The 144179-nt window shown below is 35.5% G+C and overlaps 6 protein-coding genes and 1 long non-coding RNA gene across 22 annotated transcripts in view; 5 read left to right on the forward strand and 2 right to left on the reverse strand.

Moving 5' to 3' along the window:
* Positions 1 to 10019, forward strand: part of LOC127841186 (uncharacterized) — a 12654-nt gene extending 2635 nt beyond the window's left edge. For 4 of the 7 annotated variants that reach the window (XM_052369853.1, XM_052369849.1, XM_052369851.1 and 1 more), the window contains exons 2-12: positions 1475 to 1520; positions 1760 to 1891; positions 2055 to 2210; positions 2604 to 2766; positions 3002 to 3090; positions 4126 to 4221; positions 4484 to 4655; positions 4854 to 4997; positions 7461 to 7597; positions 8279 to 8401; positions 9311 to 10019. In XM_052369853.1, the coding sequence (XP_052225813.1) occupies positions 1476 to 1520; positions 1760 to 1891; positions 2055 to 2210; positions 2604 to 2766; positions 3002 to 3090; positions 4126 to 4221; positions 4484 to 4655; positions 4854 to 4997; positions 7461 to 7597; positions 8279 to 8401; positions 9311 to 9490 (1437 nt within the window). In that variant the 5' untranslated portion in view covers position 1475 and the 3' untranslated portion in view covers positions 9491 to 10019. Of the gene's footprint in view, positions 1 to 183; positions 334 to 848; positions 946 to 1312; positions 1521 to 1759; positions 1892 to 2054; positions 2211 to 2603; positions 2767 to 3001; positions 3091 to 4125; positions 4222 to 4483; positions 4656 to 4853; positions 4998 to 7460; positions 7598 to 8278; positions 8402 to 9310 lie in introns of those variants that run through there. The other 3 variants (XM_052369848.1, XM_052369852.1, XM_052369847.1) reach the window with 3 other exon arrangements.
* Positions 10020 to 19970: 9951 nt separating this feature from the next.
* LOC127841459 (serine/arginine-rich splicing factor 10-like) lies at positions 19971 to 35478 on the forward strand. Of its 3 annotated transcripts, XM_052370282.1 has the most exons (10): positions 19971 to 20104; positions 25680 to 25784; positions 26990 to 27093; positions 27508 to 27525; positions 28458 to 28560; positions 29158 to 29190; positions 29640 to 29672; positions 30049 to 30081; positions 31619 to 31672; positions 32960 to 35478. In XM_052370282.1, exons 1-10 carry the CDS (start codon positions 20040 to 20042, stop codon positions 33051 to 33053), a joined length of 642 nt encoding a protein of 213 aa, XP_052226242.1. In that variant the 5' UTR covers positions 19971 to 20039; the 3' UTR covers positions 33054 to 35478. The 3 variants fall into 3 exon arrangements, with proteins under 3 accessions (XP_052226242.1, XP_052226245.1, XP_052226243.1); XM_052370285.1 differs by lacking the exon at positions 29640 to 29672 and having other exon boundaries at positions 20019 to 20104; XM_052370283.1 differs by lacking the exon at positions 27508 to 27525 and having other exon boundaries at positions 20019 to 20104.
* Positions 35479 to 37621: 2143 nt separating this feature from the next.
* On the reverse strand, positions 37622 to 95192 carry LOC127841506 (FHF complex subunit HOOK interacting protein 2A-like). Of its 3 annotated transcripts, none has more exons than XM_052370375.1 (18): positions 94692 to 95191; positions 73136 to 73214; positions 71333 to 71505; positions 70491 to 70595; positions 68985 to 69107; positions 62828 to 62956; positions 61636 to 61829; positions 60486 to 60677; positions 56422 to 56501; positions 54814 to 54923; positions 53439 to 54012; positions 52912 to 52972; positions 50592 to 50682; positions 49809 to 49949; positions 48652 to 48792; positions 46755 to 46858; positions 45233 to 45265; positions 37622 to 41233 (listed from the first exon to the last, which is right to left on the reverse strand). In XM_052370375.1, the coding sequence occupies exons 1-18, from the start codon at positions 94734 to 94736 to the stop codon at positions 41122 to 41124; spliced, it is 2487 nt and encodes an 828-aa protein (XP_052226335.1). In that variant the 5' UTR covers positions 94737 to 95191; the 3' UTR covers positions 37622 to 41121. The 3 variants fall into 3 exon arrangements, with proteins under 3 accessions (XP_052226335.1, XP_052226336.1, XP_052226338.1); XM_052370376.1 differs by lacking the exon at positions 94692 to 95191 and adding an exon at positions 86319 to 86364; XM_052370378.1 differs by lacking the exon at positions 45233 to 45265 and having other exon boundaries at positions 94692 to 95192.
* LOC127841505 (histone-lysine N-methyltransferase PRDM9-like) lies at positions 76102 to 81479 on the reverse strand. 2 transcript variants are annotated; one of them, XM_052370374.1, is made up of 2 exons: positions 78723 to 81479; positions 76102 to 78638 (listed from the first exon to the last, which is right to left on the reverse strand). In XM_052370374.1, exons 1-2 carry the CDS (start codon positions 80952 to 80954, stop codon positions 77709 to 77711), a joined length of 3162 nt encoding a protein of 1053 aa, XP_052226334.1. In that variant the 5' UTR covers positions 80955 to 81479; the 3' UTR covers positions 76102 to 77708. The 2 variants fall into 2 exon arrangements, with proteins under 2 accessions (XP_052226334.1, XP_052226333.1); XM_052370373.1 differs by having other exon boundaries at positions 76102 to 81479.
* A 4653-nt stretch (positions 95193 to 99845) lies between the features above and the next one.
* LOC127841070 (aminoacyl tRNA synthase complex-interacting multifunctional protein 2-like) lies at positions 99846 to 109498 on the forward strand. Its single transcript, XM_052369609.1, has 4 exons — positions 99846 to 100048; positions 101851 to 102072; positions 104963 to 105194; positions 108949 to 109498. Exons 1-4 carry the CDS (start codon positions 99944 to 99946, stop codon positions 109341 to 109343), a joined length of 954 nt encoding a protein of 317 aa, XP_052225569.1. The 5' UTR covers positions 99846 to 99943; the 3' UTR covers positions 109344 to 109498.
* A 1805-nt stretch (positions 109499 to 111303) lies between these two features.
* LOC127841088 (uncharacterized) lies at positions 111304 to 112190 on the forward strand. Its single transcript, XR_008030699.1, has 2 exons — positions 111304 to 111820; positions 111973 to 112190. It is a non-coding gene; the product is annotated as an uncharacterized LOC127841088 (long non-coding RNA).
* Positions 112191 to 118637: 6447 nt separating this feature from the next.
* Positions 118638 to 144179, forward strand: part of LOC127841074 (uncharacterized) — a 237330-nt gene continuing 211788 nt past the window's right edge. For 2 of the 5 annotated variants that reach the window (XM_052369621.1, XM_052369622.1), the window contains exons 1-6: positions 118638 to 118789; positions 127190 to 127265; positions 127864 to 128001; positions 130963 to 131067; positions 132252 to 132347; positions 135156 to 135251. In XM_052369621.1, coding sequence (XP_052225581.1) covers positions 127220 to 127265; positions 127864 to 128001; positions 130963 to 131067; positions 132252 to 132347; positions 135156 to 135251 — 481 coding nt within the window. In that variant the 5' untranslated portion in view covers positions 118638 to 118789; positions 127190 to 127219. Of the gene's footprint in view, positions 118790 to 126953; positions 127049 to 127189; positions 127266 to 127863; positions 128002 to 130962; positions 131068 to 132251; positions 132348 to 135155; positions 135252 to 136089 lie in introns of those variants that run through there. The other 3 variants (XM_052369617.1, XM_052369619.1, XM_052369618.1) reach the window with 3 other exon arrangements.

Here is a 144179-nt window from a genome sequence, read left to right on the forward strand (position 1 = left end):
CATCATATTTAATTGTAAATGTGTTCTTTGACATGTTAACAAACAGATGCGTTAACCGAACGTAAACGACCAGTGTTTGTTTATATATAAGGGAGAATGTGTATCTATTTTTAAATCAATTGGTTTCCCAAATAGTCGTAATCTGAATCGCCGCTTCGTAGAAAAATATTATCTCCATTGTTTGATTTTACGAATTAGAAGAAGAATTATTTTACGAAAATGCAATATAATGAACGCTTGTGCGCACTGAAAGTGTGCACGAGGAAATCGAGTGTGTTTTGCGTTTTTCCGTCCATCAGCTTTTGATTTTCGAACAGCAACGACATAGTTAAAGTTTGTGCTTTGTATTTTTATTACAATTGAATTGTGAATAAATGTTCGAACTTAATCAATAATTTTGGTCTTGGATAACTAAAACATAATAGGCGGATATTCGACATGTGTTAGTCTTATTTATAAGACGCGCAAATAATTTAGAGATACTTTTTATATGGGCTAAATTCTTTATTTGAGAGCGTCAACACGTTGAACCAGGACATGTGTATGAATGAAATATTGTTCATGTAGATTACATTATTTTTATTAATATGTATGCGATGAATTATTATACCATTTTGACGTGTGTCATGTTTGATGCAGACAGTAGACTGTCAAGCTGATTTACCAAATACAGAAAATGTATTGGAGATTATACATGTAGTGTTTTGTTAATTTGCGATAAGGAAGAAAAGACATTGTTTGAGATGTGTATAGGAGAGAGACTGAGAGTACATTGTTGATATATCAGAAGTGATTGAAGTGGTATTTGTGGAAAAACACAATCTAATATATTAATGCAAACAACACCGACCCATTTCCCCCTAATCACATTTATATTAAACAATAACGGTTGATACTGTATGTGATTGTTGAATGGATTTTAAATATATCATTTTTGTGCAAACAGTTAAGTGTTTTTGTGTGTAAAATCTAGCCAATACCGCACTTAATCTGTATTAGTATCAATATTGTGTAGTTGTGAAGTCTAAATTGTTTATCGGCCAAATGATATATTAATTTCTGCTGAATAACCTGCTATTTAAATAGGCGTAAATAATTTGATACGAGTTGTCATGTAATACTTATTCTTACGAAACAAGTTGTTATATTTGGTTAGAACTTGAAAATGTCTGAAAATATTTGTTTTCATTTTCTTGGAAAAAAAACCGGTAATACCGGTGCTCCGGATTTTTTATGCCGTTTAAATGTAACTCATATCATGTGGCGATAAATACATGTTCAATGTGCACCATTTAAGATATTGCTTACATTATCTGACAACACATGCACATATATATCTGATAAAATAAGAGATAGCAAACCATTGCAGGACTTAATTTATGTAATTTTGTTTGTGTACATTTATCATAATGTAATAAAATAAGCAATATATGCTTACTTACGTTTATAGGATTCTTGATTCTTGTGTTTCCAGCATGGATGAAAATCCTCCCGGTATACAGCCTCTATATGGATACCCAGTAAGTTTTGTTAAAATGTCTTATTGCTTAATTTCTTTATCTGCCCATAAATGAAGAACGGATGTGACTTTTCGTTAAAAATGGGTCCGTTTTCTCTCGTTTACAGTGACTTTAATGGCGATAATGTTACAACAAGTTTTAGCGAATGTCAAAGTAACCATATCATTTGTATTTAATGCATCTATATTGAATTAAATTATTAAATTCGTTTATAATATCAAGTGTTCGCATGTATTCAGGAGGTGGAGAAGGGGATAAAGATGGACGTTACAGAGGAGCATGTGAAAGCCAATCTGAAGTCATTCGATGGCAAAAAAGTTGAAGACTCTCATTGGGCCAACCAGTGGTGGCTGAAGGGATGTGACTCGGTGGTATGTCCGATAATTTTAATCACTCGAAAAGAATATTTCATTGATACAAACAACGGACTATTGCAAAGTAGTATTTATTTGACACTTAAAGTAGCTTAATTATGGTAGATTAACAATACATTGTATACTGAATGTACATATTTTGTTTTAAATGTAACCACAGACAGATGAGAACGCAGAACATGACTTTGTGTCAGTTTGTGGTGAAAAAAAGAAATGCTGGGGGAGTAGCGTATCACCGTGGGAAGGTCGACACAGTTCCATACTGTGCGATGAAGACAATGAAGACCCGCTTCTTACACCGAGTCTTCAATTAATGGTATCAGTCACTTACGGTTTTCTGAATTGAGTATTTAAACTATATATTAACAAAAACTGTGGAACGAAGCAAATGAATCACATTCATTTTATAATTATTTCATAATAAACTGTACAAGTTAAAAGAAATCGGCGTTGACAGACAAAAACACAGTATATTAATTTAATATTAAACTTCAATAAATAACAATAATAAACGTTGAGTTAAACAAAATACAATTATTTCTTAATATAGTTCATGTTTTTACAAATTGTGATGTTGCATTTACACCATTAACCCTAGATACATGATGCATATGAATGCATTATTTTGTTGTATTTTGTCAATAGTAATATGTGAAACGTAAGCAACACTCCATAATTTCCAATTGAAAATATTCATCGTATAATCTAGGGAGAGTTTTACGAAGGAAAGAGTGTAACGCCGACAGAACACTACCAGATACCTGTTTCTGGCAAGAATTTGATTCAGTTAAAGGACGACACTACACTATGTGGTAAAGTCAGTAAGCTGATCCTCCCTGATGGTGGAGCACCGACACCTCTCACACACACAAGTATGAAAGTATATAGACACAATAATTATAAGACATTAATATAAACGTGTGCTATATAAGTTATACCACAATTTATAACAAATAATAAAATAAAGCCAAACAACATTAACTATTCGTGATACAGAAATAATAAAACTGGTGTGAGGAAATAATAAAAAAAACTAAATATAAAAAGGATGATGTTAAAAAATAACGATGCTAATGACGGCCATGATTACACAATAGTTTTTTTCAGGTTGCTATCTTCCTACTCCACCGATAGCGTGCCACAAAGTTCACTCACCATTCGCAAGATACCGATGCAAAGCGTGTGGGGATGAGCAAGTATGTGTTTTATGTTATCATCTGTTACGTTTAGATACACATAGACACAAACAGTGGTATTAACATGTAAGCTAAATTATTATACCCCCACAAACGAAGTTAAGGGGGGTATATAGAAGTGAGCTTGTCTGTCGGTCGGTCGGTATTTCGGTCCGTATTAAGTGTCCGCTCTCTAATTTAAGTTGTTTTCATCCGATCTTCACCAAACTTGGTCATATGTTGTATCTAGATGATGTCTAGGTCAAGTTCGAATATGGGTCATGCCGGTTCAAAAACTAGGTCATGGGGTCACTTAGTGCGTTTTAAACATTGAGCATGGTGTCCGCTCTCTACTTCAAGTAGTTTTCATCTGAGCTTCACCAAACTTGGTCAGATGTTGTATCTAGATGATGTCTAGGCCAAGTTCGAACATGGGTAATGGCAGGTAAACAAAATAGGTCACGAGGTCACTTAGTGCGTTTTATACATTGAGCATGGTTTCTGCTCTCTAATTCAAGTAGTTTTCATCAGAGCCTCATCAAACTTGGTCAGATGTTGTATCTAGATGATGTCTAGGCCAAGTTCGAACATGGGGAATGGCAGGTAAAAAACTAGGTCACGGGGTCACTTAGTGCATTTTAAACATAAAGCATGGTGTCTGCTCTCTAATTCAAGTAGTTTTCATCTGATCTTCACCACACTTGTCAGAAGTTGTAACTAGATGATGTTTCGGTCACGTTCGAACATGGGGAATGGCAGGTAAAAAACTAGGTCACTGGGTCACTTAGTGCGTTTAAACATTGAGCATGGTGTCCGCTGTTTTGTGTGAAGACAACATGCAAAAGATTATGTGTCAATACGGCATGTGGGGTATTCGTAACGTCTGTGACAAAGCTCTAGTTTAGTTTAAACCAGCAAAGTATTTGTCTCAGCCAAAAAATCGCAAACATCTAGAAAGCAATGGTTATGTGTCATATTGCTTGGGTAAAATCTTCGATCATTTGTTGTTAAGAGTTTGTAAAGAACAGTTTTATGCTTGGCACTTCCTTTTTACAGAGCGATGAGTGGCATGTTTCTAAACTGCTGACAGGCAAGGGAGGTTTTGGTAAAGTGTATCAAACAGACCACTTCGGCATACGTTTGGCGATTAAGGTTAGTATACTTTTACTTTATGATTAAATACAATTTCTATGCAAACTAAATGTCTTCAATAATGAAAATTATAAAAAAGGTAAAAATCACTTGTCTCATGAACAGTTTGTGTTTCGTAAATTGTTCAATACGTAAAGCCATTTTGAAACTTCCGAAATAAAATAGTCAATAAACCAAACCCGATATAAGACTTTGAAAAGTAATTGTAATAGTGACAACAGTATATATCGTATATATCTATAAAAATGTTCCATTTGTACAGCAATTCAACGAATGCAATTGCAAGCGCGTGAAGGGAGGAGAATGCTGTGATAGTTGCGCAGAGAGCAGACAGAGAGAGATTGCTACTTTGATTCAGCTCCAGCATCACAACATCGTCACCATCATGGGCCACTGTGAGGGACATCACGAGTTCCTGATGGAATTAATGACAGGCATAACAACATTTTAATAATGCTTGAATATATTTTAATGATACAGTAAAGTGTAAAATAAATAAAGTAGGCATTTAATTTATTTTTCACAAAAGCGCGTGGGGTTATATGGTAACATTTTATTTTCCGTATTGTTACATTGATATGATTACAATACTAACTTATATATGGTACACTTATTCATGTTTTATGTTTAAGGAGGCACTATTGCGGATCTAGTTGCAAATCTAGTTGCAAATAAAAAAAAACTAGGTATATACGTAATATTGTCGTATACAATTCAAGTTACTCAGGCTCTGGATTATATCCACGAGGAAGGATACATACACAGAGATCTGAAAGGTAAAATTGTAAGAAAAAAGTCGTATTAAAAATGAAACATCGATGCTGTAAAAGATTTCATTTCATTCAAAGAACATATTACTCAGTAAACACCGAACATGTAATTAACTAAATATTACTTGATAAACTTGTAAATGCTGTTTCAACTGATATTTTCAACTGATATATATGATATTTTAGTTTTTACTATGCTCACAACACTTTCACAATGATACACCAAAGCATTGCGAAACTAAACACACCATAACATGGCGCCGAATGAGTTGACTTACGTTGTTTATATATGGATAGCGAAACGTAAATCTCTCTCTTTACTAGAAAAGGAAAAATAAACATCAACGGCTAGATATGATATATTTTCCGAAAAAAGAATCCGACACGTGTTGTCATTTTTCGTTTTGATTTGCCATGAAAGTGGAAAGAAGTGAGCCTTTGACCATCTTCGTTAGTTTTTATGCTCCTCCAAAATTTTTGGGGGAGCATATAGTCGCCGCTTCGTCTGTCCGTGCGAGTGTCCGTCCGTGCACAATTTTTGTCCGGGCTATTTCTCAGCAATTAATGACTGGAATTCAATTAAACTTTATGGGAAGCTTCACTACCAAGAGGAGATCTGTATATTATCAGCCGGTTCTGGTCGGATGATTTTTCACAGAGTTATGGCCCTTTGAAATTTTCTATAAACTGTACATATAGTGCAATTCTTGTCCGGGCTATTTCTCAGCAACTAATGACCGGAATTCAATGAAACTTTATGGGAAGCTTCACTACCAAGAGGACATGTGCATATCATCAGCTGGTTCTAGTCCGATGATTTTTCACAGAGTTATGACCCTTTGAAATTTTCCATTAACTGTACAAATAGTGTAATTCTTGTCCGGGCTGTTTCTCAGCAACTAATGACCGGAATTCAATGAAACTTTATAGGAAGCTTCACTACCAAATGGAGATGTGCATATTATCAGCCAGTTATGGCCCGATGATTTTTCACAGACTTATGGCCCTTTGAAATTTTCCATTAACTGTACATATAGTGCAATTCTTGTCTGGTCGATTTCTCAGCAACTTATGACTGGAATTCAATGAAACTTTATGGGAAGCTTCACTACCAAGAGGAGATGTGCATATTATCAGCCGGTTCTGGTCGGATGATTTTTCACAGAGTTATGGCCCTTTGAAATTTTCTATAAACTGTACATATAGTGCAATTCTTGTCCGGGCTATTTCTCCCCAACTACTGACTGGAATTCAATGAAGCTTTATGGGAAGCTTAGCTACCTTGAGGAGATCCGCATGTTATTTGTGGGTTCTGGTTAGATGATTTATTTAGAGAGTTATGGCCCTTTGACATTCTTAAGTTGCTTAACCATCCATCGTATTATTTTGTCCAATGTTATGCCCCTCAAGACGTTTCCTTTTATCTGAATATATAGTGCAATATTGTGACAAAAAAATCTTTGGGGAGCATCACCCGTCTCCGACGGTTTCTTGTTTTTATGGACAATATAAATGACAAATCAAATTGAACATAAGATGTGTCGAACTATCATTGCAGGTTTTTAAATAACCATTATGTTTGTTTTTGCAAGAAACATGATTTGTATACCCCCACAAACGAAGTTTAGGGGGATATATAGGAGTGAGCTTGTCTGTCTGTCGGTCGGTCCGCTCAATAATTCAAGTAGTTTTCATCCAATCTTCACCATACTTGGTCAGAAGTTGTATCTAGATGATGTCTAGGCCAAGTTCGAATATGGGCCATTCCGGGTCAAAAACTAGGTCAAGGGGTCACTAAGTGCGTTTTAAACATTGAGCATGGTGTCCGCTCTCTAATTGAAGTAGTTTTCCGCCAATCTTCACCAAACTTGGTCAGATGTTGTATCTAGATGATGTCTAGGTCAAGTTCGAATAAGGGTCATGCCGGGTCAAAAACTAGGTCACGGGGTTACTTAGTGCGTTTTAAACATTGAGCATGGTGTCCGCTCTCTAACTCAAGTAGTTTTCATCCGAGCTTCACCAAACGTGGCCAGAAGTTGTATCTAGATGATGGCTAGGCCAAGTTCGAACATGGGTCATGGCAGGTCAAAAACTAGGTCACAGGGTCACTTAGTGCGTTTTATACATTGTTCATGGTGTTCGCTGTTTTTTGTAAACACAACATGCAATATATTCTGTGTCAATGCGGAGGTGGGGGTATTCGTCATGTCTGTGACAGCTCTAGTTTTCCTTAAAATTATGCACTGACATGATTTCATTTTATTTCTTACACTTAATTGTATTAACCATAGTCATTTCATAAGTTAGTTTCAGACTATGCACCCAAATCAAATTTCGTAACTGGATTACGTTACACATGTAAGATCACACATACATGCCCAAATATACGCTATTTTACACGCAAAGTAATACATCGATTTGTATGGTATCATTACATAACATGGTTTATAAAAAGCTCGTCATTTGTAGGTAGAAACTTGCTTCTTGACGAGACAAGAAAGATCGCGAAAATAGCAGATTTTGGCCTGACGGTCAGGTTACAGCCCTGTCAGAAGGAAGTAACTGACGATGGCACGCCCGGTACGCCTGTCTTTATGGCACCAGAGGTAGGATTTTACTTCGTTATTACATGTGAAATACTTATATAGGATAACATAATAGAATACTCCATAAACATTATTAGGATATATATTCTTATTCACACCGGGAAGTTTTTTATATTTGAGTTAAGTGACCATTTGTTAATACAATACAGGGCACTTATACATTGTGACATTGAAAAGAACATTATTTGGGCTAGGGTGACCGTCTTAGAACGATGAATCATTTTGGGATTAAACCGCTTACCAAAGCTCACATGTAGAACAGAATTAATCACCAAACACAAATGCGCAGATAAACATTAACGTCATAACGTTGTTTTTCAAACTAAAAAGTAATGAAGCAGAGTATAAATATGATTAAATTGCAATATAATTACTAAATGATGTTAAATTCAACAGAGAAACCGAATACGAAAATTCCAGGGGGCATGATTAAATAAATGAAATGAAATTAAGAACTAGCTAGGTTTTCCTTGTTTGAAAAAACACCTTTTTATTTTGTCTGTTCATAATAACTCTATTGCAATTGTTCACATTCTTTTTCGCAAATGTATCACATCAGTTTTGCTTTCACGTGGTCTTAGAAGCATGCTTGTATTATACAGATTAAACCCAAATGCATCATTATGTGGGAAACCTATATATAAGTGTACTGCTAATAGACATAACATGAATCAATTTCAGGCTGTGAGCAAGGGGAAATTCAGCAAGGCCAGCGACATTTGGTCACTCGGTTGCTGCGTGTTTGAAATGGCTACTGGAAAGCTGCCCTGGAACGTCAAAAATGATTGTCAAGCCATATGGCAGGTATTAATACGTATTATTATTTTTATTTTGCTTTAGTCGTATAAATGTTGAAACTGGCATTTAAAATTTGTATATAGGACTTTCCAGGGCCAAAACTACGGATAGGCCAAGCAGACGCTTGCGTTATTAAATGTTCATTGCATAATACTTTGCATATATAAAATATAAATATAAATAAATATTATGTTATTGTTAGTGTTTGCTGTTTTCAGTTTGTCATTTTTAGCGAGGCTGTTTTCGGAGAAAACCCGAGCTATTGTCATAGCCAGCTCGTCCGACGTCCGCCTTAGGCGTCGTGCTAAAACCTTAACATTGGCTCTAAAATCAAAGTGCTTCCACCTACAACTTTGAAACTTCATATGTAGATGCACCTTGATGATTTCTACACACCACACCCATTTTTGGGTCACTAGGTCAAAGGTCAAGGTCACTGTGACCTCTAATATCAAACTTAAACATAGGCTCTAAAATCAAAGTGCTTCCACCTACAACTTTGAAACTTCATATGTAGTTGCACCTTGATGAGTTCTACATGCCACACCCATTTTTGGGTCACTAGGTCAAATGTCAAGGTAACTGTGACCTCTAATATAAAACTTTAACAAAAACCTTAACATTGCCTCTAAAATTAAAGTGCTTCCACCTACAACTTTGAAACTTCATATGTAGATGCACCTTGATGAGTTCTACACGCCACACCCATTTTGGGTCACTAGGTCAAAGGTCAAGGTCACTGTGACCTCTAAAAAAAAAAATTCTCACAAGCTTTCGCAGCCGAGCGTGGCACCCGTTATGCGGTGCTCTTGTTTCTAAAGGTTGTCATCAATATTGACCTTAAAAAATAGTTTGTTAAAATCTTAGCACAATTATTCGAGCACGCTGTTGCAGCGTAACAATTCACTCTTGCAGATTGGTAACGCAAAAGACCCGCCAGATATTCCAGATGACGTCCACCCAAAGTTGAAACACGTCATCGAGTGGTGTATGCAGATTGAGCCGAACAAACGTCCCACCACCAGGGAGCTTCTCCAGTGGTTACAGGATGTTTGCTTTGATCAATACCAATACCAGAAGTGTGAACCATACTGACGATCTTATGAGATATCTGGAAAAATACGTCGATGTCGAGTGTGTATTGTTCTTTAATAATTGACTAGTAAATACCTGATAATCATTGCTTTAGTTGACCGACAATAACATATTTTTAAGTGGTAAAAATGACTAAGTTGTGCTATACAATCAATTTATTTCCTTATTATTGGGAAAACAATGTACATCAAGGCCAGTCGACGTTGTTCATGGTTTCGTGTAAACCTTTTGCAGATGGAACTTGACTTTTCCCATATTAAGACGATCTTATTGCGTACAAGTATATTTTTACATTTTAAAAATGAGATAGAATCCTAGTTATGTTGTTTTCGTGCTTTACCCAGTTTTTGTCTTGTGTATTCATGACTGTTTGCAATTGGTGAATACCATTAATAAAGGAGTTTGTGCTACGATAAGGTTCTTTTTTGCTGACGTAGCTGCAGTTTAACTCTTAATATCATTTTTGTTACGGTAAACTCAATGTAGTACTATGAAAATAATTATTAAAATAAAACAGTGTTTTAATGAGTGTTTTGCCCATTTATTTGAAGCCTTACAAAGTTTGTTTAGACATTTGGAATGTACATGTTCAATAAACCATTACACGGATCTATAACTACTTGACTGTTTTATGTTGCCAACGGAAAATTATTATTAATTTATGCTGATCTTTTAACTAAGAACATTACATAAAAATAATTTATTTGAGTTTCTTTCAAAATGACGATTACCTAATTGTTGAAGTATAAGTATACATGTTTTGTTATATTGTTTGTGAATGAATAAATGAATGTATCAAACAGTAACAAGTATTGAACCATTGAGTTTTATAAAATATTTTGGAATGATATCAAAACACATTTAATTAATTCACTAAACTATTCATATAATAATGAAAACTTAACTACGCTTCAAAAACAAAATATAATATCACTCATTCCAAAACCTGGAAAAAAACTTAGAATCCTTATCGAACTGGCGCCCAATTAGTTTACTAAACAATGATTATAAAATTGCAACTAAAAGTATAGCAAACAGAGTTAAAAAAAATATTACCATCAATCATTTCAAAATCTCAATCTGGTTTCATAAAAGGACGTTACATTGGTGAAAACGTTCGTCTTATCCAAGAATGCATAAACTATTTCAACAATTCAAATAATCCTGGTCTAATATTCTTTGCAGACTTTGAAAAGGCATTCGATTCGCTTGATCACTCATTTATGTTCTCTTGCTTAGAAAATATGAACTTTGGTGAAAGTCTCATTCAATGGGTCAAACTATTCTATACCGATATTAACAGTATAATCATTAACAATGGCTTCTTTTCAAACAGTTTTAACATCGAACGAGGGGTTCGACAAGGATGTCCACTCTCATCATCGCTATTTATTATTTGCATCGAGTGTCTATCACATCACATTCAATCAAATAAACACATAAAAGGCATATCACTAGAACCTGACGAAGAAATCAAACAGTCCCTATTTGCTGACGATGCAACTTATTTTTTAAACGACAATTACGATTCTTTCCATAACCTAATAGAGTCGCTAACCCTTTACGGAATGACATCGGGTCTTAAACTAAACAAAAGTAAATGTACTGTTCTACGAGTAGGTAAATTAAAACAAAGTAATGTCCAATATAAAAAAGAAATGAAATTTAATTGGACATCCGATGAAGCCACAACGTTAGGAATTACTTTCACAAATAATGAAAAGGATACAGTTCTTAAAAACATACTTCCTAAATTACAGAATTTTAAAAACTGCTTAAAATCATGGCATCACCGTAAACTTACACAAATCGGAAAAAAACACAGTATTAAAAACGTTTGCACTTCCTAAATTAATTTATGTATTAACAGTTCTCCCAAATCCACCAAATGATGTTATTAACGATATAAAATCAGCAATATTTAATTTCATATGGGACGGTAAGCCTGATAAAAAAAACGAACTCAGTTAATTCAATCCGTAGAAAGTGGAGGTATCCAATTAACGAACATTGACTCATTCTTGAAGGCAATCAAATGCAGCTGGGTTAAAAGATACCTAGATAATACCAATACGAGTAAATGGAAATTATTCTACCAGAAAATCCTAAAAAAATACGGTGACTCCTTACTCTTTGAATGTAACATCAGCAATACTATCTTACATGAAATTGCAAACGAAAACATATTTCTGTCTGATGTTCTATCAGCATGGAGTGATGTCACTCATAACCTAGAAACCAAAACCAGCAGTAAAACTATTTTATGGAACAATAAAGACATAACTTCAAACAATAAGACGTTTTTCTATAAAGATTGGTTTGAACGAAGCATTAAATATGTCGACCAATTATATGACTTCAGGATTAAGGATTTTTACTCTTTTGATGATATATGCTACATATACGGAATACCTTCAAATAATTTCCTGAAGTATTACACACTAATCAAAAGCATACCCATACATATTAAATCTGAAATCAATACAAATAATACACCATGTACTCAAACAAAATTCGTAGAAAACATACTTGGAAGAAAAAACAAAACAAATAAAATATTTTACACACTACAAATTAAAAACCCTACAGAAAACTCCAAAACCCAAAATAAATGGCAAGTCCTTTTCGGAGAACATGAACTTAATTGGAAACACATATTTACCATGCCATATAAAGCAACTGTTGAAAGCACACTGAGAAATTTTCAATATAAATACATCCATAAAATTATAGCTACAAATAAATATCTCTTTAAATGCAAATTATCTAATTCAAATCTGTGTGACTTCTGCAGTGAAAACGTCGAAACTATAGAACATCTTTTTTGGGAGTGCAAACACATCCAACCTATTTGGAATCAATTAGCATCTTTTCTTGAACAACAGCAACTAAACGTTAAACTATCTTTCTTAAATGTAAGTTTCGGAATTAACTCATTGAAATCAATAGACTGTAATAATATTGTTAATTTTATTCTTATAATGATGAAATATTTTATCTTTATTATGAAGTACAAAAAACAAGTACCAAATTTTAATTGTTTTGTCCATAGTCTTAAACTAAAAATCCAGATTGAAAAAGAAATAGCCCTCAGTAATGACAGATTACAAATCTTTGAACAAAAATGGAATCGGATTAAATTCTCATAATGTTTGTCCACTTATATACATTTCACTCTAATGTTAGTTTATCTTTCTAAAATATATATATATTTTTTTTTCAATCTTATAAGATCATTGTGAATGTACAACAAAACACACAAGTCCAGTATGCTTTCTTCCGACTTTATACAACTCATCATTTTTCATAACTATTCTTCTGTTGTTCTTTTCTTTTCTCTTTAATTTTTTTTATATATATTAGCATATCTTGTATAACATGTCTGAATTTATTGCTTTGTACAATCACTATACTATGTTGTATGATCATATACATGTATACATTGTATGTATTATATTGAATAAAAAAAAAGTATTGAACTTGTTCGCTTGTACGTTCCTTTAAACATGAAAGAGATACAAATTAATTTCATTAAGACTAAAAGAAATAATGCATGACATCACCACGGTTTTACAGGAACACTCACTTTCATAAATTATAATTACTAGTATGTAACATTTTTACACCAATTGTCTCATACTAGGTTACATGTATATTTGTCAACCCATTTAATCGCCTTTAAGTGTTTAACTTTGGTAATGAATTAACGTTGACTCTGTTGAGGTTATTTATATACATTTAGTAATGATTTTTCGATTATATATTAGTTTTACAAACGTGTGGTTAATGCCCCTGGGATCTAATGTGCCTAGAGGCATGTAGCGATTGGCCTGCCCGCTTTACTGTTCGTCTGTCGGTACTAGGGTATTCCTTAATGACACGTTGCATATAACACCAATACGAATGTTGCAACCACTTTTGGATACTTGCCTTTATGTAATATTTGCGCATTCGCAACGCACACCCATAACCTGACCTCACTTTTAATTAGACATTGATCTTATTGTGGACTCTGACTAATTCAGAAGGTTCACATGATTGGTTCACCCAAAATGGCGCGTTACTTCTAACATCTAACCACTTGCTACAAAGCTTTGATACTTGCGCAGATGTTATCTATGAACAATCTCAACATACCCTTGCATTACCTCACGTCATTTTGACCTTGATATGGATCTACTTAAAGACTTATTCACAAGGTTCAATATTTTGTTAACAAAATATATCGCGTTTCGTCAAACATCGACAAAACGTTCATAGTGCATGGATGTTATTTATTATCAACACACTCGTATCAAACTTGCCTCATTTTAACCTTAAAATTAATCATGCAAACATTGTATTAAGTCGTGATGACGAAATCCGACCGACCTGGCGAACGACTTACTTAGCTGTGTGAACCAGATAACCGACTCGTGGCTCCGGCTTATCAAATTGTTTTGAAATATAACTAGAATATAAAGATTATCATAAATAATTATGCGTAGGAACCAATCACATAACGCATTGCAACGACACGATATATCAAGCAAACTACTCGTACGTTCAATTATACAAATTGAGTAAACGACATAAATTCAAACACACACTGATTATTGGTGACCTACATAATACAACGTGTCAACTTTAAGAAAAGATACTAGTTTTAGAGACTTTTTTACGAGATTAATCATCGAATCACTTGTTTACGATTTCTTAATCAATATACACGTTTTTCAACACTGATTTCGTTTCTGTTGTTTACATGCACTGAGTTTGTTTGTAGAAACGAACGAACTTTTGTGTGTGTTTGATTGTGTGTTTTTAGCTCACCTGAGCACAACGTGCTCATGGTGAGCTTTTGTGATCGCCTTATGTCCGTCGTCCGTGTGTCGTTCGTCGTCAACATTTTGCCTTGTGAACACTCTAGAGGCCATATTTATCGTCCGATCTTCATGAAACTTGGTCAGAACATTTGTCCCAATGATACCTTGACCGTGTTCAAGACTGGGTCATGCAGGGTCAAAAACTAGGTCACTAGGTCAAAAAAAAGAAAAACCTTGTGAACACTGTAGAAGTTACATTTGATGCCCAATCTTCATGTAACTTTGTCAAAATGTTTGTCTTAATAATATGTTGGTTGAGTTCAAAAATGGTTCCGGTCCGTTGAAAAACATGGCCGCCACTGGGCGGGGCAGTATTCCTTATATGGCTAAAGAGAAACCTTGTGAACACTCTAGAAGTCACGATTTTTGCCAAATCATCATGAAACTTGGTCAAAACATTGGTTTTATGAGTATCTCGGAGGAGTTCGAAAATGGTCCAGATCGGTGAAAAAACATGGCCGCCAGGAGTTGGGGCAGTTTTCTCTATATGTATATAGTGAAAACATGTGAACACTCTAGAAGTCACATTTTTGGTCGAATCTTCATGAAATTTGGTCAGAACATTTGTTATCTGGGTACAACGGTTGAGTGTGAAAATGGTTAAGATTGGTAAAATAACATGGCCGCCAGGGGGGGGGGGGGGTCATTTTCCTTATATTTATATAGTAAAATAAGCTTGTTAACACTCTAGAAGTCACATTTTTTGCCTATTCATCTTGAAATTTTGTATAAACATTGATTTTATAGATATCTCGGACGAGTTTGAAAATGGTCATGATCGGTGGAAAAATATGGCCGCCATGCAGGGCAGTTTTCTGTATATGTATATAGTGAAAACATGTGAGCAGTCTAGAAGACACATTTTTTGCCCAATCTTCATGAAATTTGGTCAGAACATTTGTTTCCTGGATAACATGGTTGAGTTTTAAAATGGTTTGGATCGTTAAAAATACATGGCCGCCAGGGGGGGGGTCTTTTTCCTTTTATTTATATAGTAAATAAGCTTGTGAACACTCTAGAAGTAACATTTTTTGTCCTAATCATCATGAAATTTTGTCAAAATATTTGTTTTGTGGATATCTCGGACGTGTTTGAAAATGGTCGTGATCATTTGGAAAACATGGCCGCCAGGGGGTGGGGCAGTTTTCTCTTTATGCATAAAATGAAAACATGGGAACAGTCAAGAAGACACATTTTTTGCCCAATCTTCATGAAATTTGGTCAGAACATTTGTTTCCTGGATACGACGTTTGAGTTCGAAAATGGTTCGGATCGTTAAAAAACATGGCCGCCAGGGGGGGGGGGGTCTTTTTCCTGATATTTATATATTAAAAAAGCTTGTTAACACTCTAGAAGTCACATTTTTAGCTACTTATCCTACGGGTCTCAGGTGAGCGCCTAAGGGCCTCTTGTTTATATTACTGATATATCGGGTTTTACTTTTTGCTGACTGCCTCGCGAGTATCTTTAAAATAGTGAATGCTTGATAATAATAATAATAATAATAACAAATAATAACGAATAATTTAAACTTTGATGAATAACCAACACGTTCAAATGAAATGTTACATAAACATCAACGGAATCATTGTTTATAGAAGTACATATACTGCGTGCACAATCGAACATTTACCCATGCAAAATTGGCATGCATTGGTTGTTAATTGGTTGTTAATTTCAATTTATTCAGATGTTGAACAACGTGGCCAACTGGTGGACAAGGACCTGTACTAGAACAATAACAACAAATTTACTATTACAAATAACAATAAAGTGTGTTGTTTGGAGATACGAAATAAAATCAATGTTACGTTAATTCCGCGCGCATTTTATAAAATAATTGTACATAACTATTGCCCATTGGGTCATTGTCGTCCTGAAATGGCTTGAAGTCACCCGGGGGTGACTAGAAGCCGATTCATGTCACCCTGGGGTGAATTCAAGCCGATTCTAGTCATCCGGTCGGCTTGAAGTCACCCCAGGGTGACATGAATCGGCTTGAAGTCACCCTAGGGTGACAAGAATCGGCGTCTAGTCACCCCCGGGTGACTTCAAGCCATTTCAGGTCGACAATGACCCAATGCGCTACAATAATTAGGTCATTGTCGACCTCATATGGCTTGAAGTCACCCGGGGGTGACTAGAGGCCGATTCGTGTCACCCTTGGGTGACTTAAAGCCGACTCTAGTCACCCGGTCCGCTTGAAGTCACCCTAGGGTGACATGAATCGGCTTGAAGTCACCCTAGGGTGACAAGAATCGGCTTCTAGTCACCCCCGGGTGACTTCAATCCATTTCAGGTCGACAATGACCCAATGAGCACAACTATCTTATTAATATACAAAAAATACTTAAACTTACCAGGTTGGTCAAACAAAGGGGAAAATATGTAAGACTTGGGACTGCTCAGTTATGTTACCGAGTGCCATTATGGTCAGTAATTTTGACAAGAGAGAATGCATTTGTATTGAAAGACCTATACGAATTTCGTACCAAAGCTTTAGAAAACGTTATTTTAATTAAAAAATAGGGAATTAGCCTTAATGGGTAGATAACATTTATGGAACTAAATAATCTAAAGCTTCATTTTCTAAGTGTTCTTAAGTATCAGCAGTGTTTTATTAAGTATTTTCATATTTTCTTTTCTGAAGTATTTGCAGTATTTTGTAGCCTGTGTTAAGAATTTGCAGTGTTGCAGTTGTTAGAAAATATTTTCAGTGTGTGTCTATAGTATTTGCTATGTTTTGTAAATTATATGCAGTGTTTTCTCAAGCATCATCGGTATCTTCCAACGTATGTGCAGTGTTTTTAATGAATTTGCAGTGTTTTCGTATGTATTTCTTTTCTTCTTATAAAGTATTTGCAGTTTTTTTAATAGTAGTATTTTCAAAGGTATTTATAATGTTTTCAAAAGCATTCGCAGTATTCTCCAAAGTATGTGCAGAGCTTTTTTTAAGCATGTGTTTTCGCGCGTATTGGACTTTTTTATAAAGTATTTTTAATGTTTTCTTATGTTTGCAAAGATTTCTATTGTATTTGCAGCGTTTTCTTAATTATTTGCAATGTTTTCTAAAGTATTTACAGTGTTTTCTCAAGTATTGGAATACTTTTGTTTTAGTATTTGCTCTTTTTTCAAAAGTAGTTGCAGTATTTTCCAAAGTATTTACACTGGTTTGTAAAATAGAAGTTATTGAAGTGTTTTCGTATGATTTTCATTTTTTCTAAGTATTTGCGATGATTTCAAAAGTAAGTGCAATGTTTTCCTGAGAGATTGCTATATTTTGTAAAGCATTTGCCATGTTCATAAAGTATTTGCAATTTTTTCTAAGATATTGGGGTGTTTTCCCAAGTATTTGCCACGCTTTCTTACCTATTTAAGTTTTTCAAAGAGATTGCAATGTTTTCTAGAGTTTTGTTTGCAATCTTTTCCTCAGATATTGCCAGGCTTTTAATACTTATGGATACTTATGGATATTTTCAAGCACAGGTGAAGCCTCTTCGCCGGATACAGAGTCTTCATTATAACAATCAAGGTCAAGACTTATGAGAGTGTTGGGTGTTTTATTGCAATTTCTTCTAAAGTATTTGAAACCTTTACATAAATATATAATGTTTTCTAGGTTACAATGGTTATTTTTTGCAGTCAAATCAAATCAAATATCAAATCAAATAAATTTTATTTTGAGACGGCAAGACATATAATTAGTAACATAAGCTGCACAGCTTTTGAACCGACTAAACAAAAAATGTAAACAGTAAAACATGAGCAAAACAGCTAAAATGAAAAGTCATATACATGTTAACGGGTGAAACACAGATAAGGACAATAATAACATGCAACATTGAACTAAATTTGACAATATTTGACTTTCCTGCTGGTATTGCACAGAAAGACTGTGGCATGCTTATAGGGGCTTACTGTATTATCAAAACAATGATAAACAAAAAAGCTGGACCAGCAGCAGAGTCAGTGTATGACAAAATATAATTTCAATAGAATACAAAAGCATATCAAAAATCATTTCAAAGCATAAATAAAATAGGAGGCAATTAAAAGCTGTGTAAGAAGCTGCTGATCTAGACCTGCAAGTAGGTCTAAAAACTGCAATAAGACGGCAACGTAAGAAACTGAACTAAAAAAAAAACACAAAAGTGCGACAGATAAAAAAGTGCTAAAGACGAATATCACCTCGAATCAGATTCGAGATGAACTGATCAGCAGCTTTCTCACAACAAAAACAGAATAAAAGCATGAAACAAACTATAAGCAAGCAACAAAATAGAAGCAAGAAACAACTGGATGCAAACTAGAAGCAAGCACAGGCAATCAAAATAAAATTCTTAATAATACATAAGCAAAGCAAAGACAGCAAAAGCAACGAATCACAGTGTGGCATGCAGCTCCAGATTTTTTTTTCCTAAGTAACTTTACAGGCAAAACATTTACATTCTTTGCCATTCCAGTGCATCATAAAGCTTTTGAATTGGTTAAAGTTACTTGCTTTTCTGTAGCTTTCTGGTAAGGCATTCCATAGAGCTGGAGCCGCATGCCGGAAACTGTTAATACCACACTTAGTAGACTTGACTTGGGAAATCTCAAGAAGATTTGTATATCTGAAATGATAACGAGATTCACGTTTGATAACCAGGTCATTTAGAACAGGTGGAGATATACTATTTATAATTTTGAATGTTTCAAGGGCCATAACTCGTCTAATATATAGACTAGACAAGTTTGCTTTTGTCAGTAATTGGTCATACGAACTGTTGTAATCGTCGTATACAAAGCGAAGAGCTCTCTCTTGTGTTTTTTCAATTTTGTCTGTGTTGCTTTTAGAGCAGAAATGCCAATTAAGTTAGTGGGCAGACACTGAAATTTGAGAGGATAAATGAATGGAAAATTGTCAATCTACTGAGACGACAGAGGCTTTTCCCTATTCTTTTAAAAATGTTAAGCTGTTGAGCTGCCTTACTACAGATGCTACTTATGTGGTTATCAAAATTTAGGTTTGAGTCTAAGTTTACTCCAATTAAGAAGTTTGACAACATCGTCACATTTAATGTTTGTGTTTCTTATTTATTATTTATTAAGAGATTGCGATGTTTTCTTAAGTATTCGCCATGTTTTCTTAAGAGTTTGCAATGTTTCTGGATCAGATTGCAATGTTTTCCAAAGTATTTGCAATGTTTTTTTAAGAGATTAAAAAAGAATCTAAATATTTTCCGCGTATCTCTAGAGATTGCCATCTTTTCCAAAGTATATACATTGTTTTCCTAAGAGGTTGTTATGTTTTCGTAAGTATGAGTAATGCTTTCTATCGAAATTTATATATTTATTAAAATAATTGCAGTGTTAATCTATATAGATTTTGTGGGTTTCTAAAGTATCAGAATTTTTTTCCGTAAGATAGTGCCATGATTTCCCAAGTATTGCTACTCTTAAAAAAGTGATTCAACTTCATTGTCGCTATTAATATTTTTATTTTTATAAGAATATGCGCTTGTACTTAATATATACAAACTAAGAAATGTTTGCCAAAAACAATTTCTTGATTAATCTTTGTGTGGACGATTCAGTATGGTTTGCACAACACTGATGACAGTTTAGTTGAACGTGGCCGTTATAATACGGCGTAGGATTCTCAACCGGAAGTTCAGGAAAAACGAGGCAACGCCAAGGAAAAAATGTCTCGGTATACGCGTCCACCAAATACTTCTCTATACGTCAGAAATGTTCCAGATCAGACTAGGTGTGCAGTGTTTATGTTTGTGTGTTTCATTTGATTTAAATTATACCTACATTATGAAATATTTATATGTAAATTTGTCCGAAAATTCTTGTTGCTTTCACATGATTTTTTTCACACTTTCTGTTTTGACTTTTGTTCTACATTTTGTAGTTGTTATTTGCTAAGAAATGTGGGAAATAATCTCCTTTGTATTTGTTCAGTATTACAGTTCTCTAAATATGTTGTATTTCAGTTCTTGAAATTGAAAAAGCATTAAAAGTTTTTTTCCACATATTTTGTTGAGTGAATACGTTGGGTAATGTAATGACTCACCTTCTCCATTGTTTGTAAGCACAGTTATTAACAGGGGTGTGATTTTTCCACGGATTAGGTTGTCCCAGATTCATTTCTGAGATTCGCTTAAATTAGTAAAATTAAATGGGGAAAGGGTACGACCGAATCCGCAGATGTTTTTCATAAGCGGCCAGAAATTTTCAAGGCCAGTGAAACCTCTGCACATTACACAAGCATTTTTTATAAGCTGTGTTTTCCCAATCCAGCAATTAAACTTGATCTTTTAAAAAGTGTTTGGTATTTCTATGTTGTTTCATTTGCGAATGGCGCTTTTGTGAATCAAAATCAAAATAACCTAAAGACTGAATGAATCTCACAAAATCCCGGGGATATAAACATAAGTGAAAAACAAATTTAAATGGGAATGGTTAAAACAACAGTGAATATAAATCAGAAAGCAATACCACTTTCTTAATCAGTACGGAAGAGGGACTGTCCTGGTATGGCAGTGTATTCCATGTGAACAAATCTTGAACTATGGATCCTGTGCAGTGCTCCAGCCAGCTTTTCAAAATAGAGGGGAGCTTCCCCAAAAAGGGCACATTTTACGCGTAATTTTGGAAAATAGGGCATTTGGTTATAAATAAACTTAAGTATATACTTTGGTTATACTATATACTTATTAATTGTAAACACTAGAGGAGGTTTTTGTGTGACGTCACAAGAGGGGTTTTCCGTTACTAAAAATAGATTGGCCGTCAACTTCTTGATCGCGGCCAATTACATTGTATCAGAGTAAAGGTCGTCGGAAGACTTAATACTTACAATTTCACTAAACAAAACTATAAATACCCGTTTTCTTTTTTAAAATAAGAATTTAATTAATGATATTTCAAAAATAATAAAACATATAATGATTTGAATATTATTATAAGTGGTGTGGATACGATAGTGTTATTTTTCATCCGGGATTGAAAATTAGTGTAAGGGGTGCATTGAATCAGTTATAAAACAGAGCCCTAAAATAGCTCACTACATTTCAATCTTGAAATGTAGTTTTAATTTTCTTTTACATTGAATGAATTTTCGTTTCGTGAACATTGAATGAAAATATTAATAAATTTAAGCATTCAAATTGAAAAAACACCTGCATATTTTGCAAATTGAACTGTCTTTACATGTACACGTATATTGAAAACTCGTCTGTAGTGATAATGAGCAATACAAATCTAGCATTTTATGATACCATTAATCTACGCATTTAATTTATTTAACGCAAGTATTTTATATCCCTATAATGACCAAACGCGATTGCTTGTTTTCATGATGATGTTTCGAACACTGCAGTAACGCACGATCTTAACACATTATAGTAGAATTTACATTTGCAGGTATCCGTTAAATACGTTAATTGTGTAGCAGTTAATGTGTACAATATTTTAAATGTATAGTTATTTAACACTTTATTATTATGTTTAAACTGGCTTATATATATACACTTAATAGTTCCTAGCTGTTAATCCATTTCGGACAAATGTCTATTTTTAAATATGTTCAAATAGCAAAGCAACTGTTAAGTTTTTGACTTAATATGTCGAGAGATGACATGGAGGTATCATAAATTGTGTTTAATGACCAGACACATGTGGTTTATGCAGAGACCCGATACAGAGTCATACAAGTATAGGTCCCTGGGTTTATGACACACTGTTTTCTAAGTAATAGTCTGGACAGTATCCGATCATATCGAGATAATTGGTCTGTGATAAAGAAAGGTGCAATTAAACACTGGGTTAAAATGCTGAAACAAAGAGTGTCAAAATTGGTGTGAACAATTAAATTAAAAACATTAACATTTATCAAGAGGATTTAGTTAATCTGTAACAAGGTAAGTTTTTACAGACAAATAGGTTCAAATCAGTTTCAATATGTTGATTACATAAAATCAATCAATTTTTTGTTTGTTTTCGTCCTTATTTGTGTTCGTTCATTGGATTCAATTTAATCTGAAAGAATTTCAATTTCTGAGTATTTTTTGTTCTTCAAAAGGGTCGCGAATATGTTTGTAACCTTATCACGATGCGCTTCATCAATGCAAACAATAGCAGAAAGGCCGCAGTTTTGACGGCCAAAATTTGAGCATGCGCAAACGTGACGTCATTATCGGAATCCCCAAAACCTCCTAGTGCATTGGATGACTTCACCAATTGTATGCTGTTCCTCATTTTGTATTATGAAATTACAATCAGTGCACACGTACTTTTGGAAAAAAGGGCATTTGGTTATAAATATACTTAAGTATATACTTTGGTTATACTATATTCTTATTAATTGTAAACACTAGTGCATTGGATGTATGTGGGGGAGGGGGATTTTGAGGTTTTTTGTATCACCTATCATCATTGAACTGCATGTTAATCTTTCAGGTTCCAGTTTCAGTAGCTGAAATAATTCGCGTTCAGAATAAATCTGAACCCAAGAGTCTGCCAAAGCAAAAATCATCAAAAGACTCTTAGGCGGCAATTTATATTGACTACAGTTTCAGCATCAGTGGCCTTTTAGAAGAAAATGAAATGAAGAAAACATGAAATAAATTCAGGGGTTTCACTGGGTCAAAAAAACGTTGTGACTGTCACTACTTAAATTCGTTGCTTTAAATAACTTTGAGCCAATGTTTGGCCACAATAATAATATTAATTAAAACAAAAATCTATATTGACACATTTAAAGTCTAAACAATGAATGATCAATGTCACCATGAAGTAGCATCCAGTCTGGAGATTAAAATGAAACATGAAACATTGTTACTGTTAATAATAAGATATGTTTATTTCACAACACGTTATTTCAACTAATGTCAACAACATTGACAGTTTTGTTAGGTCGCGAAAATATATGACAATATCAACATTACATTTTACTTGCAGAGTGATAAATCCTCTTTCCAGACAAGTTCTTTATTTGTTGAAATAACAACTGTCTGCCCCTATTCATGTTAAAATTCATCATGATTGAGGACAGACAGTGTTTACAAGTTCAGAAATAAAATCCAAACACAATGTTTTCCATGCCGTAATTTCGAACTAAAAATTAACCGCATATTCGCATTAAAAAAAGATGATTAATTTTCAAATGTTAATAGGTATTTTGAATTAAAATCACTATTTTTGCAAACTAAAAATTATAGCCAAAGAATTCAGAAGTTTAAAAAAATCAATAGTGCTGAGTTTGATTTCATTCGAGTGTGATTGTGCCTAACCAAGCGTGACCTCAGAGATAATCTTTCACAGCATGTTACTATCGTCTGCAACAAAAGGCTAATTAGTGATCTGATAACAAACCATGCCCTTGGGGCTTGTTTGTTCACAATGTGTTGACTTAATACACCCCAGGCAGTCATGTTATCTGTGTATTCATGTCGATGTTTCTGGCGATTTATACGGCCTGAAAGCAGGAATTTAGAGATCAAAAGGGCATTTGACAGAAAAATAGAGGGGCGCTTTTTAAGTGGGCAAATTTTAGAGGGGCGCAGCGCCCCTCTATTTATTGCTAGCTGGAGCACTGCTGTGGTAAACTGTTGTTAGTTTAACACTGTGACAGTGTATACCATATTTCAAAGGTAAACCCATTGAGCTTGAATGAAAGATTGCCGTCATCTTTCACAGTGATTGGATCTTGTTTTGATCACTGTTTACCTTGCACAATAATTAAAATGTAAAATGTGAAGTTAAAAAGGTTTTCATAAATAATTCTTGTTATGAAGTTTAAGAAGTTGTTTATATAAATGTTTGTTTTGTTATAAAAAAATAAGCTGTGTCATTGCATTATGCACACGAATCGCATAGAAAAAATCAGTTGACATAATTTTCCTCTCCTAGGACTTCACCTCATTCAAACCCCTGTATTAATTTGATAAAAATTTGAGTGCATGTGACCAGAAATGTTGTATTTTGTTATTGCTGCAGTGCCTTTATGTTTCAGTCTTCAATTTTATTTTGCGGCATATTCAAAGGCCCAAAGATGTTTTCATGGATCTGAAAATATTTTTGCTAAATTAAGGAAACCATGTGATATTATAATTATTGTGGAGACAAGATGACAACAAATTACAATCAAAATCACCAAACATGTTATAGGGATTTCAAATGAAACAGGCTCGTGCTTGTTTATGCATGCATTAAAAAATAGCCTTAAAATTATCAGCTTTGTTATCATTATGATGCAAGTATTACATGGAAGCTAACCCTTTAACAAATTTATACATAAAACATAACAAATGTTGCTTTTATTAATTTATTTGCAAAGTACATGTATGTTTTTTAACCAGGTTTTCCGAAGGAAAAAACTGGTTATTAGATTGGCGAATGCCGGCGGGCTGGCTGGCTGGGGGGCTGGCGGGCGGGCGGAACAAGCTTGTCCAGGCCATAACTATGTCGTTCATTGTCAGATTTTAAAATCATTTGACACATTTGTTCACCATCATTGGACGGTGTGTCGCGCGAAATAATTACGTCGATATCTCCAAGGTCAAGGTCACACTTAGAGTTCAAAGGTCAAAAATGGCCATAAAAGAGCTTGTCCTGGCCATAACTATGTCATTCATTGTGAGATTTTAAAACCATTTGGCACATTTGTTCACCATCATGGGACGGTGTGTCGCACGAAAGAATCACGTCAATATCTCCAATGTCAAGGTCGCCACGACTAAAACAGGGCTCCCTCTGGCTCAAAATTTGTTGTAGCCAAAATTACCTTTTTATGTCTTAATTATTATTATTTGGGATATTTTATGGTTGATCATGCAGAAAACATTGTAGCCAAATGGAATTTTGTGTAGCCAAATTTCCTTATTTGTAGCCATTGGCTAATTTGGCGAATGGCAGAGTAAGCCCTGTAAAAATAGATTATAAAAAAAAAACTTACAAAGGGGGTTAATTTTGTTTGTTCATTTCAAAAGTTCAGTTTGAGTTTTCTCCCTTTATCAGATTTTTTTTCACAATGAAAACCTGGTTTTGTGACAATTTTGTCCCTTGTTCAAATTTGTGCTTAGAAAAATAATTCTAGACATAATTATTATGACCCATGAAACGAACAATTAAACCCTGAAAATTTCATTCACAGGCTCAATCGACATCTATTTTTGTGGAATTTTACCAAGGACCTTGTTCAGTGTTACTTTCTTTATCCAATCCCTAATGGCTAACTAACTTTCTTCTTTACTGTGAACAGAACATGGGTTAGATTTATTAAGGTAAGATTAATTAAGTAATCGTTTCATTATTTCTAACTCTTTTGTACACAGGCCAGAAGATTTAAGATCATTATTTGGGAAATACGGCCCCTTGTCTGACGTATATGTTCCTGTAGACTACTACACAAGACGACCAAGAGGGTTTGCCTACATTCAATATCCTTATGTGTTTGTTTGTTACATTTGTGATATGCATTTTTAATTTGTTTTTATATTCTTTTTGCTAGAAATTCGTAAAGATAAAGTCACAAAGTTCAAGTTCCGACAGCACTTATGGCCCGAGTTAAAGGCAAAGTACAGTTTCAAGTACAGACACATATGGCCCGAGTTAAAGGCAAAGTACAGTTTCAAGTACAGACACATATGGCCCAAGTTAAAGGCAAAGTACAGTTTCAAGTACAGACAAAGCAATTGGTCCAATCCTGCCAAGTACAGATTATGTAACAGTCAGAGTTCAAGCAAGGTACAGTTTACAGCAAGGAAGGACCAGACTCGCGATCGGCCATGCAATCTCAAGTTACAGCAAAGTTTAAATTTAATTAAAGTGATTTCAAGGCAAAGGTAAAGTCGATGGAAATTCAAAGCCAATGGTAAAGTAGATGGGAATTTCAAGCAACAGTACAGTTAAAATGGTTTCAAGTCAAGGTAAAGTTCAAAATTTGCTAATACAAATCAATGCAATGAAGAAAAGAATTCTATGCATTTCAACTGGATGCAAGGTTCAAGGCAGTCATCTCAAGGCAAAGACCAGACTCTGAGATTTGGTTTGTCAAGTTGGTGTCAAGATCAAGTCTGTTGCAAGAATGCCAAACTAGTTAGTGTCTGTCCATACAGAGATTGATCACAGTTTTCAGGGAGATTCAACTTTTTCAAGTCAAGCAAGACAGCCGCACATATATCCTAAGTTTAAACTATTAAAAAAAGTTATATACAGAGCCAATCTAATCGCTACATGGTGCCTTCAAGATTGGTCATATCTAGTTATAGAAATATGTAATGAATTATTATATACACTAATCTTTAACAAAAAACATCTCCTGCATACATGAAATCCTGCAACGAATTAAAATCTTGAAAGCTTGCTTTAAAGAACTTTGACCAAACCAATTCTTATTAAGATACTGTGTGACAAGTGGAATTAGTTTCCTACATCGGCATAAAAAGATTAAACGTTTACACAGAAAACCAACTATTTATGATAATATTATATATAATCATTTAATTTCACTCATTTTTATCCATTCGTATGTTTCCTACATACACAAATAGTGCCCCATTATTATGAATCAATTTTGTCAAATAAGAAAATGTGTGTACTGTTACTGCAAAGCTAAGTACAGAAGTCCTTAACAGCAGTGTAGGTTTGAGGACCCCCGCGATGCAGATGATGCACTGTACAACCTCGACAGAACCAGGTTCTATGGGCGTGAACTTGAGATAGAGTTTGCAAGAGGAGACAGGAAAAGTAAGTTTCTTCGATTTGTCTTTGCATGAACTTTATTGTTGGTTTAATTTTGAATTCTGTTTCCATGAACTTGTTTAGATCTGTTTTTCTGTTTACAGATGGTTAATGTTAAGATAATTTTTCCGTTGAAACATGATGTTCTAAAAAAATTATTTAATTGATTAATGAAATGTTAATTAAACCTTTATTAAATCATTTTAGAAAACATGTACATTTATTGTTATTAATATTATGATGATTTCAATGAAAGCTTACACAAAATATGGTATTTTATTACCCTGTATTTATTTAAAATACTGATTTTAAACTGGCGTTTCATTTTATTTAATAATATAACTACCGGTTATAAAAAATATAATCAGTGATTCACATAGAAATTCAATGTGTTTATGCCATCCCTTTCCTACTGTTCAGCCCCCAATCAGATGAGAGGTAAGGAGAGAGGAAAGATCCTCTAGACGGTCGTATACTAAGTTCTCTAAATTTGTTTAGTCACCTGTTACCAATTTCTGTGTAAAATAAAATTATTTTATGACAAAAGTGATACAAATTACTGGTAATGGTTATAATTTGCGCCTTAATGCGATTCTGACTTTAAACAATTGTAAATTCTGGCTTTTTTTATTTTGACCATATTTAAGAACCATCGGAATATAAGATATAGAGGATATTTGTTCATGTCAGTGTAAGATCATTTGTTATTTCACGAGTGATCATAGAAAAATGTAAGATTGTTTGTTATTTCACGAGTGATCATAGAAAATGTTATTTTTCTATGATCACTCGTGAAATAACAAACGATCTTAAACTGACATGAACACATTTTCTGTTTCTTTTATGCCCCATTTTCAAGAACATAATAAACAGATGTTTCCCTTTTGCTTAAAAGTTACCCCTTCTCCCTTGGCGTACCTCAATACAGTTCAAAACACAAAATGACATCATTAGTGTGTCAAAATGACATCATTATACCAGCAAAATTCTCCAGATAAACTCTTTTAAAATGTAAAAAAATGGTGTAAAGCAGAAAATAAAAAGAAAATTTGTTGGATTCGGTGGAATGTCGATTTTAATTCACTCGTGATCATAGAAAATATATATAAATGATTTATGATAATCTAAAAATAGAAAAAGGAGTTTCGACAATTTGTTATTTTCACTGGTGAAAATACCAATTTGTTTATTTTCACTGCTGTTATTTCACTGCAGAAATGTCCTATTTTATCATAAGGTATAACAGAAGCATGCATCTTTGGTCTGATAAAAAGTTGTGTCTTGTATTTTATTTTTTGTGTGATTTGAAATAAATTCAGTGATTCACATAAAATTGATTGTGTTCAACACCCCGCTTTCCTGCTGTACAGCACCCAATCAGATGCGAGGTAAGGAGAGGTCCTCTAGACGGTCACCCTACAGAGGCAGTCGTCATGACGACAGAAGACACAGGTCGCACAGCAGAAGTCCCAGGTAAGAATGGGTCAAGGCAGTAACAAGACAGATTCCTGAGTTGAAACCTTGTATTTTAGACTTTAATGTTTAGTTCAATTGCATCAAAAGCATTTGGCTGATTTAGGTGTGCTTGAGTCTTTTCCATAGGTAAAACAAGTACTTGTTGTCTTAAGAGAGGATGCATGAAACATGTAAATGAATATTTGTATTGGTTTGTGCTATAATAACACAATAAAGAGGTCCCAATATATCTCAATCGGAAGATTTCAGTATGCAAATCTGTAATTTCAGGGGGTTTCTCGCTATTTTATCCCAAATAGGTCACAAGTACTCCATATTGGGAACAAAAATCACTGTTAACATAATTTTTGTTCTAGCTGGAGTGGGGACTCGCACAACTTCTAAATTATGTCCAATTGTCAGTTTTTGTACCAAATAACTTACAAATATACCGGGGGTAATAACTATTCCTTTTGTGAATTGTCGTGTTTTGAATCCATTTTTCCGTGTGAGAGTTTCAAGATTTTAGAGTTTGAAGATTGATCATTTATCTTATTGCAATAATTTTCGTCTGTTCAAACGCTTGTCAAATTTACATATACACTTTTTTCACAGACGAAGATCACGATCAAGAAGCAACGACAGGAGGTATGAATTTATTCTTGTCCAGATAAAATTAAATAGGTCTTCTTTTATTTAAATTTTCAGTGTTTTATGTTACCTCACTCATTGTCACATCATCTTTTTTTTTTCAAGGTATTGGAGCCCTTTTGTTTACTATAGGCTAATATTTCAGTCTAAGTCATTGCTGAACATGTTTAAAATGTGTTAAATCGGTAGCTTAAGTAAGCAGATTAACTTAGCTTTGTTATTCATAATAACATTTAATAATGTTCGGTCAAAATAAAATGGTCAATAAAATATATAAGGGTACATGTACTTTGTTCCTATTATCATGCTGTAAAACCGCAATAAAAAAATGATTGGGCAAAACTTTTTTGACGCTAAAAATAATCCTATATTTATAATTTTGTCGGGCGTCTTTAATGTTCTTGGTCCTTCAGAAACAATGACCTCAAGCTGTATGTCTCTTACAGATACAGATCTAGGTCGAGGAGTTATGACCAAAGGTGGGTGGCCATTGTCCTTTAAACAGTTGTTGACTGTGTGTTCCGTCGTGTTCAGAATTTGATGGAAAGCCTTAAATGACAAAATCTAACATTAAGTTTTGGATTTTTATGTTGCTGTTATTTTAATTCAAATTGAAGATTTGCAAAAGTATTGCATTGAATTATTTTGAGAGATTTCTTGTTGATGCTGTTCTTAAGTGACAGAGTTTTAAAGTAAAAAAAAGCAGTTAAGGTTAAAAAAAAGATTCTTATTTTGACTCATGAAATGCTTTAACTATAAATGGCCAGAAATCAGAAATCTGAACTGATGAGAAATCTGACAATTTACAATTATACTGTGCTTAGTCTTGCTATCATTATACACTCTGTGTTTCAGCAAGCGATCTCGCTCCAGAAGCTATGAAAAGAGGTAAATAGTCCTATTAGTTTTTCCCCACCCATTTTAGTTGTTTTCAGCTGACAGGATGTATTTTTTTAACACTAAATGGTTTACATCTGCATGTTGTTTTAACTATACAATCTCAAAGGTTAAGAAGTGACATTGCAATGTCTGAGCATTTCAAATGGCATAACTTCAGTATCCTCGTACAGTGTTCAACACTAACTATTCTGAGTAAGGAACTCTTGGACTCCCTCTTTTGGAAATTTTGGAGTCCGACCATAATTCAGGTAGTCAAAAAATTATGACACTTGTTTTATACCGCATTTTTCGGCTAATGACACATCTGTATCATAAATTGATTGGGGTCCTTTGCATTCCAAGTTGTTTCACTAAAACTGGTAAATGGAATTTCTTTGTTTTGCTACATGTACATAAACTATAAAATTGACAATAAAAGTATTTTTATCATTGTAATACAATAATAAGTATACACAAAGCATCTTCTGAAAACAAACTTGTAGACCAGACAGGGGTTTTCATGGGATGACAGAAAAATACTTATTCGATTGCATAGTCCAAATGATGGCATTGTTCTGGTTTTGTATATGCTTCCGACATAACTTAGTTTTAATTGAAACCTTCTCAATATCAATAGACCAGCTGTCTATAATCTTCCTTGTTAAGAAAAACTCTTACAGCTCTCAAACAGTGGTTGAAGAGTGCGCTAATGATTTGGTATTAAAAACTTCCTTCTGCAGTATGTAGAGGGTGAATATTAAATTATTACAATTTTAATGTGACAATAAACAAATGCAACTTAAATTTTTTATAGACCATGTATGTTAATGACTATTGTGAGTAAGATGTTTTTTGTACAGACATTCTGAATTTGCGAAACGAAGGGATTTTTTTTATAATTCAAAAGATGATTTTGAGGGAGTCCGACGAACTTCCTTGACACAAAAACATGGAGTCCGACTCTCATTTCCAGGAGTCTCGGACCTCCGGACTCCCGTTAGTGTCGAACACTGTCATATGACAGAATTGTTTATGTTATACCACCCTTCGCAAGTGGGTATACAATTCACACCGTCAATTGATTTGTCCGCTTAAAATGTTATAAATGTGTGGAGCATACAACTGTTACATTTGTTAAGCTGTTATATTGAAACTTAAAATATAACTATGAAAGGTAAAAGGTTGTTCACTTTTTTGCATTTTTGATCTACACATACCTTAGTTATGTCCCATAGAACATAGCTTAATGTGGTGGTTCATGTTCTTTGACAAGTTGGTAGAAAAATCTATATGCATATATTTAGAAATGACTCAATGAATCATGTTCTGGGAAAAGTGGGAGTAATGCTTGATTGTAAAGTGTCTTACCAGATTAGCCTGCGCACTTTCTGCCTAAACTTTCAATGAAACATTTCATGAAGTTGTAAGTGTTGTCCCTGATTAGTTGTGTTGACTGCACAGGCTTATCTGGGATGACACTTAAAGCACATGCATTAACCCCTGTTAGCCCAGAAGGAGGCTTTATCACTGCGGTTATGTGTTGCAGGGGTTCCACCAGTAGAGCAAGAAAGTCTTACACTCGGTCTCGGAGTCACTCCAGGTACCTCTACCCTCCCAGTCCCCACCACGCAATGTGGCCGGACCATTACTGAAGTCAACCTGTCTAGTACCCACAACGTCATGTGGCTGGACCATTACTGAAGTCAATCTCTGCCCCTTCATTTACCGCCCCCACATCATGTCCAACACATTTTGAAATATTGACGTGAACTTGTATTTTTGTGTCGCTTATCATGTTCTGGATAATTCAGTGTTGATTTTTTTTTGTCACTGTCCAGAACATATTGTGGTGAACTTGTATTGTCATGTCGCTTATCATGAATTTCAGTGTAAACGTTTGTCAATAACATGGATTTGAATTTTATGTAGCATTCGCTGTTTGAGTTGATTTTTGTGTTTAAGTCCTTGCACCTTTTGGCTGGCTTGTTTATTAGGAATACAAATCTGAATATAATGGCTTAACTGAGTTGAGACTCCAAGTCCAGATGCATTGCCAAGGTAGTGATTGGTCATGAAATTATCTCAGTGGCCATTCTTCCCCTTAACTTTTAAGTGCACTTTGTACTAGTTAACTAGCTAACCTAGAACAAGTGCAAGTTGATTAATTGATTGTTTTGATATGACTGTAGTATCATTAAAAAAGTGACAAATTCAACCAAAACAACACAATTTACCATTGAATATTTGTAAAATTGTATTAATTTTAAAAAGCTTTCCAAACTTTTGTGTTTACTAGTTCAGAGTGGTAGTCTGGCTCTATATCTTACTGCTGTGTATTTTATTTACATCGGATTCACAAATGGTTGAAGTCAGCATGGACTAACGAAAGCTGCTCTCACAAAAAGAATAAATACGATGGACATCTTTGTCCCTATCTTATGATGGCTAGGTTTCATGTAGTCTTTATAAACAAGACAAAACAGATCATACTAGATTCATTTACTAGCAGCAATAATGACAGGTAAATAGCTTACCCAGGCAAAGTGTGTGTGTAGGTTAACTGATTGCCGTGATGCAATTGAAAAACTGTCTAAAAAACAAAACATCCAATTAACTTTAAGAAAGACAAAGAGGAACAAACTCTAGTTGAAGGATGTACACAAGTATCATTTCATGTAAGTTGCCACGGTGTAATGGTTATGGTGTCTGCCTAGCAACTTGGAGGTCATGGGTTAGATCCACACTCGGGTAGTGTTCTCTGGATCCCCCCTTCCCAAGTACTGGTTCTACCCAGGAAATGGACTCAGAGCGTTTCAATGACCCTAAGGCTTTGGTTGCAATTAAGCTTAAATAAAAAGGTTGAAACTAAACTTGTCCACTATTGTAGATCAAGATCATACAGCCACTCTAGATCTAAGTCGCCCGGTCCCCATGGCGACAGGGAAGAGCCAGCGCCACGCAGCCGAACCCCTGACCTATAGACACAATGCCCGGGACACCGTCTGCATCCACCTTGAACAAACTCATCGTCGCCTAAACATATTATTCATGATGGAAAAAATACATCATCTAGTGTTTTATTTTGTATGACATTTTGTTTCCCCAACCTGAATATATGGGTCTTTTCTGGGAAAACTGGGCTTAATGCATGTGTGTCAATTGTTAACCTGGATAAACTTGTGCTGTCTGCACAGGCTAATCAGGCCAGGCACAGCACTTTCTGCCCTTAACTGGATTTCTGCTGAGAAGTGAGTTTCTGTAAATGAAGAATACCATTTAAGGGAAAGTGACATTCCTGATAAGCATGTGGGGATCGCACAGGCTAATCTGAGTTGACACTACGCATTTCCATTAAGCTTAGTTTTTCCCAGAACTAAGACCCATATTAATCCCCTTGGGGGGAAAAAAAGCATCATCTCTTGTTTTATTTTGTTTTAAACTTTGTTATTACACGTTTCATAACCATAATCCACAATTGTTTTCTGACAATAAGTGTTTTGTTTTGTATTATTATTTGGCATTGTTATTATGAGGTGCACAGAACTGAATTTGAATTAGTTTTCGTAGGTCATTTAGTGTTTGCTATGTAATAAACATGCTCATTATTTTCATCTCTTTGTAACTTCATGTTATTTTGTAGTAGAAGTTGCCTAGATGAGTTCAGAAATTAATGAGATTAATATTAGCGATGTTATAAAGTATTCACTTATTTTTTTTGTGTTGATACAACTAAGCAATCTCATTTTTAGGATTTCAAGAATTGTGTATTGAGAAGCCAAGCAAAAATTATGAGTAGTGTTTAGAAGAAATTTCTATTCAGCAATTTGTTTTTCAAGAAAAACTGATAAATATTTCTCAGTTTTTACTTGAGCATTCTTTTTTTTGCTGACAGTATTTATAAAATAATAGTACTGGTAATTTTTTATTATTAATTTTAAAAGTTGGAAAGTTTTTTTTTTGTGCATATAAAGATACAATGTCTAACTGACTGCTAGTGAACAAAGGAAAATGTGATTCTAATACTTTTATTCAGATATTAGGCAATGACGTGTATGTTAGCCTATCATTGTTTCATTCTGTGAAGCATCGGAGAATTCAAGTGAAAGACAATTTGATTATTTCAGTTCAAATGAAACGATAAGGTCAGATCAGTTGAACTTGCTAAATGTCATGTTTTAAGTCATTAATTTTTATGTAAAAAATTAGAACAATATACAAATAAAGTAATTGTCGCTGTAAATGAAACTTGTTCAACAATAGAAAATCAATGATACAAATCAATAAAATAATAACAAAAGATGATAACTATGCTTAAAATGAAGCACTAATTTCCCATTACGGCTGTAAGCTTTAAATTCGTTGACTACCATATTTGTGACATCACAATATGCAAAAAAAAATTTTTTATATTCTCAACAGGAATGAAATAAACAAAAGTTTTATGTTTTGTTTTTCAGTGCAAGATTATTTTAGCAATCCATTGGTAGTCATATAAATCAGATAGAGATCTTCACTTGTTCAACTCTGAACTGCAAACAGGTGAAATATGATTTAAGATACCACTCGTGAAATGATAATATTTAACACTGACATCATCAAACATACTCTTTGTAAACTATAACAACACACATTTAACAGAACTTTCTTCATTTTTCTGCCTGTAGAACAAAATGTTCCAACTGATGTAGATTTGATCCATATGAACAATTCTGATGTCAGTTTTTGTGTGTGTAGAAATCTGAACGGAACTATGAATTTCATTTCACAGTTAAATGTTGGTGAAGAAATGTTGTAAACTATGTTTTATGACTGTAAAAATATGTTGTTGAACTGATTTTGATAAACATTATTATTCTGTATCTATTTCAATTTGTGTTAACACATTTCAATGAGTTTTATCTGGTAAATCAGTTTTTCAGTATATTTACTAAATTAATACATATGCCTTTTCACTCAAAAGCAAAGTAAAAATGGCTACCGGTATGTGCAAGCAGCATTAAACCAGAACAGCCTGCAGTCTGTTCGGGTTTTATGCTGTTTGCTGCTCATCAGTATCTTAAGGGTTGAAAATGAAGCCTTAAAAACTTGAATCTAGTAAGAAAGGTATTTAATTTTATGTAACTTTCTAAGGTACTACAAATGCGTCAAAATACGTATCTATGTGGTAAAGGATTAAAGTATAACAGTTACCTTCGGGACTTTTTATTCTGTTGTGATAAGCAGTAAAAATATTCAATGGAGGCTCATTTTACCCAATGCTAGTAGCAGTTTTTCAACAATGAACATACATCAACTGTGTTTTTGCAAAATTGGTTTAGAAAACCAAACTAATGATCATTTTCAATTTATTTTGATCCATGTTGGATACATTTGAAATGACATTACAATCATTTGAACAGGAATAAACTTGTTTGTTATATATGACACTGTGATACATTAAAAAGTACGTGATCGTTTCATTAACTGACAGGATATAAACCTCTGCATAAAGAACTTGTTGTTTTAAAGATATATATTCATAAGAAAAAAACTCCCGTACAAGCCCATTTTATAGGTTGTTGTTAACTGTTCAGGATTGTACATATGGGCCTTGCTCTGTGAAAAGGGGGTTTAATGCATTTGCGTTAAGTTTCCCAGACAAGCCTGTGCTTACTGCAGGGACGACACTTTCTGCCTAAACTGAATTTTTGCTAAAAAGAGACCGTCTTTAAACAACAATTATAAAAGCAGAAAGTGCAGTACCTGATTAGCCTGCGCTAATCTGGGACGACACTTTACGCATATGCATTAAACCCCTTTTTCACAGAGCACGGCCCATACATAACTTGCGCCTCAAAACATTAATCTTGTTTCACTATTATATACCTGTGTAGTGGGTTTCTGGAGAAAATGCGATTACTTTGATCACAAATATTTGAGATAGTTTGTTGCTTGGAATAATCGCCTGGCTCTGTTTAAGATTAACAAAGGCACCTTATTATCAATTTAATAGGACTTACCCGAGCTGTGCATGCATTCAAGTATTTAGATATATTAAAATTATAAACATTGCAGAGAAAGATCCAAAATCTCGGCCCAGTAAAACATAGATCTGAATTAAATTGGTTAAGATTTATAAAATTCTGTTAGTATCAAAATTATTTAACCTATTCATGATTGATGCGTCAATAAAACATTGAGCTGCACTCTGGGGAAACTTGGTTTAAGTGCATAAAGTGTCGTCCCTGATTAGTGCACATTCCAATCTGAGACCAACAACGCACATGTATAAAGCCCAATTTTGTTGAACTTTGGCTCAAGTTCAAATCTGAATAACATGCCTTCTAGTGTTTCTTGGCTTCATCTTCATGTACTACATGCCTTTAATGATAACGTTGACATATGATCATGTATCACCAGACAATGTACCAGATACCAATACATGAGAGATGTAAGTGGGTCAAATTTCAAGGGCGAAATATATATTTTGGTCGCCCTCCAGAATAACTGGGCTTTATGCATCTGCGTAAAATGTCATCCCATATTAGCTTCTCCTGTCAGCACAGGCTAATGTGGGACGACACTTTCGTTTTTATAGAATTTTTTGATAAAAGGAAGTCTCTTTGTACCAGGAATCCAGTTAACATGAACAGTGTACTCCAGATAAGCCTGTTCACTGCAGTTACAGGCTAATCAGGAAGGACACTTAATGACTGTTTATGTGACTCGTTATTTCTGGGTGGGGGTTGTTTTCCTTCTGCCAATTTCCCAACCTGGGCATCAGTAGTTTTCTGTGAGGGGTCATGGCTATATACTACGATGGTCTGCAGCACTATAGAGCGCAACCCCCTATCCCCCACCCAGGGTATGGGGGCTCTACAGCGTGTAGTCCTAGAGCAATGCAGCATGATTAAAATTGACACATCATATACATGTATCTCTTTTGCTATCCCTTTTCCCCAATATGGCTTTTGCAAAAAGCATAAAACCAGAACAGCCTGCGAATAACTCCCAGTCTGTATAGGTTTTATGCTGTTTGCTGCTCGTCAGTAAGTACGGGGTGGAAATGAAGCCTTTTAAACTTAAATTTAGTAAGAAAGGTATTTAACTACATTTAACTTTTTAAGGGACTACACATGTCCAAATTATATAAGTGGTAAAGGGCTATATCACTTAATGTCACTTACACATTTCAGAGGTAAAATTTGCTAATTACTTTTACATTGTTCCTCTCATAAGTCAATATTGCAAAGAAGTAAATCTTGGTATGGTTGCCCGTAATCTTTTAAAATACGTATGTAGGGGTATTAGTTAATTTCAGTGATAGCTCTAAACACTGAGCATCTCAAGGTATACATTAACAGTTCCAAGGTGGTTACCACAGCAACCATATGATTGTGATGTTTTGTGTTGTATGTGTTGTCCTTTATCGTATTTACAATAGGTCACATATCTTAAATAACAGGCTAGCGGGTGGTTAAAAAGTTTCCTTCATGGTAAATGTTTCTGGAGTTTAATATTGACTGTATTGTGTAATCCTAATGAAACAATTAATGAAAATAAACACCTCTTGACTTAAAAGCACCTTTATTCAACAATCCATCAAACAAAATCTATCTCAACATGTAAATAAACTACACAATGTATGAACTAACATGAAAAATAAAAAGAACAGATTCATTAATTTGGCACAGAATGTCATGGAAGCACAAATCAGTACAGCAGTTGTCAGAAAATAATGAGGCAGTTGTCAGGAACTGGTATGGCAGTTGTCAGTAAAAATCAGGGTAGTTGTCAGTCACTGGCATTTTGGTACTGGTAAACCATTTAACTTGAGTGAGGTGGCTATATGATCAACGTGATACAACTGAAACACTGCTGAAGACTGCGAAAATCCAACAAACAATTACAACAATAAAATGTGCAAAGCATCGAGACACATCTTGATAAATGTAGCTGCAGTCATGAATTTGCTTTTTAAAATTGCACAAAAGTAACATTGCACTATTAAAAAGAACAAGCCCTGATATACATGAATATCAAGTATTCGTGAACTAGTGAAATGGCATTATTTTGACATGTTATTTCTGTTTGTTAACAAGGTTTTAACAAATCAAATTACTGATATTTGTGAATGATAAAAATGTACATAGATTATGTACCATCTAATAATACTAAATATAGAAATGTGCAAAACGGCTAGCTTTATTGTGTTTGTATCAAGGTTGTATAAAATTCATCTTCAAATTATAATATGTCATACGGCAAGTTCCGGCAACACATTAAAATAATAATATCATATGGCAACACATTAACATTATAATATAATGATATAAATAATTGTCATCGGTATTAACCATGAGAATTATAAATGCATAATATATAAATGTGAGTGGATCTCCGGAAAACTGGACTATGTGCATTAAGTGTTGTCTCATATGAACCAATGCAGTTTGCAGGGACGACACTTAATGGAAGTTTTTGTTTAAAAAAATCTCAATTATAGCAAAACCTGATCTAGGCAAAAAGTATCGCCTCTGATTAGCCTTTGCAGACTGCACAGGCTAATCTGGAACGACACAGCACACATGAATTAAGCCTTGCTTTCTCAGAGACCATCTCATAAAAAACAAAAGATATTTCATCACTTAACCATGTCCCTCTCAGAAGCAAAGTGAAAATGGCTATGTGCAAACAGCAAATAACTAGAACAGCCTGCGAGTAACTCGCAGTCTGTTCAGGTTTTATGCTGTTTGCTGCTCATCAGTAATTAAGGATTGGAATTGAAGCCTTTTAAACTATTAACAAAGGTCTATAATTAAATGTAACTTTCTAAGGGACCACAAATGCGTCAAAATAGGTATCTAAGTGGTAAAGGGTTAACTGATGATAGTGAGCTAAACAATATAATATATGGCACCTTTAAAAACTGACTATAAACAATCTAAACGGGACTATGACTTTAACAATTGTACTTAACATGTACACACAAAACAATAATTAGGAAGATTACACTAATTATATCCAAAGGACAAACAATAAAAACACTTGCAAAAGACAAAGTAAAATATAATACTGAATAATTAAGATTTTATCAAGTGTCATGTAAATGGATGTTCCTTTTTATACAGGAAACATGGTACATCAAGGGATAAACGGTAATCCAGAGAGAACTTTTACAACAATTACTGTCTTGGCAATCCATTTGCAATCTTAGCAGATTGTTTTGTCTGTTAAATGATATATTAAAAGCACAAAACAACATGGCATAGTTACATAATTAACAAGAAATGTGTTTGTCAGAAACACTATTACATAATTAAAAAGAAATGTGTTTGTCAGAAACACTATGTCCCCTTCTGCGCCGCTTTGATTTTTTTGTTGACCTTTGACCTTGAAGGATGACCTTGTCCTTGATCTTTCACCACTCAAAATGTGCAGCTCTATGAGATACACATGCATGCCAAATATGAAGTTGCTATCTTCAATATTGCAAAAGTTATGGCAAAATGTTAAAGTTGGGGCAAACAAACAGACCAACAGACAGGGCAAAAACAATATGTCCCCCACTATAGTGGTGGGGGACATAAAAATATGATTTTTTGCATTGAATGAGACAGTTAGTAATTGGATTACAATTTCAATGAGACAGTTAGAAATTGGATTACAATTTGTGGACACAAAAAGGTTCCTTACATAAGTGGACAAATATTATGCAAAATATGACATTTTTGGAAGACAAGATTATAACTAGAATAATAACAATAATGCGCTCAATTAATACTTCTACATATGTACATGTATTTAATACCTACACATATGCCACAGCCGATTGAAATACAGTATATCACAGCAATAAATGGTGAGTGTGTTATGTGTAGAAGTGTAGACTAGTTTAGGCCATCTAGTAGTCAGCAGTGCTTTATTTTGGAAACTAAGATCCAATGAAAATAGGTACAATATATATAGTTGCTGTAAATGATGTTAAATTTCATCGAATGCATACCAAATCTCACAGATATGCTAAGTATCATACACAGATTCATGTACTTGTAAATCCAATGGGTCACACACAAATAAGACTTTAGTTTTTATGAAGTGTTTTCCATTTGCCATGAATTTTATTTACACAAATATTCAAATAATCAATGATTTCACTTTATGTTGACAATATTTAAAAGTAAAATGGTGAATGATAAAACAAGCCTTAGACACCAGGCTCCAACTTAACAAATAGTCTTAAGACTGCTTTAACACAATGAGCTTAAGTCCTATTTGTTCAAATTACAATTAAGTGTACAAAATTTAATTGCACATGGTTAAAATATTACAAGCTTTAAATGAAAATTAGATGTGAATTACTGGTAATCAAAATAGCCATTACTTTGCATGACACCATCAACTTCAAAACAGTAATACAAAATTAAGAAATAACGGTAAGCAACTTATGCCATTTATTCTTATAACAGACTTTAAGAATTTTTGAAAAATTAGGGTCTGGTCTATTTTTTTTTTAAGTAATTCAATTCAGTGCTGCCTAAAGAGTAGAATACAAAAAGCCATTTCTGGGGAAACTGTGCTTTATACATGTTTGAAAAAAAACTTTCCACTTTTATGGAATTTCTTGTTTAAAGCAAGTCTCTTCTAAAAGAAAATCAACTCTAGGCAGAAAGAATTGTCCCTGATTAGCCTGTGCAAACTGTACAGGCTAATCTGGGGCGACACTTTATGCACATGCTTTAAGCACAGTTTTCCAGGAGACTGATAATTTGGTATTCTGATCTTTGAGTGAGGAGCACTTAAGGGAATCTTAAACAATGTATATTCCTTCTTTTCCCAGAGCAACGATCATATTGTTGACAGCCCTATCCGCAAGCTATCCTTTATGGTTACAGATGCATGGTTTTCCACAAAGGTAATAGCTGAGAGCTCCTGTCTATTGCTGGTGTATATGGGCCCATACATTCCACAGCTAGCTATCTATGGTGACGGCCGCATGGTGCTTCACAAGGTAATGGCTGAGAGTTCCTGTTCCTATTGCTGGTGTATATGGGCCCAAACAATCCACAGCTAGCTTTCTCCGGTGACGGCGGCATGGTGCTTCACAAAGGCAATGGCTGACAGCTCCTTGCAGAACTCCTCGAACACAATGATGGCCTCCAGTCGACTCTCCGCACCCGCCCTGTAACACAATGATATTTTAAACAAGAGCCTGTCACAGTAGTGTCGAAATGTGTTTGCTTGTATGACAACATTTGTTTTAGAGAGTAGAATAATATTTGTAAACAAATAAAAGGAGATAATTCAAAAACTATGGCTGAAAGAGTTATGGTTCATGTTAGTTGCACTTCTCCTAGTTGCCATCTGTTTATATTTCAAGTTTCAAGTAAATCCCTTCAGTAGATTAAGAGTCTCCGGACAAAAATTTACTTTGTAATTAAAAAAAGGGAGATAATTAAAAAACTAAGGTAGATAGTGTTATAGTTTTTAGTCACTGCACTTCTCCTACTTGCCATCTGTTTATATTTAAAGTTTCAAGTACGGTAAATCCCTTCAGTAGATTTAGAGTTATGCTCCGGCCAAAAATTTACTTTAAAATTATATAAAAGGGGAGATAATTCAAAAACTGAGGTAGATAGAGTTATGGTTCTTGATCAGTGCACTTCTCCTAGTTATCATTTGTTTATATTTCAAGTTTCAAGTAACTCCCTTATGTAGATTTAGAGTTATGCTCCGGACAAAAATTTACTTTAACGTTATATAAAAGGGGAGATAATTCAAAAACTAAGGTAGATAGAGTTATGGTTCTTGGTCACTGCACTTTTTTTAGTTGCCATCTTTTTATATTCTAAGTTTAAAGTAAATTCATTTGGAGTTATGAACCGGAAAAAGTTTCCGACATACCGACTGACAGACGGACTTACAGATAGACGGACGGGACCAATTACTATATCCCCTCTGAAAAAATTTTGGCGGGGATAACAAGAGCACCGCATAACAGGTGCCAACGCTCAGCTGCGAAAGCTTGTCAGATTATTTTTTTTTTGAGGACACAGTGACCTTTGACCTAGTGACCCAAAATTGGGTGCGACGTGTAGAACTCATCAAGGTGCATCTACATATGAAGTTTCAAAGTTGTCGGAGGAAGCACTTTGATTTTAGAGCCAATGTTAAGGTTTTAGCACAACGCCTACGGGGGACGACAAGCTGGCTATGACAATACCTCGGGTTTTCTCCGAAAACAGACGAGCTAATCATGCAACAACACACAATGATGGTCCTTGTAGAGCCTATAGGGTTGAGCGTTAAGCTGCTGTATCAATGATGGTCCTTGTAGAGCCTATAGGGTTGAGCGTTAAGCTGCTGTATCAATGATGGTCCTTGTAGAGCCTATAGGGTTGAGCGTTAAGCTTCTGTATCAATGATGGTCCTTGTAGAGCCTATAGGGTTGAGCATTAAGCTTCTGTATCAATGATGGGCCTTGTAGAGCCTATAGGGTTGAGCGGTTAGCTGCTGTATCAATGATCGTCCTTGTAGAGCCTATATGGTTGAGCGTTAAGCTGCTGTATCAATGATGGTCCTTGTAGAGCCTATAGGGTTGAGCGTTAAGCTTCTGTATCAATGATGGGCCTTGTAGAGCCTATAGGGTTGAGCGGTTAGCTGCTGTACACATGTATCAATGATGGTCCTTGTAGAGCCTATAGGGTTGAGCGTTAAGCTGCTGTATCAATGATGGTCCTTGTAGAGCCTATAGGGTTGAGCGGTTAGCTGCTGTATCAATGATGGTCCTTGTAGAGCCTATAGGGTTGAGCGTTAAGCTTCTGTATCAATGATGGTCCTTGTAGAGCCTATAGGGTTAAGCGGTTAGCTGCTGTTTCAATGATGGTCCTTGTAGAGCCTATAGGGTTGAGCGATTAGCTGCTGTATCAATGATGGTCCTTGTAGAGCCTATAGGGTTGAGCGTTAAGCTTCTGTATCAATGATGGTCCTTGTAGAGCCTATAGGGTTGAGCGGTTAGCTGCTGTACACATGTATCAATGATGGTCCTTGTAGAGCCTATAGGGTTGAGCGTTAAGCTGCTGTATCAATGATGGTCCTTGTAGAGCCTATAGGGTTGAGCGTTAAGCTGCTGTATCAATGATGGGCCTTGTAGAGCCTATAGGGTTGAGCGTTAAGCTTCTGTATCAATGATGGTCCTTGTAGAGCCTATAGGGTTGAGCGGTTAGCTGCTGTATCAATGATGGTCCTTGTAGAGCCTATAGGGTTGAGCGTTAAGCTGCTGTATCAATGATGGTCCTTGTAGAGCCTATAGGGTTGAGCGTTGAGCTTCTGTATCAATGATGGGCCTTGTAGAGCCTATAGGGTTGAGCATTAAGCTGCTGTATCAATGATGGTCCTTGTAGAGCCTATAGGGTTGAGCGTTAAGCTGCTGTTTCAATGATGGTCCTTGTAGAGCCTATAGGGTTGAGCGTTAAGCTGCTGTATCTCAGTAAGAAATGAGCCACACTCTTTGAAAACGGGGCTAAACCCTTTCCCGCTTACATGCAAAGTGAAAATTGCAATGTGCAAACAGCATAAAACCAAAACAGCCTGCAAGTAACTTGCAGTCTGTTCAGGTTTTATGCTGTTTGCTGCTCATCAGTATCTACGGGTTTCAAATGGAGCCTAAAAACTTGAATCTAGTAAGAAAGGTCTACTATTAAATTTAACTTTCTTTGACTACAAATGTGTCAAAATACGTATCTAAGTTATAAAGGGTTAATGCTTGTGCGTAAAGTGTTGTTACAGGTCAGCTTGAGCAGTCGGCACACCAAAATCATGGACAACACTTTCTGCTCTGATAGTATTTTTTTAAAGGACATATCTGCTTAGTGAAAATGTATTTTAGGCGGAAAGTGTCTTCTCTGATAGGCCTGGGCATACTGCACAGGCTAAACTGGGACGACACTTTAATGTGACTTTATGCAGATGCATTAAGCCTACTTTTTGCAGAGAAAGGCTCACATTTAAGAAGCTATAACAGTTTTTTGTTTTTCCATCAGTATGAACAAGAGCCTAAAAGGCCATTTTGGCATTAAGAGACACTATGATTCGTTGTTAATCTTTTGAAAACATGGTCCTGGCAGAAAGATTTTCAAATTGTTAACAAGAGCTGTCACCAGGATGACTTATGTCCCACATAAACGCTTGATAGAAGTTATGAGCTTTTTTCGATATCTAAACGCAGATTTCCAAACCTAAACACGGACCCTTAGTTCAAGGTCAAGGTCACAGGGGTCAAAATTGTGTGCGTATGGAAAGGCCTTGTCCATATACACATGCATACCAAATATGAAGGTTATATCTCAAGGGACATAGAAGTAATGAGCATTTTTCGAAACCTAAACACAGATTTTGAAACCTAAACGCGGACCCTTAGTTCAACATCAAGGTCACAAGGGTCAAAACTTGTGTGCGTATGGAAAGGCCTTGTCCATATACACATGCATACCAAATATGAAGGTTATATCTCAAGGGACATAGAAGTAATGAGCATTTTTCGAAACCTAAACACAGATTTCGAAACCTAACCGCGGACCCTAAGTTCAACATCAAAGTCACAGGGGTCAACATTTTTGTGCATATGGAAAGGCCTTGATGATACATGTATACACATGCATACCAAATATGAAGGTTACATCTCAAGGGACATAGAAGTTATGAGCATTTTTTGAAACCTAAACGCAAAGTGTGACGGAAAGACGGAAGGACAGTCCGATCACTATATGCCCTCCTACCGGGGGCATAAAAAGTAGAACAATTATATAAAGATTAAATAATGGCATAAAAACAGTCCAAAAAGCAATTTTATGTTCATAGCCAAATTGCACAAGTTCATTTAAAACTGTAAAAAATGAAGTCTCTTTTTAAGTTTTAAGAAAACTGGCTGCTATTGTAGACAATTATTCACAAGTGCCCTATACCAAGAACTCACAGAGTGCTTCATGCTCAGGAGAAAAAAAAACTAGAATCTTTCCAACCTAATAATATTTGCTTAAAAAAAGGTCTTCCATGTTTTAAGACAATATGTTGTTTCTCACGCAATAGTATACTATAACCATTATGCATATTACTAGTATCGTGGAATGTTCATATTGTCAACATCCTACAATGTGAGCCTCAGTTGAGGGATTTCACTCACCTTTCAAATGTCTTGGTGGCTGCCTGTCTCACACTGCATCACAAAACATGCAAAACATTAGCCATGACACACAGAGAATCAGATACATTGGACTTGGGTTATCAACAAACACAGAGCTGTTTCTGGTCCCAATTTCTTGCCTCAGCATATGACTTGTTCTCAACAATGGAACAAAGTTAGATACAATTTAATTTCCATGCCAATTTATCTTGTCCAACGGTATTGTATTGTTACCCAGTAAAACAAGAGCTGTGTTTGTGAAACACAATGCCCCCTACTGCGCTTTTAAGCTGCACAGCAGCTATTTTAGAAACAAGGTAATATTTTGAATATAAAGGTCACAGTGACCTTGAACTTTGACCTAGTGACCTCAAACTATGTTTGATTATAGATCTCAATGAGATGCATGCACATGTGAAGTTAAACAACATAGACTCAAGTGTTTTCATTTTACGAGCAAGGTTAACGTTTTTGGACAGACACAAACATTACAATGACAGACAGACTGACAGACAGAAAGGCCAAAACACATTAACGAATGATCAGGGGGCATAAAAAAGTCATGGCACTGTAATAATTGAGAAAGACATGTTCAAGCTGTTTTATGGCAAAATAAGACCTTTGACCTCAGTGTGACCTTGACCGCTAGTGTGACATTGACCGTTAAGCTAGAGAGATGGCTATTCCACGTGACATGCTGTTTTATGATCATTAACATTTGTGTCAAGTTATATAAATATCTATCAAAATATGGCACAGGTATGGCTCAGAAAGAATGTTCGGACTCCTCTCAAAACACACTCCTACATACTAAGAGTGCAACTGCTATATGCAGCATTCTTCAAAGGGAAGGTACGGAGGGTACGAGAAAACAGCTCTGTGCTCCTTGTTTAATGAAAACAAAACAGTTCATGTCAACAAAATGCACACAAACATGAAATCAATACACTGCTACATATGACTTATTAAGATTTAACATGCCATCTGCATGCAAGACTGTTCAGAATACAAATGTATTTTGGTTTAGAAATTGGTGTGGAGAAAAGTACAATACAATTATTAAATCACTTCATGCAATAATTATCATCATTTGCTTTGTTCAAAATAAATGAAGTGAGTGACAAGACAGGCTAGAAAAACTTATTCAAACAATAAAACATACAGCTAAACATTCAGGCAAATGCATTTATTCAAGCAAATCAAAACTAAGAAATTACATTAACATTGAAAAACATAAACTGATCAAGAAACTTCATTCCATTAGCTTCAAACAGATTGAATACAAGCCTTTTCTCTATAAACAGGGTTTAAGCCATGTGCGTTCTGCACGGGCCAATCAGGGAAGACACTTTCTGCCTTAACTGGATTTTCACTAAGAAGAAACTTCCATTTAATGATAAATACCATAAAAGCCGAAAGTGTCGTCACTGATGCAGTCTGCACAAGATTATCTAGGATGACACTGAACGCACATGCATTAAATCCCCTTTTCCCATAGCAAGGGTCATATCTATGAACCCACCTGTGCATTGAGGACGACTGCCCCATAAGCCTACGTCTTACACGGTACAACTTCACACCAAGGTCTCGCTCCACAGAAAATTGGCTCTGAATCTCTGAGGCAATCTAAAACGTTGCATTGTCATGGAAGGTTTGTATCACAAAAGCAAGGGGTTTATTGTAACTGCAAATTGTAAAATTAGGTAATGGCTAAAACAAGCTTGTTCTACAAATTAGCTAATGGCTTATCAGAAACTAATCTGACTTAAATAAATTGACCACCGTTTTTCTTTGTATAAACCCAATACCATTTCTAATCAGAAAAAATCCATTTCAATATATTATGTGTTATCTTTTTTGCTAGGAACATTTTTCAGAGAGTGGGAACCAAACCAATGAAAAACAGATAAAATACAAAAAAAGTTTGTAAATCATTAATTCCCCTCCTTAAACATGCATGACAATTTATGACATCTCTCCCCTAAAAGGATAAATAAGCCAGCCTTGAAAATGTATCTATACATAGGGTATATTGTTTAATAACTTACTGGATCAGTTTTTTTTGCAAACATCCTGTCTAAGTTAACTGTCAATGCTTAAACTAATTATATGCGTCCCTTTTCCATATTTTGTTTTATCATAATAGAAAGTCTGTTTATGGCTTTATTATTATGGGTATTAAGTGTAATAAAACTTCTTAATGTAAATAAATCAATATAAAGTAAAAGCCTGTGTGACATTGACCTTTGACATATTTACCTCAACAACAATATTGAGACCGACAAAAGGATTCAAAGACAACAATAATTTATGGTATTGATACATGCGCATTACCATTACCAAGAACGATGAGGGTCTAAAGCCAAGTTGTTGAACAGTCTGGACACAAATCATAACAAGGGACAAAATTGTCACACAACCAGGTTTTCAATAAAAAAAAGTCTGATAAAGGAAAACAACTTCAACTCAAAATGTGCATTGCTACTGATTGTTCATCACAGTTTGAACTTGGCCTTAAGATCATCTAGATAAAACTTGTGACAAAGTTTGGTGAAGATCGGATGAAAAGTATTTGAATTAGAGAGCGGAAACCATTCTCAATGTTTAAAACGCACTAAGTGACCCCGTGACCTAGTTTTTGACCAAGCAAGGCCCATGTTCGAACTTGGCCTTAAGATCATCTAGATAAAACTTGTGACCAAGTTTGGTGAAGATCAGAAGTAAACTACTTCAATAAGAGAGCGGACATCATTCTGAATGTTTAAAACGCATCAAGTGACCCCGTGACCTAGTTTTTGACCCGGCAAGGCCCATGTTCGAACTCGGCCTTAAGATCATCTAGATAAAACTTCTGACCAAGTTTGGTGAAGAACGGATGAAAACTACTTGAATTAGAGAGCGGACACCATGCTGAATGTTAAAAAACGCACTAAGTGACCCCATGACCTAGTTTTTGACCCGGCATGACCCATATTCAAACTTGACCTAGACATCATCTAGATACAACTTCTGACCAAGTTTGTTGAAGATCGGATGAAAAAAACTTGAAATAGAGAGCGGACACAAGCTTGTTCCGTCCGCCCGCCAGCATTCGCCAATCTAATAACCAGTTTTTTCCTTCGGAAAACCTGGTTAAAAATCTGTTCTTTTGAAATTATTTCTCTTTAACAAGTAATTTAATGCAATTGCATGATGGATATGGTGTCCACCTAGCAACTGGGGGGTCAAGAGTTTGCTCCCCACTATAAAAGATTTCTTTAGATATACCCAATCTACATCAAGTACTGTTTTTACCCAGGAAATGGACTCGAAAGCGTTTCAACAATACTAAGGCTTTCCATGCAATTGAAATATTATTTAATAATAAGTATAAATAATATTCTATAAATACATATTTTCAAAACTAACAACTTATGTACCTTCTTGAAGACTGTGTGAAGGTTTCTGGTTCCCTGTCTCAGTGGCAGGTATGGTTCCAGTAGAAACTCATGTAGGCAAGGGTGGGGAACCAGAGCCAGCTTGGATACCACTGACGTCAGTTGGAGATTGATCGGGTAGCTCTGTCAAAACAAAGGTGTTATCATTTATATTTTTTGAAAACTTAAGTAAAAATAAAAGCAGTCACAAATAAAGTCTACCAGTAATGTCCTACATGTCGCCTGCTATTTATTATTCTGGTCTTTAGACATGCTTTTAAATGTTTTAATCAATATTTTTTGTACCATTTTGTTAACAGAAATCTATGAATTAAGAATGTAAATTTTAACTCAAATTTTCACCAGAAGCAACTGAAGTTTATGTTCCCATAAGAATTTTCCCATAAGAATCTTTATGAATGCTTATCTTATCAAGCTTAAAAAATACAACACCAGGTCAAAAGTCACAACCTCTAAAAAAAATCCTGCCACTCTGTACACCATAATGAAAATCAGTTTTTACCCCCTGGACAGTATGCACCTTATTTTGAGAAAACTTGTCCAAACAGGCTCCTCAGAGTCGACACTTTCCACCTAAACCGGATTTTTTGCTAAGTAGAGACTTCCTTTATACACAAAATTATATAAAAGAGGAAAAGGTGGTCCCTGATAAGCCCGTGAAGACAGCACAGGCTAATCTGGGGTGACAGTTAATTCACACGAATTAAGCCCATGTTACCCATAACAAGGCTCACACTGTACAGGAGGGTGTAAACATAAATGAGCATTGTTCTGAGAAAACTGGACATAATGCATGTGCGTAAAGTGTCGGCCCATATTAGCCTGTGCAGTCTGCACAGGCTAATCAGGGACGACACATTTCCAACTAAATTGGATTTTTGCTAAGAAGAGACTTCATTTAAACAAAAAATGTCATAAAAGCGGAAAGTGTCGTCCCTGATTAGCCTGTGTGGATTGCACAGGCTAATCTGGGACGACACTTTACGCACATGCATTATGCCCAGTTTTCTCAGAACACAACTCAATTTACATCATCTTGTATGGGATGGCAGGACTGTTTTCAGAGGCTGGGACTTGAGACCTGATTTGGTATTTTTAAAGCTTTTGCCCAGTTTTCCAAGAACTAGGCTCATACGTACTTGATCGAGCAGATGTGAGAGCCTGTCTAGAACCATTCGCAGAAAGGCCCCTTCATAGAACTGTGGGACGGGCTCAGACTTGTTACCTGATTGTGCAGTCGCGTAGCCCCCACTCTTACATGCATCTACCAGGCTGGAGAACTAGAGAATATGACAGCTTGGTTACAAAAATTCAGAATTAACTTATAAAATGGTTTATTTACAAGGTGTCATGATTTTGTTTAAACTAGAATGTCCAGACTTTGTTTAAACTAATATGTCTATATTTTAGCTCCGATTTGGAAAAACCACGCATAACGTATGTGTGTAAAGCGTCATCCCAAATTGGCCTGGGCTGTCCAAACAGGCTCATTAAGGACGACACTTTCCAGTTTTATGGATATTTTTTTTTCAACGTAGTTTTTTCTGATGAAAACTAGACTTTGAATGACACTGCAGAATAGTGAGAACAAGACTATTGGAAAGCAATATATGTCCCCTACCGGCTCCACCATTGTCAGATTTTGTTTATATATTTGTAGCCATAGCAACGAGAATTTTTGACGTAGGAACAAAATGAAATGACGTGCATGATGTCCATATTGCCATCTATCCATGCTTCAAGTTTCATGAACAAATATTAAGAACTTTCAAAGTTATCGCAGGATCCAGACAAGTGTGACAGACTCACGGACTGACGGACACACAGATCGCAAACCTTAAGTCCCCTCCGGTCAAACCGGAAGGGGACAAAAATGCAAGATGAGCCTAAACACGTATTGTTGCATATTAAATGACAGTCACCTGTTTATGGGCATCCTTGAGGTACATGTCATAGCCACTGTCAGATGTTTGGTTGCTGGATTTCAGGTCCTCCGGTAGGAGCGTCAGGAAACTGTGGACGAACCATAGAGATTTTCTTTTCTTTTATGATCAAAGTTCTTGGAAACAGGGCAAAATGCATGAAGTGTTGTACCAGATTAGCTTGTGCGGTCTACAGAAGCTAATAAGGGACAACACTATGACTAAACTGGATTATCACTAAGAAGAGACCACTTTAAACACAAAATACCATAAAAATGGAAAGTGTCTTTCCAGCTTAGCCTGTGCATTCTTAACAGGCTAATCTGTGACAACATCTTATGCGCATTAAACCCTGTTTTTCCAGAGCAAGGCTCACTTTTTTTATTTATCTTTTTTTTACCATGCAATTAACAGCTTTAGCTTCGTTGCAAATGTGACTTACACCACCAAACCACTTTTTCAGCTATCTTCAGGGTAATTAACTCAGGAATGAGTTGATTACTGGGCATAAAAAAGTCTGGCACATAAAACACCTCATGATCTATTTTCAGTTTCAATTTAATAACTGGAGAAGTGTTGAAGCAATTCGCTTCACCAACTTATAATATTTGATAGGGCCAAGCAATCAACAACCTGACCTGCACTGTGACTCCATTTTACCCCCTCACCCCCACTGCAGGGGTATGATGATCAAGAGCTCTTATGCAAAAGAGCTTAATTGTAAGAAAAAATGGGCATGATGCAAGAACGTAAATTGTCATCTTAGATTAGCAATTGCAGTCCACACAGGCTTATATGGGATGACACTTTCCGTCTCAACTGGATTTGGGCTATTTGAGACAACCTTTAAACAAACAAAAGCACCTCATAACGGGTGCCAACGCTCGGCTGCGAAAGCTTGTCAGAATGATTTTTTATTATTTTTTTTTAGAGGTCAGTGACCTTGATCTTTGACCTAGTGACCCAAAACTGGGTGTGGCGTGTAGAACTCATCAAGGTGCATCTACATATGAAGTATCAAAGTTGTAGGTGGAAGCACTTTGATTTTAGAGCCAATGTTAAGGTTTTAGCATGACGCCTACGGCGGACAGCTGACGGCGGATGACACAATGAGCTGGCAATGACAATACCTCGTGTTTTCTCCGAAAACAGCAGAGCTAAAATAACATAAACACTGCAGAGGCTAATCTGGGACGACACTGAACCCACATGTATTAAAACCGGTTTTCCCAGAGCAAGGCTCATAAGAACAAAACCATACATTAGCATGAAAGGTCGTTGTTCATTGGTCAATTAACAATGATAATGAAAACAATTTAGATTCTTTCAGGATTCATGAACAACTGAATTTTAAATAGAAATGAGAACTAGTATTTACAATGCTGTGATTAGACTAAAAACATTTTATTAATGTGCATTTTTTATAAAAATGATTTTCTTCCCTGTGAAAGCAATCAGAAACGAGCAATCAGGTAAGAATAAGCAATTTAGAAAGAAGTGCACAGCTCAAAAGCTTTAACTTAAAACTTGCAATAAACTATAAATTATAAATTATTTGTTTGAATTGTTTGAAATATATATTATATATACTATACTCTATTTTGTTAATGCATGTGTTTCACAAATTAGATGATAAAATAACAATATTTTATATAAATATTTTGATATAATTGATTCTAATATGGCAATAAAAATATTCATCATGATGGTATTTTTTATCAGCTGCATAATACAACAAGAGCACCGCATAACAGGTGCCACGCTCGGCTGCGGGTGCAGTTTTGAATAAAATGAAAGCTTGTCAGATTTTTTTTTTTTTAAGAGGTCACAGTAACCTTGACCTTTGACCCAAAGATGGGTGTGGCATGTAAAACTAATCAAGGTGCAGCTTCATATGAAGTTTCAAAGTTGTAGGTTGAAGCACTTTGATTTAAGAGCCAATGTTCAAAACCTTGACAAAATGTCAAGGTTTTAGCACGACGCGGATGGCGGACAACGACCGACACGACGAACTGGCTATGACAATACCTTGGGTTTTCACCAAAAACAGCCGAGCTAAAAATGGGTGGCACATCAAAAGCAGTCTGATCAAAAGCTACCCTTTCTGATATAATGTCACCCAAGATCTTTTTATCTCATGAGCCAACAGGGTAGTTCCTGACCTGACAGTATACAACACATTTTTGCATGACTTTTTGCATGACGCGGCTCACTTTCTTGCATCATGATAATGGTCAATATTTGTGAGTTTAACATGAAATTGCAATAGATGAATACAGAGTCAACATGTGAGTCTAAATAGGAATGTTCTTGTGCTTACCAGTTTACAACCTTATGTACCTCTGTCTGTAAATGTTGAGGAGTAGACATGGGGGAGAATTCTGTAAAAGAAAACACAAAAACTATGTTTGATCACTAAATAGATACATGTAATGTAACCTTAAATCATTTTATATACATACATGTATCTTGAAATGTGTAATATTCCAACAACAAAAAAGTGAATTTAATTTGGATTATTTAATGACACAAATAAAATGGTGTATTGTCTATTACTTCAATTAACTTTGAACTAACATGATTTAATTTAAGCATTCTTTATCTGGAAATTTGGACCCAGAATATTTTAACTATTTAATAAGATGACTATTTTATACTTATACATAAGGCACCACTTATTAACCTTTCAGTTAATCACAATTTTTTTATGTTTGTGCTCGTGCAATTGGCTATTGGCAATTTACAACATCAACCATTTTTGATAAAACTGATTAATTGATAATACATGCAATATTTTTAACATACAATTAAACAAATCCAGTGGTTGTATATGCAGTCAATTCTGACCTGTCTCTGAACCGGCACCATTATCATCTGGTTTACATTGCACATCTTTAGATTCTCCTTTGCTGGTTTGCTTGTGTTTGCCCTCAGCAGAGTCACCAGCATCCTTACAACCTTCAGAGATCACCACCTCTGGATCCTTAGCCTCAATCTCACACGACTCTACTTTACTGGATGTTGAACTGTCAGATTCTTTCTCACTTTCAGCATTATCACTTTGGCGACCTGAGATTTCTGGCAAAGACTCACTGATAACCTCCCTTTTGTCTTTTGTTATTCCTGAGCCATTTTTAGAACTTTCCTCTTTGCAAATTTGGTTCACAGTATTCGATTCCACATTAATTTTACCATCTTTAACTTCTACTGTATTTGTGTTAACTCCATCAGTCTTTGAAGGGTTATTGTATGAAGGATGTACACATGCATCGGTATTGCACTCGAGTTCATAAGATTTTCTCTTTGCCAAGAGGTCAATGTACTGTCTGTGTTCTAGATTGCGCAAGACAAGATTGTGGAGGATGTGCTCATCATCTTTTTGTAGTAGGGTGTCAAACAGTTGTAAAGTGATCAGCGCAATCTGAAAAATACATACAGAAACTGGTGTATTGATAAAAATATGCTTTTATACGAGTTGCACAATTGGAAAACGGGGCATAATACAGTGTTGTCCTAGATTAGCATGTGCAGACTGCACAGCTAACCAGTGATGACACTCTCCGCTTTGCAGGTATTTTTCGTTTAAAGGAAGTATCTTGTCAGCAAAAATCTGGTTTGGGTGGAAAGTATCCTCCTTGAATAGCCTATTCAGACTGCGCAGGCTAATCTGTGACATCACTTAACGCATTTAATCCATTTCCAGAACAAGGCTCATTTGTTACAATCACTTTTTTGTCTTCAGTGCAACATTTTATTTTCTCTGTATAATATTACATACATACGTAGAATATTACATACATACATACATAAATACATACAAAGCATTTTATATGGTATTATGAATTTCATAGACAGAGTGTTTCATGTACAGCTACTTGATGGGTATAACAAGGGACTGGATTCTTAATCTTTATCTTAATCTTTCATCTGGTCTAACCCATTCCCACTCAGAGGCAACTGAAAATGGCTATGTGCAAACATCATAAACCAGAACAGCCTGCTAGTAACTCAGTCTGTTCAGGTTTTATGCTGTTTGCTGCTCATCAGTATCTGAGGGTTGGATCTAAAGCCTTGAATCTACATAAATTTACCTTTCTAAGGGACTACAAACATGTCAAAATACGTATGTAAGTGGTAAAGAGTTAATTGTATTTTTTGTAAATTTCAAAAGTGTGTTTCATACTAATTACAAACCCATTCAAGTCATTTGTTACACGCTCACCTCCTCTGACAGGCCAGAACAGCGTTGTATGAGTCGGGCCCTCAATGAGTCCCCGGGGTCATCCGGTGCTTCAGGCTTCCTGGTGTCCCCCAGTAGAAACAGCACCAGCTCTGCAAGTTTGTGTATATGAGCCCCACTCTGCAAGACCTTGCATTAATGCATGAGCATAAACTGTCATCCCAGATTAGCCTGCGCAGAAGACTTATCAGGGATAACACTTTCCGCTTTATGGCATTTTTCCTTTAAAAGAAGACTCTTTTTAAAGATAATCCAGTCAAGGCCGAAGGTGTTGTCCCTGATTAGCCTGTAAGGAGTTCCCAGAAAACGGCTCAAATAAGCTGATAGATAGTAATAAGCATACATGGCCAAAGAAATGTCTATAAAGCCTAGGTGGGCAGACCCGAGATAAAGACCCAGACTTTCATGTCATGAATGTTCACGGAAGCAGTTTTATATTATATCATTGCTTATAGAGCAAGAAAATGTAGCATGATTGCCTATACTAATCTAGAGAACCTATGCAAGGTTTATGCAAAGTTTTCTAGTCAAGGGTTAAAAAGCGAGAATTCCCATCACAGTTCTGATGTCATATATGGTAGTTTCTGGTTGAGTCGTGGGTTCTTGTTGAGTCGTGGTTACAGAGATCGCGTGAAGTTACATGATAAATAGTTCCAAAATTATGCATTAGGTAGGAAAAAAGTTTTTGACCAGGTCACCATCATTTTTTTATCAAAAATGCGACAAAAAAAGGTCATTATTGTAATTCATCAGAGCTCTAATAAAATATTTCCTCTTTTATAAATTGTTCATATAGTGTTCTAAGTAAAACAAAATCGTTTATTTATGATTATTTTCCATACTACATTGTCTGTTGACATTTTTTCGCAAGAAGTTACTCTCCTCTTCAATGTCAGTTTTAAGGCTATTTATAGATATGCAAATCTTAAAATTGGAATAGCCAATCAGAATACATGACTCAACAAGATAACATTTTCAAGATGGCAGTTTGACACTATCAAGACAATCGATTATTTATTATTATTACTGACGATAAACATTTGGGAAAAAGCAACAAATATAAAGATCAAAGGTTAATAATTATGTTTATAATGAATCATACTCATAAATTTATAAAATATTTGTGGTGTAACCACTTTATGAAAATTACCCACGACTCAACCAACATATAGCATACTATTCTTTTAAAATCAAGGTAAAGAAAGAAAATATAAATATAAAGCATGTATACTACTATACAAAATTGAGTTGTCAATTTAGAGGTATTTATGCAGGAACAAGGTACAAAGTGACAACATTTCCATTAAGTCACATTAGGCGAGTCTTAATACTGTTGCACTCATGTGTCAACTCAGTGTAGCCTGTGAAGTGCACATAGGCTAAACAGGTATGATGGTTTTCTGTTTAAAAAAAAATGGAATTATTCTTTTAAAAGAAGTCACTCCTACGCAAAAAGCCAGTCTATTCGTAAAGTGTCACCCCCAATGAGCCTGTGTGCATTACACAGGCTAGTCTGGGAAGACATTTTACACACAAGCATTAAGCCCCATTTTCCCAGAGCAAGACTCTAATGTATAGAAGTATATGTACCTGAGAGCAGTCTTGGAGAGCAGACAGTACGCAGACATCGGGTCATGTAGGCAGTTGCAGTGATACAGCCACTCTCTGACCTGTACAAACAGGCATTACAACTATTGCAGGACAAACGTTTTAAAAAACAGACAAAAAAAGCAAATTTTCGACATCATATACAGTCAATCTTGTGGATGCGACCACTTGATTTAAGAGACCTTTGTCTTATGCCACCACTTTAAATTCCCCCGAGCATTTTTACTCTATTTTGATATTGTATTAAGCCACTTTTTTAGTATGGTCTAAATGATCAGAGTTGGCCTAAGAATTGAACAGTAGTTATTCAGTCATCTGACTATCTTATCAGATTCATTCTTACCCTCTGATAACTTTAATTTTAATTAACATCCTTACTCAAACGTTTTACTTCTATTTACACAGTGATAAATAATTAAATTATTGTTTCTTAATTGCAATAATTACAATGACTATGTTCACTGGTATGTTTCTCAATGGACTTGTTTCTCGTCCCTGTAATCTCGTCAATTGCATATGATTACACATTTACTCAACTATAGAAGAGGGCCAAAGACCCTAAGACCCTCACCTGAGACCCCAAAGGAACTTAACTGTTCTGAGCAAGAAGTGTCCACAAAGTTTTACAATATAATTCTCAGGAAAAATGCTGCAACTAGAGCTTTGTAACAGACGTGACGTATACCCCCACGTGCCGCATTGACACAGACTATTTTGCATGCTGTCTTCACAAAACAAGAGAATGTAATTTATGGCAATTTTTTAGAATTGTTATGCCATTATTATATACAGCCATTTTGACCTTTAAAATCTTGAATTCTTACCCATGACACAGTCACACGCCGTCCAATGACTGTGAACAAAATTAATGTAGAGAGTCATTTTAAAATCTCACAATGAATGACATAGTTATGGTCCAGACAAGATCATTTATTGCCATTTTTGACCTTTGAACTAAAAGTGTGACCTTGACCTTGAAGATATCTACCTAATTCTTTCGCGCGACACACCGTCCAATGATAGTGAACAAAAGAGCCAAATGATTTAAAAATCTCACAATAAATGGCATAGTTAAGGTGCCGGACATGCTCATTTATGGCCATTTTTGACCTTTGAACTCAAAGTGTGACCTTGACCTTGGATACATCACGTAATTCTTTCGCGCGACACACCGTCCAATGATGGTGAACAAATGTGCCAAATGATTTTAAAATCTCACAATGAAAGACATAGTTATGGCCCGGACAAGCTCATTTATGGCCATACTTTACTTTTGAACTCAAAGTGTGACCTAGACCTTGGAGATATCAACGTAATTTTTTCGCGCGACACACCATCCCATGATGGTGAACAAATGTGCCAAATGATTTTTAAATATCACAATGAACGACATTGTTATGGCCCGGATAATCTCATTTATGGCCAGTTTTGACCTTTGAACTTTAAGTGTGACCTTGACCTTGGAGATATGGACGTAATTCTTTCGCGCAACACACCGTCCAATTATGGTGAACAAATGTGCCAAATAATTTTAAAATCTTACAATGAATGACATAGTTATGGCCCCGACAAGCTAATTTATGATCGTTGAACTCAAAGTGTGACCTTGACCTTGGAGATATCGATGTAATTCTTTCGCGCGACATACCGTCCACTGATGGTGAACAAATTTACCAAAAGGTTTTAAAATCTCACAATAAATTACAAAGTTATGGCCCAGACAAGCTTTTGACCTTTAAACCCCAAGTGTGACCTTGACCTTGGAGATATCAACGTACTTTTTTCATACGACACACCGTCCCATGATGGTGAACAAATGTACCGAGTCATTTTAAAATCTAATGATAAATGACATAGTTATGGTGCGGACAAACTTTCGGTTTAAAACACACTAAGTGACCCCGTGACCTAGTTTTCGACCTGTCATGTTCCATATTCAAACTTGACCTAGACATCATCTAGATACAACTTGTGACCAAGTTTGGTGAAGATCGGATGAAATTTCGGGACAGACAGACAGACCGACCGACGGACCGACAGACAGACCGACAAAGTGACTCATATATAGCCCCCATTACCAGTAATGGGGGTATAATAACCGTCAGCCATGTTTTTTTGCACATACCACAATCTTTCACAAATCAATCCTGATATCTATGGCAACGCAATTGTTTTATATTCTAAGCAGTTTTTATGATGAGCAAGTCCAAAAAGTGATATCTATTCTAGAATGTTAACAGAGCTGTCACCATAGGATGACATATGCCCCCAAAAAAAGCTTTTTCGAAACCTAGGCCTTGTCCATATAAACATGCAGACCAAATATGAAGGTTACATCTGAAGCGACATAGAAGTAATGAGCATTTTTCGAAACCTAAACGCAAAGACGAACAGACAGACACACAGACAGACAGACAGATGGTCAGGCATGCGATTACTATATGCCCACCTTCGGGGCATAAAAATGGCCAAATCTGAAGTGCTGTTGATCTTGATATTGTACATGTAGTTTAACAAGTAACAATTACATTTTATATCACTGACAATTAGCCTCACCATCACATTCACATAGAGAACGGGTCTGTGCATCTGTGCCTCAGTGAAATGGCTTGGAAAATATACAACTTATCTCAAAAACGAAACTATACAACTCAAAACACCAAGAAGCAGTGGGTTTTTTGGGTTCAAATTTGGGGATAAATTTCAGCCCAATTCCCAATTAAAAATTACTGTGAAACCATTATTAATCGTCAGGCATTAATTTTCATAAATTTTGTCAGTCGACCGATCGGCGAATTTAAGATCCTAACGAACAATCATGCTCTATGTTTGAACAAAAACAAACACTAAGTTGAACAATATTTTAAAACTTTACCGTAGACATGAGGCATTAAATTCCAACATAATCCATGCACACATTCACTGCTGTTTCGTAATCAAGATTAATCCGGTTTTGACACAAAGGGATGTAGATTACACAAGGTACTTAACTGACACGTTACACTTCTTTAAAACGCGTGTGCAGTACAGCTGTATCGAATGCGTTGACTTTGTTTATGTAGAATGGTAATGAATTAGCGCTAATTGTTTATAACTTTATTACCTATTAGGTGCATAATGTTTTTCAGGGTTGTTGCATATTAGCCATCACGCAGCGAATGTCGATGAAAGACAATAAACCAAATGAAAAGATGACGATGTGTGATCAACATGCGTATTTATCACAAATTAATAAAGAATATTTTAATTGCTGTTTGTTGTTTGATTGATTGCGTTTAACCACACTTATTACTATTTTATATGTATCAATTTATTTATTTTTAAATTATTTACATTATTGATTTATATACCGGTAGTTTACTTTTTAAGAACAAACACACACATAGAGTTTATAATTTTAATGTTGATATCAGAATAAAAAAGCATTTTATTTGAAAAAAAAAACACTTAACAATCTGGAACCTCTTTCGTATAACACAAACAGTTTTAAAACGGTATTGACAGCATTTTAATAAAAATCATACCAACTATTATATTATTACTGTATTATAATAATAGAATAAGACTAATTGGCAATTGGCTTCGTTGTTACAAACACTCGTTAACGGTTATTCGATCCCACGTGTCAGACAATGAACGTGTGAATGGCATACATTAAGAGGGTCCATAACTGTCCCTTGATAACAAAAGACTAGTTAATTGGCAGTTGACAAACAGGCCCCACCTCCTGCAGTGATTCTCAAGTGTGTTCCCGCATTCGTACCACGATTTTTCGCAACTGCGATTGATCGCGAATATGTATTACACACAAATCGGATATTGACTGACGCATTTTTTTAAAATTCAAAATCAGAAATCGGCGAATTTAAGTGCTGACGAAATCGTCATTTTTATAAAAATGACGAAATTTTGTGCTGTCGAAAATAAATGGTTTCACAGTACCATAAATTTCCCAATTTTAGTTTCAAAGCTACCTTTACCCAATTAACAGGGCCCAAACCACAGTCCCAAAATGGTACAAAAAAAACCAAACAGGAAGTACCCACATCTGTAGAAGGTCTGCCTGGAAGTGGGGAACCAGAAACTGCTGATGAATGTTTCTGGCCAAAGCTTCAGACACAATTGGGTTGGCGACCGATGCAAGTTGGTCACAGTAGTCGAGCCACGATAGGAACGAGACCAACTGACGTTTCCCAGCGAATGTTTGTTCATCTTCACTTCGTGTGACGACCTCCAGGCTGTAATAAGCAGTTTTTGTAAGAGCCTTGTTCTCAGAAAACAGGTCTCAATGCAAGTGCCTAAAGTGAAGTCCAAGATTTGCCGTAGCATTCTGCACAGGCTCATCAGGGACAACACTTTCCGCCTTAACTGAATTTTATTTAGAAGAAACGTCCTTTAAATGAAAAATTCATTTAAAGTGGAAAGTATCGTCACTGATTAGCTTGTGTGGTTGCCCAGGCTAATCTGGAACAACATTTAATGCACATGATTTAAGCCCAGTTTTCAAAGAATACTGCGCGTATGTTTGACAAATGTACTGAAACTGAAAAAAGACAGGTAGCAACTATGTATCTACGTTACAGAAGAATACAAGCCTAAAACCATGTGCAATGTATATAAATACAAGTTTCAGTCATTTCTTTTGAATCAGCAACCCACATATCTTGCAATTTTATAATTATTTCTTCAAATAGTTGTTGAATTATCTCAATTAGTCAATTCTATAACACATTTTGTTGTTGTTTTTTTACAATTTATGTACAATTTGGTCTGAGAACAATAAAATTCTGGTAAACATTTACTAAAGAAAATTTTAACTTACATGTTAGCCAAATACATTTAAAGTACTCATTTTGATTTTTTGATTTTTTTGGGGGGGGGGGGGGGTATTCGTTGAAAAGATGTCTGATTGATGGATTAAATATGAAAAAAATAAGTGTTACTAGGTATTCCTAGTTACTAATTTTATATCTTATTGATCAATAATATTTCCTTTATTATGTTGGAAAGACATAGCATGTATCCTAAGCATGTATTAACTTAAAAGCATATACTGAAATTGTATCGAGTGTTCCTAAAAAATATTTTTATAAGAAATTGAGATTTTTTTTTTACCATAAACATGAACTTTATTTATCTTTGGAAAGGAAACTCATTAATCCAATATTTTTTTTCAATTCTTATGCACAACCCTACCCCCATTTAGCCTGTACATGTTCAAGATCCAGTGGGTTAATCTCCGCCGGTAGCCTGCGATACGTGTCCACGAGGCGGGAGGTCAGATCCTCACAGAAGCCTGTGCGGTTGACAAGGCAGTGCGCAGCCACTGGGTCTGGTAGGCTGGCACACAGCATCAGGCCTTCACACGCCTTCACTGCAACCCGGCTGTCCTGTGGGAACAAGGCTATAATTAATGATCAACACTAGTGATGAATACCATCCGCTAATTTGTTTTCATTTTAAACATGTTTGATTCGAAAGGGCAACAAGGCGGCGCGCTATCAGTAACTAAAACTAGTGATTAATAAAGCCCCACACACACAAAAAACAAGTTCACTAGACCCTATAATATTTTTTATTCAAATTTAAAACATTTCAATAAACATTGTACATTAGCCAATATAATACTCCAATAAAAAACACTATTTTTAATGTAATGTTTGTTTCAAATGTCATACACTTACATAAACATAGTATACATACTCAGTTTACTACCATGTTTAAAACTGTGTGATTCATAATAACCAAAACGTGGACTGGAACTTGAGCGATCCTAGCATGATGTATGCTATGACACAGGACACCAATGCTGGACATTTAAAATTATTCTGATGCTTTTTGGCAAAACAGGGCTAACTGCATGAGAGAAAAATGTTGTCTCATGTAGTCCCCAAAGGCTCATCAGGGACAACACTTCATGCCTAAATTAAATTTTCATTTTGAATAAATTTCCTCTTTACAACAAATCCATAAAAGCTGACTGCGCAGGATTATCTTTGAAGACACTTAAAAGATCCAAACATGATGTGTGTTAGACAAAAAAAAGATTTAATTACACCTAAACTTGTATACAAATTTTTGGACTGGGGCTTTAACCCCTTCCTACCATAGAAACAAAGTGAAAATGGCTTTTGCAACCAGAATAAAACCAGACCAGCCTGCGAGTAACCCACAGTCTGTTCAGGTTTTATGTTGTTTGCGACTCATTAGTATCTAAGGTTTGAAGATGAAGCCTTAAAAACTTGAATCTAGTTAGAAAGGTCTTAAATTAAATTTAACTTTCTATGGGACTACAGATACCTAAAAAGACGTATCTAAGTGAAGGGACTACAGATACCTAAAAAGACTTATCTAAGTGGTAAAGGTTTAAGGAGCCCAGCCTGGTTACCTCGCTATGTGACAGGTTCAGCAGTGTCTTCACCAGATGGAAGTCCTGGTGTAACTTGTTGTCCGAGGGAGGCTCCTGTGTGACAGGGTGGGACTTGGGCAGATCAGTCCCTGAAGGGGCTTTGGGAGCCTGGAAGGGACCATGGAAGGAACGGCTTATCAGTAATTATAGAAAGCCCTGCTAAAAAATACTAGGAACAAGGATGTGTTTGTCAGAAACACAATGCCCCCTACTGCGCTGCATTGAAATAAAATTTCTATTTATCATTTGGCAGGTATAGAAATCTTCCTTTAAAGGTTATTACTTCCCTTGAATTTTGTCCAATCCAATGGGGGGGTGGGAGGGGTGGGGAGGGTCTCACAGTCAATTATGACCATGTCAGACATCACTGACAACCAAGGCCTGTGGTTTAAAAGAGATCATAGCCAGAGTTGATTTTTTTTTTCTTTTTCATAAAACTCATAGCCAGAGTTTTTTTTTTTTTTCTTTTTCATAAAATTCATAAATTTTTTTTTTTTCTTTTTCATAAAATTCATAAAATAAAATAGCCAGAGTTGATCATGTATCTATGGACATAAGTCCACAGGTATGTAATGAACATCAAAGAAATTATAATTATATCATTTAAAAAAAAACTTTGACAAATTAATCATTTGGGTTATAAATAATCAAAATAATAAATCTGTACAGTAACTGTGAAAAGAACTTCAATTCTTGGTAAGAAAATATATAATATGAGATTTATAATTATATAAATTACTTCCCTTGAAAATAATTGTCTGTAACAAATGTCTATTTTTAGTAGCAAATAATTAAAAGCCACTACCGTGACTGTAGATTCACCACTCAAAATGTGCAGCTCCATGAGATACACATGCATGCCAAATATATAAAGTGGCTATGTTCAATATTGAATAATTTTCTCATTTTTTAAAGCTTATTACTTCCCTTAAATCTGTATTTTTTACTGTATACCGTAAAGGATGACCTTGACCTTTTACCACAATATGTTTGTCAGAAACACAATGCCGCCTACTGCGCTGCTTTGATTTATTTAACAAAAATATACACATGGGCAGGTCAGATAACTATGTCCATTTAAAGCTTATTACTTCCCTTGACTTTTTTTTTCGACCCTAGACCTTGAAGGATGATGTTCACCTTGAAATTTTACCACTCAAAATGTGCAGCTCCATGAGATACACATGCATGCCAAATATCAAGGTGCTATTTTCAATATTTAAAAAGTTATGGCCAATGTTAAAGTTTTTTTTCGGACGGACGGACAGACACATTGACTGACGGACAGTTCAACTGCTATATGCCACCCTACTGGGGGCATAAAACATCCGGTCATTAAAGGAAGCTCTGGTTAATAAGCTGGAGAAAAAAACATCAACTAGGTTTCCAAAGGGTTGACATGCTCTACATGACTGTAAAGCTTTGAAGTCAAGCCTGTTTGCTAAAAAATATATAGAGGATATTTGTTGGATTCGATGGAATATTGATTTTAGTGATCATATAAAGTTTGTTTTTTTATTAGCACGAGTGAATTAAAATCGATATTCCATTGAATCCAACAAATTTTCTTTTTATTATATGCTTTTTCACCGTTTATTTACATTGTAAAAGAGTGTAACTGGATAATTTCGCTGGATTTATGACGTCATTTCCTTGATAAATTGACGTAATTTCATAGTAAAACAGTGAAAAATATCGATATTTTTCACTGTTATATTTCACTGTTTAGAACAGTGAAATACCAGTTTTATTTCACTGATATTTCTCTATAAACCACCGGAAAGCATAAAATAAAAAGGCTGAAACACATTAGATTTTGTTAACTTGTGATTTAAAAAAACTACAAAAAAGATTGATATACAATAATCCTTAACAGAATAAACAAGAAACCGTCTGAGATGGGTGATGCTCCCCAAAGTTTTTTTTTGTCACAAAATTGCACTATATATTCAGACAAGAAACCGTCAGAGACGGGTGATGCTCCCTAAAGATTTTTTTGTCACAATATTGCACTATATATTCAGATAAAAGGAAACGTCTTGAGGGCATAACTTTGGACAAAATAATACGATGGATGGTTTAGCAACTTAAAAATTTCAAAGGGCCATAACTCTCTAAATAAATCATCTAACCAGAACCCACAAATAACATGCGCATCTCCTCAAGTTAGTTAAGCTTCCCATAAGCTTCATTGAAATCCAGTCAGTAGTTGGGGAGAAATAGCCCGGACAAGAATTGCACTATATGTACAGTTTATAGAAAATTTCAAAGGGCCATAACTCTGTGAAAAATCATTCGACCATAACCGGCTGATAAAATGCACATCTCCTGTTGGTAGTGAAGCTTCCCATAAAGTTTCATTGAATTCCCGTAGTAAGTTGCTGAGAAATAGCTCGGACAAGATTTGCACTATATGTACAGTTTATAGAAAATTTCAAAGGGCCATAACTCTGTGAAAAATCATCCGACAAAAACTTGGCTGATAATATGCACATCTCCTCTTGGTAGTGAAGCTTCCCATAAAGTTTCATTGAATTCCAGTCATTAGTTGCTGAGAAATAGCCCGGAAAAGAATTGCACTATATGTAAAATGGAAAAATTCAAAGGGCCATAACTCTGTGAAAAATCATCCGACGAGAAGCGGCTGATAATATGCACATCTCCTCTTGGTAGTGAAGCTTCCCATAAAGTTTCATTGAATTCCAGTCATTAGTTGCTGAGAAATAGCCCGGACAAGAATTGCACTGTAAGTACAGTTAATGGAAAATTTCAAAGGGCCATAACTCTGTGAAAAATCATCCGACCAGAAACCGCTGATAATATGCACATCTCCTCTTGGTAGTGAAGCTTCCCATAAAGTTTCATTGAATTCTGGTCATTAGTTGCTGAGAAATAGCCTGAATAAGAATTGCACTATATGTACAGTTAATGGAAAATTTCAAAGGGCCATAACTCTGTGAAAAATCATCCGACCAGAACCTGCTGATAATATGCACATCTCCTCCTTGTAGTAAAGCTTCCGATAAAGTTTCATTGAATTCCGGTCATTAGTTTCTGAGAGATAGCCCGGACAAAAATTTTGCACGGACGGACAGACGAAGCGGCGACTATATGCTCCCCCCAAAATAAATTTTGCGGGAGCATAATAAAAGGAAACGTCTTGAGGGGCATAACTTTGGACAAAATAATACGATGGATGGTTTAGCAACTTAAAAATTTTAAAGGGCCATAACTCTCTAAATAAATCATCTAACCAGAACCCACTAATAACATGCGCATCTCCTCAAGGTAGTTACGCTTCCCATAAAGCTTCATTGAAGTCCAGTCAGTAGTTGGGGAGAAATAGCCCGGACAAGAATTGCACTATATGTACAGTTTATAGAAAATTTCAAAGGGCCATATCTCTGTGAAAAATCATCCGACCATAACCAGCTGATAATATACACATCTCCTGTTGGTAGTGAAGCTTCCCATAAAGTTTCATTGAATTCCCGTGATAAGTTGCTGAGAAATAGCTCGGACAAGAATTGCACTACATGTATATGTACAATGGAAAATTTCAAAGGGCCATAACTCTGTGAAAAATCATCCGACCAGAACCGGCTGATAATATGCACATCTCCTCTTGGTAGTGAAGCTTCCCATAAAGTTTCATTGAATTCCAGTCATTAATTGCTGAGAAATAGCCCGGACAAGAATTGCACTATAAGTACAGTTAATAGAAAATTTCAAAGGGCCATAACTCTGTGAAAAATCATCCGACCAGAACCCGCTTATAATGTGCACATCTCCTCTTGGTAGTGAAGCTTGCCATAAAGTTTCATTGAATTCCAGTCATTAGTTGCTGAGAAATAGCCCAGAAAAGAATTGCACTATATGTAAAATGGAAAAATTCAAAGGGCCATAACTCTGTGAAAAATCATTCGACGAGAAGCGGCTGATAATATGCACATCTCCTCTTGGTAGTGAAGCTTCCCATAAAGTTTCATTGAATTCTGGTCATTAGTTGCTGAGAAATAGCCCGGACAAGAATTGCACTGTATGTACAGTTAATGGAAAATTTCAAAGGGCCATAACTCTGTGAAAAATCATCCGACCAGAACCTGCTGATAATATGCACATCTCCTCTTCGTAGTAAAGCTTCCGATAAAGTTTCATTGAATTCCGGTCATTAGTTTTTGAGAGATAGCCCGGACAAAAATTTTGCACGGACAGACAGACGAAGCGGCAACTATATGCTCCCCCCAAAATAAATTTTGGGGGAGCATAATAAAAGGAAACGTCTTAAGGGGCATAACTTTGGACAAAATAATACGATGGATGGTTTAGCAACTTAAAATTTTTAAAGGGCCATAACTCTCTAAATAAATCATCTAACCAGAACCCACTAATAACATGCGCATCTCCTCAAGGTAGTTACGCTTCCCATAAAGCTTCATTGAAGTCCAGTCAGTAGTTGGGGAGAAATAGCCCAGACAAGAATTGCACTATATGTACAGTTTATAGAAAATTTCAAAGGGCCATATCTCTGTGAAAAATCATCCGACCATAACCAGCTGATAATATACACATCTCCTGTTGGTAGTGAAGCTTCCCATAAAGTTTCATTGAATTCCCGTGATAAGTTGCTGAGAAATAGCTCGGACAAGAATTGCACTACATGTATATGTACAATGGAAAATTTCAAAGGGCCATAACTCTGTGAAAAATCATCCGACCAGAACCGGCTGATAATATGCACATCTCCTCTTGGTAGTGAAGCTTCCCATAAAGTTTCATTGAATTCCAGTCATTAATTGCTGAGAAATAGCCCGGACAAGAATTGCACTATAAGTACAGTTAATAGAAAATTTCAAAGGGCCATAACTCTGTGAAAAATCATCCGACAAGAACCCGCTTATAATGTGCACATCTCCTCTTGGTAGTGAAGCTTGCCATAAAGTTTAATTGAATTCCAGTCATTAGTTGCTGAGAAATAGCCCGAACAAGAATTGCACTATATGTACAGTTAATGGAAAATTTCAAAGGGCCATAACTCTGTGAAAAATCATCCGACCAGAACTGGCTGATAATATGCACATCTCCTCTTGGTAGTGAAGCTTCCCATAAAGTTTAATTGAATTCCGGTCATTAGTTGCTGAGAAATTGTGCACGGACGGATGGACAGACAAAAAAAGCGACTATATGCTCCCCCCAAAATTTGTGTTGGGGGTGCATAAAAATAACATAGGGTGTAGGATAAATTTTTGAAAGTTTAAACTTGCAACGTCGCTTCCATTAGTATGAATGAATCAATCCATAACAAATGTAAGCTTAACTTGCTATTAAAGTTTTATGCAGCATGCCCCAGACATTTTCTAACATCGTTAAATAAACAGTGACCCTCCTTGATTGTCAAATAGACAACCCTTATTCAGTACATCTTTTATGTCAACAATTGAATTGTGTTGTTATAACAAGCACTGTATTAATCAATATGGTCTCACCACTTACAGAATTATAGTGACAAGCAACTTCCCAGGGCAAGCTCATTTACAATCATCAGGTTAGACAATCCATGTGACAGCATTTTTTGACAACCAACACCATATATCAACAACATATATAATAAGACAAGCACACACATATTGTCCATGAAAAAAATGTTAAAAAACACTTCTTGGTCAATTTATCTGTTTCTTGACATTAAAAACAAATTTAACTTAAGGTTAAAGTTAAAGTTAGTAGCATCAATGTAAACTTTTTATGGAAATGAGAATTGACCTTAATATCATAGTATTACATTGATTTCCATTTTTGACAACCGTTTTTAAGGGTAAATATCTTTTTTTAACATAGATATTTGTCAAAGATTTAAATCAACTACCGTTGAAATAAAAAAAATTGATGCCAGAAAAGGGCCCGTATTCATCTACCCATTCATAGACTTAAGAATATTAAATAATAGACTTAGAACCAAGAAAAATATGTCCAGAGTTTAAATATATACAAGCTACCACTGGTATTTATGTTCTTAAGAAAATGTTTTACATGAAAAATGATGTAGATAGACGTGGCCAGGTTTGACTCAAAATTAACAATTTTTCTAAGATTATTCTTAGTTCCCAGTCTTGGGAACATGTGCCCAGCACAATACCTCTAGAAAGAAGTTGACGAGGTAGGGGTCAGTCTTGACCTTGGCACACACGGTGCACAGGAACTGGATCTCCTCAATCTCTGTGGGGCCTGCCCTCACCTCTCCACACGCCTTGATCAGCCTCTGGAGAGGGAAACAGGGTATGATATTATATCACCTTATATCAAAATAACCTGGGATGTGATATAGCACAATATGTACTATTAAGTTATTTTGATAAGCAAAAATACAACAAAATATCTAATTTTATCTCACATAGCATATCAGCCTTGCTCTGGGGAAATGGGGCTTATTGCATGTGTGCGTTGAGTGTTGTCCCAGATTAGCCAGTGCAGTATGCACAGGCATTGGCAAATCAGGGACGACACTTTCCGCCTTTTATGGATTTTTTTGTTTAAAGGAAGTCTTTTTTAAACATTAATCCAGTTCAGGTGGAAAGTGTTATCCCTGGTTAGCATGTGCATACTGCACAGGCTAATCTGGGATGACACTTTACGAACATGCATAACACCCAGATATCCCAGTACATTATCATATTATATTGCACTACTAGTATACCACAACAGGCCTGAAAAGGCCTCTACACATTCACATGGGCCAGCTTACCTGAACGTCGTGTAGACATTCACACGGATCAGCTCACCAGAACAGGCCTGTAGACATTCACATAGGCCAGCTCACCTGAACAGGCCTGTAGACATTCACATGGACCAGCTCACCTGAATAGGCCTGTAGACATTCACATGGACCAGCTCACCTGAACAGGCCTGTAGACATTCCCATTGACCAGCTCACCTGAATAGGCCTGTAGACATTCACATGGACAAGCTCACTTAAACAGGCTTGTTGACAGTAAAATGGACCAGCTCACCTGAACAGGCCTGTAGAGATTCACATAGGCCAGCTCCCCTGAACAGGCCTATAGACATTTACATGGTCCAGCTTACCTGAACAGACCTGTAGACATTAACATGGACCAGCTCACTAAAACATACCTGTAGACATTCCCATGGACAAGCTTATCTGAACAGGCCTGTAGACATTCACATAGGCCAGCTCCCCTTAGACATTAACATGGGCCAGCTAACCTGAACAGGCCTGTAGACATTCACATGGGCCAGCTAACTTGAACAGGCCTGTAGACATTCACATGGGCCAGCTAACCTGAACAGGCCTGTAGACATTCACATGGGCCAGCTCACCTGAACAGGCCTGTAGACATTCACATGGGCCAGCTAACCTGAAAAGGCCTGTAGACATTCACATGGGTCAGCTCACCTTAACACACCTGTAGACATTCAAATGGACCAGCTCACCTCAACAGGCCTGTAGTCATTCCCATGGGCAGGCTAACCTGAACAGGCCTGTAGACATTAACAGGGACACGCTAACATAAACAGGCCTGTAGACATTAACAGGGACACGCTTACCTAAACAGGCCTGTAGACATTCACATGGACCAGCTCACCTGAACAGGCCTGTAGACATTCACATGGACCAGCTCACCTGAACAGGCCTGTAGACGTTCACATGGGCCAGGAGTGGCTGATGTATCCTTGACAGCAGTCGTGTGAAGAAAGAGAGAACTGTGGGCTTCATGCCAGCTGGATACTGTAACAGAACGGAAATAACATGAGCCTCAGTAATGAAAAAAGGGCTTAAGGCATGTGCTTAAAGAGTGGTTCCTGATAAGCCTGAACAGGCTAATCAGCGACGACACTTTCTGCTTTTGTGATTGAAATTTTTTGTTTAAAAGACATCTCTTCTAAACAAAACTCCTGTGTAGCAATGATAAGTATATTACTTAAAAGAAGAAGTTTGTTTATTTCATTAGATTTTTCGCCATAGTCAACAGCATTTTAGTCAGCGTATGGCCGTAAGTTAATTCACAAACACTTTTTCTGCGTAAGCTGCTATACCAGTTCTTAGTGTACATTTGTATACCAGTAACAACAACGTCCCAACTTGAATCAGAGGTAGGGGGAAATTGGTGGTAAATGCGTGGCATTACTGAGCTTTCATTTTAATAGACAAACACATTTTACCAATATTTACTCCCATAAGGAAATTGACATTTTATCAAAATGAAAACCAGGGCAGTAATTGGGACCCATTCCAAATGGGAATATATATATCTCAAAATGGGACCCACCCTAGAAATTTCCAAAAATAGAATGTTTCCTTTTCTTTCTTTTAATTCAATCCCAAAAATTTAGTGCATCTCCCATCCAGCTGTATAAGTTGAAGTTAACATGCTTTTATTCTCAATTTCAAAGTATTTGTAAGCAAAAAATCAAGAACACTAAAGGCATAATTCCCAAAATGGTAAAAAACCACAGTAGACTTACGTCAGTTCGCGCAAGGGAGAAGAGTGTGTCAAGGAGTCGATGCTGTATGAGGTACTCAAGGCATGGCCCATACATGCCCCCATCACCCCCTTCCTCCTCCTCTCTACGCAACAACAACAACATCTGCTCCAGGTGAGGGGCGAGGTTTGTCTGCTCCACTGGCATCTTCTCTCCTATGGGAACAAGACAAGATTGATTAGTGTTAGTTTGTTTGGGTTTTTGATGCCATAAATATTTACTGTCTTGATTTATTTCTAGAGTAAGTATATCTGATCAAATAAAAAACAAACAATAGAATACAAGTAACACTAAACTGGAAGTTTAAACTTCCTCTTTTAAACTCTGTTTTCTAAAGCTTTGATATCAAAATTTGGGCGTATATATAAGCACACAGAAAACAATCTTCAAATTTAATATTTAAATATTAGTTAACTACTTAAAACATAGGTATTATTTCATTACCAATCCCCAAAAAATTTGTTAACCAAGATATATATTCCACAGATTTTCATGAAATATTTTTGTTTACAATTCTCTGCTTCCACCAGAGCCTGCACTCAGTAATTTAGCCCCTTATGGTTCACGTACAGTGACGCATATTAACATTATTTGATACTCATTCTTATGTGACCCATGACAACATTTTTCACCGCACTTTCCGATACAGAAATCTGTGACAGGGATTTTAATAGATTTTGAGTCAAGTGATCCTGTGCTTGAATTGTTCAGGGGTCAGACAATTGAAGTAAATAGTTACAGTATTTGGTTTTGGTACACTTTTAAAATAGGCCCCAAATGTTGAATTGCATTAATTTTAGTGAAATAAAATAACACTTCAAAAACACAAATTGTATGGTATACAAATATATTTTGGAATTAGTTTCTTGGTAACATTAATTTTGAGTGAAAATAATGCAAGGGATATTACAAAAAGATGTCCAAAGTGATTGAATTTCAAAGTGCTATTATAAACATGAGATTGCCAAGCAATATGGTCCCCTACCGTTGAAACTGCACCATTGTCAGTATTTTTTTATTTTTTTAATATATTTGTTGCCATAGCAACCAGAATTCTTGACGTAGGAACACAATGAATTGACGTGCATAATCTCCATATTGCCATCTGTCCATGTTTCAAGTTTCATGAAAAAATATGAAGAACTTTTAAAGTTATCGCAGGATCCAGAAAAGTGTGACGGACTGACAGACAGACTGTAGCACAAAGCGCAAACCATAAGTCCCCTCCAGTTTCACCGGTAGGGGACAAAAAGCATAATTCTGCTTCAATTGCAATCCATAAGGGATATCATTGACTTGCAATATTCAAAACATGAACTCATCCCTTCATATACAGTGACCATTGATAGCATAATTTCTAATACATGTACATGAACCTTCAGATACAACGACTCATGACACCATTATTCCCCATATTAAAACAGTAACCCATGATTACGGCTTTATCTTATATCTCACCTCCTACAAAAATGACCTAATCCAATTGGCTAAAGGCAGTCACATGCCTATGGTGTATTTTCCATACACCCCGATTAATTTCCATACACCCTGAGTAATTGAGTAGATATAATTGTTACACTGTTGGTGCATGGGATATATACCCTCAGTAATTTCATACCATACTGGAGCTTGCTCTCGTATGGTATGAAATATCCCATTCACCATCATTTACTAACAGTGTGACTAATAATACACGTACCTTCAGATACATGTACAATGACTCATAACATTATTCCATATATCTTCATAAACAGTGACCCATGATAACAGCTTTATTCCCCCTACCTTTGTTGTCAATGAAGAAGGAGGTGATGGCCTTCCAGTGGTACACAAACTCTTCCTGCATGGACAGATGGGGAGCCAGCTGTAATACATACACTCATCTTTAGTCACAGTCAGGGTTTATTTGTTTTGCATGATTTCAAATGTTGACATACTAAGGGTTGGCTAAGTTTTTGCTTAAGAAATCTTTAAACAAAAGTGTATAGTGGTCTGATAAAGGAAGGCTTATATTTTTATATATGTAAAAAGAAATGTGTTTGTTTAGTGGTTTTGGGGGTGGGTGGGGGTCATATTTGGAGCTGAAATCCAGCGCCATTCCCAATCTAATTTTTTTTAATGACGGGCTAATATGCCTTTATATTCCTAATGGAAGGTTTCCAAAAAATTAAATAAGAAAGACCTGTGTTTGTGAAACATAATGCCCCTCTACTGTGCTTTGAAACGGCATAGAAGCTATTTTAGACAAAAGGGTTTAGTCAAAGGCCCATAACTTTGCCAAAAATCAACGGACTGGAACAAATCTCACAAAGTCACTTCATCTGTATGTCATGTATGTAGACCCAAATACCAAAAATCAGATAAATATCTGAAACTGTTGTGTAAAAAACTTTCGGAAAATGGCTAGTATAGAGAAAATTTTAAAGTCCAAGACCCATAACTTCGCCAAAATTCCATAGACAGGAACAAAACTCATGCTTCATCATTCTGTAGGTCATTTACATATGATGACTCACATACCAAAAATCAGCTAAATATCTGAAAGCATTGCTTAAAAAATCTCAGAAAAACGGAATGCTGAACAGAATTGCGGACGGACAGTCGAACAGCTATATGCCACCCTACCGGGGACACAAAAATAATGATTATAATTTTATTTGTAAGAAATCTTAACTTTTAATTCATCTCCCTATCCAGCTGTATTATTTAAACTTCAGTAAATTAATCATTGAAAACACTTTCATTCTCAATTTTAAAGTATTTATTAGCAAAAAAAAAACAACACCAATTTTCTAATTTTAGTCAAATATGTATGCAATTTTTCAAAAATAACGAAAAAACACACTCTTGTTTGTTGTTAGCAACCAACACAAACTTATTTTACACTGATATCTGCATTTGCCACAATTCAGGAAAATCAATCCAACCTGTGTGATAGCAAAACCACCATATACCAGTATGGATTCTTGTGTTTGATAAAAAAATTACTTAAATAAATTTCTTCTGCTTGTGTTTTTAGCCACAGGCTCTACAAATTCTGGTCCACTTAAGTTTTTTTGCCATGGTGATAGCCAAACTGGGCAATAAATTACCAGCTGAGCTCAGTTGCAAATTCTTTGATACAGCAAAGCTTTTAATTTTATATCTACTGCAACACTAAACAGTATTGCATTGTGAGTCTGCAAGCATTTCCTTACTCAGGAAATCAAAATTCAACAGCTTAAATTGCAGACCAAATGGAAGCCAAGAAGTTAAAGCACATCTGAGCTACGTGTAGACAGTGAGCTATTATGGTCATGACTGCAAATGATTGTTATGAAATAAGCTGAAAATGAAATGGATCAGAAATAATAAGTGCATTACTTTGTTTATATTTTTATATAGAAGACCGTCTTATATCAGTTTTATCATCAGGTTTTAATATTTTCCAAGTAAAAGTTGAAGCAGCCATATTTTCAACAATTAAACAAGAGATGTGTTTGTCAGAAACACAATGCCTCCTACTGCGCTTTGAAGCCATATATTTGACCTTTGACCTTGAAGGATGACCTTTCACCACTCAAAATGTGCAGGTCCATGAGATACACACATGCCGAATATCAAGTTGCTATCTTCAATATTGCAAAAGTTATGGGAAATGTTAAAGTTTTCAGTCAGACAGACGGACAGTTAAACAACTATATGCCGCCCTTTGGGGGCATAAAAACAGAAGACAAACTAGGCAGCCGCAGACAAAGTTTTTAAAACCCTTACTCAAGTAACGGTCATTGCCCCCCTTATTTTCTCTCTATTGTTACTTAAATAAACAAGAGTGCCAAACTGTCACAAGATACGCCCGTTCAAAGGTTTTGGACACCATGCTCAATGCTTGAAATGCACTAAGTGACCTCGAGACCTAGTTATTGACCCACATGACCCATATTTGAACTTGACCTAGATAACATTTAGATGTAACATCTGACTAAATTCGGTGAAGATCAGATGACTAGATGCAACTACTGACCAAGTTTGGTAAAGATCGGATGAATACAATTTGAATAAGAGTCCGGACAAAGTGGCGCTGTTGAAAATGGACTAATTGACCCTATGACCTAGTTTTTTACCTGGCATGACCCATATTCGAACTTGGCCTAGATATCAACTAGATGCAACTACTGACCAAGTTTGGTGAAGATAAGATTTATACAATTTGAATTAGAGTCCGGACAAAGTAAAATGCACTAATTGACCCTTTGACCTAGTTTTTGACACAGCATGACCCATATTCGGACTTGACCTAGATATCAACTAGATGCAACTACTGACCAAGTTTGGTGAAGATCGGATGAATACAATTTGAATTAGAGTCCAGACAAAGTGGCGCCGTTGAAAATGCACTAATTGACCCTATGACCTAGTTTTTGACCCGGCATGACCCATATTCGAACTTGGCCTATATATCAACTAGATGCAACTGCTGACCAAGTTTGGTGAAGATCGGATGAATACAATTTGAAATAGAGTCCGGACAAAGTGGCCCCTTTGAAAATGCACTTATTGACCCTATGACCTAGTTTTTGACCCGGCATGACCCATATTCGAACTTGGCCTAGATATCAACTAGATGCAACTGCTGACCAAGTTTGGTGAAGATCGGATGAATACAATTTGAATTAGAGTCCGGACAAAGTGATGCCTTCCGCCCGCCGCCCGCCCGCCCGCCAAGGGGTTTCACATAATACGTCCCGTATTTTATACGGGCGTATAAAAATCATGTTGAAAAAACAACAACATAAAAAAATCTGTGCATGAAGGTGCTTTATTCATTTACAATACACAGACACCCCACTTTTATACATTTAATTGTTTTTTCTAAACAAAACATCAAAATGACCATAATGACCTTGCAATCATATTTCCTTTTGAAACAACAATATTTTTTACCAGTTAAATACTTTCCAACTAATGACATCAATTAAACCTATACCTCTAAAAACTGCAAGCTGTCTGCAGAAATCAAATGTTGGAAACAGTTTCGCACAAAATTAAGAATCATTTTGTGAACTTGATGAACAAGTTATCCATTAAACCGTTTTAATGCTCAAAATTTAAAACAGTACACCACTAATTTGAAATTTCCCTAGTATCTGCAATAAGAAAATCAATTCACTTAGTGAATGTACATCAACATCACTGAAATCTATTTGGCAATTTACACTGGAGTCCCATGAGGTAATTCAGGATACAGTATGATGTAATTAAGATATATTTTCACACAAACTGGACACATAATCCGTTTGGGCTTTTGCAATATTTTTTTTAATTAAACAATAAAGGGAAGTAAACATGTTTAATACTTTTATTTTCAGAACTAGCTGTAAAATGAAAGCAAACCTTTGTTTGTTCATCATACATTATATTGAATTATAACTTGCTTTAACATATCTGCATATGTTTTACAGGTACTGAATTATTATTATCTGAATTATAAAAATATAAAAGCACACTGACAAGAAAACAATAGAACAACAAAAAACATGGAACACATATTCAACCTATAAATTGTAAACAAGATGAAACAATAATAAGATGGTTAAAAAGTGCACCTTGGATAACTAATGAATATATCCCGTCTGTATTAAGTCTTAATTACAATTCTCCAATATGCAAACACTATTTATAATGAGGCCATTGCTGAATGAGATCTGTTATGCTTATTCAAGGGCAATAACTCAGTTAGGGGTTTGAAAAACAAAGATTCCCAACAAAAAGACATGTATACACGTTATTTACCAATATGATTTCAAGGCATGTGTTATGCTGTTGCTGATTAATTGTGTTTGAGACGCAGTCAGTAGTTTGGAAAACGGGAAAAAGCAACTCACAAAGTCATGATTATTTAAGTGTTTACTAATTAAGTTTAAAGTTTAAAATATCTATCACACAGAAAATTACTAAGTAAAGTGTCACTAAGCAATGCTAAATTTTCTATATAATTATTTATGCTTAATATTTTTCACTTTGCTTTTGCGTGTCTTCCAGACTACGATAAGCATCTAAAACACCAATCATCTGCAGTATCATTTGATGGAGAATACAGGTAACACTCTGATTACATGCATAACCACACATCCCACACTCGTGCTCTCTCTCTCTCTCTCATGTATGCATTCTCTACGTGTCTTCAAGCTCCCTCTCTGGTTACATGCATAACCACACAATATGTGTACAGCTCTAGTATGTATCCTCATGTGTATTTTCAAGGTATCACCTAAGTTGCACTCATAAGCACACACCTAAAAGATTTATAGTCTCTAGTCTGCTTGTATCCTCCTCAAGTGTCTCCTCAAGGACATGTATAACCGCACACCTCACGATTCTATGGTTTCTCTCCTGTATGTATTCTCATGTGTGTCTTCAACATACTACTCTGGTTGAATGCATTACCACACACCTCACACTTGTACAGTCTCTCTCCTCCATGTATCCTCATGTGTGTCTTCAAGGAACCACCTTGGTAACATTCAAAACCACACACCCCACACTTGTATGGTTTCTCTCCTGTATGTATCCTCATGTGTCTCTTCAAGTGACCACCATGGTTACATTCATAACCGCACACCTCACACTTGTATGGTTTCTCTCCTGTATGTATCCTCATGTGAGTCTTCCAGCTATTACTCCGGTTAAATTCATAACCGCACACCTCACACTTGTATGGTTTCTCTCCTGTATGTATCCTCATGTGAGTCTTCAAGTTACCACCATCGCTACAAGCATAGCCACACACTTCACACTTGTATGGTTTCTCTCCTGTATGTATCCTCATGTGTGTCTTCAACATACTACTCTTGTTGAATGTATAACAACACACCTCACACTTGTATGGTTTCTCTCCTGTATGTATCCTCATGTGTGTCTTCAAGTTACCACTACGGCTACAAGCATAGCCACACACCTCACACTTGTATGGTTTCTCTCCTGTATGTATCCTCATGTGTGTCTTCAACATACTACTCTGGTTGAATGTATAACAACACACCTCACACTTGTATGGTTTCTCTCCTGTATGTATCCTCAAGTGTCTCTTCAAGTGACTACCATGGTTACATTCATAACCACACACCCCACACTTGTATGGTTTCTCTCCTGAATGTATCCTCATGTGAGTCTTCAACATGTGAGTCTTCAAGTGACCACTCTGGTTGTATGTATTACCACACACCAAATTCTTGTACAGTCTCTCTCCTCCATGTATCCTCATGTGTGTCTTCAAGGAACCACCCTGGTTACATTCAAAACCACATACCTCACACTTGTATGGTTTCTCTCCTGTATGTATCCTCATGTGAGTCTTCAAGATACCACTATGGCTACAAGCATAGCCACACACTTCACACTTGTATGGTTTCTCTCCTGTATGTATCCTCATGTGAGTCTTCAAGTTACCACTATGGCTACAAGCATAGCCACACACCTCACACTTGTATGGTTTCTCTCCTGTATGTATCCTCATGTGTGTCTTCAACATACTACTCTGGTTGAATGTATTACGACACACCCCACACATGTACAGTCTCTCTCCAGCATGTATCCTCATGAGTGTCTTCAAGTTACTACTGTTCTTACTAGTATTATTCCACACCACACCATTGTACTCCTTTTCATCTGTGTTTTCTATATTCTTCTTCTTCTGTAATATTGCATTTTTTAATTGCTGTTCCATGACAGTTTGTAAAATGTCACTACCTTCTCCATTGACATATTTAGGTCTGAAGAGCAAGTTCTTGTCTCTGGTGATGCCAAGTTCTCTGGCGTATTGATATCCATAATAGACAAGCAGTTCTTCTCCTGGTGAAACTGGCTTGAATGTGCAGTAATAGATGCCTCCTTTGTACTGGAATGCTACAAGGTTCTGATCTGCCTCTGTCATTGCACAGTTAACGTATCTCATCCAGTTAGAGGTGGCCTTGTTCTGGGCATCCACACAGTGGCTCGCTTTGCCTTCCTTATAGATCTGCCAGCAATATCCTGATTTATGGTTGTCAGAGATGGTATCGCCCCTATACGGTCCAAACATGATCCTGGATTCCAGTCCAACTTTTGAAAATACTCCAAGACCAGCTCCAAATAGTTTTGAGGTTTTAATTTCAAGGTCATCTGGAAGAGTATGATCAGCTCTACAGGTGTCCCCGTCTGGCACCTCTTTATCCTGTATGAAGTTGTATGGTCCATGCACAGGACAGTCCCCTTCAAACTCTTTGTTGCATTCTCCACAGTACAGAAAGTGGTCATTATCTGAAGGTTCTAGGTTCATACAGCTGGCTAGGTTCCCCTCTGGAAGAAGGTATTTAGTCTTGTCCTTTTCAAGTGTCTTGGCTTTTTTCACTCTCTTAGCACTTACTAGGTCACCTGTTTTGTCCAATTTCCTCTTAGCTGGTTTTAGAAAAAGGGGGACTATTGTTTTTGCAGCATACCTAGACTTGACTAAGCCTTTGGATGAACCTTGACCACAAACCCTCTTTGGTGCCAAAAGAGTTGAATTGTAGCTCTTGCTTTTCTTTTGGTTTCTTTCAATAAATATTTCTTCAAAGTCAACAGAAGAACATTCACCAGAAGCAGTTGCCAGATTTGAATTCACTTCCTCAGATGTCACAGAAACTTCTGCCAAATTAAAAATGGTATAACTCATTGACAAAGGCATTTCATTGGTCTGACTTTCAATAATGAATTGTGACAGATCTTCGTTTGAATCACAGCTGATTAAAGGCATCGGAACATGTGGATCATCCACTGGTAATATTTTATATTTTTGGTCCATACTGTATGTTACATCACTTGACAAACCAATGGACTGATTTGTAGGAAAGTTCATTTTAATTGATTTATCACCACAATCCCATTTTCCCCTAGCATCAGTGGTTTCAGAACAGGCAGCTGTCACTGGACTTCCAGTTATTGAAGGATTTACCCTCATAGGTAAAACCTGAACGGTTGAAGTGCTCACATCATTTGCCTCATGTTCAAAAGCAAAATTATGGTCAGGAGTCAAATCAGTTGCAGGATATGGTAAACTTGGAATAATCTGCTCGTTTTCAAAGTCTAACATAACATGTTGACAACCAATTTGGCAAAGTTGTAACTCGCTTAAAGCCTTCAACCTGTGTTCCTCCAGGATTTGATCACCTAAATCCTGTATTTCTTCAAACACACCTTGCGGGCTCTTTGCTGTGGTTACCAGTTGTGGTGGATGTTGCTGGTAGTATTGGGGTTGTGAACTCTGAGGTGAAAGGCTTGGCAGATAAGTTGTTTGGCCAGAATTTGAAGTCTGCCTGTCAACTAAAGAAACTTTAGGGGAAACAACGGATGGCATGATCCCCCGATTTGGGAAATAAATATCCCCATGAGGCCCCCTGCCATGCAATGTGTCTGTGTCCAAAGTGGAGAGAACTGATTTAATATCCATTACCTTGGGATTCAAAAAGGCAACATTATGAGAATCCAAAAAAATTCTTTTATCAATTATAATACCAGCCGCATTTAATGTTGGTGTTAAAAGAACTGATGAGTTTCCTTTGAAAGCAGAGATTTCACAATGTTTATTGACACTTCCAAGGTCAAACATCAGATCAATTTTGTCTGAGAAACTTCAGAGCAGAACATTTATGACTGCCATGCCATCACTTCCTTGGACTGCATCATCATCATCATTCTCAGAGGGCAGGGCATATCAGCGTCACAACAAAAGTTGGTCATCACCTTTTTTTGGAAACATCAGACGGACTCAGTCAGTGGGGTGGAATTGTCTCCACACTTGAATAGTCAGCATTGATATTTCAAGGCACAGATGCATGGCTTTCAATGAATGGACACTGCTCAGCAGGATTCATAGCCAATATATTCAGAAGTACAGAACCATTGCCTGAACTACTGGTAGGAAAATAACTGTCTGTTTTGTTAGCCTGTTCAATGGAGACCTGTCCGAAAGTAACACTCTCCCACTGTAGGTTCATTTGGTGGGTGGATTCATATTTTTTGCAGGTTGAATCCCTTGTGAAGTAAAGGTTTCAGTCATGGTCCATTTTTGCTCTCTTAACACCTACAGGATAGAGCCATTTTGAGCTGTATACATGTGTATGTATGCAAATTGTAAAACTAGTGCACAATTTATATACCATAAAAGGAATTAATATAAAAATTAACTATTAATTACACACATAAGTTTTCATAAAAAGAGTTACATCAATGAACAGAAATAATGAAATATTTATAATAGTTAATTTTTTTATTTAAGTTACTAATAAATATATCATGTGCACAAATTTAATTAATAAAATTGCCAAATAGGAAATAAATAATTTATCACTTTAAACAATAGTAAAATGTTATTTTAACTTAAAAGAAAATAATAATTAGATAAAATGTCCTACCTGAAGTATAACACGGACAGCAGATGCCACAATGTTTTCAAGAAGATATTTCTTTTGCTCCCAAATGATTTAACATGTCCTTACATACTAAGTTTTCTCCCAGGTGTCATCATGACAATATGACAAGAGAAGCCCAATTAATTCTCAAGAACATATAATTAACATTAATTATTGCCAAAGGCAATTGTGGCAGTAGAGTTTGACAGGTCTACATGTATGTATACATGTGAAAAATACATTGTTGAGATATAAATGACAATTATAATGTCTAGGTCAGTTTTCAACTGGTCTGAGGTGAGTTTTAACCAGAGGAAGTGTAGTCAATTACTATACTTAATGCAACTGTCAAAGTTTAATACAATGGTATTTAATTTACAAAGTACCCATATTTAATTGTCTGGGAGTAGCAATTATGTAACAATATTAAATACCTAAACAATGATAAATAAGCTGTTACAATGTCATTATACCATATCTTTTGCACTTGAAACTTAGAAAAGTTTTTGTACTGTTCTTATATCAGATTATAATTAAATCTTGATTCTTATGTATAATTTTTATAAAGCTTATTGAATAACTTTACAATTTCACAGATTGATGTTGGATTCACGTACAAAGACAATTTAAACAAGACTATTGCCAAGCAATATATGTCCCCTACCGGCTCCACCATTGTCAGATTTTTTTATATATATTTGTTGCTATAGCAACCACAATTTTTGACGTAGGAAGAAAATGAATTGACATGCATAATGTCCATATTGCCATCTATTCATGTTTCAAGTTTCATGAAAAAATATGAAGAACTTTTAATGTTATCGCAGGATCCAGAAAAGTATGCAGAATTCACCATTTTCAGCAGTATTTCTAGTCTATTTGTTGCCATAGCAACCAGAATTCTTGAAGTAGGAACAAAATGAAATGACGTGCATAATCTCCATATTGCCATTTGTCCATGTTTCAAGTTTCATGAAAAAATATGAAGAACTTTCAAAGTTATCGCAGGATCCAGAAAAGTGTGACAGACTGACGGACAGACGGACCGACGGACACACAGAGCGAAAACCATAAGTCCCCTCCGGTGAAACCGGTAGGGTACAATAAAGGTTTACCTGAACTAATACAACTGTTATAATGCATCTTACGTGATATCAGATTATTGGTTGTTTTTAACAAGTGTGTCTTTTTTAGCTTTTGTCATTGTATTGGTACAACATTTCATGCCAATCAACAAACACCTTAATGAAGCAATATGTATCACTTTTTAAACAAAATTCCTTTATAACAGTGTTGTTTATTGTTGATTTGATTTGACAAAATGGTTTTGCTCTGACCCACAATTGCATTGGTATTCTATAACCACCTGGTTACGCCAATTATGCAACAATTCCTAGGTAACACCAAATTAGCATAAAAAGGCAATGCAGACCTCCATGATCATTCTGTACTGCATTCCTTCTTTATAAACAAGAGCTGACAGAAGACGCTTGACTTTTCCAGTGCTTGACAGTTTAACATAAGCCATCATGTGGAAGTTGTTCATATTCAATAAGGTCAAGGTAATATAGTCATATTCTAACTAGAAGAGGACCATAATTGAAACATATTGATTGCTTATGTTTTAGAGGAGTGGTACATTATAGACGATTCTGAGTTCAGGTATTTTCATTACAATCTATTGAACATTTGTAAAGACATAAAATAAACTAATAAGATTATATTTAAAGTTTGATAGAAAAAGCTTGTGTGGGATGGTTGGACGGTCTTTCAAAAATAAAATAATACAAGAGCTGTCTCCATAGGATGACATACGCCCCAGATAAACGCTTTGATAGAAGTTATGAGCATTTTTCGAAACCTGAACGCGGACCTTCAGTTCAAGGTCAAGGTCAAAGGGGTCAAAATTTGTGTGCGTATGGAAAGGCCTTGTCCATATACACATGCATACCAAATACATGTATGAAGGTTACATCTGAAGCAACATAGAAGTTATGAGCATTTTTCGAAACCTAAACGCAAAGTGTGATGGGCAGACAGACAGGCCGACGGACAGACGGAAAGTGCGATCACCATATGCCCTCCTTCCATAAAAAAGGGGGAAAAAAAATTTTTTTTTGGGGGGGGGGGATTCTGGGGTGGGGCGTGGGGGATGGTTTGGGTCGAGTCCATTGTGGTATGTCAGGTAAGTGTTGTTTTGTCAAAGTATGAATCAAATCTGATTCTAAATATGATAGTAAGAAAGTATTTCAAGTTTGGAAGCAATAGCCTTGATACTTTAGAAGTAAAAAGCATCTAAACACAAAATTTAGCATGTCAAAAAACGGCCATAATTCCGTCAAAATGCCAACCAGAGTTATGAAACTTGTCCTGTACAGTCCCCTTATGATAGTTAGCGAGTGTTCCAAGTCTGAAAGCAATAGCTATGATACTTCGGGAGTAAAATGGACCAAAACACAAAACTTAACCAAATTTTGAATTTTCTAAGTATAAAAGGGGCCATAATTCTGTCAAAATGCCAGTCAGAGTTACATAACTTTGCCTGCACAGTCCCCTTATAATACCGGGAGTTAGTAAGTTTTGCAAGTACATTTGTATGAAAGCAAACACTTTGATACTTTAGGAATAAAGTGGACCTAAACACAAAACTTAACCAAATTTTCAATTTTTAAGTATAAAAAGGGGCATAACTTTAAAAATAATGCTGACAGAGTTATGCACCTTGACCTACACAATTGTCTTGTTGCCATAAAGAAGTATTCCAAGTTTGAGTTAATTATCTTTGATAGTGTTAAAGTTATTTGAGTTTATAAAAAACTTTAACCAACGCCGATGCCGGGGCGAGTAGAATAGCTCTCATTGTTCTTCGAAAAGTCGAGCTTAAAAGCTCCAAAATCCTTATTTTGGACACAGGTGGGCACAACTGAAAATTGATTATTCTAGTTTGTATTTCCATATTCCTTTCAAATTAAGCTCTTTTGAAGGTACATATTATTTGGATAGTTTCTTTTCATAGTTTAATATAGCATATATACAACAATTAAATGTGATTGTTTGCTGGAAATTCGTACAAAACAGCTTCAATGCCACAATAACAATAGTTTACTTTCATTTTAGATAATAAACTACCTACATTTCAAACATGTGATTTGATTGGTTAGTTCTCCACAGCAGTAAACAGCTAGCCAATCACGTTTCATGTAACTTTACTTTACAAATTGCATACACATGCATGAAGATTGTAGATAATATAAACAATTTAATATTTTGGTTGTTTTTACACATATGCAGTTACATGCCATCATAAAAGTTGTCTACTTTGATTCATAAATTGTCTTTTAGAATTAGCTCAACTTCTCAGTATTATTAAATTATGGAACAAAATGTGTCGAATCGGTTGTGCACACATCTGTCCAAGTTCGTAAATTTGACATTTTTCATGAACTTCCCTTTCAAACAAAACTATTTACACATTTACTAGTATAAAGATATTTATATTCTGAAAGATAAATGTCTTGGCTGTTATTATACAGTTTATTTGGTGCAATTATTGCTTTTGGAAGCGAATATTTTGCTTTTGTTCAGACCATGGTGTTGTTCAGAAAATTTGACAGTTGTATCCCTTGTAAACTGTTATAGCATGTAAAGTATTTTCCTTTAAAGCGGGTATATACGATCTTGTCAAATATTTATTTATTAATATCAAATGTGTAAAAACCTATTATACATATATTTCAATATAAACTAAAATAAAAGTTAAGAAGAACATGTGTCGAAAAATGCTAAATAAGCCAGATATTTAATTCTGAAATCGAAAAAGGCTGTACAGTCGAATTCGCCAGCATGTATATCATGCATGTACGACGTGAATCTTAATTTAGTTTAACGGTTCATTTGAAATTCCTGCAGCGATATCGATTCATACGACACACGAACACTTACTAAAAAGACGAATGCATTGGTTATTGTAGGAAAATAATTACGAATTATCTTCGTCACAATCGGCTCGGGGCGCTAATTTGTATTTGCTGTATTTTATGAAATTCGTCTTAAATGTATCATTTTTCTTGCATATTGTGTGTTATTATAACATATTTGTATCAATATTTTACAATTCAGCACATATAAAAATCGTATATACCCGCTTTAAGATCCCTGTGGTTGCATGAGCTACAGTCAGGTCGTCAGTTCCAAAAAATTGCCAGTTCCGCAACAAATTACATTTCATTCAACACAGAAAAAAAGTCTGAACACTTTTGATTGAACAAATTGTACAGCCATACACCTTAATATTTGATGATTATTTAACAAACCGGAAGAAAATAGACAAATGTAAACAATCTGAATTCTCGAAACGCTCGCAGACATATTTTCGAATGGTGGCAAAATCTTGTCTGGGCGATTGGTCATCAGAAATTAGGACACGTTTTCTTCTATAATGGATTGTCCATGGTAAGCAATCTTGGTATTGATTTGAAGGTAATTTATCGGGAAATAAGAAAACAATAAGGTTTATACATTTTCAGTTAAACTGTGAATTTAGAGTCACGAAAATGACTCACTGCCACAGGTGTCAGTTCCGAAACAGACATGAAGTAAACCAGGGGTAATCTCAAACGAATTTCTTCCTGTCAAACATTGTTAAGTGATATTGTGCATTTTATTATTGGCTTTTACACATGGCCTTGGATAAAATGCTATTATTTTTAATGCTTACTGCTTAAAAATAATGTAATTGTATTTGGTCCCAACCAGCATTTTTTATATTGTATTATTGAATAGGAAACATGTTGTTGCTACTATGAAAACACGTGAGTAGAACTTACTAGAAGCAACAGGAGATTCAAAAATGTATGTCACCATTTATAAATGAGCATCTTACTATTTATTACTTTATACTATTTGAAAATATAATTCAAGTTTATCTTATATTACTTTATAATGCTTGAAGCTACATTGCAAGTTTATTTTTAAACATACTAGTATATAAAAACATGTATCACACCCCATACAGGGTAATAACAACATAATGTTTACCCGAGAATGGTTATGTTAACCTAACCCACTTTTATCAACCTGTATGGGTGTTGTATTTATTTTATTTTACTGAACAAAGAAAACACAACAACTTAATAAGAGAAAAACTATTGCTTGTTTATTCATTTACTTAGCACTCTGGCTCATACATTTCTGAATGCACGGACGTTTAAAAGGCAGGTTCTGGTTTGGACTCATAGACAAAGGAAACAAGAAACCGTCAGAGACACTCTTGATGCTCCCCAAAGTTTTTTTTTGTCACAATATTGCACTATATATTCAGATAAAAGGAAACGTCTTGAGGGGCATAACTTTGGACAAAATTATACGATGGATGGTTTAGCAACTTAAAAATTTCGAAGGGCCATAACTCTCTAAGTAAATCATCTAACCAGAACCCACTTATAACATGCCCATCTCCTCAAGCGGTAGTTAAGCTTCCCATAAAGCAGGGTTTTTTTACCTAATATAACAGACGCCGAATATCGGCGTCTTCCCCAAGCAATCTAGGCTACTTTTTTCCCCTTTCCGGACCGAAAAATTCCCCAAGCGAAAGTTTTTTCCCTCCATAAAACAGTTCAAAACGATTGAATTTTACAACAAATTTGCTTGAAATCGTACAAAACACCGTTTGGTACCCGTCAAATTATGGTTCCCAACCCGTACACGCCGTTCTGTACTGTATAAATGTTACGACAATTATTACCTCCCTTGGCCGATATACGATAACTGTCAACTCGCTTTACGTTAAATGTCACCAAAAAAGGCAAAATGTCGCATAACTAGCGAAATTACCGGAAAAAGCCCCCAAAAAATTGCGAATAATGCAGTAATTTCAGCTTTCTTCACAAAAGTAAGTTCACTGCAGCAGTCTGTTCCTGAACGGTCTGAAACTGTCACAGCCAGTCCCTTTCAAGGTCAACTCAGTCTGGCACAGCCGGCCACAGTTAGTCCCTGTCATGAAGTGATCACTTTGACAAAGTCAGTCATAGTCTGTCCCAGCCAAGATGATCAAGGGAAATGCCTCTTTGAAATTATGTAATAACATGTAAATTAACCACAAATATTGATGTATGAAGAAAATAACGGTCTTTTTTGTACTTTTAACCCAATTAATAGTAAAAGTAAGACCCTTAAAATTTTTCCCCTATTAAGGAAAAAACGCCCGCGATTTTTCCCCAAAAGTGGAAAATCACGCGTGAAATTTCCCCAAAAGTGGAAAATCGCGCGTGAAATTTCCCCAACCTAAGGGCTAAAGGCCCCTTCCCCTACAACCCAAAAAAAACCCTGTAAAGCTTCATTGAAGTCCAGTCAGTAGTTGGGGAGAAATAGCCCAGACAAGAATTGCACTATATGTAGTTTATAGAAAATTTCAAAGGGCCATAACTCTGTGAAATATCATCCAACCATAACTGGCTGATAATATGCACATCTCCTGTTGGTAGTGAAGCTTCCCATAAAGTTTTATTGAATTCCCGTGATAAGTTTCTGAGAAATAGCTTGGACAAGAATTGCACTTATGTACAATGGAAAATTTCAAAGGGCCATAACTCTGTGAAAAATCATCCGACCATAACCGGCTGATAATATGCACATCTCTTGTTGGTAGTAAAGCTTCCCATCAAGTTTCATTGAATTCCAGTAATAAGTTGCAGAGAAATAGCTCGGACAAGAATTGCACTTTATGTACAATGGAAAATTTCAAAGGGCCATAACTCTGAGAAAAATCATCCGACCAGAACCGGCTGATAATATGCACATCTCTTCTTGGTAGTGAAGCTTCCCATAAAGTTTCATTGAATTCCGGTCTTTAGTTGCTGAGAAATAGCCCGGACAAGAGTTGCACTATATGTACAGTTAATGGAAAATTTCAAAGGGCCATAACTCTGTGAAAAATCATCCGACCAGAACGGCAGAACCCGCTGATAATATGCACGTCTCCTCTTCGTAGTGAAGCTTCCCATAAAGTTTAATTGAATTCCGGCAGGGCTCGAAATTAACACTCGCAAAATGCGAGTGAAAAATACCGAATGCGAGTTCAGTTTTAAGCCACTAGAATTTTTTTGCAAGTAAAGAAAAAGTGAAAAAATATTGCTAAATGCGTTCGATGTCGTGATCGCTAAACCGTATATCAATTTATAGAACGTGTGAATACCCGTATGCGGAAGCGAGCACCTTGTATGTAGACTGGTATACTTACAGTGTAGACTGGTTTACTTATAGTACAGATACACGGATGGTGTTGGACGTGAAACAGTCGACAATACACATGTGTTCATTGAACTTGAACAAACATGGCGTCAAATAGAAAAATAACTATAAACGCTTAGTTTCTTTTTGCCCAAAGACGGAAATAACAATACGAAAGATAAAGAAATTGTCGCATAATTGGTGTATTTCATGTATATTCCTTGTTCGGTGTAACTGAATACATAATATCTGTCTTCATGAAGAAATGCATGAATGGGCATCATATGTCATCGTCAAATTAGACAAGAAAAATGCACCAACAAATTGCCCATGGCTGGGTTCACTAATTAGTTATGTCTATGGTAAGCACATGCAGCACTGTTAATTTGTGTATATTTTCATGTTAAATGACAGGTGAACTTTCATATATGCAGTTAAACAAACGTGGTCTCGCTTAATTATTGGCATATATATGCACAAGATATGTAAGTCACACATAAAGCCATCCCGTATCAGGTAATTCAACTCATGTTAAAGTCAATCATCCAGACAGCCGTCACCCAATTTATTTGTCCATTATTGTATAAATTGGCATCTGCGTTGTATGAAGAGGAGAGCTAGTTTGACAATCGAGTAGAGTAGTCACGCTTTCTTGACGTGGTGGCCATGTCGGCCACCGCGATGTAAAATTGTACTTCATGAACATTGGAAGCGTTGTGTTAGAAATTATTTAACAGAAATAAATCTCGATCAAAACAGAAATGAACTTTAGTTGTTACTGTGTATTATCAAGGAACGATGAGTAATTACGCTACACAGTAACATTTAATGGTGCGCAGTGACAGGATCAACACAGGATCAACGGAAGTGCCACTTCTTTCACGGGCCAACGGAGAAAAAAAACACAGATGGAAAAAACGGTCAGTGTTTTCATAAATTATGGCAACCAGGGGTTTATTTCAAATTTTATCAAGTAAGAAATAAAAAGTAAAAGGCGTCATGACAACGAAATTTTTAAAAAATGTTTTAAAGAATTCTACGTAGTCAGATGTTAAAAATAATAATGATGATAATCAATTATGTACGAACAAATTTTGCAAATATCAAAATCATGCCAATTTTGCAGTTATCGGTACATTTTTATAAATAGTGGCGAATTGAGAATAAAAAGAGATATTTGAGTTTTACATTATTTTTATGAGTTATGGAAATCATTAAATTAAAGGTGTACACACAGAGAGTATTTAAAGAATTTTTATATATTTTTGGTATTGTTAGAATAAAGGATTATGTACGGACTTATGGTTTTTTGCATACCAATACATTTTAAATTGTTAGAATGTTTGTAAATTTTCATTAAATTAAAATGTACGAGAAAAATAAGAGTATTCAAAACAGTTTTGTTTATAATTTTAATTAAGAAAATTTGTGGATGATTTTATTTATTAATATAATAAAAAAACTTGAAGAAGGAACAAATAGAAAAAATATTCAATGAATTTACCTAGTATTTTACATTGGCAGAATTAAGAATTTAGGAATTTAGATTATTTAAGACAGTTTTGTTTATTATTTTAATAATGAAAATAAGGCGGGTTTTGTTTATTAGAATGATAAAGAAAATTAAAGAGGACGAATAAATAAAATTATTGGAAAATTTAAAAATAGTTTCAGAATTGTAAAAGAAAGAAATAGGAAATAAGAACAGTAATGGTAATTGCGAATATGAATAGGGCAGACACTTAAAAAAAATATTATGTAAATATGTATATACGTCATTGTGTTGATTGCAAATATATGTAGGATATCGGTAATATTGAAGGTCTTGAGTAATTTTAAGTAAGAATTTAATGCGATCTGACGCGTATAGCGCAGTTAAAATATAACGATATGTACGCATTAAAAATATAATTGTTTAAGGGTTACAATTATATTTTATGAGCACGGCTGACTGATCAGCGTTCGGACATACCGAGCCCGAGGTTCTGATAACCTTAGCGTCCTCATGAGTTAGAGAATTTATCCCTGTGCCATCGAAGCAAATTACGCTATGGACAGAAGATGCGATGTCGCATAAGAATTATTTGAGTAGTTCGATTAGGAGCAAAGACCTGAATTTTGAAGTATACCGATACGTGTTCTTATATTATGAATGCATATATATAAAAGTCTGCCTTGTCATATTTGCGCATTTTTACAAGTGCACAGGTCACACATGTCAATAAATCTATGCACAACGGCAAAACTTTAGTAGTAAAGATGAGGTTTATGAAATCATGATATGAACAGTTACGTCTATCATTACCCATTACTCTAGGGCAATAAAGTGGCGCGCGCCTGTCAAAAATTTACTGGCTGCACATGCGTAAAATGACAAAATACCAAATAGTCGGAATAGTAATCATACGATGCATAAGGCGGTACACAAGTCATATTAAGTAAATGGCTTGCCAGATGTCAAACTGTCATGTACTTATCCGAAGTATGTTTTGAGGAATTGACTAATATTTTTTCGTTGTAAAGAATTTATTTTTTTTAATAAGATATCACAGTAAGTTGTCATGACCATATTTAACAATAACTAAGGGGATATTTATAAATGTTTGCCATGATTTTGAACAACTGATACTTGTATCACCACGACGCAGATAAAAATATCGAGATTTGAAGACAACGCCGAAGAAGAGCGACTTCGCGAGACAACGCCTTCCACAATGAATAGAAGAAACAAACAACATAATTAGAATGGAACATCACGGCGTTTACTCCCAAAGTGAATACCTGGTTCTATCGCTAAAAGAAGACCAACGCCAGAAGATTTCGAAGGACAACAAGTGACGCAACACTGGACACAATACTTGTGACGTTTAACACTATAGAGTAGATGCAGCCGTTCAACTGTTTGACGTGCGTAGATAACGCATTTGGAATGATACTTCTGAGGCCTAAGACATCAAGGAGAACACTGCTATAGTTAATACCTCGTGAACATTATGGCCAATAGAAGATCTTAATGTCCCAAGAGAAATGAAGACGCTGGAACCAAGAACAAAAGTACAATCAACAACAACAGAAACAACAATGCAATCACAAAGTTTTAACAGACGTCACAATTGATAAGCAACGCGGTACGCATTAACACCATATCCAGAGACAACATCACGATGGATTCAACAACAGAAACAACGACGTGATGACGGCTGGTTCAGCGACAAAAACAACAGAAACCACGATGACATATCCAGCCTCGATGTGAACCTTGATATGCAGATTAGTGCAACCGACCACGTGCGATTTGCCTACACAGCTTGGCGATAGATAGAGCTTCTTCACGACAGCAATGGTAGATAACATCACCCATGAATCAACATAGACAGAAAACAACAAACCAAGACATCTACTTGACAGCAACAGGTACATATTCAACCTGGGCAATACCTACTTCGAATGGACAGCACAGGAGGTCACAAGTCAAACAACGCCTGTAGTGTTACGTGGACAATCGATCAACGTCATTTAACATTGATGCATGATATTGTAAGACACTTGTCATTCAGGATTTGATCTTTCTAAAGATTTTAAATCATAAAATATAAAATCTTTCTTTAATGAAAATGAGGTGTGTCGCATAATTGGTGTATTTCATGTATATTCCTTGTTCGGTGTAACTGAATACATAATATCTGTCTTCATGAAGAAATGCATAAATGGGCATCATATGTCATCGTCAAATTAGACGAGAACAAGGGACAAAATTGTCACAAAACCAGGGTTTTCATTGTGAAAAAAAATCTGATAAAGGGAGACAACTCAAACTGAACTTTTGAAATGAACAAAGAAAATTAACCCCCTTTGTAAGTTTGTTTTAAAATAAATCTATTTTTAGTCGTGGCGACCTTGACATTGGAGATATGCACATGAATTTATTTTTTTTGACCTTTGACCATGAAGGATGACCTTGACCTTTCACCACTAAAAATGTGCAGCTTCATAAGATACACATCCATGGTAAATATCAAGTTGCTATCTTCAATATTGCAAAAGTTATGAGCAACGTTAAAGTTTTCGGACGGACACACGGACGGACGGACGGACGGTCAAAATTTGTGTGCGTATGGAAAGGCGTTGTCCATATACACATGCATACCAAATATGAAGGTTATATCTCAAGGGACATAGAAGTTAAGAGCATTTTTCGAAACCTAAACGCAGATTTTGAAACCTAAACGCAGACCCCTACTTCAAGGTCAAGGTCACAGGGGTCAAAATTGTTGTGCGTATGGAAAGGCCTTGTCCATATACACATGCATACCAAATATGAAGGTTATATCTCAAGGGACATTTATGGCCATTTTTGACCTTTGAACTCAAAGTGTGACCTTGACCTTGGAGATATCGACGTAATTATTTTGCGCGACACACCGTCCAATGATGGTGAACAAATGTGCCAAATGATTTTAAAATCTGACAATGAACGACATAGTTATGGCTCGGTCAAGCTCATTTATGGCCATTTTTGACCTTTGAACTCAAAGTGTGACCTTGACCTTGGAGATATCGACGTAATTATTTCGCGCGACACACCGTCCAATGATGGTGAACAAATGTGCCAAATGATTTTAAAATCTGACAATGAACGACATAGTTATGGCCCGGACAAGCTTGTTCCGCCAGCCCGCCAGCCAGCCAGCCAGCCAGCCCGCCCGCATTCGCCAATCTAATAACCAGTTTTTTCCTTCGGAAAACCTGGTTAAAAATGCTCCAACAAATTACCCATGGCTGGGTTCACTAATTAGCTATGTCTATGGTAAGCACATGCAGCACTGTTAATTTGTGTATATTTTCATGTTAAATGACAGGTGAACTTTCATATATGCAGTTAAACAAACGTGGTCTCGCTTAATTATTGGCATATATATGCACAAGATATGTAAGTCACACATAAAGCCATCCCATATCAGGTAATTCAACTCATGTTAAAGTCAATCATCCAGACAGCCGTCACCCAATTTATTTGTCCATTATTGTATAAATTGGCATCTGCGTTGTATGAGGGGGTCCTAAGTTTGACAATCGAGTAGAGTAGTCACGCTTTCTTGACGTGGTGGCCATGTCGGCCACCGCGATGTAAAATTGTACTTCATGAACATTGGAAGCGTTGTGTTAGAAATTATTTAACAGAAATAAATCTCGATAAAAACAGAAATGAACTTTAGTTGTTACTGTGTATTATCAAGGAACAATGTGTAATTACGTGACAAAATGTTAACCGTTGAATTAGAAAAAAAAGGAAATTAAATCCTTCTACAAAAACAATAAAAATGTGGGGAAAAGAACTATATATAAAACTAAAATTTGCAAGAATGTTTTTGATTTTGCGAGTTGACATTAAAGCTGCTCGCAATGTTTTGCGAGTAGAAAAAAGTTAAATTCGAGCCCTGTCCTGTCATTAGTTGCTGAGAAATAGCCCGCACAAAAATTGTGCACGGACGGACACACGGACAGACCGACGAAGCGGCGACTATATGCCCCCCCTAAAAAAAAATTGGGGGTAGCATACAAAATGTAGGCCAATTTAATAAAATCTGATCATAAAAATTATAAATTGTTTGATCGTATTTTTGTTTTGTTGTAAAAATTGCGATTCGTTATTAAAATTTAATTTAAATGACTTTGTCTACGCAACAAACCAAAGTAAAAAGCAATACCGCATCAACCGCATGTTGTATAATACTCGTGAACTTCGAAAACATAGCTGGCTAAATTATTTTGCAATGAATATTTAAATTATCATTATTTGCGAAAACAGGAAATACGTCCAGATTATTGTTGTTATTGTTCTTGTTGTTGTTGTTGTTGTATCGATTCAGGTCAGTCCGGTCTTGTAAGCCGTCTTTGGCCGGTTATCAGTTAACGTTTCTGGAGAAACATTATAAAAGGGTTTCGTTTTAAAATTAAAACAATATGGGGGAACAACAAATAATTTTGTGTAACTTACGTCCCAATATATACGATTTTTATCGATATAACGTTTGTGTTCCTTTGTACTCTCTTACATTTTTTAAGAACATTCAAACGGGTATTTTCCGTTTTACAATATAAACGTTACGACCACGCGTTTTGTTAATGTGTGGATGTTTTCTGTATAATACATCGATGCAATAAGGATCGAGTCCCTATATATATGCAAATCGCTTGAAATGTCAATTGTAAGAAAAATACGGGCAAACTGATAACAATATTTATTCAGAGTTTATTCAGAGTTGATGTGGTCGATCTTTTGAAATATCCTAAGGACCAAACTTTGAAATTTTATATTAACGACAACACATTCAATACCTTATATTAAGACAAATCTAACCATAAAACTACATTTTCAGATGGAGCATTTCAATCAACATTTTTATGCTTTGTGACAATGATCCGGAGGATACTATGCTTTGTCAGCATGAAATCAAGTATAAATGGACAACGATTGGATATACTTGCAGAAACAGCGTGGACAATGCTAAAACTGACAGGCGTAGGGAAGCTTATTCTGAAAGTGTTTCATCTTTTTTGTCAGTTAAAATAATTGTTATAATATTATTTTTCAACATTGTTGTTGTTTTTATTAAATGATCATTTGTTCATGTTAAGTTTGTAAATCACGTCATTCTCTTTGGATTAATAATTAAATTTAAATATATATTTAAGTGTTATCATACGTGAATTCATATAAATTAACACGACTTTTAACATAGAACACGTCTTGTAGACGGTTTTATAAGGTGAGCATGAATATATAATTTTGTCTATTAAATTGTAGTGATTCCCTCCATATTACCAATGAAGAAACATGCGACGGGAATCAATACGTATAATATATATATATCGTATATATATATATATATATATATATATATATATATATATATATATATACTATATATATATATATATATATATATATATATATACTATCTACTCTATCTATACTATATATCTATATATCTCTCTCTCTCTCTATCTAGATATATATATATATCGTCTATATATATATATCGTATATATCTATATATATATATATATATATATATCTATATATATATATATCTATCTATATATCTATCTCTATATCTATATATATATCTATATATATATATATATATACGATATATTTATATATACAATGAAAATTGGCATGATGAGATGTGGACGTTACTCATTGACCATATTCGATAGAACTATCCGATATTTTTAACAGTTTTAAGATTTTCGTTCGTATTTTGAAATAAAATTGGATGGGTGAGTGGATTTCTTTTTAAATAATTCATACTTTGACATTATTGAAACAAGTCATTTACACGCAATATGTCTCCACATCATGTAGAGTAAACTTGACTCTCGCTATGTCGAAGACATATACAGATTGGGTAAAATTAATTGTGTGTAACCCTTAATCGTTATAACGACTGGTATTCTCACCTTGTTGCAGGCGAAGAACATACTTATATTTCCTATCCAATGAAACACGAAGCGACACACGATATTTTGCGCGATACTCAAAGCGACACGCGATATTTTGCGAAATACACAAAGCGACGCGCGCTAATGTACCACGAAATATCGCCCTTGTGTAGGACACACGATATTGTAATATGTAAAAAGGCGATATATCGTGGTAAATATCGAGTGTCGCTTCGTGTATCGCGCAAAAAATCGTGTGTCTATTCGTATTTCGAGCAAAATATCGTGTGTCGCTTTGAGTATCGCGCAAAATATCGAGTGTCGCTTCGTGCATCGCGTAACATGTCGTGTGTCGCCCTTTGAACGCGAGACACAATATTTTGCTTGGTACTCAAAGCGACACAGTATATTTTGCGCGACACACGATATGTTGCCGTATACTCAAAGCGACACACGCTATTTTGCGAAATACACGAAGCGACGCGCGAGAATGTATCGCCCTTGTGTAGGTAGCCCAAAAGGCGATATATCGTGGTAAATATCGTGTGTCGAGCAAAATATCGCGTGTCGCTTTGAGTATCGCGAAAATAATATGTGTCGCTTCGTGTATCGCGCAAAATATCGAGTGTCGCCCTTTGCACGCGAGAAACGATATTTTGCGCTATACTCAAAGCGACACACGATATTTTGCGCCATACACGAAGCGACACACGATATTTTGCGCGATACTCAAAGCGACACGCGATATTTACCGCGATATGTTGCCTTTTGGGCTACCTACACAAGGGCGATATTTCGTGGTACATTCTCGCGCGTCGCTTCGTGTATCGCGCAAAATATCTTTTGTTGCTTTGTGTGTCGCGCAAAATTTATTGTGTCGCTTTGAGTATCGCGCATAATATCGTGAGTCGCTTTGTGTGTCGCGCAAAATATCGTGTATCGCTTCGTGTGTCGTATGTCGCCCTTGATGAAAGAAGGGCTAGATTATAGATGGCACTATCTGGATTCCGTATCTGCGTGATAATTAAACGTTCAACTTGTTAATTTATTTGAATGTGTGAGTTCTATGCAGTTTTAACTATTTTCAGTCGTTCCGCGACAAATCACATATGAATTATCCATGGTCCTTAAATTCCAAATAGTATAATCTTGAAAGAAAGCCGCAACCGATATATATCGAAAGTTAGCTCGGAATAATAGTTTTGCCATAATTATCGCTATTTTAACAAAAGGATAGAAGGAAATCATATCGTACAACGCATGCCAAACACATTTGACAATCTCCTTCGAAGTACAGTGGAATCTCGAAATGTCGAAGTTCATAAACCATACAAATTATTTCGATATAAAAGATATTCGAGTAACCCGATTTATAAGACGTACACTTCTGACTAGTTATAACTAGATACAGGTGACAAACGATGCTGAAAGCTCTCCAGTAGGAAATTCCAACATTACTGTCAATCTTCATGTAGCTGTCTTTAAGTTTGTAAATTCATTCATGCGTTTCAATTAAGAAAAACATTGTATCTCAAATTTTAGAAGTGAATGAACATTTATGTTCTAAGTTTCCATTACTTCGATATATCCGACTTCGGCATAGCGAGAGTCAAGTGTACCGGTACTCTACATGATGTGGAGACATATTGCGTGTAAATGAATTGTTTCAATAATGTCAAAGTATGAATTATTTAAAACGAAATCCATTTACCCATCCCATTTTATTTCAAAATACGAACGAAAATCTTAAAACTGTTTTTGTGATCAAAATATCTGATAGTTCTATCGAATATGGTCAATGAATAACGTCCACATCTCATCATGCCAATTTTCATTGCCTCAGCCGATGGCTTGAGCATAATTTTATTTTCGCAGCCGATGTCATGACCATCTTATAAGTAGCCGCGGCCGCTGTCTTGAGCCGTTTTTCCAACCCCACTCGAATTTAAACGTTTATAAAATGTTGTGTGTTCATGTGGGATGCTGTAATTTGGAATAACCGAAGAGAAATTATTAAATATTTCAATAAAATGTTGTTCATATTTATATTTGGTGTGATAAGGAAACAATTGTTCAGAGAAACAAACACGTTTGCAACTATTATTTTTTTACGACTTTAATTTAAATATACCAGATCAGCCCTTTATAATTTACAAATGAATATGATATTCTCTTCAATGTACTCAAATTCCTTTTTCAATTGATGGATCATTGTAAATTACCCACTGGTGTCTGTTTAATGCACAGTAACACTTTGGATATTTTCAGTATAGTAATTTATCATTTTGTTTGCTTTGCAAATGACATTGGAATTGTTATTTTCTAGGGAAAGGGGGAGGGAGGGGTGGAGGGAGGGATGGACGGACGCTATTTTGACGCTTAAGCTCCAAAAGGGACCTTGATCTTAAACACAAAAGGCTGGTTTTTACACGAGCTTTATCATCTGCTATTCATTACTCACTGCCAAAGTATTTTATTAATTTCTAACGTACTTTAGAGCTTATGCTGGGATTCTAACTATGCACACACATTTTCGCAATATAAAAATGAGCCAAAAATGTAAAACATTGAGCATGGGGAAACGGAACGTACTAAAAATGGGAGTAGTGTGCCAAATGAAACTCAATTTTCTCTATGCTCACACACATTTTAATCTAGACACGATTAGACGTTTGAACTCTATGTATGCCGACTAATAATAATTATATGTGTTATTTTACTTGCTCCTTAAATGTGATGCTATGTGGTTAATTGTGCCATAAATAAATTACCGAATTGTATATTGAGGGTTTACTTTCCTGATGGTGCCGCCGAAGTTTCAAAGTATGTGTATTTTTTTAACGTTGAGAGGATCATTCATGTCATATTTCATAAAATTGCCCTGGTGGAATATGTCAGTGTACAACACTGTGCACGGACGACTGGAATTTGCCGGTAATGAAGGTTCACCTCAAACAGGTGAGCTAAAAATGAATGCCTTTACTGTCTAATCAATCAAATATTGTCGATAAAAGAATCCGACGGGCAGCAGTCATAAATAGCAAACATATTCGCTCGGCTAAGCCTGTTGAAAACATGGAAATACAAGAAAATTTAAGATAGACAACACCTTTTACTCTATAAATTTAAATGTCAATGAGAGAATTGCCATAGTACCGCCTTGCACGAGACCAACATGCAATCGAAGGAGCAAATCTGATGCACCAGTTATAAAGAATATTGTGAATTTTATATTCGACAGAAACAAATGTATCGACAAAAACTGGTTACAAACTTATTTAGTCCCTGAAATGCATGCACTAGCAAGCGAAAAGAAGATGCAAACACATATTAAATAAAGTCGCCAACACCAACGACTAAATAAGATGTTCATTACCATCCCGTTTTGGGTCCGATTCGTCCGGCACCACTACTATTACTGATAAAGCGTTAATTAGGCTACATCGATTTATACAGCGTGTACAGCATTTGTTTGTGGTTTTAATACGGACTTCCTTGTCATCAAACAAATATGTATCATGTAAAGCCGTACTACGAGTCAGGGGGTAAAGTTGATTTTCCCAACATCATGTATGCTGTGAGGCATTATCACGAGCCCAGCCCATCAAACGTTCAGGTAGTGTATCCGAAAAAGTATAAAATCCGGGAACTAATTTAGTTTTGACATATAATCGGGATACGACTATAATTCATATCCGCGGACATGACTGACAGCGTTCAATTTTTCTATATTTTGATAACAGACATTATGTATGTTTTATTTGTGTATCAAAATATTGCAGAAAAATGTTCATCAATGTTGCGTTTATTCATTTCTCCAATTACCTTGAGTCGAGCATGACCCAAAGTCGATCGTGTGTAGTGTATGTCATTTGCGGGTGTGTATGGAACTATCAGCTTTGCGTGGTTAAACACGCTGTAAATTAACAATTTTGACATTGGTTGAACGGGATTGAAATAAATCTTTAAAGGTACATCATTTACTGCGGCATTGTTTGAATTTATTCAGAAATTATTTAAGTTGTTTCCTTAACCGCTCGACTCAAGGTAATTGGAGGATCACAGGAGTTTGACATTCTATCCATTGAGCTAATGTAATGGCTAAATAAAAAAAATATAAAAACCAATATAGTATATAGTCTATATACTATATAGGGGTTTATTTGTTTATTTTTTAGCTATTAGATTATCTTTATGGATAGAATTTCAAACTCCTGTGTTTATATATATATATAGATTCATTATTGTGTTTTTTGTTGTTGTTGAGTTGTGGTTCCCTTTTGAGTCATGGTTACAGGGATAGCGTGAAGAACTTGATAAATATTTGCTGATAATGCAGTTCGTTCCAGTTAAAAGTTGTATCCTATGCGAACATTATTTTCTCCTTTATTTAGTGTTCCTAAGTAGCACTATGAGTATATTCCATGCTACAACGTCTGTTGGCATTTTTTCCAAAGAAAGTAACCTTCCCTGCAATGTCAGTTTTAAAAGTATTTGGAGCATGCAAATACTGAAATTTAGAACAGCCTATCAAAATCCACCACTCAACAAGAATTTTACTTTCAAGATGGCTGTATGACACTATCAAGATATTCAATTATTTTGATCTTTACAGACAAAAAACATTTGGGAAAAAAGCATCAAATATAAAAACCAACGGTTAATAATTTTGTTTATAATGATTAATGGTCATATGTTTTTTTATCTATATGAAAATTACCCATGACCAGTCAAATCCAATCTAGGCAAATTTATACAGGACAGTAGGTCCTGTAAAATGGGAAAAAATACAGAACCTCCTCTTGTTTTACAGGACCTACGGGCTACAGCATATAATAGTAAAATAACTTGGTTTTATTGCTGGGATCAAGGTGTTTATGATATAAAATGATAAATGATTAAAAGTTATTAATGTCAATGTCACACATTTGTACTTGACGTTTAATAATTATACACGCCATGCATGGTACTAGTCTTGTTTAGTTAATACATAAAAAAAAAAGTCCACCAGGAATCGCTCCTTCGTAATATCTTAAGAACATTTCCCAAAACGAAAGTAGCCTATACTTGTTTATCTAATCTATGCTTAGCGCACATGTCAGATAGGAGTCTGGTCAATCTGTCTAAACCAATGATTTATGTGGTACAGCTGATTTGCAGATTCAGGCACAGTGGCACCCTAGTGCGTAAAGGTTATTGGGAATTGTCTGATACTTAAATCTTGCCTCCTCAATGTAAAAAAGCTGCAGACCCCACTGTGTGTGAGGCTAGTATCTACTTAACAACAAAACAATATTAAACCATACAGTTCAGCTAATGTAAATGTTAGGGACATATTCAATGATGGCTTATTTAATGCTCTTTAAACCATTACTTAATAATAGTCACACAAAACTGATGTAACCCATTCCACATCAGGGACATGATTTCTCCAGCCTGGATCCAGTCTCTGCCCTCGAGGCCAGGCAGGAAAGCATCCTTGCAAGGCTGGGTCAGCTTCAGCAAACCCTCACCAGGTTGAAGGCCCAGTATGCAGTAACCACGACAACTACTGTGACAGCTGCACCACCACAGAAACAAGCTGCTAGCGCATCTTTCAGTGTTAGGCAGACATCTATAGCAGCTTTAAAGAGTCCTCTAGTAAGTTATATTTATACACCCAAGGTGTGAAGAAGCACTAACCTTTTTTTTTGACTGCCTTTAAATAAATCTTTTTTAGCTCACCTGAGCACAATGTGCACATGGTGAGCTTTTGTGATGGCCTTTTGTCCGTTGTACTTGTGCGTCTTGCGTTGTCAACATTTGCCTTGTTAACACTCTAGAGGCCACATTTATTGTCTGATTTTTATGAAACTTGGTCAGAAGATTCGTCCCAATGATATCTTTGACGAGTTCGAAAATGATTCCGGTTTTGAAAAACATTTCCGCTAGGGGGTGGGGCCTTTTTCCGTATATGGCTATAGTAAAACCATGTTAACTGATAACACTTAAGAGGCCTTATTTATTGTCTGATCAACAAGAAACTCCAAATTATATCTTAGAAGAGTTCAAAAATGGTTCCAGTTGAAAATGCATTGCCACCAGGGGGAAGGGCATTTTTTCTTATATGGCTATAGTAAAACCTGGTTAACACAATAAAGGCCAAATCTTTTAACACTCTAGAGACCACATTTATTGTCCGATCTTCATGAAAGTTGGTTAGAACATACGTCCCAACCAGGGATATTTATTTTTCGGTTTTGTCGGTCCTAGACCGATTGGGGTCATGAAAAACCGATTAAAAATCCCAAACAGTCGGTCCGATTCTTTTGCTTAAATTCCCATGTCATTAATTGATAACACAGTGCACATGCTAACTCACCCTAAAAGGCCTAAGGACATTCTTATCTCTATAAGGTGTGATAAATCATTCGCTGCAGTCTCTAAACCAGTCAGGACCGGTTTATTGCACATCAGACCAAGAATTATGGGCGGACTTTATACACTGTTCAAAAGCACGCGCTGTAACTAAACAAAATATGCCGATACATTTTCCACTAGCGTAATAATCCAGTAATATAATTATGAATGAAAGTCGCAGATCTGATCGACAGAACAGCCGAAAGTTTTATGGGCGGAACTTCACATAAAATAGTACACAAGAAAAATAATACACATTGTATAAATCTTAAGTTAAAACAGTGTTAGAATAGAAATAATTCGTGTACTTTATAGTTTGTTGTTGAATAACCCACGACCCGAAATTAGATGTGTGGTTTGAAATCACTCGTGCTTCGCACTCATGATTTAATCCCTAGGCATCTAAACTATTGACCGTGGGTCATTTGACAACAAACTATAACGTACACAAATATTTCTTAATTATTTGGTTTTGTTATTGTCAGTAGCCAACCTACGCACAGACATTTGTTTGGTTCAGTGCATGTTTGTAAACATCGGTATCGACTTACACAGATTAATAATATTGACAACGATGACAAAAAGTCTGATAAAACAACACACAAAACATTTACAATGAAATAGCAAATGATAAAACCAGTTGAGAAAACTCGTATGTTCCGTTTAAACGTTTAAAAAAAATGCCTAAAAGAATTTTACTTGTACATTTATTATACCACCTTCATGAATGGCAAAATCAATGGTATATATTTTAACGTAATTTGTCATGATTTCGGACATAAATTTTCGTATACTTTTTCCCCATAAATATCCAGACCGATTGATGTTGCGGGAAAATATGATCCCTGGTCCCAACAACATCTTGGATGAGTTTGAAAATGATTCTGGTCTGTTGAAAAACATGGCCACCAGGAGGCGGGGCATTTTCCTTGTATGGCTTTATATGGCTATAGTAAAACCTTGTTAACACTCTAGAGGCTACAGTTGTTGTCCCATCTTCATGAAACTTGGTCAGAAGATTTGTCCCAGAAGGCAAGGCATTTTTCCTTATATGGCTATAGTAAAAACTTTTTAAAACTTGTTTACACTCTAAAAGACACATTTATTGTCCAATCTTAATAAAACCTGGTCAGAACATTTCTTCTAATGATATCATGAATGAGGGGGCAAGGCATTTTTTCATTTATGGCTTTTGAAAAAACGTGTTAATGCTCTTATAGTAACATTTATTGTCAAATCTACACAACACTTGGTCAGAACATTTGTTTAAATTATATCTTGGATCAGTTCGAAAATAGTTCCGGTCTGTGAAAAAACATGGCCACCAGGGGTAGGGGACATTATCCTAATATGGCACTCTAAAAGTTACATTTATAGTTCACTCATCATGAAACTTGGTCAGATCATTTGTTCTATGATATCTTGGGGCTGCACTGAGCAGGTCAGTTCCTTTTTATCTCAGGTGAGCGACTTTGGACCTTTCAGGCCCTCTTGTTTTTTTTTACCTTTACAAAATCTGTTTAACTTGATGCAATTATATTTTTTCAAACTTGTCAGTGTATACAGTAGATGAATTTCAATAGTTTGAAAACCAATGATCTCATTATTTTAAGGCTCAAACTTTCAAGCAGCCTACATTATACTTGCAGGATGCAGGCCTCAACATTAACCTAAAAACTACTTTACTTAGAAAATCTACTTGCCTTGAACTTAAAGCCACTTGCCCAAACATGAAATATCACATTAACTGTAAACCTCATGTTTTTAAATAAAGATCAAAATGATACACCACAAAACCTTTTTTTTTTAACATTTAACAAAATGATTACAGCAGTTAAAGTCTAAATTAAATGCTGTTTGTTTTTTTTGCACTTGCCCGGGCGGACAACTAGATTATAAAATAACTTGCCCGGACCCAACTTTTACTTGCCAGGGGCAATAGAACAACCGTTAATGTTGAGCCCTGGGATGTCGTAATCAACGTTAAGGAAATGTAACATGTTGTGTTTTATTTGAAGAAAAGGTGATTTTATCAAGACAAGTGCTTTGAGAATGTAAGAAATGCACCTTTAAAAAAAAATCATACTGTAACATTATTCTATGTTATTGATTAATTTATTCCATCATGTAGGCTTCCAGTTCTGGTATACACGACATGGTGATCAACGCAGACCCCAATGCTCCACCGCTCTCCCTGTTTGTTCTGTTTGAGATGCTCAAGCAGAGGTACTCTGTGCTCGCCACCTCGTATGTACACTCGTCAGTGAGCGATGTGAACCCGCGCCTTACAGAGATGGTTGTATGTGGGTCGCAGACTGCACGTGGTAACCACCAGGTTGCCCTGTCGCTGGTCTGGAAAAAAGGTTGGGATTTACGTCTTAGCTTTTTATGCCCCCGGATCGAATGATCGGGGGCATATTGTTTTTTGCCCGTCTGTCTGTCATTCTGTCCCAAAACTTTAACTTTGGTTAAAGTTTTGCGATAACTTTTGCAATATAGACGATAGCAACTTGATACTGTATTTTGCATGCATGTGTATGTCATGAAGCTGCACATTTTAAGTGGTGAAAGGTCAAGGTCATCATTCAAGGTCTAAAGTCAAAAAATACAATCCAAGGGAAGTAGAAAGCTTTAAAGGGAGATATTTTCTAAATCTGCCAAATGATATATTGAAATATTATTTCAAAGCGGCGCAATAGGGGGCATTGTGTTTCTGACAAACACATCTCTTGTCTTTATTTAAAATGCCCATCCAAATGGCTTAGGGATAGGCATCATTCTGTGCGTGCATGTTTCTGTCTGACATGCCCCTCTGTAGGGAACTCCTCCTGAATTTGCTAGCTTTTTTCATCAAACTACCATACCGAATAATTATCTTATTAAAATTTTATAAGATATACAGTTCATTATGTCCAGGTTGTGGTTAAAATAACATATACAAGCTCCTTTGGGCAATTCCTTCTACATTTTGTGTTAGATTTTTGTCAAACTGTTTAAGATTAATTATCTTAAAGTGCATGTTGCCAAGGTTTTGCAATTTCGTTATAAGGAGTTTATTTCCCTTTGTAATTTTTTTTTATATAAAAGCTTGATTCTGTGCATCAGTTCATGCTGTTGCAAATTCTTATTGTACCCTTTCCACAACAATACACTAGTTGCCAGGCATGCACTGTCTGTTACAGATTCCTTCTTTAATTTGACAGCCCTACAGTTATAGCCATACTTTGAGCCTGTATCCTTGGAAGTCTCAGTACTTAGTGTCTTTGTAAGATTTTTTATCATTAATTTAAGATCCAAATATGAAAAAGTATAATGGTCTGTGACCCATCACCATATTCACTACACTATTGCTGCTCATTGATTGGTTAGCTGTTTTGCAACTAATGGTTTGAATTCTGTCTTTTTAGCTTGGCGTTTTCGGAGATAACCCGAGGTATTGTCATAGCCAGCTTGCCGCCTGACGTCCGCCGTCTGCGTCGTGCTAAAACCTTAACATTGGCTCTAAAATCAAAGTGTTTCCACCTACAACTTTGATACTTCATATGTAGATGCACCTTGATGAGCTGTACACGCCACACCCATTTTGGGGTCACTGGGTCAAAGGTCAAGGTCACTGTGACCTCAAAAAAAAATAATTAATTCTGACAAGCTTTCATTTATTCAAAACTGCACTCGTAGCCTAGCGTGGCACCCGTTATGCAGTGCTCTTGTTTAAACTGTGCAATTGATAAATTTTCAACATCATTCACCAGCATTTACTGAACGTGACCTTGTGGCGTAACTCGTAAACACGACACAATAACTCTGAACGGTGACACAATGATGAAATTCAAAACGTCTTTTATGAAGTTTTTTTCTTTGACATAAGTCTTTTATTAGCCTGGCTAAAATCCTTTAACCCTTTACCACTTGGATACTTATTTTTATGCATTTGTAGTCAGATAGAAAGTTATAATTAATTAAATACCTTTATTACTAAATTCAAGTTTGAAACATTTCCAAGCCTTAGATACTAATGAGCAGCAAACAGCATAAAACCTTAACAGACTGTGAGTTATTTGCAGGCTGTTCTGGTTTAATGCTGGTTGCAAAAGCCATTTTCACGTTGCTTCTTATTTGGTAAAGGGTTAAACATCATGGCACTTCTTCCTCCTTCTGAGCCAACCACATGAGAAATAGTGTATTCCGTGCAAGAGGTTGAACTATCTCTTATTATTGATATTTAACAACTTTTTAGTATACAATATTGTTTGCATGTGATAATCTAGAGGAATAAGGTATGTTCAAATGAAAACAGTGTTTTAAATTAGCATTAAAGCATTAAATAATGGAAACAACAACTACAATTCTGCATCATATGATAAATGTTCAAATACCACTAAAACCACAAATGTTTGAAAACCGGAATCTTTTAGTTTGTTACTTTAATTGCTATTGCATTCACAGTATACTAGAATTATAATTAAATGAATAATAATTAATTTCCTAAAAATGGTCTAAAATAGGTAGAGATGTATTTCAAAAAAAGAGAATAAAAGGCAAAGTCGCACTCGTGAAATTCAGTTAAGGAAACCAATACTGATATACTGTATATAACACTGGCGAACATTAATGAGGGACAGGTAAATCTATGATATAATGGCATCGAAATTAAAATAAAAAATAATACATGTATTACCGTAATAATTAATTTTAATGACAAATTGAGTGAATGTGGGATATTCATCAGAACAACACAAATATAATTGTATGAGGGGCAATGGAAAAAATGCAATTATCAGCTACATCCCTCATTGTTACCTAGCAACATATCATACTAATTCCAGATCAAGGTGATAAATGCATCTCAGAAATAAGTAGTTTTTCAGAGGTTATATATGTCCAATTAAGAACAAAACTTGACTGTATATGAATAAAACTCATAATGTGATGTAATAATCTATATAATAAACATTGACCATGTGTTTTTATGCAGGGCTATAGATAAATTTTGGGGTATATTGGGTAATTCACCCCCTGTTTTTGACAACAATATGGTTTTTGCAAATTCAATAGAGATTTAACAAAAATTTATACCCCCCCCTTTTGAGCTAAATTGGGTTTTTCAACCCCAGTTTTTTAACTCAATTGGGTAATTTAGGGAATGACGTATATGATTTAATAAAAATCTACAAAGGTTACTACATTATTTATACAAATGGAATTCAAAAAGGTACCTGTACATAACAACAAACAATTATGAATTTCTGATTCTCATTCATTTTTGCGTTGATTTAGACCGAGTTCATGAAAAGCTCTGCACAATTGATGAAGTCATGGTTGTTCAAAGCGATGCACCCTGTTTTCGGTTCATTTTGAGTTGAATACCTTAAAAATGAAAGTAGAAATCGGACTTCACCACTGCAACTCACATAAAGTTCATAAAGTTATGAAATTAATTCCAATTTAATGCTGTTTAAATAATAATATTTGTATGATGTTATTGAAGTTTCCAAATAATATAATTTTAAATATTATAATATTATTACATTAAAAGTGTCTTCTTTGTGTTCACAGTCAAAACTTATCCTCACAACCAATGTCGATTTCCCAGTCATTTATATATTATAACATTGAAACTGTCGTCACATTGATCACTTTTGTGTACCAATGACTGAATGTTTCAGTGGCTTTTACAGGTGGTTTTAACATTTTATCAATAAATTTAATTCCTTTTTTAAGTAAAAAAAATCTTGACTTTCTATCATGGACAACTTTGCAATGTTTTATTTATTATCGTAATTATTCATTAATAAATGGGAGGACCAATTATTTCCATCTATCATGAAAGGCTTATATATGCAACCTTGACGGTTTGTTGAGTTCAGCCTAATACTGTTACATTGTCCATTGATAGCATTCTGCTGACTTTAACATAGGCATTCTTTCGTTATTCGATACTGTCTTACCTATTTTAAATTCTTATAATAGAATTTCACTCGTTACGTCACAGCCTTTCTGAAAGAATTAATGTTTTAGTTTTTTAATACATACTTAGAAAAGTCATTGGATTTATTAAACTGAATATATATAAGTAAAAATTATGATTGTTTATTGTAAACAAATGTTCTGTTTTAGTGGAAAATGGCCCTGAACTCATGGTTTCACCAGCAAAGCAATCCGTAATAACAGGGGAGGTAAATATAGCGAGGTACATCAACAGACTGATCTCCCCTGGTTTTGACACCACAGATATCGTCAAGGCCACCACTGCTGACGAATGGCTGGATATGGCAGATCTGCAGTTAATAAATGGAAATTCAAAGCAAAGAAATGCCACCACTAAAAGCCTGAATACCAAATTGAAGAAATCTGATTGGGTGGTGGGTGATGAGTTTTCATTGGTCGATGCAGTGCTGTTTTCAGCTCTCGCCCAATCAGATCAAATATCATCGGCCCCTGAAAATGTACAGAAGTGGATGAAGCGGTGTACTGCACTGCCGGTGTTTGCGTCAGTTATGACATTGCTTTAAAGAATTAATAACACGGAAAATTAACAGAAGTACATTTCCTATGTGATTGTAAAGCAGGCAACTGAAATGTCTGAAAATGCTAAATTATTGATTCAGTTTTTTGCATGTACAGAAGTATGTCTGAGTGATGTAAAACTAATTCTTTTGAAAACAAATGGTTTTGTTGTTTATAGCCTAGCCTACATGGGCTTAAGGTTTCTATGTCTTTTATTTTTCTGTCTATCTCATTCAAACGCTAAATCTTCCATGAAATCACTTTCTTGAAACAGTTTACTATCATGAGACAATTTATTGCACTATTAAAAATGACTAGATGCCAATATATTCAAGGTTAAGGTTACACTTACATGGAGATCAAATATCCAAAATGGGCAAGCTTTCTAATTTCTGCACACATACTTATTTCTGAATGGATTGTGTATATCCCTTTTTGGTGCAATACTTTGTCCAGCATTGATTGATTACGTAGAAAACCGAGTGTCACATTTGTAATCCTTACCCAGGTTCAAGGATTTAAGTCAGGGTCAGTTAAAAGTGTCTAAAAATAGGAACTTCATTTACGACTGTATAATCATGTTTTCATAAAATGCGGTTAGTTTTTTAGCCGGATTTTTTTCGAAAAAATCTCGGCTTATAGATTGATGTTGTCGGGCGGGCGGGCGGGCGGGCGGGGTGGCGGGCGGGCGGCGTGCTCGAAAATGTTAAAGTTCTTATTTTATGGTATAACTTTGGTATGCTTGGACCTAGAGTCTTCAAACTTGACATGAAGGTTGGCCAGGATTAACAGATGACCACTGGTCATTTCAAGGTCATTCATTTGAAGGTCAAGGTCACTGTGACCTTCAATATAAAAAATGTTAAAGTTGTTATAACTTTGGTATGCTTGGACCTAGAGTCTTGAAACTTGACAAGAAGGTTGGCCATAACTAGTTAGTAACCACTGGTCATTTCAAGGTCATTCATTTGAAGGTCAAGGTCACTGTGACCTTGAATGTAAAAATGTTAAAGTTCTTATTTCATGGTATAACTTTGGTATGCTTGGACCTAGAGTCTTCAAACTTGACATGAAGGTTGGCCAGGATAAACAGATGACCACTGGTCATTTCAAGGTCATTCATTTGAAGGTGAAGGTCACTGTGACCTTCAATATAAAAATGTTAAAGTTGTTATAACTTTGGTATGCTTGGACCTAGAGTCTTGAAACTTGACATGAAGGTTGGCCAGAACTAGTAAGTAACCACTGGACATTTCAAGGTCATTCATTTGAAGGTCAAGGTCACTGTGACCTTGAATGTAAAAATGTTAAAGTTGTTATAACTTTGGTATGCTTGGACCTAGAGTCTTGAAACTTGACATGAAGGTTGGCCAGAACTAGTAAGTAACCACTGGACATTTCAAGGTCATTCATTTGAAGGTCAAGGTCACTGTGACCTTGAATGTAAAAATGTTAAAGTTCTTATTTCATGTTATAACTTTGGTATGCTTGTACCTAGAGTCTTCAAACTTGAAATAAAGATTGGCCAGTACTAGAAGATGACCACTGGTCATTTCAATGTCATTCATTTGAAGGTCAAGGTCACTGTGACCTTAAATGTTAAAATGTTAAAATTGTTATAACTTTGGTATGCTTGGACATAGAGTCTTCAAACTTGACATGAAGGTTTGCAAGCACACTTAGATGACCACTGGTCATTTCAAGGTCATTCATTCTAAGGTCAAGGTCACTGTGACCTTGAATGTAAAAATGTTAAAGTTCTTATAACTTTGGTAGGTAAAAATGTCAAAACATAACACAAGGTTTGCTCATGCCTTGAAAAGTACTTACATTTCATTTTGACCTTTGAACAATATTTCAGTAATTTAAGTATTGCATTGACAAAAACACGAAAGGTACTTTCCTGTCATTTAAATCAAAAATCCGGCTTCAATGCGGTCATCTCCGACCGCGGAACTCTTGTTTAAATATACACTGGTAAAAATGCGAATAAAAAATTGGGGTATATTTTTTTATGTCCCCCACTATAGTAGTGGGGGACATATTGTTTTTGCCCTGTCTGTTGGTCTGTCTGGTTGCGTCAACTTTAACATTTTGCAATAACTTTTGCTATATTGAAGATAGCAACTTCATATTTGGCATGCATGTGTATCTCATGGAGCTGCACATTTTGAGTGGTGAAAGGTCAAGGTCATCCTTCAAGGTCAGAGGTCAAATATATGTGGCCCAAATCGCTCATTTTATGAATACTTTTGCAATACTGAAGATAGCAACTTGATATTTGGCATGCATGTGTATCTCATGGAGCTGCACATTTTGAGTGGTGAAAGGTCAAGGTCAAGGTCATCCTTCAAGGTCAGAGGTCAAATATATGTGGCCCAAATCACGTATTTTATAAATACTTTTGCAATATTGAAGATAGCAACTTGATATTTGGCATGCATGTGCATCTCATGGAGCTGCACATTTTGAGTGGTGAAAGGTCAAGGTCAAGGTCATCCTTCAAGGTCAGAGGTCAAATATATGTGGCCCAAATCGCTTATTTTATGAATACTTTTGCAATATTGTAGATAGCAACTTGATATTTGGCATGCATGTGTATCTCATGGAGCTGCACATTTTGAGTGGTGAAAGGTCAAGGTCAAGGTCACCCTTCACAAGGTCAAGGTCATCCTACAAGGTCAAACATCATATAGGGGGACATTGTGTTTCACAAACACATCTTGTTTTATTTGGTTTAAGCGATTAGGAAGCATTTTTGATGTTGTCTATCGTATCCCTGTAGTAATTGTTGAACTCATGTTCAACGTTTTATAAATTGAGAACTGTGAATATAAACAAGCGTAACCATATACTATTGCGTTGTTATCACCCGTGCAATTGGACCTTGTTTATCGGCAGCAGCATCTATTAATAGCCTCAGATTATGAATGAGCTGAGCAAAAATGCAACGTCACGTTGACGCAGCAGAAAGTGGACTATTTTAATCATTAATTAACAATCTCTTCCGCGAACAATCATTGTTTATTGATTCTTTTCTATATAAGCTCCGTTCGAAACCATTACATTTAACACGATATTCATAGAATGTTTTCATTTGTGAATGAATATAGTTGGAGAACTCAAACCTCTTGCATAAATTATACAACACTTTCTCGCGCTGATACGGCATGTGTGGCGGGTAGTAGGCTTTCCGTAGATAAGCCAAACTGACTTGAAATTTCCAGTAACAACATTAGTCGTGAGCTAACGCTCACAACTAATTGATATTGATCAATTCAGATGCATACATATTCACCACTGACAATTATTCGTATTGATACATCCATTCTTTCATTACAAAGACTTGTGTCCATACCGACCCTGGCTCCTTGATGCGTGTGTGTGTATTTTGAAGTGTATGAGGTCCTTCCACACCTAAGGCTGCATTGAGGACCTGGAGTTTGTCCCAGCCCTCCTACCACAGTCTGTACCAGCACTTCTACCTAATTTACTTTTTGACTCCTGAGAGTTGGGACAAATTTTTTATTTAAAGCTGCAATTACCACCTATTTTTTAGCTCACCTGAGCACAACGTGCTAATGGTGAGCTTTTGTGATAGCCTTTTGTCCGTTGTGCGGCGTCAACATTTGCCTTGTAAACTCTCTAGGGGCCACATTTATTGTCCAATCTTCATGAAATTTGGTCAATAGATTGGTCTCAATGATATCTTGGATGAGCTCAAAAATGCTTACGTTTGCTTGAAAAATATGGCTGCCAAGGGGCGGGGCATTTTTCCTTATATGGCTATATATGGCTATAGTAAAACCTTGTTAACACTCTCGAGGTCACATTCATTGTCCAATCTTCATGAAATTTGGTCAGAAGATTGGTCTCAATGATATCTTGGATGAGTTCGAAGATAATTATGTTTGTTTGAAAAGACATGGCTTCCAAGGGGCGGGGCATGTTTCCTTATATGGCTATAGTAAAATCTTGTTAACACTCTAGAGGCCACATTTACTGTCCGATCTTCATGAAACTTGGTCAGAAGATTCATCCCGATAATATCTTGGACGATTTTAAAAATGATTCCGGTTGGTTGAAAAACATGGCTGCCTGGGGGCGGGGAATTTTTCCTTATATCATTATGGCTATAGTAAAACCTTGTTATCACTCTAGAGGCCACTTTTTTCCGATCTATATGAAACTTGGTGAGAAGATTTGTCCCAAAAATATCTTGTTATCTCAGTTGAGCGACTTTGGGCCTTTCAGGCCCTCTTGTTTTTTCTACTTGGAAAACCCCTCCTGTCCGGTATCATGACCAAGAACCGAACTCAGGTCGCCATTGCGTAGTGGATACAGTGTCCGCCCAGCGAACGGGAGGTCACGGATGGGATTCCCACTGTAGAAACTTTCTTTAGAGCTCCCTTTAAGACATCAAATACTTGTTCTACCCACTAAACGAATGCCAGAGCTTTTCAATACGCCTTCATCTTTCGATGCAATCAAGCTAAAATAAAACGGGTTGAAACAACAAACTTACAAGCTTCCATGAACGAGGATTTGACCCAGAGTATAGTAAATACATGACACTGAGTGAATATAAAATGATGTAAATATAGATGCCGCTTGGTGTCTAAGATGCATCAAAACTTTTTGTCATTTAATTCTACTACATTTGAATAAGAAAACTCGAAATCAAGCTCGCAAGTGCACATTTGACGTTCTGTATCATGGTGCTCAAAAAGCTTCACTCACGCCGGGTTCAAGCGATCGTAGAAACATAGAGTTTTAAGCGATCTAAAAGACCTAATGAACATAAGTCTACATTGAAACATCACACACCCCAATCCGGTGTCGGGTGCATCACATTGGATTGTAGTCTAGAGCTTTGAATCGAAATATCGTAGCACAGGGGCATTACCGACTGCTTGCTTGTGTAGTGCATGGGGCCACTAGAATAAGTTGTCCTTGTGTGTATGCTGGCGTAGTGGCTCACACATGTCACTGAGCTTGTGTAGAAACTTTGTCAAACAAGGGATGTTTGTAAAACATGCATGCCCCCATATGGGCTGTCAGTTGTAGTGGCAGCCATTGTGTGAATACGTTTTTTGTAACTGTGACCTTGACCATTGACATAGTGACTTGAAAATCAATAGGGGTCATCTGCCGGTCATAATCAATGTACCTATTAAGTTTCATGATCCTAGGCCTAATTATTCTTAAGTTATCATCAGGAAACCATTTAACTGTTTTGAGTCACTGTGACTTTGACCTAGTGACCTAAAAATTAATAGGGGTCATCTACAAGTCATGATCAATGTACCTATGAAGTTTCATGATCCTAGGCGTAAGAATTCTTGAGTTATCATCCGGAAACCAATTTGCTATTTCGAGTCACTGTGACCTTGACCTTTGACCTAGTGACCTGAAAATCAACAGGGGTCATCTGCCAGTCATTAGCAATGTACCTATGAAGTTTCATGAGCCTAGGCGTAAGCCTTCTTTAGTTATCATCCGGAAACTATTTTACTATTTCAAGCCACTGTGACCTTTGACCTAGTAACCTGAAAATCAATAGGCGTCGTCTACAAGTCATGATCAATGTTTCTATGAAGTTTCATGATCCTAGGCATAAGCATTCTTGAGTTATCATCCGGAAACCATTTTACTGTTTCGAGTCACTGTGACCTTGACCTTTGACCTAGTGACCTGAAAATCAATAGGGGTCATCTGCCAGTCATGATCAATGTACCTATGAAGTTTCATGATCCTAGGCGTAAGCATTCTTTAGTTATCATCCGGAAACCATTTTACTATTTCGAGTCACTGTGACCTTGACCTTTGACCTGGTGACCTGAAAATCAATAGGGGTCATCTGCAAGTCATGATCAATGTACCTATGAAGTTTCATGATCCTAAGCCTAAGCGTTCTTGAGTTATCATCCGGAAACCATCTGGTGGACGGACCGGCCGACATGTGCAAAACAATATACCCACTCGCATTCGAAGGAGGGCATAATAATTTACAATACCTAATAGTCTCTGTACACCCTTATTGTCTGTTGGTTTCGGTATTTTTATGATTGCTTCAGCTTACGCGGGGTCCCGTTTAACACCTTTGTCCGTTAATAAATGACCAACAAACGGCATGCTTGTCTTATGTAGCTGCAACTTGTCCTTGTTTAGCTTAATGTTGCGTTCTATGCATCGTTGCAACAATTTTTTTCAAGTTGTTATCATGGTTTCTGATGGCCTCGTCGTATGTGGAGCCTTTGCCGTAAATAATTATATCGTCCGCTATTGCGCATATTTTACTGAGACCACTAAGGCTTTCTTGCAAATACTGCTGAAAGTAATCCGGTGCTGGAGATATTCCAAAACGGCATCTTGAGCCAACGGTACTTTCCGTAAGGCGTTTCAAATGATGTTAAATAGCTAGACTCCTCAGCTAACTTGACATGCCAAAAAGCATTTTTGACATCGCATTTACTGAATACTTTTGCTTGTGAGAGCTCTGGTAATAAATCTTCAACCACTTGCATCAGGTAGTGGCTACGCTTCAGCGCTTTGTTAAGGGGCTTAGCATAGGTGCATTGACGAATCTTTCCAGAAGCACGTTTCACAATTACCAAACTAGATAACAAGTCAGTGGGGGTGTAAACGTTCGCAATTGTCCCATTATTCTCAAGTTTATCTAGCTGCTTTTTGAGCTCAAGTTTCAATGATAACGGCACGCGTCGTACAGGCATTTGCACTGGTTGAACAGTATCATCAACGTTCAAATGAAGTGGATTTGAAAATTCACCTTCACCAATGAAGACTGTTGAAAATTTCTGTTCAATATCATGCATTGGCGAACAATCAGAGTTGTCCACAGGGCATATGTTTTTATATTGAATTTTAATCAATTGCATTTCGTGGATTGCTTCTCTGCCCAGTAGCGGGGTTACATCTTAATCAATCACTATACATTCAACATTGTGCCTAGCATGTGTCTTTGGATTTTTTTTATCTTTAATTGGCATTTCCCTTAAGCTTTGATCACTGATTTGTCATACATTCTCAATTGTGAGTCAGTGCATTCAAATACAACTCCTGGGATTAGTGACCGTGGAATTATATTTGTCGTCGCACCCGAATCTAATTGGAATTTAATTGTTTTCCCGAGTTTTACTAGTAACATGTTTGCATAAAGTTTCTTCTGCGTTTAGTGTTAATATGTCATCGCAATTTCCATCATCTGAAAGGTCACATTGTTTCACATGGCTTATGTGTTTTGATATACTTGCTGAGCGACGTTCTAACGCATAATGATTAAGCTTACCAAATTTTCGGCACTTTACTCCAAAGGCCGGGCACTTGTTTTGCATGCAATTTTTTCGACAATAAGGACATTTCTTGACGGCTGACTTTTGTCCTCTGTAATTGCTTTGCTTTTGTTGCTGCTTCGATTGTGTTTTGACAACATGCACATCGTCGGACACACCTAACGCACCATTGCTTATTGTCTTGCTTTTTGCACTTGAAGCTTCTGCGAAATATTCCATGAGTTATCTCCACACTCAGACCAACCAGCGGGAACGGTTGATACTCGCTGAAACCGCTTCCGACTGGCCCTATGATAGTCGTTATCCGATTAAAAACAAGTAAGTAATAAGGTAGATGCACCTGTTTGAAGACTCAATTTCTCCATCGAATCGAGGCATCGGCGGCCATTTTTTCTCAAATCTGACCACGTGATTCCCCGCATTGTCACGTGTGTCTCGCGTATTCCGATAACCAATCGGTCTTAAATTAAGTCATCGTTCAATTGTCCGTATTCGCATGTCTTGGCAAGTTGGCGTATTTTTGACAAATACAAATGAATCCATCTCACCATGTACGCACGTATGAAACAGGTATCTTTCGTACGTAACGTTGGTCTTCTCAACACAGAATGCTTAGAATTTCTGTAGAATGAAGTCTATGTCTTACTGGCTTTCGTCCTGAGTGAATGCGAATCCCTCGAACACGTCCATAGCTTCAGGTCCTATGCATGTAAGGAACGTAGCGGCACGTAAATCCTTTGCTTTAGCACTTAGTCCTGATGCTTTTTCGTAGTTAATCCACGAGCGCTTAATTTTTTTTCCAGTTTGTGGCAATGTTACCGTCCATGTCGAGCTTCCCAGGAAACGGTATTAACGATGGGATTGTCGCTGGCGCTGCTATCGCGGCTGCTGGTGGTGCTTCATCACCCATGGCGTAGATCCAGATAATTGGCACAGATAAAATGTTTGAAACTGTCCGAACGGATTAAAGGGGCCTTTTCACAGATTTTGGCATTTTTTAACTTATTCATTAAATGCTTTATATCGATAAATGTAAACATTGGATCGTAAAAGCTCCAGTAAAAAATCAAGAATAAAATTTAAAAAAAAAGAAAAGAACATTGCCCGGACCAGGTTTCGAACCAGTGACCCCTGGAGTCCCTCCAGAGTCCTGAAGTGAAAACGCTTTAGCCTACTGAGCTATTCCGCCGGGTACATATACTTAAAGTATTTTATACCTTATATAAGCAATCTTCGTAGTTTCACAAAATTTAACGACAAAAACAGAACCCTCCAAATTATTCAATCGTTTCGCGTTGCAACGCTTTATAATTTTTAGGTTTTAAAATCGTCAAAAGATGCATATAATGGCTATATTAGACCATGGTAAATGTTCAGTATTACTGTTTCCTCACAAATATCATAACTAAAACGAAAATTTGCGAATCTGAAACAACTTTTTTCAATTTTGTCAATTTACCAAAGCGTGAAAAGATCCCTTTAATCCAATTATCAGCTATATGCTGACACCATGTTAATGGTGTACTTAATAAACTACCTATGGTTTATAAGTTTATTATTTATTTATCCATAATAAATATAGTATCAGTCAACTTGATAGTGCGCGTGCATGCATGTGGTGAGCGCTAGCAATAGACTGAGTAAACTGCGGAGGCATGTATGTATATACTGACAGAGTGGCACTGGGTATGACTCATGCATTCAATTTAAGGCCTATACTGTTAACCTGGATTTCTGCACCGAATCGGTTTCTCGTTATGTACATGTCTCTGAGCAATTATGCTGAGTTTGTGCTTTAACAAATCATACGAACTGACAAAACTGCACTGTTATTTGTTTAATTTTATGAAGTTATGGTTCTATAGTTTTAAAGTTATGAACGTGTAGGAACTATTTTACTATCGCTTTAAATGTGTTATCAGCTGACAATCTCCACGCAGACTTGTCGTTCCTTGCACTCACATACAATTTGACAGCTATGCTGGTTTCCGTCAAATCACTGCGCGAAGGTTGATCAGCTGAGCTGAATTCTATCATCTGAGCGCGAATCGACGTGTGCGTATTTCAGACACTTAAGAGTAAGTTTAACGTCTAGTTACCAACCGAATGGAAATAAACGATGTGCATTTTACCTAGTGGTGAGTAATTGTGTATTGTTATATTTGTTTTGTGTTCTTTCTTGCGAAGCGTTAAGCTTTTGGTTTAGTTTGTACACACCTTTCACATAAAGTAATAAGTTTAAGACTGGACCGTCTCGAATCTTCTTCTTGTGAGTCGCTTTCTTTCAAACAATTACACTAGTTATCAAATATATCGTTAGCATGGTAAAACTTCATTTACGACTGTATAATCATGTTTTCATAAAATGCGGTTAGTTTTTTAAAATATACACTGGTAAAAATGCGAATAAAAAATGGCGGTATAGAAAAGGCAGTAATCTGAAAACCAAGTGCGGGGATCCCATCAGTGTTTAAACAAATGTTACTATTATTTACGTTTGATAAATAAAACGATAATTTGTTTATGTTGTTTACAATTGTACGAAAACATTGAATATATATTCGTTTTTATCGAACATGAACGCAAAGTGTATAGCGAAGAAAGTATTACTTCTTATAAAGAGGACCTGAATACCTTTCAAATATAGAAAATCGTGGAATTTCCGTTGTGCTAAATTTAGAACTTTTATTATTAAGTAGTTGTCGACTCTGTTTTTCGACTCAATTGGAAATCCAAAATACGATGCAAAAACAAGAAACATATTCACACCATGAATCAAATGAGCGCACAGTTTGTATTGAAAACAACAACAACAATAACTATATTACGATACGTGTTTATATCATTTTCATTGGCGCAAGGCGCGTAAGGAGAGAGCCGCGGTTGCGGATCCAGTATTTTGGGAAGCGTAACAAATATTTTCGAAAATCATTGTTACTTTAAGAAAAAATATTTATTGGTTGTGACTGTTACGAAAATATGCCCCCTTATATGTTGTTTTACAGTCATGTTGCTATATTTTTTATTACATAGGTTAATCTATTTGTTTCCATTTAATTCAAACGTATTTGTATTTAGCGCCTTTGTTTTGTATTTGTAGCATCGTATAACGCTAGGGTATAATGAATAGATGCTTTTAAAAAGCATTTTTTATCATACTTAGCCATTTTTATGTGTGTCAGTTAATACCTTAAATTGTTAAAATCAAACATCGGAACTGTAGAGCTACTTGGCATGAATAGCATAAATATGATTTAAGAAAGGAAAACAAGAGAAAAGTATTTAACTAATTGGACTCGAGCCATTGGCCAATTGTCCTTTAGATTAAGGAGCTATCGTCGCTTACCACTCGGTAAACCGAGCTGTCATATATACATCAAAGCATTCGATACTTATTATAACTGAACCCCTGACGCTGTCGTTACAAACTTTAACGAAAATTGAAACATTTCAAATTACTCAATCGTGTTTGTAATCCTTAATTATTTTAAATGATAATTGTATTTTCAACATGAGCCTACTTAATCAGTGTTATTTTGCGCCCTGATGAACAATGGACAAGTCCCTTTAAAATGTATGATCACAATAATTTAAATTGTTACAAAGGTAATATACATGTACAATCGTATATCCCCCGCACTCTTTACATTGTCTACATTCCGGCGCATCATGTGTTACTCGTTCAGCATAATTATTTGAGCAATGGAATAATATAAGTTTTCACATAGTATACAACGCCTCTGAACATTTTCAGTTTTACTATAGGCTTCCACTGAAGGGTTTAACGGTAGGCTCGAGTATGAACTAGTTTAGTATACATGATCTCATTTTCTGAAAATAGAAACAAATGCCGATTTAGAGCAATTAATACCTTTGTATTTCTTAATGAAGAGTAGGTAAAAAAAATGGAGTCACAATCCATAGAGAGCAACAAATTGGTTTTATTTTCTTCCGTAAAGTCTGTGCGTTTTTCAATCTGCTTAATCGTTTAATACGTTTTTGGTTATGTTGTAAACATTTGACAAGAGGGCCAAGATGGCCCTAGTTCGCTCACCTGAGAGGAGTCGGTTCATTTAATCTTTACCAAACGTCAAACTTGACCTAGATATTGTCCAGACAAACATCCTGGTCAAGTTTCATCATTATTGAACAAAAACTCTGGCGTATGGAGTGTTCTTGTTTTTGTAAGATTTTACCTGGTGACCTATATTCTGAGTTGACCCCCCTTACCAAACGTCAAACTTTGCTTACAAAAATAAATATTTTGACCAAGATTCATAAAATCTGAAACAAAATTGTGACCTCTAGAGTGTTTACAAGGATTTTGTATAATATAATGAAAATTTGGACAATCTAAGGGCAATAATTATGGTATTAATTATGTGATTTTGCTCATTATCAAACTTGACTGAGATCTTTCAGCAACTTTCATAAACAATGCTTGAGAAGTGTGAATGCTAGAGTGTTTACAAACCAAATGTGGACGAACGGACGGCGGACAAAGACCAATTCTAAAACCTCACTTGAGAAATCAGGTGAGCTAAAAAGTGTGTTTCACCGATCTGAGCCATTTTCCAACTTGTCCGAGAAATCAATAAAACCAATGTATTGACTAAGTTTCACGATGATTAGGCAAAAAAATGAGACTTCTATAGTGTTCGATCACAAGGTTTAACTCTAGTCACATAAGGAAAACTGCCCTCCCCTGGCGGCCATGTTTTTTGATCGATCGGGACCATTTGCAAACTCATCTGAGATGAAATGTGACTTCTAGAGTGTTCATCAGCTTTTTTTACTATATAAATATAAGAAAACTGCCCCCCGGCAGCCATGTTATTCAACTGACCGGAACCATTTTTTAACTCAACTCTGTATCAAGGAAACAAATGTTCTAACAAAATTTCATGAAAATTGGGCCAAAAATGTGACTTCTAGAGTGTTCACATATTTTCACTATACATGTAGAGAAAAATGCCCCGCCCACTGGTGGCCATGTTTTTCACCGATCTGGACCATTTTCGACCTCGTCCGAGATATCAATAATACTAATGTTTTGTCCAACTTTCATGATAATTGGGCAAAAATTGTGACTTCTAGTGTGTTTACAAGGTTTCTCTATAGCCAAACAAGGAAAACTGCCCCGCCCACTGGCGGCCATGTTTTTAAACGGACCAGAACCACTTTTGAACTCAACCAACATATCATTAAGACAAACATTTTGACAGAGTTACCAGAAAATTGGGCATGAAATGTGACTTGACAGTGTTTACAAGGTTTTTCTTTTTTGACCTAGTGACCTAGTTTTTGACCCGACACGACCCAGTTTCGAACTCGACAGAGATTTCATTGGGACAAAGCTTCTGACCAAGTTTCATGAAGATCGGACAAGAAATGTGGCCTCTAGATTGTTTACGAACAAATGTTAACGGACGGACGGACGGACGACGGACAAAGACCGGTCACAAAAGCTCACCTGAGCAATCAGGTGAGCTAATAAGAACTGATTCGTGAATTGCTTGACTTTTTGTCATAAACTGCTCTAATGTTTTTACGTGTTAGTTAACCAGGTGAACAAATGAATACAATGTAAATACCGGTTGTTATTTACGATTGTTTATACTATGTTATTTCTGTTTGATAACTTAATACGATTATGGTGAGTTAAATACATAAACAAAATGACAGGTCGTACAGCGCTGCAAGCATTCTGGGAACCTCGTTTTTGCTACAGTCGATTAGGGTTCAACGGTTTGCTAAGGACTCGGAGTCACATTTCAACGTATAAAAACATTCACCCAATGTTCGATAACATTCACCAGATCAGCCATACCATTCGAAAGTCAAATATGTATTGCCTATTCAAAAATGCCAACGGTATTAAATTCCCACCAAATATTGTTTACAATTGGAGTTTCATGATACACTGATTAAGCAATAGCCGGATAACATGGGTCTTTATGGGAGAACCGGTGTTAACTTCAAGATATTATTTCCAAAAATAGGTCATATTGCACTCTTGCAAGTCTTACCACGTGAAAAATATATCTCATCGTCATAAACACTATATATGCTGATATTTATGTATCGTTTGTCAGCTAACTCTTCATCGGTTTCAACGATAAGACTATCAGCATCCGCTGGTGCATAATCTGACATTTACGTTCTTTTCTCGCATATACTTTCCAAGTAGTGTTATGAAAGCTTGGTTGTACCCACATTTTTTAAAAGGATTCCTAAGCCTCTTCGATCTAAATGGAGTGTTTAATGTTAAGTTCAAATTGGTATCAAAGTGTCACCTGAGTGCTCTAGTAACATGTTTTCCTGTCATCACCTGGTTATCATCATTTCCAGCATAAACAGTTTGTAAGACTTCATGTAGCCCTAATTAAGACATTAAATGACCGATACAGCCGAGAACACTAATCTGGGTGTGAACTGCTCCCTACCTTAAAAGTACGCTTCAATCTACTTTTGCTGTCAACGCATTCTATTGTGTCTGTTGCCTTTTGATATAATGGCTTATCACAAGTGAATACTAAAGTAACACTGCACATATGAGCTTGATCTGTGACGAAATGTAAAGTAGAATGTATGCATGAGACAGCACTTGTAATTATGTCAATCATAGGCAGGAAAGTGATACTTGTTTTGCCAGGGTATGCTCCATTTTAAGGTGTGTCAAACAACTGCATACAATCAGACCAACTAGGTCATAATGGCTTTTAGGTCCAGATAACTTTTGAGAGGTTCTAAATCTTTAAATATCATTTTTTAAAGTTCATTATGTTCAGGCCCTTTAAAATATTTTTTGTCAAGTTTTCCCAGCCTCTTGAATTATTCTAAAGATATTTCTGACATTGGGATCGGCATACACAGCTTTGAACCTGGTGCAGTGCAATATGTGAAAATGTTAGATAACATTTCTTGTTTGGTTGTACTAGATCAATGTCATCTTTAACAAAGGTAAAAATCATTTAACATTTATGTTAGATTTGAAAGCTCATACAGTTAATAAAGCATGTACTACAGTGTTAAATCAATGCACACGTGTTAAATATTACTTACTGGTACATATATCTGACATCTTTCTGTGAAATTGTCACATACTGTCTCACAAGATTCGCTCTCAAGTTTAGTTTACATTTGTGGCGCGTGAAAACTGTATCAAAAGTTGAAGAGTACTCTCTAATGGTAAGCGAGTATTTGTCGGACAGCAGTATTTTCCGGACGTTCTATTTATATCGTGTATTGTAGCCCTTAAACACAAATTTGCTACGTCACATACTACACACGCTTGTTTTCTTGAAGTTGACAATAGCATTTCTTAAAAATGCAAGTATTTAAGTTTAAATTTGCAATGTTTACACATTTGGTCTCAGTGAAATGTGACGTCCATTCAGGGATATCAATAACACGCGCAAGCGCAAACGAAGTCACTAATTAAGGTCCGATATGTGTTCTTGAGATTTGCGTTCGTCTGCTACAATACAGAAGATCTCAATTCGACATACTGTAACGTATACAGATATCTTCATTTCTAGTTAACATTTTATATTAAAGGGAAACAAATCAAATCCACCATTATAATTTTACTGTTTGGATATTATCCCTTGAATCATGTGAATGGTTAATTTAGTTATTAATGGTTGTGTTTTCACTTCCGAATTTAAAATGATCTTCCGTTGATTATTTCGATGAGCGTCATAATTTTTCAATAAGTCATAGAAAATGGATATATATTTCGTCCGACAAATACTCGCAAACCAGTACGGTCTAACATAAGTGCAACAAATTATGTGTGTTTTTACACGATTTTCATTAAGTATTATCGCTAATATTTCCTTTAGCCCAACGTTCTGAAGTTGAAATTTGTTCATAGTTCATAATACATATATAAGCAATCGTAAGAGGCCAATATTAATTGTTTTGCAATTAGTTCGAGGTATAGTTGTAAATGAACTAATCTATTAAGTAACTTAAATGTAAAGAGACATTTAAGAGACATCACCGTCATCAAGATTATCTATCCCTAAGTTATTTAAATGTACTGGGGCATTTATATAATGACTACATTTGATAAAAAGACGCGATTTGTGAGACTATTTAGGTTTAACAGAGGGAATTGAATGGCATAACGGATATTAAATCATGGTTAATCATTCATTACGATCACAGATAAACACAATTAGACATTAAACACTAGAAAACAAATACAGCGATTTTAATTTAGACAATCACAAAATAGTAACTTACGAGCATTGAATGTAAAACAATAAAAATACAAGATGAAGAATGTTACTAGAGAAGAGAAACGATATCATAGTAAATTGTTTCACATTGTTAAACATCAACATATGCCTTTATGTAAATAATTGTTAAACAAACTGATGGCAGCACAACAAAAATAAGTATCTCATAATCTGAATAAAAAACTAATAAAGGGAGAGTTGCTCAATCAAAGTGTTTGTTTTTATATTATGGAATAGTAGGTAAGGAAAACGAATTTTTTTATATTATTTGAAAATAATTTAAAAATAACTTTGGCATTGGCTTCAGCTTGGCTATCGCCACCTTTTGCTTTTCAACGGGACCTCCCCATCTTACTCTAAAAAAGATGCATAATGTGCAATGTATGTACCGAATGCATATAGGTTAAAGGGGCCTTTTCACGGTTTGGTAAATTGACAAAATTGAAAAAAGGTGTATCATATTCGCAAATTTTCGTTTTAGTTATGACATTTGTGAGGAAACCGTAATGCTGAACATTTGCCATGCTCTAAAATAGCATTTATATGCACCTTTTGACGATTTAAAAACCTGAAAAATATAAAGCGTTGCAACGCGAAACGATTGAATAATTTGGAGAGTTCTGTTGATGTCGTTATATTTTGTGAAACTACGAGGATCGCTTATATGAAGTATAACATACATTTTCATATGTATATGGAAAGATGGTCGAGTGGTCTAATGCGTAGGCTTTTTACTCCAGGACTCTAGGGGTCAGTGGTTCGAGTCTCGCTGAGGGTTATCTTTTTTTTTCCTTTTTTTAAATTGTATTCTTGATTTTTACTGGAGTTTGTTTTAGATCTAATGTTTACATTTATCAAAATAAAGTATTTAATGACAAACTTGAAAACATGCCAAAATCTGTGAAAAGGCTCCGTTAAATGAGGATACAGAAAATATACATGAACCATGCTTTGGCATGCCACGTCTTTCCAATTACACATTTTACGTTGAGAACACGTTAGAAATATATAAAACAGTTTATGTTGTTGTACCACTTTATTAGAATTTTATTAAATGAAAGTCATTTAATATTTTCCCATTAAATACCACACTTTTCCGAGGTGTACTAATGTCCACGTGGGTATGATATAGTGCTATATAAAGTTAGAATTAAGCCAAGTTAGCTATAAATGACGTATTAAACTTTCCGGTTGGTAAAGAAATAACCAGATAAGATACCTTTAAATATGGCAAATTTATGATTAACATCTTCCTATTTGAATTTATATCGTCCAACTGCAAATCTTTTGGACAGGTTCAAGTGTGCTATCACTTGTCTGTTATTCACTAAAGCATGTGTCATGCCTATTTTATAAAATACGCATTAAATGGGTTTATCTGCATCCTTACTTAATTAATGGGAACTTTTTTCTGAACTATGAAACCAATAAATAGTACTTTTATATTATAGACTACTTACTATTCACTTAAACATATTTGTGCTACTTTCCTTCGTCGCCAAATCGGTGCGTATTTACCGTGACATTGTTTCGTTTTGAAAGAATAACTGTTGTATACTTTAAACACCCATAACCAAAACAATTGATTGATTAGACAACTAATTGACGACCAAGCTAGATGGGTGTATTCCCATTTAAAACGTGTAAATTATGTGAAACTATCGGGTATGTGCTTTTCTCTAATGATAAGGATAAACAGACAACTAAATTCAATTTAAATTTAGGTTGGGTGCAACATGTAAAAAACTAAATTAAACTTTATTAAAAGATGGCGAAAGTGCTGTTGAATTTCTGTGATTTATCATGACGCATTTGTCTGCATTTAAATGACTTATTGTATACTGACTTACAATGTTCATCATCATTAGGTGGAAGGGTAACTTTCATTCGTAGGGAAATTGAGAAAAGCGTCTTTTATATGAAAGAAATGACATGAGCCAAATCTATTCAAGTTTGTAAAATGAAAGGATCAAATTACGTGCAATGTAATAAGTAATTTAATTTTCAGGGATTTTAAAATAATATATCACACTTGTTTAAAACTATATTAAATGAGTCATCTTTGCGAACAATTACCGCCACGCTTCCTTGAAGGTCTTACTTGAAAATAAATAGTCACATTGAAGTCTGTATGCCTGTACCTAAGAGGTATGTGTTGGTATAAATATCTGGCACTGATAGCTCTAGCTTTAAAAGTAAGAGTTACTACGATGAACGGTCAAATAAAACGGTCAAATAAAACTCAATTGTACCATATATGCGCATTAATTTTTTTTTGTATGTATGCAGTTTAAAGAATCATCATGCAATAAGGACAAAATGGGACAAAGGAAACGAAAACAAAAACAACGACAGAAACCTAAAGGTAAACACCATTTCGATTTCATGACTGTTCATTATACTTCCCGTTTCGCCACTTAAAATGAAAGTGACGAATGATCACATAAAAATCTAAAGATGCAAGGCTTTCCTAAAAATCGTTGCTACTTAATATTTTAATTAACTACTGGCATGCTAATGTTGATAAGTGAATCGAGATTATTAGTGGAGCGTTATGCTATTGGTCATTTTTGCCACACGTATAAAAGTGCATATATGTAATGGGATCAGAGTATTGGTTCCATAGATGTATACAGGTCAAGCAACACAATTTGAATTCAAACAATATCAGGTCTCCCCCTAAATATTTCGGATATTTTATGGGTTATTATGTGGAATAACTTAGCAAAATGGAAAAATCTTTAGTCAAATTTCCTGATGTGTAGCGATTGGCTAATTTGGCCAATGTCAGAGTAAGCCCTGAGTAGCTCTGTTGTAGCAAATATTGCTTAATTTATAGAAGAAATTCATGTGATTGGATTCTTCAAACATGGTGGCGTTTATTATTTACATCCATAAATATTCACAATTAAGTTTAATTTCGAAATTGTACTGTCTTCAAACATTCGCCATGTTTTATTCAGAAGCGGTTAGTGGTGACCAACAATCGGAATCAAACAATGGGGAGTCGACTTCATTATTTGAAACGAAAGGACAGTCATCTACGGAAAAAGTACCACCAGAACCGCAATCTGCATTGTCAGTAACTGAACAATGTGAAGGTAAAAATCGTTTCTTGAATTAAAACAAGGGTTTTACGAAGTTTGTAGTTTGTTATCATATGAATTAGCACATAAAATGAACTTGTCATAATTGTTTCAAACATAAATTACTGTACTAGCCATATTTGGTATTTATTCACATAGTTGGAGGCATTAAGTTTTTGTACTCCACTTCCATTCAAATGCTGAATTGATTTTGTCGCACACACTTGCACATCGACCAATTTTAGTTTAACTAAGTGTGTTTTAAGCTTACTGTGAGCTTTTTTGATCGCCTTTTGTCCGTCGTTTGTCGTGCGTTGCAGTTCTTGTGTCAACAATATTTACATTGTAAACACTCAAGAGTCCACATTTATATACAATCTTCTTGAAACTTGGTCTTAGCATATATATTTGCCGCCTTGGAAACTGGGTAACTTGGGGTAACGAACTAGATAGGTCAAATTACAGAAAAAAAAGCCTGTTAACATTCTAGAAGACACATTATAGTGCAATCTTTATGAAATTTGGTCAGAACATATGTTCTAATTATATCTTGGCTGAGTTAAAAATGTATCCAATTTGTTGAAAAACATTTCCGCCAGGGGATGGAGCTGTTTAGGAAATCTTATGAACACTCAAGAATTTGGATTGTGTGTCCAATTTTCAAAACACTTGTACAAAATATTTGTATTATGCTTACTCGGCTGAGTTTCTAAATGGTTTCGATCCGTTACTAAAGATTGCCCACTGAGAGCGGGACAGTGTTTCTACTGAGGTAAGAGTAAATTCCTGTGAACAAGCTTATCGTTTTTGTCGAATGTTCATATAACCAAGCCATAACCTTTATTCTAGTGAGATCTTGGCTGAGTTCGAAAGTGTTTCGGAAACGAGGAGTATGGCGTTTTTCTTATATGGCTATAGTTAAAGCTTGTGAACGCTCTGGTGATATATAAGTCTGATCATCATGAAACTTGCTCAAAACATTCGTTCTTATGATATCTCGGCCGAGTTTTAAATATGTTTTTTGCTCCGTACTATTGAAAAACATGACCACACGTGCACCAATCAGTTTTACCTATATGTCTATTGTGAAACATTGTCAACACTTTAGAATATACAGAAGTGAAACTCCAGCTGCTGGAGCAGTATTGAATTCTTATTATATACAATCAGTTGGTCCTTTATTTAAGGCAAGTGAGCAATTGCCATAACAGTACAAAATAGCACAATACAAAACAACATAAACACATATAAGAATAAAGCTGGGGTCACCGCCTTAGAACGGTCAATGCGAAGCGCTCAACCTCACACTTGGCCCAGAAATATGCATGATACATATATGTGTAAATATAAGTTCACCTCATAGCATTTCAACTCAAATTAAACAATAATAAAAGGGAATTAAAACGCATTCAATTTAATAATTATTTAATTACTCAAATGTAAGAAAGAGACCAGAGCAACAGAGTTGCAACTTTTTGAAGAACGATGAAATGAAACTACGAACAAGTGTCAACTACATCCCTCCTTTTAAGAAAAAGATTTAAGAATATAGCATCATAAAGTTAATATTTCAGATCATCATCGCACAAAAGTCACATATTTTCCCCAAGCAGAATGATCCTTTATCAAAACATTTATAGTAATAAAATATCAGCCGCGTTAAAAAATTGTTACGTTTAAAAAGCGTTGTCAGAAATCATATTTATTCATATTTTCATATTTCGTTACGCTTTTCATTTTACAACATTTGTCTTATGAATAATCTAGAAAGTATAGTGTCTAATCTTCATTGAATTCAATCTGATCCTTGACACAATGATATTTTTCTGGCTGGGATGTTAAAGACTAGTGGGCATGGATAAGGTCACTAGAAAACTTAAAGAACACGCTTGTAATTAATTGAGACGTCACACTATTTGCTGAATCACCAGCAAATTTTCTATTGTTATTATTAAGTCGTAACTTGAACACTCTTTTAGTCGCATTCTTTCTCTTACGTCATAAAACTGGCTCACAAGATTTGTTCTCGTGATATCTCTGTTGAGTTTGAATATTTCCGATGCGTTGAAAAACATGAACGCAAAAGAGTGGGGGAGTTTTGTTTATAATACTATCCTAAAATAATGTGAAGGAACAATGTTTGCACTATCACTCATCATGCAACTTGCGCAAAGTAGTTCTTAGAACATAGCTGCCAAGTTGCTGGGCTAATTTCCTAGTATGGACATTGGGAAACACGGCAAACAATCACGAAGTCCCATTGCTCGCCCAATCAGCATGATACTTGCTCAAAATTGATTTTCTAACTATATTTTTTACCAGGTTTTAATATGGTTTCGCTAATGCTTAAGTGGTTAAGGTTTGGTTTTGATGACATGTTTTAATCAGAAGCGAGATCTGAAGTAGGGATTTATGTTTGGCTGCTGCTGTTTACAATAAGAATAAAATTAAATGACAATTTGGGTGGCCTAGCGAAACATATATGAGGGATTTGCTTTGTGTCCTTAAATCGTCATTCGCTACTTCTACAACCGGTACAATTAACTATATTTATAGTATTACATTATGAAATGTATATTTTCATACGAATGGGCATAACTTTAAAGGATTAATTGCATAAAATAAAAAAACAAACTACTGACTGACCTTCGTGATCATATGAAAACATATATCTAGTCATCATTTTTATTTAATTATAGTTAGATGCAACATTTATTCGACAAGCATATGATTGGATGGGGTTTGATGCAAACGGATCAAGCCAAAGCCTAGAAATAAATAATAATCATTGGGTAGTGAGTTAAAATGAGCCATAATTGAGGATTGATATATTTGTTATGTATTTTCTGATAAACTATAACACACTGTTCATTTATTTCAGTGCATTGTGGCTCGTGCATTGTGTAGAACTTTATTACTCATATTAAAATTAAGTACGGGCATATTCACAATTCTGAAACTTATTTTTATGTACAGGAGGACTAGAGGTCAAACCATGTTTGCCAGTTGGTAATGACACGTCGGGAATGCAGACTTATAACGATAAAAATAGCTCCGATGAAAGTGCGTCTTCCGTTCAGGGTAAATACAAAATGTTACCTTCCATATGATCAAATTATGTGATTTTAAATAAGATAAATAAACTTATGTCAACGCTGGTTTTGTAAAAAAAGAAGCTTAGTTTCCAAACAATATAATACAATCAAATAAATATTCAGATTAAAATTAAACTTTTTTTAAAAAGGAACATAATAAAAAAATTATTTTAATTATTCAATTTGTTATCTATGATCTATTAAGCAGCTGGATTACTATAAAGCGTCGTTCGAACTATAACTATGTGCTTTGATACATTTAAAATAAATTATGGGCTAAATAGTGTATTGTTAGCTCACATGAGCGCGAAGAGTGTGTGTGCATGTCCGTTGGTTTTTGTCGTGTATCGTCAGCAATATCATCAATATTACACTTACAAGTCAAAAGTCACATATGGTCATTTAACGTTAGTCCGGAGTGTTATTTTTTCATTTGTCATGCAAGTTCAAATATCAACGCACCATCGACCATAATATGGTCATGACTAGAGATCAAAGGCCACATTTGTTCATTTAGTTAATTTTAGTATTTACATTATTTTTTACTCTGTGGAGACTGATTATGATGTCAAACATACGTCTCCTTACCTAAAAGGTCAATGTCACACTTTCATATTTAATATCAAAGGTCAGGTACAACATATAGCTCACATGTCAAATCCCTATTTGGGAATATTACAGTTTGTCTGGACTTGAACATCTTTATTCATCATTCAGATCTTTTACTTATTTGCTAACAATGTTTAATATGTGGAGAGGATGTGTCACCCCTTAGGCAAAAGTTTACAAAAAACAAATACAGAGGCCAAAGGCCTAGCAAATGCATCGCGAAGCTTTTTAAATTGTTACAGGCATCAATTAAATAGGCTCGCCATATTTCCAAATGGTATCCAGCTTGTAATATTTAATTGATTAACAAACTGATTTTAAACTTGTTTTCTCTACAATGACAAGACCCAGAGGTGTAATATTTGATGTGTAACATTCTATAGTGATCCTTTTTTAAGTTCTAAGGAATCATGCCTCTTGGAAGAGAATTTTCCTCACCTGGTTTACTACAAGGTTTTTAAATCAAAATAACGTAAAATCTACTCGCAAAAGCTATACCCAGATGGATCATCTAGGGACATATGGACCCTCTTGATGTAAGTTAATTATTTGTATCATCAGTTACAGAAGCAACGGACGAGTGGCCTTCACTGGAAAGCTCAACCAAAAGGGACACTGGAGCGAGACCCAAAACATATGACAGTACTGTGTGGAAAGGTATTGCGTTTTATTTAATGACCAACACAATGTTCTTTCAACAAAACATATTAAATCAATTTTAAAATTAGTTCTACATTTTTTGGTGTGTATAACTGGTATTGTGCTAACGTGTTTTATAACGTGTTTTTATAAAACATGCAAAATTTAGTTTCTTTTGCATAAACTAAATTTTGCAATCTTATAGCTGATGTTTCGTTCACTGCTTACACAAAACGTCTCAGCAATTGGCTTATTGATGAGAATCTTGTCAAAACGGAACATAAGTAAACACTTAAATAGGTTGACAGCGATTTACCTTTGAAATATAATTCCTTATGAGAGGGAACATTGGCTTCACTAATGAACCAATTGTTAAAAACTCGCACACGTACACTACACACATATACAATTTTGAGTCCTAGATCCGTTTTCTTCCCCTACTTGTTAAAATGTTAATGCAGTGTAAAAAAGCTGTTAAAGTGTTAAAATATAGCTTATGAATAACGATAATGTTGGCCGTATGTACACATGTAAAAACTAGCATTCCTGCTGTGTTGTCAGGCCTTTTTCTGCCTATCTCACGGGTCCGATAGTCGGACCCATTCACAATCCCAAATATGCTTATTTTTTTTCCCAATTCTCCAAAAAAAAAATCCCAATTTAAAAAAATAATTGTTTTTATTTAGAAAGAAGTGTCTTATGACTTATGATTATTAGACTCTATATCTAAATTTTATTTTTTAAACAACCTACAAAATATATAACCATAATTTATATGATATTTATCCAAAATGACTGGAAAACCCCCTGCCCAAATAATGCTTTCCCAATTCGGAAGATTTCGCAACTCGAAAAATCCCAATTTTGCTAGGTACTTTTTCCCAAAATAGACAGGAACATGTCTGGTTTTCATTTATATGCTATCCCACTGTGTTTTACTTTAACTGCTCCTCCGGTTCCTTGCAGTCAATCAGAACACTTTCTTATGATGACGTATGCGGCGATCCGTCAATAAGCGATATTTTTCCTAAAAATTATCAGACCCAAATTGTTAGCTTTTTTCAACAATAGCATAAGTGGAGCGTATCTTCAACAAGTAATTGCATCCAAACCAACACACATTAAAAAAACGGACGAGACAGACATAAGAAATGAAATTTTGTATGGCATTATTTGAGTTTTCAATTTCATTGTTTACATATTATGTCCTATTTTCTGGTAAAAGAGATGTAAAATCACAGACACGGCTTTGTAAAGGGGAATCCCGTGAGCTTTATCAAAATAACTAAAATTGAGAGACATATTCATGCCTAGAACATCGTAAAGTGAATTGGTACAACACATTTAGAAAGCATGGATAACATTAAAACTCAACAACATATTCTCCTTAAACGAAATATAGTAGGCCATATCATTTATAACATGTTATATATTTTAAAATGCTGTATAGAGTGCCCCCAAATTATTTGTCCAGCTTATTACGATTGAAAGTAATGCTTTTTAGAAAAGCATGGAACTTGAGAAAAGCAAGAGCACTAGCAAATTAACAAACCAGTGTTTGTTAACTACAGTGTTTGTATTTCAAACGGTTTCATGAAACTCAATATTTTCTTATCGTAGGAGATTTATTAATCGTGTACTTTACTAAAACAACTTTACAAGACATTACACTGTATGTTTAACGTGTTTATTTTAAATTGCCATTGATCAACTTATTTGTGGCTTTAGGTTGGAATATTAATATTTAATACAATGTACCAAATATACTTTATTAAACTAGAACGCAATTATCAAAATATTTATGAAAATGATTGGATCGTTTTATACCATTGTATTCATGTAGCTGTATTTATAACATTCTTTTCTTAATAATATATCTTTATAAACATGAGTGTCTTATTAATCTTCAGATGATTTGATAAGAATAATTTCACACATTGAAAAACACTTTATTTAACATGACATGAATGACATGACAGCTTTTTATATAGCATGGCAGCAATGTATTTACGATAGAAAGTATAATAGTGTAGGCCTACAAGAGTCACATGACGTCCCTAAATTTCTAAACAACTCTGTTCGAAGATGGCGATGTCTAAGCACATAAACTAGTTATGGATAGATTTGTGGGGATTAATATGAAACGGATGCCTATATATCGGTTCGCTATTTGCCTTTGCAAGTGTATGTTGTCAGATTTACCACAGAGTGACCGGCATAGAGCAAACGTTTCGTCATAAGCGGTTAATATACATAAACACACACAATGATTTTAAAGATGACCATGTAGCATTTAAACGTATATGCCCCTATGCGCAATAAATCAGCGGTATTATGTTTATATGTTCTTAAGCTAATTTGAAAACTTAGAAATAGAAAATGAGTAATCCTTTGTATGGTATACGTAGTACCTAGTACTAGTATTAGTAAAACATTAAACAAATTTGAGAGACATGGCTGACTTACAATGGTTTACCGATTAATTTTAATAAACTAAGCCGCCAATGTTTTGTCGAGATGGGGCACAACTCTCAAATGAACCAATTTAATCTTTGATTTTTTTTTATTCCAGTCAACTGGTGGGAAATATCTCCAACATGCCATTGACTATTGAGATATATATAAAATAGTTTAAACGAAAATGAAAAGCACTTGTCAATGTTCATGTTATATGCTTTGTACGATTATTTATACATAATTTTGCTGATGTTATATATGTGGATTGTTTTAGCGTATGCTTTGACAAACACTTAAATATTGATTGTAACGTGATAAACATGTTAACTTAGCGGTTAGGTGTGTAATAGATTAAAAAATATTTTGCAGTGAAAGGAAATCGTAAACCAGATGTGAACATTTACGGAAACTCAAATGTGCAGATTGGAGATGGGCAAAATATTATACAGATGAATTCATATACAGGTACATGTTCACCGCGTTAAAGTAAATAAGTTATTTTCGCGCACATAAACCACATCGCTTCAGTGAAACGGTATACTTGGTAGATGAAAAGATCAATGATTGATAAGGCTCTACATCTGTGTCAAAACAGTTTGCAGGCCTTTTCCGCCCTATGCCACGGGTCCGAATTTCGGCCCCATTCCCAATGCAAATCTGGTTGTTTTTTTCCCAATTGAAAAAAAAAATCACAATTCCAAAATTTTGTTTTTGTTTAAACGTTTAAATATATAAATTAACCTGATCCAGTGTAGAAAATAGAAAATATGTTGCATAATTTAATTATCTTTTGAATTGAATTTGTTTTAAAAACAGTAAGATATGTTAAATTGATTATTTAAGACTTTCCTTATTTCCCCCCAAATCCGGCGTTTCGTGCCATTTTTTTTCCCCTAAAAAAGGCCAGGTCCTTTCCCCAAAATCAAATAAAAACCCTGCACTTATCACACATGTACATAATATATTGTAAAATTTTAATAATATGTTATTAAAATAGTCGTTATTTACCAGTTAACGGCTTCTTTGAAATATAAGAAACACTATTTACATGCGATTATTTTTCCCTATTGAGCCAGTTTTGCGATTTTTTTTTCTCCCAAAATGGGGTTTTTAACCACGCGAAATTCCCAAATTCCAGTGTGGCGTTTTCCCAAAATGGAGCAGAAAAGGCCTGGTTTGTAAAGGAAATCATCACTGTCCGTGATAGTTCGACTTTTTAAAGAGTTAGATAAATAAGCCATCACATTTAGCATTGAATTCAGTGATTAGATAGTGTCATCTTAATGTATTTTGAACATTTTAGATGCAGTTGTTCCAACGCAAGTAACCATTAATTTTCAAGAGAAAGGGACTTTGCCATCTTCTAAGATGGCAGTCATGAATAAATTCCGAGAAAGTATGAGGCATTTTAAAACTGGCCATTTTATTCTCGTAACGGATGAAGTTGAGTTTGTTCAAAATATTGACTGTCTTGGGTTTGTAAAGTGGCTTGTTGTGTTTGACTTTGATAAAAGAGGTTGGGAAACTGGACTTCTTTCACGTGTTAAGAGTAGACTGCAACAAAGTGCTTTTCTAAACCATATATGTTGGCAAGATACAAAATTTTCAGTATCAAATGAAAACATAACATGGATATCACTCACGGGAATCTCTGACCGACCAGATACAATTTTGGACGATTTAAATCAATGGAAACGAAAAGTAAGGTTAAATCTTACCCAACAAATTAACCAGATAAAGAAATTTTGTGAATTGTCTACGATATTGAGCGTTCTCGTTGTATGGCCAGAAATGTCTACAAAATATGGCCATTTTCGAATTGTCATAGAAACAATACAAGAAAATCTCGATGACGTAGCTATTGTGGTTGCTGTACCAAGTAATGTTCACAATGCAGATGATGCAAATTTAAAATTGCTAGAAGAAGAAAATGAAAATTGCACTGTTCTGCAAATCGATCTTCAAGAAATCTGCAAAATTATTCAGTCGGAATGCGCAACTCAAACCGTTTCAAACCATACCCAGTATATGCTTCCTACGAGCGATGGTTTTAACTTACCTGGTATAACAGATGCAGAAGCCCACTGGCTACGCGAAGACCTAGATGTTTTATATTTTGAAAACAACGAGGAATACACCATAGAAAATCTACAGGAAGAGGAGCAAATGTTCTATAAGGGTGGCACTTTGTCCTGGTCGGCAAGATATGCTGGGAGATCTACACACGCCGATATCGAACGAGACTTTCATAAGCAGATAGTTAGTAAAATTAAAGTAAGACATATTCAAGTCTGTAAAGCTGGTATAATCAAACTATGTCACAATCCTGGATCAGGCGGTACTACGCTAGCCCAAAGGGTTGTGTGGGATTTAAAGCAAGAGACACCTTGTGCACAGGTGAAACACAGATTTGGTTCAACTCTGCAGGATATTTGCGAGAAGATTGAACTTTTGCATGACAAAACACAATTACCAATTATTGTGCTACTAGATGGCGAGGAAGAGCAACGAGTTGAATCCATTTTCAGTTCTGTTCGAGATAGAGTTTGCATCATAGTTCTCTATGTTCAAAGATATTATACTTACATAGACCGAAATTACGAAGAAATAATCAGCAATAAGATGTCATTTTTTCTTCAAAATCATGTCTCTTGTCTAGAAGCAGACCTTTTTGCAAGGCAATACCGGAAAGATCAGAAGTTAAGTCCACTGCAAGAGAAAAAATTAAAACAGTTGGTAGCAAGATGTCGTACAGAAAACGTCAAAAAACAGAAAAAGATCAGTGTTTTTGAGTTAGGACTTGAAATTCATGATTATCAATACAATGGATTATGCAAATACATCAAAGGCTACTTGCAGCTTGACAAAATGTCTGAATTACAGTCGTGGCACAAAGTGTTAGCTTACCTGTCCCTTGTTTATTTCTTCGGACAGTCATCACTTCCATGTCGTCTGTTTGCAGATCTTCCAGCAATGCAAAATATTTACAGAATTGAAGACTTTCCGATGGAAATGAAAGATTTAGTCGTTCCAGATATTAATGACATAAAACCAAATATGGTTCGAATAAGTCATTATCTTGTAGCAAAGGAAATTCTTAACCAGCTGCTTCCGCATCCCAAAATTGTAAATGAATTTTATCCCCAGCAATTGTCTGAGGACGCAAAGCGGAATTTAGAAAAAATATCGGTTGAATTTATCGAGTTTGGAAGCAGACGTGCAAGCGAAGATCACTCATCCAGCTTGATATGCATCATGACAAAGACATTTATTGACCGAACAAATAAACAGGTTTGCGAAAATGAAGCTTTCGAAAGTAAGACCAGGAAAACACAAGAAAGTAAGCACAGAAAAACAAATCTCGCACCTATAATAGAACTGGCTAGTGATAAGCCACCATACACCGAACGGTTTCGTATTTATCAGCAATTAACGGAGTCTTTTCCGAAAGAGGCGCAATTCAAAGCACATCTTGGACGGCTTTACAGTTTATGTAGACCGGAAGAGGTAAAACAAGCTGAAAAGTATTTAAGTGAAGCCTTAGACGACAGTTTGGCGGAGATAGAAGGATTTGATGAAGATGACATTCCTTATACAAAGAAACTTGACCTGATGCACATTTACCACATGTTTGGAAGTGTCATTAAGAGAAATCTTTCTAAATATACAGGAAAAACTGAGGGGGGATCGAAAAAAATTGACTTTGCAAGGCTTTCTAAGGTTTTATTGCACGACATTAAACGAGCATGCACATACTTCACTGAGAGTAGAAAAATGACTCCTCTTGGCTCTGAAAAATGTTACAGCTATGTCAGCGAGATACATGTTCGTCTAACATTTTGCGACTTTGTTAATAAGAACAGTGGTTACACTAACTTATTTGAATTTCTTGACAACAATGACAGTGAAGCAGCCGATTTCGTAAGAGATTCATGTGTTATTATGGATGAACTGTTTGTTGAATGCTTTAGTGTGATTGAACTTGAACGTATGGATTATTCGATCGGCAACTGTCAGGAATGGTATTCAGCTTTGTTCCAGTGCATTCCAGGTCATTTTATTCCAAACATAGGGGACGGTGTACAGTCCAGGAGGCTAGAGATAGCTAGAATCAAAATGCAATACTGCGAGCCAGATACATATGGCGTATTAGAACTTATAACAAACGCAAATGACATCCAACAGATCGCAAAAAGGTATGAAATGAATATCATAGAATATGAAAATCAGGGCGTTTTACATGTTTCTAAACGACAAATGAACATGGATTACATGGAATGGATGTACGTTATCCGCCACAAACTTTATGAACAAGAATGTAAGATCGATCACGTACTTCAAAAAGTAGAGAAATGGCACGAACTACTCCATTCTCCTCAAAGCCGATTTTACCTATTTGTTCTGCACAGTCTGCTTGGATTTGGTACAGATGGAGACGGAAGTCATAGCTTACTTATTGCAGCCAAAAATTTAAAAGAAGAAGTTGTCAAATTTTCGAAATATGTAGCTAAGCCCAGGTACCCAAGAGAGTGGCTGGGGCTACCCAGAGACGATATAAGAAGACTGTATCCCGGCCTCCGTTTCTTTAGAAGGATTGAAGGTAGAAAAATACCAACCGATCTTTTAGAGATCAGAAAGGGAAAAATTCTGCCCCCAAATGACAAACCTTCTGGGGGCTTTATTGCACTTGATCTGGGACCAAATAATCGTGTACCCATAAATGTATTCTACATTCCAGCACGAACGGAAGGTTTAAAGGGAACACTAAACAGTGGAATTCGTGTGGAATTCGTCCTCGGTTTCAGTATGTCGCACGGCTATGAAGCATTCAATGTCAAGCGTTTAGAAACCGTCCAATGCCCAAGGTGCAAGATTGCAATTGAAAAACGAAGCAATGAAACAAGTGTAACGTGTCAGAAATGCACAATGACTTTTTCTGTGAAAAGGCCTAGATATCTATAATTTGTTCGAGACACCACATGTTTAACAGACCATTATCATGTTATGCAGCACATTCGAACATTTTGTACACCGCGATAAATACTTCATGACATACCATACAGTTAAGTTTTTGCATCTAGTTACAATTGATATGCATAGGCTTCCAAGATCACAGTGAAGCCTATTCTGATGCGACCGCATTGACTTAATATTCATACAGGTGTGTGTTTGTGTGGCGATGAGACACAACGGCATGTTTAGTTTGTGTATATTCACAAACATGTACTGACGCATGTGTTACCAGATTGTGTGCGTTATTTGCTTTGTGTTCTGTGTGCAGTGCATTGTTTTCAATGTACATATTATACGAAACTATGCTAGTGTTAATATTTTGCTGTAAAACTTAAAAAACACCGTTCCAAAAACGAAATATAGGGGCCTATACTTGATTCACTGTTGACAGTTGTCCGTCTGTCTCAGCATAGATATCAACTTGCCTAACGAAATAGTGCTTCACTTTTCAACATACAGCTTACAATCTTGCATGCAGCGTTCCTTAAGAAATGTAGCTGTGTATTTGTTCACTTTGTAACCTTACTATAACCCGATAATGTTATGCCTGTGGTTAATTTTGTTATTGTTATAGCATAACTATTAAAATTTGCAACATATAACAGCGCATATTAGAAGCGTTCGCCATACAACTTTGGAAAGCTGTAGTGTGTTGCTTAATTATCGTATGTTAAGTATGCAATTACCTTAGTAATGTAGTGTAGTGACAGAAAATATGTGTCATGTATTTACAATACTATGTTAAATGATATTGACTCTAACCCACGTAAGCAAAACTGGGTTTCACTTGTTAAAGATACGTTGTGTAGATTAGGTTTCTATCATGTATGGCTGCAACAGAGTGTTGGAAATAATAACCAGTTTATTAGTGTATTTAAACAACGTGTTAATGACATATTTGTACAGGACTGGCATAGTAGATTGGAAAATTCATCTCGAGCGATATTCTATAACACTTTCTGTAATTTCGAATTTCCATATCTTAAACATGTAAATGTTAAATGCTATAGAAATAATCTTACAAAGTTACGAATGTCATCACATAGATTAAATATTGAAACAGGTACATGGAATAGAACGCCAAGGGAACAAAGGCTATGTAACAAATGTAATAAATTAGAGGACGAATTTCATTTTCTTTTTGAGTGTAATCTATATGATAGTGTACGAGGAAAATATCTTAAGCATTATTACTGTCATAGACCAAATATGTTTAAAACTGTCGAGCTGATTACAAATGATAAGTGTGAAATATTATGAAACCTAGCTGTATATGTAAGCAAAGCCTTCGAACTGAGAAAAGCACATTATACAATGCATTAATATTTATATCGTTTATTGTATAGTATAAACTATAATTCACCATCAGTTTCCTGATTCACTTGTCCGTATATCAAAATTGCAACCGTTGTCGGTGTTATTGGGGTCTCTGCATTGCAAATACATGCATAAATAATTATCGGACACCATAAAGCCAAAGTATTAAGCGTCATACGTGTATTACATGACTACAGATAAATTTTAAATTATGTACACAGGGATTTATAAAATAAGAATCGTTTTAACCCATGGTGATGTATACATATTGTATAAAATTAGTGTGGTAGGCTCATATGCATGTAAAAGATACATCCATTATTGGATCCATTATTGGAAGTAGTGATGAAACAAGTTCAATTATTTCAGCAAAGTATATTGAACAAAATGATACAATCGATGATTAAGATTTTCAATATTTTATTTTGAATCTTCGAATCTTAAACCATAGCAATTAAGTCTAGCAGTTTCTGGTATACTGAATATCATTTAGTAAGAGAGAAAACTCTTCTGTTCCTTGTGAGAATGATTGGAATAGTTAGCTTTCCTTTCTGCGCTCTGAGTATTTGTATTGAAGAACATACAGTTTTTTTTTAACTTGATGTTAGATGTACAGTGAGATGTTAGTTTACCTTCTACGTAAAACGAATTTGTGTTAATGATTTTGAAAGTCTATATTTTTTATTAACACATTTTGTAGAACATGCTTTTCCAATAGAAATATTGAAATATCAAATTAATATATGCTGTGTATATACTGTATGTTTATTTAGAAAATTGATTTTGAATTTCTACTGGATGCGATATGTAGGATTTGTATCAGAACATTATTGTTTATTAAATCATAACGTGTTTTTTTATGCAACATCATGTTTTATGAATATATGAATGATATGATATGTGTTGAACAAGGACCATAACGGCCTATTTCAACTGTGTAAATATGTATATGCCTTGAATAGATTGAAAATACTTTTTATAGATATCTTACGTATCACAATGCTTTAGATTTACGATGTTTATTTCCATCCATGAGTACATAGACAATTGGTTAACGCAAACGTGAAACATCTTTATATCACTGTTTCTACTACAGCTATTCTGGGTTATTGTATGATGTCACTTAATATATTTATAAACATATACACAAACGATTTTCAAATAACACTTTACACACGTGCTGTGGGTCTTTATGAACAGTCACTGACCAATAACTATAACTCGGACAAACTCTTTATATGGATTATGTCCCCTTTTGTACTTATAAAGGAAGATTAAATATATTGTATGGTTTGAAGGCAACAAGTACATACCTCTGTAACTACTACAGATATTTAATTCAAACTTAAACCATGTTTTGAGACCAACGTGGGAGGTCACAGACAAAGGTCCATAACTCTGAACTGCAATTAAGCAGAATTGTACCCGTTTTTCTTTGTAAATTATGTAAATGGTTGCTCCTATCTCTTGACATTTATACCTAGTAATGGATGTATTTTGGCCAAGTGTTGTCACGGTCACTTTTTCCAAACACTACGAAATAGTTTCAGCTCAAACATATGTTTGCATTGCATTGGATCCTGTGGGATCATGACCATTGTAACTTCAAAAATAAAAACAGTTTTCCTCTCGATGCCTTAAGTGGGAATGGCTGTATTTTGCTGTTATTGTGTTTGTATATAGTTTAAATTAAAAAAGAATTGAGACCAGACATTCCCAAACACTTTTTTACAGACGAGTCCGTTTGAAAATACTATGTTGTAGGTCCGAATGTCTGGGAAATAATTCCAGAGGAAAAGTAGATTGTTTTCATTGTATTTAAACCTGAAAAGTAAAAGCGAGCTAAAATAAAATACGAGCAGAAAAAGGGACATCGAATTTTTTTTTTTAGTTCACCTGAGCACAACGTGCTCATGGTGAGCTATTTGTGATCGCCTTTTGTCCGTCATGCGTCGTCCGTCGTGTGTCGTGCGCCGTAAACATTTGCCTTGTTAACTCTTATTGTCCAATCTCGATGAAATATGGTCAGAAGATTGGTCTCAATGATATCTTGGATGAGTTTGAAAATGGTTACGTTTGCTTGAAAAACATGGGTGCCAAGGGGCGGGGCTTTTTTCCTTATATGGCTATATATTGCTATAGTAAAATATTGTTAACACTCTAGAGACCACATTTATTTTCCTATCATCATGAAACTTGGTTAGAAGATTTATCCCAATAATATCTTGGACGAGTTCGAAAATGATGCCGGTTGGTTAAAAAACATGGCCACCAGGGGGCGGGGCATTTTTCCGTATATGGCTATAGTAAAACCTTGTTAACACTCTAGAGGCCAAATTTATTTTCCGATATTCATGAAACTTGCTCAGATTATTTGTCCTAATGATATCTTGGATGAGTTCAAAAATGGTAACCTTTGCTTAAAAATCATGGCTTCCAAGGGGCGGGACAGTTTTACTTATATGGCTTTATATGGCTATAGTAAAATCTTGTTTACACTCTACAGGCCACATTTATTGTCCGATCTTCATGAAACTTGGTAAGAAGCTTCATCCCCATTGTATCTTGGACGAGTTCGAAAATGATGCCGGTTGGTTGAAAAACATGGCCGCCAGAGGGCTGGGCATTTTTCCTAATATGGCTATAGTAAAACCTTGTTAACACACTAGAAGCCACATTTATTTTCTAGGGATGGCAAACTTAAGCAAATCCGTAACCGGTTAACCTGTTTTGATATTCGAGCGGTTAACCGGTTAACCGATTGTCGTATTGACACATAAATGAAAAACAAAAACTTCCGAAAAACCTATACGTTTATAAACAATTACATGTATAGGCAAATATACTCTGTCTTGTTGATTGTCTTGTAACCTCATTACTGAAACCATGTTATCAATTAAATACTGTTTCTTTACAAATTGTGTTGGTCCTTTAAATTGGGAATATACATTTGGAATCCAATACTTAGTCATTTCTGAAAGTCATTTCCGACATTGTTTACATGCTTGTTGGTGAACTGTGATGTGTCTCTGTTGTAATATTACCTTCATGGCATTTACACAT

The sequence above is a fragment of the Dreissena polymorpha genome, chromosome 8 (genome assembly GCF_020536995.1).
Source record: "Dreissena polymorpha isolate Duluth1 chromosome 8, UMN_Dpol_1.0, whole genome shotgun sequence".
In the NCBI taxonomy this organism is placed as follows: domain Eukaryota; kingdom Metazoa; phylum Mollusca; class Bivalvia; order Myida; family Dreissenidae; genus Dreissena; species Dreissena polymorpha.

What these genes read in the sequence shown, in the direction of transcription:
- LOC127841459 (XM_052370282.1), top strand. Translation starts at nt 20,040, where the DNA reads ATGTCTCGGTATACGCGTCCACCAAATACTTCTCTATACGTCAGAAAT. An exon ending in AATGTTCCAGATCAGACTAG is followed by an intron (nt 20,105 to 25,679) that starts GTGTGCAGTGTT and finishes TTTTGTACACAG; the next exon opens with GCCAGAAGATTTAAGATCAT. An exon ending in AGAGGGTTTGCCTACATTCA is followed by an intron (nt 25,785 to 26,989) that starts ATATCCTTATGT and finishes ACAGCAGTGTAG; the next exon opens with GTTTGAGGACCCCCGCGATG.
- LOC127841505 (XM_052370373.1), bottom strand. Translation starts at nt 80,954, where the DNA reads ATGTTTGACCTTGGAAGTGTCAATAAACATTGTGAAATCTCTGCTTTC.
- LOC127841506 (XM_052370375.1), bottom strand. Translation starts at nt 94,736, where the DNA reads ATGTTTTCGAAGTTCACGAGTATTATACAACATGCGGTTGATGCG. An exon ending in TCTCCCTTGCGCGAACTGAC is followed by an intron (nt 70,596 to 71,332) that starts GTAAGTCTACTG and finishes GTTCTGTTACAG; the next exon opens with TATCCAGCTGGCATGAAGCC. An exon ending in TGGTGCCGGTTCAGAGACAG is followed by an intron (nt 52,973 to 53,438) that starts GTCAGAATTGAC and finishes TTTCTTTTACAG; the next exon opens with AATTCTCCCCCATGTCTACT.
- LOC127841070 (XM_052369609.1), top strand. Translation starts at nt 99,944, where the DNA reads ATGTATCATGTAAAGCCGTACTACGAGTCAGGGGGTAAAGTTGATTTT. An exon ending in CCAGCCCATCAAACGTTCAG is followed by an intron (nt 100,049 to 101,850) that starts GTAGTGTATCCG and finishes ATTCCACATCAG; the next exon opens with GGACATGATTTCTCCAGCCT. An exon ending in GTCGCTGGTCTGGAAAAAAG is followed by an intron (nt 105,195 to 108,948) that starts GTTGGGATTTAC and finishes GTTCTGTTTTAG; the next exon opens with TGGAAAATGGCCCTGAACTC.